This window comes from Numenius arquata, chromosome 8, assembly GCF_964106895.1.
Source record: "Numenius arquata chromosome 8, bNumArq3.hap1.1, whole genome shotgun sequence".
Taxonomy (NCBI): Eukaryota; Metazoa; Chordata; class Aves; order Charadriiformes; family Scolopacidae; genus Numenius; species Numenius arquata.
This window is the reverse complement of record NC_133583.1, coordinates 12608591-12730486: the sequence shown is the minus strand read 5'-3', so window position 1 is coordinate 12730486 and position 121896 is coordinate 12608591. Positions and strand designations below refer to the sequence as shown.

At 43.3% G+C, this 121896-nt stretch overlaps 1 protein-coding gene across 3 annotated transcripts; it reads left to right on the top strand.

Moving 5' to 3' along the window:
• Window positions 1-1486: 1486 nt before the first annotated feature.
• CHCHD6 (coiled-coil-helix-coiled-coil-helix domain containing 6) lies at window positions 1487-117865 on the top strand. 3 transcript variants are annotated; one of them, XM_074152054.1, is made up of 9 exons: window positions 1531-1653; window positions 2783-2915; window positions 4141-4210; window positions 6092-6236; window positions 36582-36602; window positions 42004-42087; window positions 62911-62981; window positions 79706-79841; window positions 117314-117865. In XM_074152054.1, the coding sequence occupies exons 1-9, from the start codon at window positions 1564-1566 to the stop codon at window positions 117335-117337; spliced, it is 774 nt and encodes a 257-aa protein (XP_074008155.1). In that variant the 5' UTR covers window positions 1531-1563; the 3' UTR covers window positions 117338-117865. The 3 variants fall into 3 exon arrangements, with proteins under 3 accessions (XP_074008158.1, XP_074008157.1, XP_074008155.1); XM_074152056.1 differs by lacking the exon at window positions 36582-36602 and having other exon boundaries at window positions 1489-1653; XM_074152057.1 differs by lacking the exons at window positions 36582-36602; window positions 42004-42087 and having other exon boundaries at window positions 1487-1653.
• The last annotated feature ends 4031 nt before the right edge of the window (window positions 117866-121896 follow it).

Sequence of the window (121896 nt, the reverse complement as noted above, 5' to 3'; positions counted from 1 at the left end):
TGTTTCCAGGAGCACGCTATTGAAGAGGCCTGGATATCTCCAGAGGGCAGAGAGTCCTAGACAGTCCCTTAAAGCTGGCCAGAGTCCCACTGCTGAGTCAAAGCTGTGGTTGCCTCATTAGCTGCAGTGAAGAATAAGCATTAAACAATTAAAACCACTCCAGTGCGCTACTAAGAGGTAGACAAGTAGCATGTTGATACCATGGCTTCCTTAACTTTGTAGTTACAAATGCACAAAATTGTCTAGGTCATCACGTGGCCTGTGTTCCTGGGAACGCAGAAAGTTTATTTGGAAAAGAGCCTTCAAAGCTGCTTTTTTTTAATTGGTCCAGCTGCCTGTGTGATGTGTTGTCTTTTTTCTTGTTCCTCTGGTTTAGGCTGTGAATCAGCCATGCCTCGTGATGGGGACCGTATCTGCGATAGCCTCACCCAGGTGGGACCTGTGTGTGACCATCACAGCAAGTAACGGCAGTCATAGAATCATAGAATTGTCTAGGTTGGAAGGGACCTTTAAGATCATCTAGTTCAACCATCAACCTGACTCTGATAAAAAAACCCCATCACTAAACCATGTCACTAAGCACTAAGTCAACCCGTCTTTTGAAAACCTCCAGGGATGGTGCTTCAACCACTTCCCTGGGCAGCCCATTCCAGTGCTTAATAACCCTTTCCGTGTAAAAATGTTTCCTAATATCCAACCTGAACCTCCCCTGGCACAACTTGAGGTCATTTCCTCATGTCCCTATCGCCTGTGACTTGGGAGAAGAGACCGACCCCCGCCTCTCTACAGCCTCCTTTCAGGTAGTTGTAGGACCGTTTGTAGGTCTGGCTGGAACAGGGTGACTGGCAGGAGCTGAGAGGTGAGCTCTGCCCACGGAGCAGCTGCTGTAACAGAGAAAGGTGAGCTGGCGTGTTGGGCTGGTGAGCTCCCTCCAGGACTCTGGAGAAAGTGTGTGAGGGCGGACAAGGGCTTCCTGGTGGGATGAGGGGATGCCCTTGGGAGCTGCGTCCTCTCAGTGCTGCTGAGGGAAAATCACCTGGATTCTGGAAAATCACCTGGAGTTTTGGAGCTAAGCTTTGTGGTTTTCTGGCTTATTTCCTGCGTGGTTTCATGTGGGCTGGTTTTCCTCCTTCCGTGATTGTGACCCAGCGAAGAAACCCCAGGGGTGGGGTGTACGGCAGAGGAAGTTTTCGGGGTGGTTTGATCCTGCGTTCAAACCCAAAGTTGTGGAGGACGGGGAGGAGGAAGCCCAGCGAAGCCAAGGGCTACAGACCGAGCCCGGGGACGCTTCGGTGCCGCCGTGGGTCTGTGGCAGGGGGCCCGTACCCTGGCTCCGGGGCCGTGCCAGGCCGCCCGCCCAGCGGCCGCCGGCGGACTACAGCACCCAGCCTGCACCGCGGCTGGCCGCCAGCACCGCGCCGCGCTATTGGCCGTCCTGCAGACGGCCGCCAATGGGGCGCGGGTATGTTGGCAGGCGGGGGAAGGGGAGAGGCGCTCACTTCTCCGCGGCAGCCCGGTGTGAGGGGGGGCGCGGCGGGAAGAGGCGTCCCCAGCGCCGCCAGCATGGGGGGCAGCGAGAGCAGCCACGGCGGCAGGAAGGTCTCCTTCGGGCTGGATGAGCGGGAGCAAGTGCGGGTGCTGCAGGGCATCAGGGTGAGGCGGGCCGGGTGATGGAGGCGGGGAGGCTGTGGGGGCCGAGGGCAGGGAGCTGGGCTGAGGGAGGCCCTGCTGGAGTGGTGGGGTAGGGCAAGGGAGGTCAGGGGATGCGGTGCAGGGCTGGCAGGGGGTGAGTTGGGAAAACCAGGAAGGAAGAAGGAAATAAAAACCGTAAGGCTGAAGGAGCTGAGGGTTGGAGAGGCGATAGGATGGCTGGAGGGTGGTGGGAAGGAGGGCTAAGTGCCTGAGCAGGGCTCTTCTGGAGTGTGACACACCAGCCCTTCATCTGCCCTCCCAGACTCTGATCTCAACCCTCTTTGCCTCATCACAGTTTAAGACCCCATCTTGCCCCTGCTTGTGCTTTGCAAGCAGTTTGATGCTAAAGGCCCTACCAGGCTCTGAGGGCATCCGAGAGGAGACACCTCTGCACTTGTTACTGATACCAAGAGCCTTGGCAAAGCACCACTGTCTGAACATGCAGGGAGATAGGAGGCTGTGGGGATTAGTGAGGATTAGGGGTGTTTCTAGGAGGCGCAGTGGGAAGCTGCTTTCTGAACTTCGATCGGACATCTACGTGTGTGTGTTGTGAAAACAAGCCCTGGAGAGTGCTGGTGTTATCGTTAAAGAACATTTTTTTTCCACATCAAGATTTGTCTCCCTATCTTTCATTGGTAATTTAAGGTGGTTTTTTATTACTACCATGACTTTCATTGCTGTTGCTTCTTCATACTTTTATCTGGTTTTTCCCCTAAGATTTGTCTGAAATGGGATTGCAGAGTGTGTTTTGCTGTGGTTACTTATTTTTCATCCCATTTTGACTAATCATTTAACTTAATATTTGTGGAAGATTAATTGTCATTGTGCAGTGAAGCCTTTAGGGTCAGTAGATAAGAGGTTTTATTACTTACTGATAGGGTATGTTTGGTTGTTTGTTTTTTTTTTTAAATATAAAGTCAATGTACAGATGTTGACTACCTGGATTCAAAGGACTGTGGCATTGAAATGAGATAACTGGTAACACTTTTGCAGTAGCTTGGAAACTAACAAATGGGGAGCTCTTATAGTGAAACATACACGCGTTAAGAGTTGACTTAGTTAATTTCTTTCCCGTGTATGTATGTTTCAGCTCACTGAAGAGGTAGTGAACCGAATGAAAGAATCTTCTCAAAGTAAAAGGGACAACCAGAGATCGCCCCGTTCATCCAGCGGCACAGCTCCATCTTCACCAGCTGCGGAAGGGAAACCCAAATCTCCTACAGGTACTGTCAATCCCTCTCAGGTCTGCTGGCTGTTTTGACACGCTTCTCGGTAGCCCTGCCACTGGATGTTATGTGGTATGGCTATGTTTTTGAAGACTATCTTCCTGTGAGAGGAGCTCTTTGATTAGCCTGTAACACTTTAATGTTTGTAGATATTAGCATCATTGAATGCCTTGAATGTTACAGTCCTGTGACATCCTCTTCATGTTCCTGAAAGGTAGGTGTGTCACCTGGCAGTTGGAGCAGTTGGAAAGCTCTGGTTCTAGCTCAGTTGCTGTGTGGTCTTAAGACCACAAGACAACTTGTTTTTCTGGGTCCTTTCTTTCTCCATCTTTGGAATACCAAATACCCTTCTCAGATACTTTAATGAACTGTATCACTTTGTGAATGTTTCTAGGCTTTCAGATGAATTTGCAGTAAGCAAAGCAGAAATTTTTTATTTTATCTTTCATTGCTGGCAAGCTGCCTTGTTGTCTCCTTTCTGTGCACAGGGAGTGGATGGGTGGGGGAAATACTGCCTTTTGTTCTTTGGAAATAAGCTCATAGGGAAGGATAGACTGACTAAGCACAGCTTGCCAAGCAGATGATGATAACTTGGTTTCTGAACTTGTCTTTCTTTACAGGTCAGAAAACTATTTGACTTCTCTTGGTTCTGAAGTACACTTTGTTGATATATGTTATCAGTGTGGATTTGTTTAAGGCATTCAGACTGACGTGAAGTTAGGGAACCAGGCCTTTGCTTTTAGAGATTTGTTTGCTGTTAGCCTACATCTTTCCTGAAAGTGGATTCAGCCTTATGGATGGCCTGAACTCTACCAAATAATTTCATCTCCATTTGTGGGATCCCTTGTCATCACAAGGAAAGCAGGAGGTCAAGGGGAAGACTTAATGAACTAGAGGAAGGAAATGGAAAGTAGGTCTAAACCCATGCTTATGCTTCAGTATAAACCAGAATTTGAGGAGTTAACATCCTTGCCTAGAAGGTTCTGTAGCATGCCTTGTTCAATGTGCCTTGTTGAAGACAATGCTGTCAGTGTCTCTTTGTTTCATGAATTCAAACTCCATCCATCAAACTTAAATTTTTTCAGACTTTTCAAGATATGTTGTTTTTTTTCTTCTTGATGGGATAACACTCAGATATGAAATTCTCCTCAAATAATTTATGATGTGATGAAGGACTATGTTTTGTACTATAGTTGTCATAGGTTTCTATTCTTCTTTCTAGGAATCCAGCCACCAATGGCAGGTGACTCTGGTGAGAAGTCTTCTGCTGCAGAGCAGGAGCTGTACAGAAGGTGAGGTGAAGTTCTTGAAAAAGACAATAGTTTAACTCCTTTTTGAATATATATACACACATACATATTTAACTTCAATTCAAGCACAGTGCCTGTATATTTTAATGCCTGAGAATGCCCTTTGAAGCCTTTTTCAGTTCAGGGCCACGGAACACATTTTTTTAAGGAAGCCTGTCCCTTAGCCAAAAGGAGCAGTCAGGGGAGCTGTGGGCAATTGGAGTGGAGAAACAGAGAGGACCAATGTAATGACTGGGTAACTACAGAAAACTTGTGTGTGGTGTGCACTGCAAGACCAATAGAGCATAAACTTGAGTACAGTTGCCTTTTCTGGGACAAATGAAGGAGTCTAAGTGTTTGATACTTCCCTTAGGGATTTTGGAATCTCAAACGTGGTGATGGGTTTAATTCAGTTTATGCCTGAAATAATCAGATCCATCTTACATATCTGTTTCCATTCCTTCTCCTTTTCCTAGACTGGATGTAATGCCTGTCAGCCAGTGCTAGAATGCTATGAATTTTTCATATCAGGGTATTTTATCGTATTAAGATAGAAGTAACTGTGAAGATGGGGGTAAGGGTAAGGAAAAAAAAATTGCAGAAGAAAGCGTTTCTCTCTGACAGAACCACAGCATCTCCTCCTAGTTCTAGGCATTGCAGGGCAGTGAGAACTTCAGTTCTGTGTAGCTTGGTAGCTTTCTGTTATAAAACTGCTGGCCTGATCTGTCTGTGTGTTCTTAATGCTGTAAAGATTGGTCTTTTCCTGTTAACAGTGAAAAGCAGTCTCTATTTGTGGTGGGTTTTTTAGTATTACAACTGACTGGCCAAACCTGTTGAAAGAAAACCCTGTTGCATCAATCACACTGTCCTTAGCAAAGTCAGAGATACAACCAAGGAAGTATGTGAAAAACTGGTTCACTTTCTTGGGGACTGGGGAATTGAAATTCCTAGCAGTTTTCAGTGCTGAGCTATGCACTGCATCCCAAATACCTGATCTGGGGAAGGAGAGGTAGGGTCAGAAATGCAGTGGAAAGGACACAAATTGCAGTGAGGAAGTTCTGACTGGGTATGAGAACTAGAGGGGGAAATGCCAGTCAGTCAGAGAGCAGTGAAGCATTGGAGCAGGTTGCACCGAAAGGATATAGAATCTCCACCCTTGGAGATCATCAATGGTTGACTGGAGGAGGCCCCAAGTAACCTCATCTAACCTTGAAGTTAGTTCTGCTTTGAGCAGAAGGCTGGAATAGATAACCTTCAAAGGTCCCATCTAACCTAATTTATTTTGTGATTCACTTCATGTTAAGCTCTCTCTGCTTGCATGTGGCATTTCAAAGGCTTGAATTGGACAAAATTTCTTTCACAGCAATCTGAGATTCAGGTGTCCAGGCTATGGACTTGACGAGGCTGCTTCTTTCTGTGCTGTTGCTGCATGCATTTTATGTGGTTTTTCTTTTTTTTCTTTCCCTTCTAGAGTAGAAGGGCAGCATTGTCAGAGAGGCTGACTCCTTTTATTGTTGTACATCCCTTGATCTTTTCCAAAGCAGTACCTATGTATCTAACTAAATACTTTCTATTCTCACTGTTTACAGGTGATAATTATTAAGTACTTAACAGAGCTAAATATAGCTGAAGTATAAAGTTTATACGATGCAAAGTCTACTGTTGTTGGCAGAGCTGTAGCTCACTGAAGCTGCAGGTCGTGTTTAAAGTTTGTTGAACTTTTGAATTCCTGCTGATAATGGAGGGGCTGCGAGCAGACTTTGTGTCAAATAGGTTATGGATTTGTGTTTTGGCTCTGGGCAGGAATAGTCCATGCTAAGCCATGACCCTGTTCGAGAAGTCTGCTGATCACCTTCTCTCTGTGTGCCTTTGGTGCTCATACAGGTATGAGCAAGAACAGGCACTGGTCCAAGAGGAGTTGCTCCGTCTGGCCAAAAGAGAAAGGGAAGCAGCCAGTGAGGCCTTGAATACTGCCCTTCAGTGGGAAAGGAACAACACTAATGAAGAGAGGCAGAGAACGGCCCAGCTGGTGAGTAGCAAAAAACTCCGGTATGTTTCCATACAGGACAGGGTAAAATCTCTCTGCTTGAGGGGATTCATTAAATGTCACTTGTGTGGTGAGCTTAGAAACTTTGATTTAGGCTGAAGCGCTCATCAGCACCCAGTTCATCACTTATGTTGGGCTTACACTGGAGCTGGTAAGCTACACCTGCAGCACGTCATTCAGTGACGCTGAGGCCAAGCTTGCAGGAAAAGGCATAAGCAGTGACTGTGCTGGGGACAGTTTTCCCTGTGGCACGTCAGTGTGATGTGTGTATATGGGGTCATTGTCTGAGCTAGAGAAAGCTCTTTTAAACTATCAATTGTATGAAATGAATGTTTCAATATACGCAGGGTCAGATTCTGCTGACCTCATCTATCCTGAAACTTAGCTCCATTTTTCTAGAATATAATTGTGCAAATACTCAAGTGAATAAAAAGTAATAATGAGTTCTGTTGTTTGAGTCTTTTATGATGCTGGTAGCAGAAGAACTGTTATAAAATTGTCAAGTATTGTAACATCTTGAAGAAGGCTTAAGATTAATTTTTAGGTACCAGGAAGCATAAACCCTTTTTGTACACACCACCAACTCCCAAACCGACCTGTTTTTGCCCAGTAGGCAGACTTACTTTTGGAGACTTCTTGCTGCTGCCTTTACTGTTAGTCAGACACCTTGGTGTTGCTGGGATAACCCGTTGGGTTATTGTCCTACCAGTGCTGAGAAGAGCAGTGATGGAGGCAGAAATACAGTGAGATGAGACTGAGTAGAGCAAAAGGTTTTTATCCCTACAGTAGATTGGGGTTGTCGTTGGTGCTTAATATTCACATGGTACTATTTTATATTATTTTCTTTTAAATGCTAGCATTGCTAGGGCAATGGTATACTGCCTTTAAACAATGCAGAGTCTTACTGGAACTGCCACTTTTTCCTGACCTGCAGTGGTATGAAGTGTCAGGGTGTGACAGCGAGGTGGGACTATGCTTGCCACAGTGAGCTCGAATTGCTTGTTCATTTAGACTGTGATGTTGAAACTGTTTATTGAGAGAACTAGACTAAGAGCAATTTTCCATGCCTGGTACACTTCAAAAGGATGGTTTAGGGAGAGGACAAACTTGAGTAATGATGGTCTTCATTGTGTTTCTTTCATCCTACCGAACTGTTGCATGCACTTGATTTAACTAAGAACTTTTCTATGAGCATGTTTTTTCTGTATGTTGAATGCTGATAGGCATGGCTTACCCAGGCATGTGACTTGGCTGTGAAGCATTTTGAGGTTATAAAATTTATATAAGGACAGCCATAGTGGTTCAGACAGAAGGTCCTTCTAGCTATAGTCCATCTCTGATAGTGATCCATAGCAGCTGCTTACGGAGAACATGAGAACAGGGCAGGTGTATAACAACATTTCCCACCTGCGTACCCTCAATTCTGCCATTCTGGGGCTTAGAGGCTTCTTTAACAAGAGTTATTTTCACCTTGGTATTTAACAGTCTCCTTAAGGCAATTGTCTTCCATGAATTTGTCCATTTGTGGTTTTGGACCCGTTTGTGCTTTTTGACTCCATGATAACATTTGCATGTGTTTGGGTTGGTAGGTCTCTGAGATAGCAGCTGTTCACAAGCCATATCCAGGACAGCAGTATTGTAGGAAATTCTTCTTGGTGGATTGTACCCTAGTCATGGGAAGCTGAGCTTTAGGATAGTGATGTCTGAGGCCGGTGGCTTCCATTCCTCTGCATAGGACGTGTACCTAGGACATCTGGGTCAGCAGGTGCAGTATTAACTCTCTTTCCACTAGAAATAGAATATTCTCTTTATGAATGCAATTAATGGGCTTCTGTAAAGGGGCATGAGGAAAGAAGCTAGTGGATTTATTGTCCAATCTAATGGTGTGACCCAGCTCAGAAGTACAGCCCGGCCCTCCTGCAGTGAGGTGCAGAGTAATCCTGGAGAAATGTGACCAGCAGAGTCAGGCAATATTTGTGAAGTGTAAAGAGGACATCTCTAAAATGAGTTGAGACCTCACCTCTAACATGCAAAAGCTATTCTATTATTCGAATTAACTTTTAATCGTGCAGTGTTGCATACCCAGATATTGCATACTTCATGATCTGCAAAAATCTGATCAGGCTCTCTTTGTGTAACCCATAAAAGATAGTGACCATGGAGTGTTAGCCCGGAGTATGGTGCAAGAATGAGAAACTGTTAAATTTCATTGGTCTTTAACTATCTTGATCAGTCATAGATTTAAGATCCTTATAAATGGAATAGTCTAGCCTGTCCTTGCAGAGATGAGGTCAAAACTGTTGTCTGTCGGCTTCTAGATGTCTTCGTAAGCAGGAACTGTTTGTGCCAGCCTTCTAAATTATTTGGATCCCTATCAGACTTGCTTTATCTTGGCTACAGTTTCCTTTTAGTCATGGTTACCTTATTGTGTTGTCTTAATCCTACTCAAATCATATCTGTCCTTTGTCTTCCAGTATTGTTTTCTTCCTTTAATTTAGAAGAGGGCTTGAATGTTTCTTGCTCACTTTTCTGCTTTTTAGGCCTAGCGTATGAGGCGAATAATGGGTGTGAGTTGTTCTTTCGTCTCTTCTGTGTCAGTCTTCTCTTTCAGGTAGAAGTCAGTAGTGGAACTCCAGGTGCCCAGTGGTAGTCCAGGTGCAGATGACACTGAAAATTATCTGCTTAAATTTATAAGGGTACAACTTCCAGGCTTTTTGTTGTTGTGACCTACTAGGGAAGCCAGAGAAAAATGGGGCAACTCCCATAAAAGAATTAGCGGATGAATAATTTGCTTCTAGCAGCACTTAATTTAGTAAAAATTGAAAATCATGCCACATGTAATTACAAAGTTTTGTTTGTTTTATTTATTTTTTAATATTTACATTAAGATCTTGAGCTGCCATGTGCCTTTAACATATCAATAGTTTGGTGACTAGTAGCCTTCTCTTGTACAGTAGTGCTGCAATATTCTCCTTTAACCTTACCACTTGTAGACCATAAATCCAAATATGATAGCTGTATTTTGAAATGATTTCATTTTGATTGTGCTGAGCGTTGCTTCTCATTTAATCTGTTCTTTATGGTTTTCATTAACTGACTTTTATTATTGGCAGTATTGCTATGAAGCACTTCTTCAGTCTTATTATATAGTGCATATTCCTGAAGAGAGCGTGGACTACAGCTAACCGTTGATAAAGAACTTGCTGTCAGCTTCTGGGGCCAGTTACTTCATCATTTGTGGGGTAGGGTGCAGATTAACTTATTGTTGGGTTTTTGTGGTTTGTTTGGTGCTTTTTTTTTTAAATTTTGTTTTTTTCTTGACATGTTACACTGGTTACAACAGGGATTTAGAGTTAAGTACCAGGGTTCTGTTCTATGTTTTTGTTTTGGATCTTTCTTTTTTTTTTTATGACTTTGAATGAGCTACTTAGCTTCTAGATACCTTAGGTTTTGAGTAAAACTCCTTAAAGTTTTAGTTTAAGAAGCAAAATAGCTCAGTAAGGAGAAACACTGCAGCATTCGATTCCCTCTTTGAATATGGCTTTTGATTAACCATGTGGGACTGGCTCAAATGGAAGTAGTCTGCTAAGCTGCTGCAGAAGAACTCTCACCAATTTGTATTAGAGAAAAAATGTTTTGTTTGTTTGTACAGCACTGCAGGATCATGGTGCTGACTGGACTCTCTGAATAATTTAATGCTGTGAGTACTTAAAAGACAACAAGGATTATATGTACAGTACTTCACAGCAGAGCCTAGGGTGTTTAACTAATGCTTGTAGCATGCCTTAAGTCTCATGTGAAATATCCAAGAATTAATACAGTTATCTTTAAATCCTTTTTCATTTCTAGCATGAGGAACTTCCAAAATTGTCGTAGTCAAGCTATTTAATTGCTTCACTGTGTTGTGAATAGTCTCACCTTTCCCCTGTACCAGGAGTCTTTCCTTTTTCATTTCCAATTAATCAAAACCTCTTCTCTGAACTTCTCAGTTCTTTTGGCTTTCTTTTTTCCTCTTTCTTACCAACAAAAGAAACTTTGCAAGAAAAGCTGCTCTTTTTTTCTCCTTTCTGCTTTTGTAATCTCCTAAGGCTGTGCAGCATATGCATCGTGAGCCTCTTGGAGCCAGTGACTCCCTGCCTGATGTTTTTTGCTGAAACCTTTGAGACAAATCAATGTGGAATGGGAATGGAGAAAAGCAGAAGCTGGGGGGGGTGGCGGAAATAAACGCGATTAAGCGAAGACATCTCATTACTACTCTAGAAAGGGAGGATTATAACTTATAAAATAGGAGGATCTCATTTAGGGGCCATGTGCGCCTATGTTATCAGGACAGAGGGAGAGCAAATAGAATAAATGAAATTAATACTTTGAAAAGAAGCATTACCCGGATTTGAGAATTGAACTAATATGATTTGTGCAAAGCCCTGAAGTTCTTATCTCCCCATTTAATACCCCTCGGATAATGGCTTTGTCAGAGTTATTGACCAAAAGTCGTCATCTTCTATCCCACTTTGAAAGAATGAATTCAGAAATGGGGTGATGGTAGGACAAACTTTGCACCATGATTAGCTTTTTCAGACAAGACTGATGGGCATTGGTTGCTGCGTGAAAACAGACCGGACACAGAATTCCTAAATTGCTGGGAAGGCGTTTCTCCAGCTGTCAATGATGAATGGCTCACTATTCCCAGGGTTCCTGGTCATGCCGGGCTCACTGGCTTGCTGGATGGCAGCCTTTGCTGTCTGGTGGCTCCAGCATTGCACTGTTGTGATTAGTGTGGCCTGGAATATAAGCATGGAAGGAAATGCTCACTACGGGTTTAGGGTTTGTCTCTGGTTGCTCCAGTAGCTGATTATAATTGGTCATAGGCTGTTGGATTCTTTCAGATGATTTCTTGCCCAGAAATAATTTCTTTGCTCTTCACAGTCTCTCTTCTCTTGTTGATTGAGAAGGGCTGAAAGAAGAATGCTAAGTTGGGGAATGCTTTTGATCAGGGCAGTGGGTTTTGATGTGGGTGTCATCTTGTGAATGTGGGATTCTGAACTCTTGGACTTTGCCTGTGGCATGTTTTGGACACTTGCACCCTTGATTTAGTGTATATTGGTCTGCTGACATTTTAACTGGTATGTTTTCTTCCCCGTTTCAAAGAATGTGGAGGTAAAATTGCTTAAAATTGCTGAAAGCAGCACAAACAGCCCAATTCATAGATTGATGCAATGGAGGAGGATTTTGGTGGTAGTAACAGGAGTTATCAGGTGGAGTAGTGTTTTCTTTTGGGCATTGTATGAGTAGAGGAATGATCCAGTTGGCCTGTTCATGGAAAGTTCTTTAGGTTTCTGGTCATTGATGAAGCTTCAAGCCAATCTTGCTTACATTTTTTGCTGTGAATTGTCCACTGTTGATCAGTGGTATCAGCTGTAGATGCAGCTGAGCTGGTACTGAGGATGGTTTTAGAAATGGTGCTGAACACGATTTAGTTTTGTTAAGGCTTTCATTTACTTTGTGTTAAGCTGGGGATCAGCTTTATCCTGGCTGATTAACCATAGGTAAGCATCTCTAGATTAGACAAGGGTTTTGTGGTGCATAATCTCATATCGTTGTGACAAGCTGGAGTGACCAGCTGAGATCCAGTAAAGCGGATGCAGTAAACTCTTGAAACTGTGACAGCGTGGGGCCATCAGTGAAGCGAGACTGCTGGTTTTGAGGTCAGAGGCCTCTGTGGTCAAAACTTGTCGTTTTTTACTCCCTATTTGTTTGGATTGATGTAATGAAACGTATTTTCTCTGTGAGCTTTGCATTATGGTTTGGATACTGCTCGCATCAGGGCTAGTTTTGTTGGTCCTGTTTGCTCTACAGCTAAAATGTAGCATATTGAGCAAAACCACTTCTCTTTCTAAAGTTGCAAGCCTATATGTGGGAAATTACTATATGTAGAAAATTCCAAGTCTATATGTAAAAAAATTCTATGAAATAGATTGGTTCTGGGAGGAGACATTGCTAATGCAAATCTTGGGGTTTAGTGGTTCTTTAATTTCTGTAAATGTTCTTGATTGAAGTTTTCTGTGGGTTTAACAGAAAACTGATTTAAATTGAAAATTGTGGAGGCTTGTTTCAAATAATAGTGCAAAATGAGGAAAAAGCCCCTTCGGGTTTTTTTTTTCTCCAAGTTGATTTTCATTGATGTTACAGTTATTGGCAACAAGTATCTATGTGTATTTACTAAGGAATGACACTTTTTTTTTTTTCAGATTAATTTTTAGGTTTTCTTTAGGAAATGACTAGTGCACTTAGTAGAACCTTAATTCTAGTGTGGGTACTGCCAGCTTTGGGGGCAGTACCTCCCAATGGGTGTTGCTCCCTGCAGCTTGGCCGTTTGCAGAGGATTCACCTCCTCTATATCAAACTCTCCTATACCCACCCTTAGTGCGTGCAAAACCAGCAAGGGAGCTCTGACCAGGTCAGCAGGAGTGGCACTATCCTTGGCTAGAATATGCAATGCAGTTGTTTTCGATTGCTTTCACTAATTGAGTAAAACTGCCATTTAAATGTGTTGATACAAATGGAAAGATGTGTTTTTTGGTTTAAGCCTTAATGACTTATTACAAAATGTTGCAAGCTATTGATAGGGGGATTTAAATAACTGGGCTGAATAGCTTCAGACTTTGTTCCTTCTATCTCTCTCATTCTTGCTGTCTGAGCTAAGAGGTACTTTTCTATACTTTCCTTTGAAAAACAAGCATTCATGTGTGGAGTCTGTAAAGTTAGTGGTCTGTTATTCTATAGTCTTTGGCCAGACCATCCCTCTGTTTCCCCCGCAGCTGGGGTCCTCTTTGGCTGTTACCTTCTTCTGTAGAAGTGATGCATTTCTGCAGTGAAGGAATTACTTCTTTTTATGAAACCATTAAATGTTTAAGGGATCCCTATAGGAAGTAATCTTGCAGTATTGAATGGTGGACTTTGGAAAGGTTTGCATTAAACTTAAGCTTGGCATAGTGAAGTGCTACATGTCTTCTACCTCCAGCAAGCTATTAACTTCCAGTCTCTGGAGCATTAGTGAGGTCTAAATTTAACTAAAGCAGTTTTGGAGAATGTGTACTACAATGAACCCAGAAAGTAAAACCAAAGCCAAACCAAAAGAAAACTTCCTCTTTCTCCGTCTTCTCTTGAGGGAAGGCAAAGCTGTTATCTGGCTATGGGTAAGATGCTGCCTATGTACTCCTTATTTTCCCTGCTACTGCTGCTCTGATTTGTCAGACATTTATTGCATTTTTTTTTTTTAACAACTTCCAGTTTCTGCAGCTAGTCTTTTATCTCCTGACTGAAGGTTAATTTGTGTTTGGAGAGTTTTTGCAGATTTCAGCAGCTGATGGTCGTTTGAGCTTCTCATTTTTGTAGTCTCTTGGGTTAAGGAACCTTATCACAAGGTTGGCCTCTTTTTAAATCTATAGCTGCAACAAATTGAAGTTGTCTGTGGTGCTCCCTACTTCTCCTGTCTTGCCTTCAATTCTCCTGTGCCCATATTCACACTTTTCTTTTTTTGTCTACCAAGTTCATATACTCCACAGAAACTTTTTCCAGATTCATTTGTTCTGACTTAGGGCTACTGTAAAGCCACTCAATCATTTAAAAAGCAAAAGATAAGATTAGCCTTCCTTTTTCCCTATCTATAAAATATTCATAAAGAAATAAAAGAATAATATGTTGATATTTTTCCATGAATGGTCCAGCAAAGCTAGTACTGCATTTGTTTTTGTTCTGTGAGACTACTGTGGAGTACTAGAATTTTGTTCTAATTTTGCAGCTAATTTGGGGGGGCATAAGCAGCAGAGATTTGGTAATGCATCAGGGTGTTTCAGTAGACTTCCCTTTCCTACAAGCCGGTATTGGTCAAATGTGGTATGGTTTGTGATATGAGATTGTCGTTGTTATGAAGGCTGAGAGTGTTATAAGAGTGTAGTTCCCACTAGCTTGGTTAAACTTTATTTTTTGGATTATGATTTTTCTTGTCCCAAATACTTAAAACACAGACATTACATATGTCTGCCTTAGTGTTTGGTGATAGCTTTCCAGTGTTCACAGAATCACCTAGGTTGGAAGGGACCTTTTAGGATCATCTAGTCCAACCGATGAAAAAAAAAAAAAAAAAAAAAAAACACCACACCACAAAAACCCAAAAAACACACAACACCCACAAACAAACCACACACACCACCACACTACCCAACACTAATCCATATTCCCAAGCACCATGTCAACTCCTCTCTTGAATACCTCCAGGGATGGTGCCTCAACCACCTCCCTGGGCAGCCCATTCCAATGCCTGACAACCCTTTCAGTAAAGAAATATTTCCTAATATCTAACCTGAACTTCCCCTGGCGCAACTTGAGGCCATTGCCTCTTGTCCTATCATCTGTAACTTGGGAGAAGAGACCGACCCCCGCCTCTCTACAGCCTCCTTTCAGGTACTTGTAGAGAGCAATAAGGTCTCCCCTCAGTCTCCTCTTCCCCAGACTGAACAGCCCCAGCTCCCTCAGCCTCTCTTCGTAAGACTTGTGCTCCAGACCCCTCACCAGCTTCGTTGCCCTTCTCTGGACCTGCTCCAGCACCTCAATGTCTTTCCTGTGGTAGGGGGCCCAAAGCTGGACGCAGTACTCGAGGTGGGGTCTCACCAGTGCCGAGTACAGGGGGACGATCACCTCTCGGGTCCTACTCACTACACTGTTCTTGATACAGGCCAGGATGCTGTTGGCCTTTTTGGCCACCTGGGCACACTGCTGGCTCATGTTCAGCCTGCTGTCGACCAACACCCCCAGGTCCTTTTCTGCCAGGCAGCTCTCCAGCCATTCTTCCCCAAGCCTGTAGCGCTGCCTGGGGTTGTTGTGACCCAAGTGCAGGACCCGGCACTTGGCCTTATTGAACCTCATTCCGTTGGTCTCAGCCCATCCAGCCAGCCTGTCTAGATCCCTCTGCAAAGCCTCTCTACCCTCCAGCAGATCAACACTGCCACCCGACTTGGTGTCGTCTGCAAACTTACTGAGGGTGCTTTCGATCCCCTCGTCCAGATCATTGATAAAGATGTTGAAGAGAACCGGCCCCAGTACCGAGCCCTGTGGGACACCACTCGTGACCGGTCGCCAACTGGACTTCATTCCATTCACCACCACTCTCTGGGCCTGGCCCTCCAGTTCATCATATTCTGTCTAAAAAACGACAGTGTTTGAATCTTGAATGAGTGATTCTTGGTCACTGAAAACTTTCTTGATGTTTCTGACTGGAAAGTGTTACTTTAAATCTATAATCTTGCTCTCTTATTAAGTGCTAATATGATAGCTAGGAAATAAGCTTGCACTGAATGTAACACTTTGATTGCTTTTGCACTATCGGATGATGGGGATGTGAGGTATGTGACTTGCCACTGGATGTCATTTCTGTCCAATTCCCTAAATGCCATGAAAACTGGCTTTGGTGCTTCTGCCACCTTTTCTTGGAACCTTAATGTGTATGTCTTGATGTGGTCCTTGTTGGCAGCAGAGGGATGGTAGAGAAGGTACCTGAGACGGGCGGAGTATTTCGCACTGGGCAGTGGTGTGAGAGAGAAATGATGCAGGATTCTTCCTGGGTCTTGGTAGGAAAGGCTGACAAGTAGCTTCATAAAATAGCTGTTTTAATAAGATAGAATAGAAAGAGGAGTACAGGTAGCAAGTAAATCTTACATCCTTTCAGATGCCGGGAGCTCTGCTTTCATGCAGCATTGGACAGACCCCGGATGGATTGTCCTGTGGCATACAGTGCAGATGGAGAGGTTCCTCCTTGCTCGTCATTTGAGCAATTACATTCTTACAGGAAAACAACTCCGTTCTTAAAGGATGTTCACATGAGAGCATCTTGCTGCTCTTGTAGATAAAGGCAAGGTCCCACAGGGGCTGCTACCGAGGGGCCGCTGCCTGCAGGCTCCTCTGTTGGGATGCTGAGGAATCTGTGCAGCACCAGAGAGGCCTGAGGGCTGTGCTGTGTCTGTATGTGCAGCACAGGCCTGTGCCAGCTCAGCTTCACTGCTCTGTGGGGTCACCACCTCCTCGATGCACAGTGGTCTCCCGGTCAGGATCACTGCATTCCACTCCTTCATCCGCACAGAGTTTGTTTTTCTCAAAGATAGGTGAGTTACAGATTGTATTAGGAAGCTGTTAAGCTAATCGGAAGTTTCCTGATGGGCTGGAATGTTACCCGTGTGATAACACTGGTCAGTGCACAGCACAGACCGACATGGGGTATTCCAGCAGTTTCCCATGCAGCAGCAGGTAACATAGGGCTTCTTGAGCCCCAAGTACCAGGCCCGACAGAGCAGATATCTCCTGTTCAAGGTCACATTTCATCAAATACAATGTTTTCCACAAGTCTCCCAGTACAAACAGCTTTGTTGGATCATACTGGAAAGAGGCTGAGTCTACATGGTATGATGGGAAAAATCAAAATAAGCTCTGATGTTATTTCTCACCTTAAAGAAAAGTTAAAGCAAGCTGATAGAGTAAATTTCTCTGAGGCTTTTTCTAGTTTGCTTATACCCTCTACTACAGTTGGGCGTCCTCTAACCTACTTCTATTTGCTGATGAAGTTTATTTTCATTCTTGTTTGCTTTCCTCCCTCCCTCTTTCTCCCTCTCTTTTTAGTTTCCCAAAACTGCAGGATGTTTTGCTCCTGCTGCCTTTCCTCGTTGGTGGCGTTATCAGACACGTGTGCAGCGGGTGAGATTGCAAACGCCACTGTTCTCTGGATTCTAAGCATCAGACAATGTTTTACACGGCATCCCATTCTCTAGCTGGCTGGTTGGACATGATGTTGGTACCTTATCTTCACGCTGACACACACTGGACATTAATAGAAATACATTGCTGAGGCACATGTGTGGAATTTCAAGCAGCCTTTCTAGCTGTGCTTTAGATAGTCTATTGTGTGCTTAACCTCTTGGAAGAGGTTTTGATGAGAAACGCATAATGTTAACTCTTGGGCAACTGGGTGGATTCACTTAGAGTTTCTTATTACAGTCAGCATAATATCTTCCTAATTGCATGCTGCTTATGTATTTTGGAGTTTCAGCAGTTTTAAATGTATCTTTCCATGAGCAATATTCCTCCTTCCTAATGCAAATTTTTAGGGAAGAAATAGCTATGTATATTGTATGTGGGGAGGAGGTAGGAAATACCTACGTGCTGCAGAGAGAAGTGGGCTGCCAGCGCCCTTGTTTAGCTTTGTATAAAGTCTGTCCCTGTATTATTTTTGGCTTTATGATTGCCTTACATCAACTAAAAAAATGACCTGGATGCCACTGCTGCTATTTGCCAGGAATTCCTTCTGCTTTTGGAGCACATCAGAATTTTTATTGTTTCCTTTGTACTATATATGTATACTTTCTCTGCTTGTTTGTTATGAACATCTGCAATTATCTATATTATTTATGAGTACTGAGTAAAACATGATGGAAAGTAGCTTCTTAAAAGGGACTGTACTAAGGGAGAGGAAATGAGCTGATGATTTTCTCTTTGATTTTTAGACAATGAAAATAGAACACCTGCAAGCTTATGAGGGAGGGAAGGAATTAGAGACTTAACTGGCTTTCTTTTTCCTGTCTACGTGTTACATTGGGGGTTTAGAGCCTTTTTAGCCTTGAAGACTTTGTGATAATGGGCAAACTTGAAGGATGATGCAGTAGGAGTTGAGAGTAAAAATTGATCAAACAGACAGATAGAGCAGGGCTATGTATAATTACTGTCCGAAAGAAGAAAGCTCCATAGTTTAATACCTACTTGAATAGTACATTAGACTAAGGATACATTTGTTAAATAACCAGTGCTCTTCCAATTAGGACTGAGAGCTTGCCACATACATTCACTGGGTCTTCAGCCTAATGCTTTTGCCATGGAAAAAGTGGTTCACTGTCTAGCAAATGACTTCAAGCCCCTTTCTTTTTCTAAACATACGCTCCTATCTCTTCTCTCTCCTTTTCCCTCCTCTCCAGCCTCTGAGCAGAATGGATTCGTTCCTCAGTATTCATCTTGCTATAGCTGTAATTGGCACTGTCGAGCTGAAACTGTGACTCCCCTCTGGAGCTTCCAAACTTCCAATACACAAATGGTTCTTTACAAAAGCTGTTCTTTTCCCAGCTGAGGACCTGAGCAATCAGTCATTTTTGTATTTTCATATGATATGCTCTCCTAGTTTAACAGCTAAATGGGGAGAAAGGGGGATTGGGAATAAGGGCGTGTTTAAAAAAAAAAAACAAAAACCAGAAAAACCAAAAAACAACAAAACCCCCCCAAAAAAACCACCATAAAACAATACAGCACCCTGAAAAACCAAAACCAAAACTCAAAAAAACCACCAGCAACAAAAACTTGTCAGCTGTATATAAACTTTCATGTTTCTTAAATTCTCTTCCCTAATTTTTCAGAGTGAAAGAACTTTGTTTCAAGTACAAAACTTGAAAAAGCATGAGAGCTTTGAACTGCAAAGCCAACTAAAATATTAAAGATAATGAATGTCAGGCCAGCCTACAGTTTTCTCTCGTTTAAAAAGTGGCCCCCCAGCCAGCCAGCTCGTGTGCCTTTTCCTCTTCAAGGCTCAGCATTTTGCAGTGTAATTTTTCTAAGCTTTGTGCTACTGAAGGTTATCATAGAGTTCTATTAAAACCCTGCTTGCCTGTGATTTCTTGTTACACAGCGACCTGCAAAAAGAGATGCTTCTCTGTGGTCAAGTAAGAATTTGACACTGTTCCTTTGCTGGTAAGAGAAGTGGGATGCATCAACACCTTTTCCTGTCTGGTGGCTGTTCAGAAGCTGGCTCTTGGGTCACTCTGCCCTTGTTCGAGTTCGTGGTGAAGGTCTAAATGCAATCTGGAAGCTGTTGCCAGCCACCTGCATTTTGTCTTCTTTAGAACATTTTAGAAGTAGTTCATCAAATCTTATGCATCTGGGGTAAGAGTTTTCATTGTAATTACTGTAGATAGAGTATCGTTTTGTGCCCAAATTAAGTGGGGACCATTAGCTGTGCTCCTGCTCCAATAATGTCATTCTGCCACAGCAGGCTTATTTTCTAAGGAAAATAACGAATGTGTTAAGGCACCTGGAGGGAGAGAAGCACTAATGGTCTTACCTGCCATTCTCCTCTGTGTAGATGGGATTAGCGTGGTTGATAAAGACTTCGCTGCCCCAGGCCTTGCACACGCAGGCTGCTCCCTTAGGAAAGAAAGTCATTCAAGGGTACAATGAGTGTTCTTCAGATGGGATTGAAGCGGCTAGACAGAAGAGATTTCCTCCAGCGTAGTCTCACTAACATGAATTTTAACTCCTCTTAATTTCAGTGTTTTGCTGTCAAGTATCTTGGTGGGCAGGTAATGGTAGATGACAGATTTTCCTGACGACGTGCATGCAAATGAAACAAAATTTTGCCTTGTTGTTTGCACACGTGTTTAGAAGTTACATCTGCTTTCTGCACAAGAAATGTCTCATACGAGGCATTCTTAAACTGCAGTAAAAATTCACCTCTTTATAAGAACGAATAATTAACTTCCATATAATTAGACTAATTTGCTACTGTTGCTCATTGGCCAGCAGATGTTGCTGTTGAGCTTGCTTAGGCTTCACTGTTCAGCAAGTCATTTGCCTATTTTAAGAGCTATGGTGCAGACTGATTTGGAACTAAGTTTCCTGCTTGATAATTCGTGTCATCTACTGGTAAGTCAATATACTGTCCAGAGACTTAAGGTGCATTTCGTGCACAGGTATGTGTAAATAAATAAATGATACTAGAATGTCTTTTTTTTTGACCACTTTCACCATTATTTTTTTTCTGCTTTATTGCTGACTCTGAATTCTTATGAAACTTTCTGCTTTCATTAGCAAAGCAGTTCTTATTTGCTGATTTTTAAAATTATTTTTGAGGGAGGGAGTTTACCTTTTCAAGTAAGTCTTTAAAATGTGATGGTGCAAATAGGGTCTAATAAACAATCCATAGACAGCATATCCTCATTAGTACCCCTTTGAATTTAGGATCTGGGAAAATCTATTACCTGCTCCATGTGCAGCATCTGGGAGATGAATTATGTATTTTATTTGGGGTCAAGACCACTGCTCAGCCTGGTGGCTGCTCTGTGTATTGATCTCTGTACTCTGCTCCTCGGTTCTTTGGGATGTGATTCTAGCTGTAGTACTCTTATTTTGGAACTAAAGATTTTTAATGTGCATCTCAGTTGCATTCCAGTGATGATGCCTTCACTAAGTTCATACTTTTTCCCTGCTGTGTCGAGAACATTTTCAAAGCAGCAGTGAATATTTCCTGAAGGTGGCAGTGAAGAGACACCCACGAAGACTCCTTTTCAGGGGCGGACTGGGAACTGCTGAGCCCTCAAATTGCTTGCATACCACTGAAATGTCTCAGAGGTTTTTGCTTATTTGTTTTCATTCTGACTCTAGCTTCTCCAGGAGTTATCGTAATTTTTTTTCAGGATGAGTCTACCCTAAGTTTTTGAAGTTCATTGATTTCTATAGAAATATGTAATTTGGAGTGACAAGGCCACTATGTACTGACATAATTTACAAACTGGAGGTGTATGTTGAATCTGCTTCTATCTTTCATTTTCTCATTGTGCTTCCTGGGGCTCATTTGCATTCTTAAATGCATGGGTCTAGCAGCTTATGAAGCTGCTGTGTGTTCAGGCTGCAGAGGGGAAGACGTGGTTGCCCTGAAGACGTTGCAGGTTTCCACACAAATGATGTGATATGTTCTCAGCCACCTCAGACTTCTCTTTGGTCTTCAGTTGTTTTCTAGTAGTACTTCTTGGAGGGGTAGGTAACTGCTGCTGAGAGCAAGTTTGATTTTGGAAGTGGTGGGAGGAGAGTGGCAGATGCTCTCCTAATGACATCTCATGCTCACTGTAAAAACTGATGTTGCTGCCTCCATTTCTCAGATCCTCTTTAAGATTCACTGTTTTGACCTACATCCTAGTCTTCTAATTTGATACTACCTAGAAAACTTGGTCTGTAAAAATTGTCTATAATATCTGTGTCCCTTTGACTATCTGCAGTCAGACTTTGTAGACTAAGAAGGCCTGTACTGAAAAACCACTGGAGTTTCTTTCAGCAGAAGTTTGAGATGTATATGCAGTGCTTTTTGTAAAGGCAGTATCTCAGGTCAGTCTCCACTGATATTGTAAGTTTCCGATTGATTGGAGTGATTTGGGGTTTAAAACGGAAAGATCATCTAGCTGGCCTTGGACGAATTACATTATTGCTTTGAGGGCAGAATCTTCTTCTCAGGGAGAAGTTGGTGGTTGGCTGGAATCCCTGAAGATTTTTAGGGAGGAGATTTGTATCTTTTCATCTGTTTTCAAGAAGGAGAAACAAGAGTTATAAAAACCACTTAAAGGTTCAGTTAAGATTTATTCTGGCTGCATAACTGCCTCCCATAATAACTTTAATATGCATCATCCTGAAACTCCTAATTGGCCCTGGTGTTGGCAGGGCTTTCAGACCCAGCAGAATCTCCAGCGTTCAGCAGCTTTTAGGAAGGAATGTAGCCAGGGAAGCACAAAAGATGAAATGGCTGCCTTATAAATTCTGACTGACCTTGAGAGTCCTTGTTTTAACAAGCAGGAGGATGATGTTGAGAGCCATCTAGACGACAGCAGTGGTGGGAGTGGGTGTAGGTGCGCAATTGTTGAGGCAAGAGGAGAGGATGGGGGAAGACCTCATGGGCTTGGTGGGAGGAGGTGGTTTCGTTGTGGGCCATGTACCTACTTGTCCTGTTGTTGGAGTCTTGTATCTGCTGACACTGATTAAACATGGGTTTTTTTTCCTGATGGATGGTTGTGGGGGTGGGCTACGGGAGGTCTGTGGGTTGAAGTAATTCTTTTCGTCAGAGGTGGTATCTTTATTTAGGAAATGATCGCAGTCAGTTGTTCCTCTCTGTATAGTGACTGGTCCCTATGTGGGCACTGCTCAGACAGATCAGAGCCTGAATGACCAGGGAGGCTGGAATTGTCTTCAGCTTCTCCCTCGTTCCCCCTGTGCCTGGGTGGGAGGTGGATTCCTGCCAGGCTCTTGCCGTGTCGTATCGGTTTTGTGAATGATGGAGGGCTGTCACACTCACTCTCCTGGGCTGTCAGTTGGGCACCTTTTGCAGACCCTAAATTCCCTTTAAAACAAAACATTTGGCTTAGTTTATTTCATTCCATTAAGTAATTTCACTGCTAATGCATAATTATCTACAGCAGTGACAGTCGTCTATGCTTTAATTATCGCAAAGCTGCACAATTCCCCCTCCCCCCTGCCTGGAAGTTGTCACTTGTGCAGGGTGGTTTTGCAGAGATAAGTGTGTAATACACGGCAGTGCTTGGGGTCTCACACAGTACTCAGGCAGTTGCTGATTGCTAAATGTAGGCAATAGAAGAGGCAAGGATTTTGGTCTCCATCTTCTATTAGTGGCTCTTATCCATGTGGAGTGAGAGACGCTTGGAAGGAAAAAGCTTATCAAAACTTCATAATATGGGCTTGAAGATAAAGATGTGAGCAAGTGCTGATTGGAGGCATTAAGCTTACAGGTGTTAGGAAAATTTGGAAGCACGAATATTTGTTTTTCTTCTGAAGATATTTAAGAAATGAAGCATCCATGATCCTGGGCAGCAGCCCAGGATCCTGATTGTGTTTCAGAAAGATTCTTTGTATTTTTTTCTCTTTATTCTGTCCCTCCCCTTTCTCTTTCATTATTCCCTGTTCCCCCTCCAGGTTTGTTCCCAACTCCGTTTTCAGCAAACACTCTGAGTGCAGAAGAGCCCAGTAAAAGTCTTTGATCCAGCCAGTCATTACGAGGAAATGCAACCGAGTTGCAGGGAGATGGTAGATACTTCTGTGATATACCTTCTATTTCTTAACACCACACTCTGTCATCTGCTAAGGAGTGATTTTGTTAGTGGAGGATGAGGTCAGACCATTCTGAACAGAGGGCGAGTGGGCAACATGACACTTGTGTCTTTTGAAGGCAAAGGTCTGTTTGGCATCAAAATGGTCTTTAAGAGATTACTAAAACCTTGCAAAATCTGTATGAGGAAAAAGCTGGAGGGGGCTTACAATTGCGCTTTTCTAGTTTCACAAAGCTGAGAGTAGTGGGTTGTAGACACCTCATTTAACTTGCAATGATGCACTGAAGTTTGTGGATGAAGAACACCTGGAGCATGTGTCAAAAATACAGCAAATCTTGAGAGGGACCTGGTAGAAATGAGGATAGTATGAGGAAGCGAAGCCTGTTTATTATCTTATAATATGATGGAAATGAGGCCATTTATTGGTGTTATCTGCCGGCAGAGACGTTCTGCCAACTACCTTTGTTTGGAACTCTGACCAAGACGTGCAATATGTAATTGTGTTCCAGCTTCCATCCTGACTTAATTCTTAGGATTGAAATTACTCTCTTTCACATACAAAAGCATTGAATTCTTTTCCTGTATTGTTATGATGAAGGCAATTTCTGGTTGCTGACTGGCAGGAATGAGGAGGGGAGGACTATACAGCTTGTGTTACAGCACGCACCCTCAGTCCCTACGTATCTGCTGTGTTTGGCTGGCGGCAGTGGCACCTGTTTGAGCAAGATTTCTTTGGCCTAGAAGTACGTTGTATGTTTTCTTTGGCCCAAGGACATCATCTTAAATGTGTGTCACTTGAAGACCTCACAGCTTGCTGAGCTCTAAAACTTTCCATCAATCTCATGTTTATTTTCTATGGTATTTGTCACCGTAGTGTTTTAAGTACTTTCCAGATAAGTAAACTGGCATAATAAGGTAGTCAGTTTGATGTCTGTCTTCGACTCAGGAAATGATGTTGTATTAAGAATTGTACTTTCTACGGGAAGTTATGTACTTATGCCACAATTTAGTCTCAGAACGTTCTTTCTGGGAACCTGAACACTGTTGACAAATTTCCAAATGTATCTTCTCTAAATACTATTGGTTGAAATACCTTTCGCATCTGGCAATGGATGCTCACATAGAAAGATTTTCATGTGGCGGAACTAACAACCAGAACAATTGCTTGGGTTTTCGCTTTTGTCTAAAGCGTGCTTAAAAACCTTCCAATAAGAGCATGGAAGTAAATACTGCCTTAGTGGCTTTTTTTGACTCATCTTATGAAAACCACTTGCCAGGTTTGAAGTTCCCATGAGCCTATGTTATTTGCTTCTCTGGAGCTGTACTCTCACCTTTTATAATATACTTTCCAGGTAGAAATGGGGTGAGATGTCACTGTTAAAAATACAAGTTCATGCAAAGATACAAAGGAAAATGGGGAGATGAGGAGAAATCCATAATGGAGGTGATGGAGCTCCTTGCCTCAGTTCCCTTGGCTGACATGTCTGAGATACAACATGGAGAGATCATTCCTTATCCACATGCCAAGGGAGATAGGTTGGGCATTGGGGGCGAGCTGCTGGGTGAAAGGGTGGGTGAATGATTCTGCTAGAGCACATGTGGGAGAAAAAAAACAATAAAAAATCCCCATAGTATATGCTGTGAAGCCTGGGGTTGGGGGTAAGAGGGAAAATGGCACTTCATGGCTCTGTGTGCACATGTGATGCTTTTGCCTCCTGTGAGTTTGTTGGCAGGTGTGGAGAGAAAGGATCCCAGCCTGGCAAGTCAGCTGCTAGTGTGGCCGATGATTAATTGCCCTTTTTAAATTGCAATTATGTCAGTCATAGAACCCGTGAATATTAATTCCCGATTTGCTGCTTGAAAAACTGAACAGTGATGAGACGGGTCTATTTTACTGATGTCTCAGAGGTGGGCTAAGTGCTGCAGCCAATAGAGAGGAAAGGCTGCTGTGCTCTTTGCATTGTTTTGTGTCTGTCTTGCCTCTTTTTCAGCGTTTCTGTTCCTTTCTTCAGAATCCTCTCAGTGCTTACAGTGAATTTTCCACACAACAGTAGTAGGTGGCAGGTTGACACCTAGAGTGGGTTAATCACTGCGAGCAATATTAGTTGCCTGGATTTGGTGGATGGCTTTCCACCATTCACTGCTGCTTCCCGAGTCCCTTAGAGACTTAAGAATGAAATAGGGATTGCTTTTTTGCTGCTCCAGGTCTTTCCCTTCATCTCAAATGTATGTAACCTTTCATTCCATTATACTTAGATCTTTTGAGATAATTTTCCGATTGTGCCATCTTGGAAGGATATTAACAGGCAAGCATCAGTACACTGTGACAGTTTTCCTTTCAGTAATCTGCACAAATACATGGATGATGAAAATCTTGGTTTCTTCTGCGGTTTGGGTCTGTGTTATCAGTCATGATCCTGTCTAGTATTTTCTGCATGAATTGGGACAAATTATTGGATCTTGCTTGTCCTTTGTTTTTCTTGGAATAGTAGTTATCTCAAGAAGTGTTGTCATGATGTGTTGATATTCACTGAGATCTTTGAAGGTGAATAGTATGGTGAATAAAACCCCTCAGAACCCTCTGGTTGTTTAGTTCTTGATGCTTTTTGGGTTTTTTAAAACTTTGTGTTTCTTTTAGAGCTTTTCCAAGCTCTCAGTAATTAGTGATTTTTAAGTACCTATGTATTTAATTGTTTGCTTGTGGGGTTGGTATATGGTGGAAGTTGCACAAAAACTGTCCCCACTGTTTTTTCTTTTAGTTGTATATTTTGTGTGGCTGGTAAACGTTGACTGTTTCCTGAAAAATTTTCAGAATGGGGGCACTAAAGAGCTGCAAGTGTTGGGCATGTGAATGTGAACTAATTACTTGGTATTTGTGGAAAACCGGGTGAGCACTCTGAAATTAGAATGCCTTTTTTTTAGGCTGAAGTGATACTTCTCCATTTTGACATTCTTGGTGTTTTGCGTACAAGAGAAGAGGGCCTTTCAGGAGAACCGTATCTCATCCCATGAACTAATGTGTTCGTGTTTAGGGATATCAGTTTATTAATTTTGATCATTATGTTTAGTGCTTAACTTCATAAGCCCCTTTTATTATCATTCTGTTTAGACATCCATTATTATAGTTATTGTCCCACTGAATTAAAGGCTGTATTTGATAACCTCTGCAAAAGCAAGGGGTGGGACTTGAAGGCGACGGGAGGCCACTTCTAGTTCTGTGTCAGGCTGCTAGGGAAAGGCTAGAAGAAAATTAGTTGCAGCAGATAACAGAAATATACTTATGTTTTCAATTTTTGCTTAGTCTTGTCCTTTCCTGGAAGAAGGGCACGTAGCAGACAATTAAGTATATTTTGGTAATGAGTTCTTACTGACCTGAAAAGGCATCGAGGGCAGCCCAAAGACTTGTAGGTTCAGTGTTTCATTCTGACTTTTCTGTTTTCCCCATTTTCAGCTTCTATAATTGAATGGTAAATTGCTCATTTTCATCGGACCCTTTCATTTTGGAAGGTTCCAAGCAGTCTTGTGTTGCTACTGTTGCCCTTTGAGGTGAAAATGAAGCGTTTCATTTTACCAAACAAGGATGTTGAATAGACAGCCCTTTTACAGCCAAGTTACCTTTTTAGTACTAGTTCTTGTGGGTGTTAGTTTAATCTTCCCCCTTCTTCCTGTTTCCCTGGTGCACTTTGTCTTACCTCTGGTGTAGGGACTACTTTGTCCAGCGCTCAGTTAATGGCATCTAAGCCTGGCTGTCAGATGTCAGTGGTTGCTTTTATTACTCTCTGAAGAGGTATCAGAACTGCCAGCACCCCTGGCTCCTCAAAGTGCCCTTTTATTCGTACGCAGAGTCCGCACTTGGAAACTTCTCTGCCAAATGCAGAGTTTTCCGTAGTGTCAGGCTGATACAGACGTTTCCATTGCAGGATAGGACTGGAACGGTCAAAAGCTTCAGCCTCCATTTGTGCTGGAGTAGTGTTTGTTTTGGCCAAAGGTGCTTTGAAAGCTGTGTTTACTCATCAGGAATTCAGCTTCAGTTTCATATCACTAGCCCCTTAGGATAATACTGCCTAGCTAACTGGGTACTCTAAATACCGATTCTTATTTTTTTTATTAATTGAAATAGTTTTGAAATAGGTATTTTTTTTGTACTTAACTTGTTTTAGTAGGATTTGTTTCCATAGGACTCCTTAACAGCACATGTTACAAGCTCTTCCTACAAGATGCTGCTGAGACACCCCCTGTTTGAGGCTACAGCCCAACAGACAAGCTCGGAACCTGCTGCACAGTGGTGTAAGGCGTGAACACTCATTCTATTGACACAGGGTGCAAATATGAACCCTTATTCAAGAAGAGCCAAGGAAAGTCACGTTTAAAGACCATGCAAACTCAAAGGTGATCTCTGGCTTTAACAACATGTCAAATTATCCAGCAAGGGGGAACGGGGTGATACTTCAGTGATTTATCTTGAAAAGGAGTTTAAGCGTCTCTGGCCAGCAACTGGAGGTTCACATTCAGAAAGTTGTGTTTTGTAACAGAATGTGCTGATCATCACTTTCATGTCAGTAATTTTGATTGTTGGGGACTGAGAATGGAAACTAAAACTTGAAATGGCTCTTTGTTGTAAGAAGTAAAGAATTGACTGTAGCTTATTATCGTGACTTGAGAGAACGGCTAGTGTTGTAGAGAGCTTGGGAGGAGAAGGGAGTCCGCTTTTATGTGTTAATACGCTTTTTTGTGTCTATGTGTTTTTCTCCTAACGTCATGTTAATAGACCTTGTCCTTTTTCCTTGGCAATTCCAGTGCTTGTGATTTCAAGGTGAGCTCTGCTTCCTCTGGGGCTGTGGTCTGCAAAGGATCCTGCTCTTATTGCTCGAGCACTGTGACCAGCGTGAAGAGGAAGGTGGGGGCAGAGGAAGACAGCTTCAGCTGCTGCCTGTCTCATTTCTGTCAATGTAAAGAGCTTTACAGAGACGAGTAATATTTTGCAATTGAGTTTCTCTTTTAAAGACACTCTGATGCTAATGTTGATTTAATAAGGTTCTCTCATTCTCTCTCCTTGCTTAATTTGAAACGTCTAATTTTGTGCTTCACAGTTCTGAACACAGAATTAGTGAGGGAAGAAGAGCCGGAGGCAGGGGAAGAGGAGTGCCACACCAGAAGTTGCCAGGGGAGATTGATTCAATAGAGTGAAAAGGTGCAAAAGGTTATATGGCCACAGTTCAGAGCAACGTGATGGTGGTACTAATGAGAAGGAAAGCTTGATCCTTTAAAATGTTTTAAGGTCTCTGTGGGTGTATGACCAATTCTAAATGGAAAATGGAACACTGGAGTGTTGGTTTCTTTTAGTGGGTTTTTCTTTTGATTTTATATGTATGTAATACATATATTATATGACAGGCAGGAAGGACAATATTATGAGATAAATAAGCTTTTAAAGGTTTTTATTTTAAAGGTTGTTTTGATAAGTGTGGCATTTACCTTCAGAAATGCTGAGAGGTTATGAGAGATTGTGAATTTGATCTTGCCTAATTTATTTTTTCTGCACCTGAATGTTTTTTTTTCTTGCTTTAATTTTATGCTTGTGGAAAAAACTATTGACATCCCTGGACTTTTAATTCCTTTATTGTGTTGGGGATAAAAGTAAACTCCCCAAAACTACATTGCCAAAAGATTATCTAAAATATTGTACAAATAATAGAAGTAATGAAGCTTTTTCCTCCTACTCTTTTAGTGTACCTGTCCTCTGCCTCTTAGGAAACCACTCCTGTGCAAGAGTTGAATCCTAATTTGCCTCTTGCTTGAGTTGGAGTTCATGCAACTGAGCAGACCGTGTAAAGGAGTACAAGTTATGTTCAGCTTAGTTTTATGATAAGATGCCAACACGTTTCATTGAAAACAATTAAATCCACAGGAAAAAAAAAATAGGCTGTCTTGCTGGATACTTAACAGATGAGGTTTATAGGGTTCAGTGCGGACCAGGGGTGTAATCTGCTCCTTGCTGTTGAAGCTCGGTGAAAGTTGTGGTGAAGTCCCACCACGGAATCACCAGAAAATTGTCCCAAGCACTGGAAGCTGTCTGTGGATGATGATCTCCACCTGTGTTTCTTCCATCTCACGGCCTTGGTCAGAAGTACCCCTTTCCTGCCTCAAACTCTTGCATAAGACACTTACCCCCCCTCTTCTTTCTTCTCACGTTGTTTCTGGTAATAGGAGCTGAACTTCTGCCAATTGCTTCTGCTAAATTTGATAGCTAATACTGGATTGTACAGAGTTATCTCAGACATTTGGTTGGTGAGTGCACTTAACCAAGCAGGCCTGCATAAGGAATGAAGTTTTAGGGCCGGCTATTAATATAGATTCTAAAAAAAGCCTGAACCTGCCTTCGAGGGTTTCTTTTTCCCTGACTTCCAGTGCCTATAGTGACTAGTGTCCAGGAATATTTATCAAATCACTTTCCTGTCTGGTTATTTCTAGTCTATTGCACTGGTCAACATATTTGATCAATAAATCAATCAACAGGTTCTTAAAATTACTTTCATTGACTTTGGACATGTAGCGTACAAAAAGAGCTCACAGAAAGTAAATGATTATATGTGCCTCAACTATAATTAGAGAGCAAACAGTGTTGGAGATATGTTTGTAAATAGTATCTACTACAATAATACAGCAATCTGTCTTTAGGGTTCTGTGGTACTCTGAGCCGGATTGACTCTTTCAATTTGCAAACTCATGAAGCATGAATCTTAGCTCTGTCAGGTCATCTGACTGCTATTTTTAGAGCATATACTGTTTTAAAGCTAAATTTCAAGCTCCTTGCTTTTGATCAAAAGGTCCAGGAGTAAATACTTCTGTGGTTCCTTAGCATGTGACATCATTTTTGAGCTTCAGGAGCTCCACTGAGAGTGAAATGTTCTTTTCTTTTCCTAAGGAAAATTCCTCAAACTGTTTAACTCTTCCTGCTGCACCCAGTCTATACCCCCCCCCCCCTCTTCTTGACAGCAGCAACACCAGGTTTGTGATCCCTGCTGAGAGACTACCAGGTACCGCTCCTTCATAGAAAGAGAGAATGCTCTTTCACTACCCCTGATTTTTCCAAGCCATCTACCTTGAGCAAGAGTGTGTTGTATTGCCCATTAAATGGTGCCATCAAATCAGCATTGAATTCTTGTAGTCCTTAGAAACGTTAAGCACTTCCACAATGTGGAAAACTGCTGTTTGCAAATTGTCCTATCAAACGGAAATCAAAATTTTGCTGGCAGTGACATAGATTTGCAAGTTGCTCTTGATACAACCATGCCCTGGAGAGTGCAACGCAAAAATAAAGAAAACAGTTCTACAATAGCCTGAAATCCTTGACGTTGCTGAATCTACACTCTTCTTTTTGCAGATGATTTCATGATATACTTGGACTTCATTAAAAGATGCAACCTTGCAGCATTTTCTCTGATCACAGCCTTGTGAGGCGCCGAGACTGCATGAATTTCAGAACCAGTATATTCTCTTCCTAAAACACACATTGGGTTGCAAGTGCTTTGGAAGTAAGAATCAGAGTCTCTAGTGGACATTTTGTCTATAGCTCAAAACCACAACTTAATTGGCAGCCTTTTCATAACGCTCACTGTGGCCTAGGATGTAGGGAATGCTGCAGGCGAAGACTGAGGTACATTTTCAGAACTGGTTGTAGGGAAATTTAGTGCTGACTGCCTGTCTCTCTTTAGTGATCACAGAAATGAGGGAGATTGTGGTGAAGCTCCTCACTTCTATGTCTTTTTTTCTTTCCTGGACAGCCTCTATTATCTTTCTATATATTTTGACTACATTTTGCTCCATAGGTAACACCTTACTACTAGCATGATTGTGTGTGTGTTCTAGGCCAGACCATTTATTTTCACTTGCGTCCCTTATGCTTTTTGTGGTCCTTTCTGTAAGGCTTTGGAATCCACTTGGTTTATACTAATTGTTGATTACTGTATGTCTTTCCCACATGCATCTTGGCAAACTGGTAAGTTGGATTCTGCCCCCAGAAAGATACTGACCCTGTAATGCTGTGTGAAGGATGCTCTATGTATGTCAGATGAAATAGCAGGAAGAAGAGGAAAATTTACAAGACTGTCAAAGTGGGTAAAGACGTAAACTGTGATTTTTAAAAGTGCACCTGACTCTCCACCTGCAGAAGGATTCACAGAGACTGGCAGAGGATGCATGACCATGACTGAAGGCTTTCAAGAATTTTCTTACTCAGCCATGTAATTAAGACAGTCTTTGAGTATATTGAAAAGCAACCCCAAAGTCAATTGTATTTCTCTTAAACTGTATAGTATTTGAGATAATCTTTTTTTTAAATAAAAAGAAATTAGATTTCTAATCTTGTGGCAGGACCTCTGTATTCGCTCTACTATTCTAAACCTGTATCCCTTGGCTGGTGCTTATAAAGATGTGTTTTGTTCAGAGACAGGTAAAAATTGCATATAGTGTCTGGGAGCAAGTGTGGGAAGGGAATTCCTTTGGAACTCACATGGTTCATCATTTTTACTGCTTGAAGGCACATGGGTTGATTATGCATGTCATCTTGATTTTTTGCAAAACAGTGGTTGTGTTTGAAGTACTATGTTTGATTCGGAAGATAATATATTTGGTATTTAAGAATCTGGCAAGAGAAAGCGATGTCCCCATATGCATGCACAGAAATGAGACTGGGATGTAGGCATGCGTAACTGTTATTTTCCCCCGTCTGTCCTATCCCTAGAAAGCCATATGCCACCCCTAGGCTAGCATAATGGGAGTCTGTATTAATGCTTATGAGCTAGAAATAATCCAAGAAGAGTTGAGTGGCCTTCGAATCTAGCTTTATAAGAAAATACCTCATTGACTCAGTAGGGTCTGAAATATGTTCTGGGGTAGAAAGTCGTAATTAATACAGAATTTCATGATGCTCTCTTGAGATTTTTTTTTTTTCTGATTAAATTGGTCAGGGACTTGGAGATTCTTATGTCTGACAGGCAGAGTAGGAATTTAAGCAAGGAGGTAAAAATTTAGAGGGAGTTGTTGACTCACCTGCTATCAGAAATAAGCATCCTGAGCATACATCTCTAGAGAGCCTACACTCTGCAAGGTTTCTATAGACATTGAATGCTTTGTCTGTTGGCGGTCTGCAAAATGAAAACTCTGTATATATGTATAGAAGTAGTGATGGAAGGAGGAAAATGTGGGAATGGGCTGAAGTATTAAAGCAGGCCATGAAAGCAGATCGTTTACTTTCGATTTTATAAAATGGGTTTCTCTTGTTTTAAATGAGAACTATCAATTGTCAGCATTGCAAACCTATTTGCAGCAATGCCATAAGTATTAGAAGTGCAGCTGTCTCTGAATCATAAAAGGGCAGAGGGCTTTTCTGCTGCTTCCCATCTTCATGTTTACAGAATTTTGTATGCTCTGTATACATTAGAGTTGAGCAATTTCATCACAGCCTTTCCTCAAAATTGATTGTTGTTCAGTGTCTCTTCCTGCTTCCTCTCCCTTGTCAGTTGGTTACATCTCTGACTCTCATTACACTTAGTATTGATACTGCTTCAATTTTCCACTGAACTGGGAGTGTTTAAGGGTCTGGAGTGGATACGGAATGTCTATATATATTCTTTAAATGCTTTAATTCCTGTCATTGTGGAAAAGTTTAGAGCTGGATTATTGCCTTAAGAAATGACTCTTTGCTCATTCAGTGATGACGTCTGGTCATCAAGATGTTAGAATATGAGCTGCAGATCTCTTCAGATACTGACATGAGTGCAAAAGTTGTTGCCAGCAGCTGTCTTGGGTTTTGGGCACCTGCTGCCTCTCATTTCTCGCATCTCCCACTCTATCTTCCACTCCCAAAGTTGGCAGTGCCCCTAAAAATACTCTGTATTGAGTTCTTAAGTAGGAGATCTCTACCAAGCTGGTAGTGTGGATTCCTGAGTCACTGGTCATGCTGTAATGAAATTAGTTATATGACAGAGTTACTGGCTATGGCAAGGTAATGGACATCTAGGGTGAAGCTGGTTCCAGTCAGGTTACAAAGGCATTGACTGCCCTTCCTAAGGCTGCTGCTTTATCATGCTGATCCCCCCCTGCCCTGAGTTGCAGAACTGTTTTGATTACTTACTGCCATTTTTATGTTTGTCTAGACCGTGACAGACATGAATGATGTGCCCGTTATGGCACTCATGTATGGGTGATGTGGTGTATGGGTTTGGGAAAAGATGCTGGAAATAGTCTGTATGTGTGAAATACTAATTTGGCACTGTATTCATGATTTCAATGGAAGTTGGACTGTTGATATGTATGTGGGAAAGCAACCCCTGCCTGAAGAATTGGTGCTCAGATGTGAAGTTCTTGGAAGCACAGATGCATTACGGGAGATAATTCCTGTATCTAACCAGAAACTTCTCCAAGTGGACTGTATCTTTTTCCCCATATAAATACCTAAGACAAGGGTTGCTGTTTTGGCCTGAGATTCTGTTTCAGTAACCTTTTTCTCTGGTACAGTCAAGAATCATAGAATAGTTTGGGTTGGAAGGGATGTTTACAGGTCATTTTTATGGCCCTCCTCTGGACCTGCTCTAACAGGTCCATGTCCTTCCTGTACTGAGGACTCCAGAGTTGGGTGCATTACTCCAGGTGGGGTCTCACCAGAGCAGAGCAAAGGGCAGAATCACCTACCTGGACCTGCTGGCCACCCATCTTTTGATGCAGCCCAGGATATGGTTGGCTTTCTGGACTGTGAGTGCACACTGTTGCCTCGTGTTGAGCTTTTTATCCACCAGTATGCCCAAGTCCTTCTCAGCAGGGCTGCGCTCAATCCCTTCGTCTGCCAGCCTGTATTGACATTGTGGGTTGTCCTGACCCAGGTGCGGGACCCTGGACTTGGCCTTGTTGAACCTCATGAGGTTCATACTGGCCCACTTTATGAGCCTGTCCAGATCCCTTGGGATGGCATCCTGTCCCTCAGATGTGTCAACTGCACCACTCAACTTGGTGTCACTTGCAAACTTGCTGAGGGTCCACTTGGTCCCATTGTCAAGAAGGAATATCTTGGTTTGGTTTTGACCCCAAAGAATTAAGTCCAGTATCTATTCAGCTTCCTACTATTCCTGTCCAGTGGGCTATCTGGAAGAGAAGTTAACCCTTGTTTTAGCAGGAGAGTACTGCAGTATTGACCAAGGGTGCTATAAGATGGCAGGGATCATAAAGCTCGCAAGCCCCCAGCTGGGAGCTGGAAGTGAAACTCACTCAGTTAGGAAGCAGATATTGCTCATTTCTTAAACAGTTTACTTAAGCTTTGAAAATATTAGTGGTTGTGCTGTGTCTTTTATTGTCAATCAGCGTTGGTAAACGCAGCTCTACTAAGAAATCTTGGCACGAGCTTACGAGGTAAAAAAAACTTAAACCAGTAGCCCTCCTGAGTTTTCATTTTGGTATTATTATATTATTATATTTTATTTAGTCTGTGCTTCGCTCCAAATGTAGTTATTTTTTTTCCCAGTGCAGCAATACGTCCTACTGCATCTACACCTGTTTTAGTTTTCCTGTTTCCATTCAGTGGAGTGTATCTGTCTACTCTTAGAGTAAAAATTTTCCCCCCTCCTGAAAGGTGACAAAATTAAAGCCTTTGGCAGTACCTGCAGAAGAGATGCCCTGTGCTTAGTGGCAGTGTTATCTTTCTTAAAACTGTAATTCTGCTAGTGTGCGTTATATCTTATAAGCGTATAAGAGGGACCATCTCTCAGGGATAGGGCTGGTTCCTTCCCCTTGCTCTCTTCTCAGCAACGGTCCAGTGCCGCTGAGTTAGTACCTTGTGTTCATTTTGTCATGCAAGTGTTTGTCCACCAGGAACGTGGCAGTTAATGGCTTAGGCTCCCCAGGGATGACAGGTGTAAATCCAGTAAAGAGCTATTGGTGTGCATGACCTACCTGCTGAAATAATAACATGCACCATAAAGAGCCGTGCGTTCCCCCTGTCCATCTGCTGAGGATGGACGGCCTTGCCATTGCTAAAATGAAAAAACAAAACTAAGCACATCTGTCCTGATTGTAAAAAATCGGCAGGAAGAAAAATGTTATTCAAGTCAGGCTTTTGTCAAGATCCATCAGCGATTGCCGGTGAACACCTGTTGTGTATTGGTTTGTTGGGCCAAGGACTTGATGCTGCTATATAAAACCTGTCTGCAGAAAGGGGGGGAATTGGCTTCCCCCAGTTGAACAGTAGATGCTCGGTTCCAGCCCTCTCAGCTGTTGCAAAGGATGAGGATGGACGACACATGCAGCTGGTGACACATCATCCCTCAGTTACCTGAAGTAGCCGCTCTGTGCCATTAAAATGATGGCAGATCCCATAAACATATTGCACTCCACCGTCTGCTCCCTCTGGCACTGAACTATGACCAAGAGGAAAGTTCCTCCTGCCCTGTCAACTTCCCTCAAATAAATAACCATAATAAAAAAGGCCAGCCTTTCTGAAGTTCCCACTTAGCAAACGTGCTGCTGATTGAGTGTAGCCCTGAGAGGCAGGGAAGGCTTGCAGCCCTTGACAACAAATGAGAGCTGTGGCTGCCTCGTAAATGCCTTGGCTTCAGGAGGAGGTGGTTATGGGCATGAAATGTTTATCACCTTGTACTTGCTTTGCTGCTGCTGGCTGACTGTGTAAGAAAAAATAGCATTAAGTAAATAAGAAGCGATGCTGCAGCCTGCTTGTCTTCATACTTAAATAGGCTTCCTGACAAAAGAAGGAGCAGGTGAAGGCAGCTTGGATTTGGCAGAGGTTTGGATTATGCGCAAAAGGTATGTGTGTTTGCCTGTGAAGGGGCATCTGGCTAGAAATCTGATCAGTCAACTGGCTTTCTATTAGGAAGCACTCTTTGAAATGGTCCAGTAAAGAAGGTGACTTGACTTGCTATGTAGGTCAGCTTGTGCATTCAAAAATGCCCCTGCCCAAGGGATGCTTGTTCTTTGCAGGTAATTTGGAAACAGCAGAGTTGTTGGCCGCCGCCTTTTGAGCGTGGCCGGCATTGCCACGTTCACTGGTGCGTGGTTTGGATATCGGCATCTCTGACATTGTGCAGCATCTTGCATGACTCCCTGAAATTGGTTGCTTCGCGACTGTCTTCCCTTAGTTCCCACCCTAAAGGGCAATCCTGCAGGAGTCTTCAGGGGCTTTGCTTTGTTTTTATTTTTCGGGGTGCATGTGCTTTTGTTTTGCTTTAATAGCACAGTTCCCAATAGGGGACAGCACTGCGCTGTTTAAGATGCTTGTCATTTTTAAGGAACTTTTCTAAACTTGTCATCCTAAAAGCTATATTGTGCAGCAGCAGGCGGCCTCCATAAATCACTGATTTCTCTTTTTCTTCTCTTTCCCTTCCTTTCTCTCTTGCACTCTCTGTATTCCAAGCCTGCGGATTTGGACGCCTGGGTAAGCTCTCTTTTTTTGTCTGGATCTTGCTTATTCCAAGTGTCATGTTGTTACTGCGCGCATACAGATTGTTATTGCTGAGCACAGATGCAGGATTTTATTTTCTGTCATTACATTTTAAAAGGTGTTCAGCTAGAAAATTGCATATTATTTCCTCCATAAAGATTTTCACTGGTTCCTTTTGTGTAGCTTACAGCTGCTGAAACCACACTTGATCTGGTGGTGTGTGTTGTTGGCTAAGGGAGTAGCAGAAACAGGAGGAAATGAAGGTTACACCAGTGCTGCTTTTTGAGGCCATGAGTCTGCATCTGGGTTCTAAAACAAAACAAACCCCAGTCACCTGCCTTCAACAGAATGAGAGAAAGGACAAAAAGCAAGTGATTTTGTAGGCCTCGTGTCTGTGATGGTGAGTGCAGGTGAATCCACAGTAGTGGTGATATTTCTGCTGATGCAAGTGGAGGCTGAGTCAGGGCTCCCCCGTGGTTCCTTGACCAGTACGAGCCTCCCCATAAAGTTCTCCTGCTCGGTCTCAGGCATGATGTGCGCAAGCTGCCTCTTGCTGTTTCAGTCTTGCCCTTTCAGCTCTGTCTTGGTGAGGAACACGCCAGTTAGCTAATTTTGGAGCTAGTTCTGTTCTTCAGTGCATTGCTGTCAATTCCTTCTTCTAGTCTTGGAGCCTTTAATAGCATTTGTTTTTCTCCCCTGCCACCTGGACTGCTACCAGGACTGGAAGAGACATGGGAAAGCATGAGGTATAAGAATTTGCAGTTGTGAAGTGTGGCAAGCTGAGGTACTCAGCCAAAACATCTCTGCTTGCTGCTGCAGGGATGTTACTGGGTACCTTTGGGGGAAGCTGATAACTCCTCTCAGCAAAGACAGGATGATGTAGAAACAAGGCATTTGATAGAGACTTAAGGACCTTTCCTTTATCCATGTAGCTTCTTTCCCTGGATTGTGTCTACCTGATTCTCTAGGCGTCATCTCACTAGTTCGTCTGTGACTGGTGAACGTGTTTTGCCAAGAAGATAAATATTTTTGCAATAACCTTGCCAAGTGCTGTGACTTGCCTTTGAGGAAATTCTTTATAGATTGAGGTATGGACCTTTCCATCTAGCTTGACTTGTCCTTCACAGAGGGTCGATGGGGGGGTTCCCTCCAGAGGAGTCTTCTCCATGGCCTCTCCCCAGATCCCAGAATCCGAACAGTATTGCGGAGACAGACAGCCTGACGGTAGCCATCAGCTGTGGGCTGTGCTATTGCTGAACTTTATTCCTGGGTGCCACATTCCCTACTGTAATCTGACCCTGCCAAGAAACCCTTTTTTTTTCAAGCAGATTTCCTTCCTGGTTTTCATGTTTAACAAGATGATGAGAAGGGACTGTGATTAAAAATAATAAAAATCTGGTGATATTTTGGGGGGAGGGGGGCAAAGCCAAAGCTAATTGTGAATGGCTGTAGCTAGAGTGAAGCCCAGCTCTGGAAGATCAGTTGCACAGTCTGATGTGTTGCTTGTTGGTGTCAGTTCAGGATGAGGCTAAGAGTGTCTGGCTTTGTTCATAGAGAATGAACCAATAATATTTCATTACCTCAATTAAGAGGCTTGTAAAATATTTCTATTGGCCTGGCTGTCAGCTGTCAGGCTGGTACTTGGAATTCTGTAATTGAGCTGCTAGGTAATGCATAGCTTTAGAAATGTGCTTCCAGAGTTTGTTTCTAAATGGGTTAAAGGGAGAGAAGGAAGCCAGAATCGCAGGTGACTCTACCCTGGCTTTTTGTCACTGTTCAAAGCAGCACTGAGCCCAAAGTTTTTCAGGTTATGGAAAAAGTGTAAAGATAGAACCTAGGAAAAATTTGAAAGAGGTCCCTTCCACTCCATGACCACGGAAGCTGTAGTAGCATCCTAGTAGTATACCTTCCCTGTCCTTCTGTAAGAATGCAATGCTTGTAACCTCTGACCCATCACAGGGAATTCCTGAGCATCTTCTGAATATATCTTATACCTAGTTTTTGTACAGAGAGCAACTGCCTATTGCATACATTCGCTTTTGCAGATATGTGCTGTCCTGTGCTACTTTTCTAAGTTTTAGGTGCATCCATGTGTTCTACAACTAACTATGCTCTTCCTCCCCTCCCTCTGTTTTTTGTTGTTGTTTTTTTCTTCCTGACTTCATACTTTTTGTACAACACACTCTCTGTTCTTCACTGCAGCTTCTTAGATGTCATCTCTGGGCTTTGGTCATCTCTTGCATGATGTGTTCAAGCTCAGATGTAGCTTCTGCAGTGTGGATGTGAAATGCAACTTTCTGATACGTGATTTTCAAACCAGTGTGTTATCATGCATGTCTTCCCTTCTCCTTCCTTCTTTAGTTCTAACGGCCTTTTTGTGAAAAGCGTATCTGATGCTTTGTTTGGCACCTGCAGTCTCAATCCCCTGTGAAATTGTAATCATCTCCATAGCAGCCAGTTCTGTCTGGGACATCACAGGCTTCTGCCTTCAGGTGGGGAATAAGCAGCAGGACTAGAGGATCTCTTAATAAATATCCTGTATTCATACAAAATGTCCCTTGTTGCCTAACCCAGTTTGGAACAGTGAATATTTCAAATGACACATGCTCTGACTGTACCATTCATACTTCAAACATCATCATAAAGTGTACTAAAGTTTCTAGTAATAACAGCTGGGGATAGAGGGAAACAGAAAGCAACTTTCAAGCAGATCTGTCAAAAATAAAATGTTTCTCAGTATACTTCAATGCACTGAAACATGAGCAGCTCTTGGAAACAAGCAAGGCATTGAAAATATGTTTGAGTTGCAAGTAGAAATTTTCTCTGCAACCTCTGTTTTGCCATACAGCTTGCGGGTGATAAGTGGGACAGAGTGGGAGATAAGATGTGAGAAATTACTTATGGGGAAGAATTGGGAGTATACTGAGGTCGGAATATGCAGTCAGGAGATCTGGTTTTGATTCTTCGAGATGAATTTTGCAAGACCCTAGGGAAGTAACTAACAGAATGTGTATCTGCTGCAGGGTGCATTGGTGTGGGGGCATTATTCACTATGGGCACCCCAGCTCCGGTCTGGTCTGCTTGGGAGTCCATGGGTCATCATCATGCAGATCAGACACCTCTAATGTGTCTGCATCTCAGCACCCCACTTGAGAGATTAGGTATTTGGTATTTGTGTTCCCTTCCGGAGATGTCACATCCATGTCTTGCCAGAAACAGAATAAAGCTTCTTGCCCACCAGTATTGTTACATGTATTGGTTTTGTGCTCCCAGAATAGTCTGCTGCCTCAGGAGAGTAGCACTGCCACATAATTAATTTATTTAGATTAAGCAGAGACTTTCTTGCTTTTTTAAGAGTTGATCTTTTGAGTCTTTTTTTCTTTTTTCTTGAAATACACTTGACATCATAATCACCTTCCATCTGAATTGTATAGAGGGATCAGTACTATGTTACTCTTCTTTCTTTTCCCTATTTATTTTCTCCTTAAGAAGATACAAATCACTTGTTTACTAATCTGATTTTTGTGGGTGTTATGCAGAAAATCAGCAGGAGAATCAGGTTCCTTTGGTCACCCACCAGACCACCCTACCATCTTATATCTGTTTCATTTCAGTTGAAGTTGCTTAGTCCTTTTCTGTATAGAAGATGGATTTTGGTTCAGAAGGATTGCTTTGGTTCTCTTATCACAGAAATAGTAATAATTTTGGCACTTACAAAGTGCCCATCAGTGTTGCTGTGATATCTCTTTGGTCAGGCTGCATATATGGGGCAGCTGATTCTCATCCTCTTTCCCGTCCTATTTCAGCTGGTTTGTGGGCTGGAAGATACGTAGCAGCTCTGGTTAAACCAGAGCCAGAGATTTTCCCTTTAATCAAGTGCCTTGGAGAGCAAGGGGATTTAGATGTGAGTCTATAGTGCTTGTGCCTTACTCTGGCCCTGTTGGCTGGATGACAAACATGGGAACCAAAATATTTCTTTTTCCTTTTAAAAACAAACAGACAGACACCACTACACTCCGGCAACCCCCCTATTTCATGTGCTCCTACTTCTTTTCTTGCTTGCTTATCAATTGTCCCTCACTGCCTAGCTTAAAATCTCTTCTAAGCCCTATTATACCGCTGTACTTCCATCAGCAGGGGAGCAGAAAGAAAGAAATACACAGCAACTGGCTTTCAGATGTAATTTTTCTCATTAACAATGGCTGCTGGCTGTAAAATGACAGGTCTGAGCCCACGAGGATGTTTGTCCCAGCTGCTTAATCATATTGGACCAGCATTTTCTGTGATTGTACCATCATCATTAAAAGTGAAGAGCAATACTGCTGGGGTGCTATAGATTGGCAGGGTTTGTGTTCATGTTAAATGGACTAATAATTCTAGTTTTGAAAGGTCTTCTTGCCTGGTGATAACTTATGTGGCCCCAGAGATTTTGGATGGGATGGGGGAAGAAAAACAAGTGCCATTCTTCTTGCTATTGTTGCTTGTTGTTTTTAAGCTTAAGAAGTTTGGTTTGGGTCCATCAATGCCATGTTTGCTTAATGCTAGTTCAGTGTAGGAGTGGGAATGCAATGAAGCGCTGCTGGTTGTAAAGAGCTAAAAGGCAAAAGCTGTTGCTGTAACCACACAATTGATTGTTTAGTTGATGATCAGGTTATGCTTAAGCATGTGCTTGTATACCAAGCTTGATGTTTTGGAAGTGTCACATTTATACTTTGGAGGATGGAAGGGAAATTCTCTGACACCCATCCCCCCTCCAAATCTGCAGCACCCAGCCAGAGGAACTTTGGGGTGCTGCTGGTCTACGCACAGAGAGCGTGTGGAGAGAGTACTTAATTATCAGTGTAGTCCTACTACGTATGTGTGTAAAAGCAAATGCATGGTCAGTGAGAATCTGTGTTGCTATAAAAATGTTATAACATAGACTCTTTGTTTTGGATCTTGCTCGTGAGTGTAGGGGTCTGTTAAATCTATAGAAGTTGTCTGACACTCCAAGGGGCAAGTGTTTTGAAGTTAATTTTTAAGGTAAGGTGAAGAACATTGAAGTGGTACTCCACATCATGATTTGTAGAAGACAAAGACTTGGGTAAGTTCTGAAAAAGGTAGTAGGAAGGTGTCACCTTTCTATGATTATATGTTTTCATTTAATAAGGAGAAATAAAATCAAGGCTATGAGTTTGAGTATGATTCTAATAAGCGTTTCAAACTCGTGGGGATAATCCAAAATGAACTGCAATACGAAGGTTTGTAGTTCCACCAAGAGGGATCCCATACACCAGTCCTGAGCAATGAGTTTTTTGTAGTTCCTTCCAGTCTGCATTCCGTGTGCTTTCCTTACACTCACACTTTTTATTTTTAATTTCTTCTTCTGATGATGCTCTTTTGTTCTTCTTCCCAGGCCGTTGAGCTGCAAGGCAGGGAGGCAGAGCTGAAGCGGCAAGAGGCCTTCTATAAAGAGCAGTTGGCCCGCATTGAGAGGAAGGTGAGGCTAAGTTGTCTTTTATTTGTGGCCTCTGAATACTAATGGGATTGGATGCAGGTCGGTGTGGATCCAAAGAGCAGAGAAACAAGAAGCATTGTGCTGAAACCTGGAACCGGCTGCCCCCCACTCATTACATAGTTAAGTAATGAAAAAGCTGTGCAAACCAAATCTTTTTTAACAACTTGCGTTGGAAAGATAACGGGGGGTTTAACTGGATGATTTTTTTAATAAAATAATTCAGACTTTATTTTCTCTTTCACCATGGGGTTGAGGTGAAAGCTAAGTTAAAAAAAAATACCCTTTTTTTTTTTTATTCCTTTTGTTAAAAATCCTTTCCTAAATTAAAAAAAAAAAAAAGACCCAAACACAAATCTTGCTATAAATATGAATTAAAGTTGCATTATTAATTTTTCTCTGGGGAGCCCAACAGTTCAAAGGGGGGTGCTGCACTGCGCTGCCTGCTTCTTGCTGGATAAGCCTTTGAAATGAACATGATTTAAAGAGACACCGTCAAGCATCTTTTAAGCCTGAAATGACCTTTGAAAATCCATTTAGGGATTTGAATCTCTCCCCTAAACGTGGGATTTGCTTCTCTGTTTAATTGTTTACCATGATGAGTTTTTAAAAATTGATGCCATAAAAATAGGAGCAGCCATGCTGTTCCTTATGAACTAATGCGTTTTTCACTTCCTGGCAAAATGAAATAATGTTATAAGTAGTCTTTATTTTTTAATAAATGTGGAGAATAATCTTTTCCAATTTGAAGCAATTAGGCCTCCTGACAGGGAGTTGCATATATCTGACTTGTAGTTGTGTTATGTGACTAAAAAGAAATGCAAACAATGAACAAGGTAGGTTGTAAAGAGACAGAGAAATCAATCGGTTTTACTCCCAACACGTAGCATGATGGTGAATACGGAACATGGGAAAATTACAGATTATAAAAACGGTGAAAAAACTGTTGGCACATCTATTCCCCTTCTCGTTCACTGCTACTGCATGATTGTCCATACAGCTTTTTTTTTTTTTTTTTAAGCCTTGGTAAAACATGCCCATGAGCAATTTCACATGATACAATTTTGCAACATTTTAATCTGTACAGTTCATTAAAAAATAAACTATTAAAACTAGCACTCAGTGTTGCATTCAGATTTTTAAATTCTATTTCTAGATAATGGAGATTGTTCAGTGAAATTGCAAACAATCTAGCAGCTATCGTTCTAATTATCACAGTTGTCCATATGTTCATACGCAAAGGGAATTTTTGCAATTTCTTGGTCTCATGCTGCGTGCTTCTATTGTATTCTTCTCTCCGGATCTGGTTTCATGAAGTGGAAACTGCAGGGAAAATTTGTATGTGTGTCTGTCCTTTGTGGACAGAGGAGTGGGGACAAGTTTGTGTCCAGCCTGCATTGTTCTCTTTTTGAAGTCTTTTGTTGTATTTTGTGTTTTCCTTTTCAGGTCCATGTCCCTTGCTGTAGGGTAACTTTTTAAACAAGGTGATGGATATTTTAGTGCAGGATTTTCTCAGGGGAGTAAGGTGTCTTGCCCATAGTCCTATTCAAAGTGCAGACCTGCATAGAAACTCTCTTCTAGTTCTTACGTGTACAAAAGCAAGTAGATAAAAAGGAACACGTTTTCTTTCCTCTCTTAAAACACTAGATAGTTTCTGACCCTTAAACACCAGCATTTTGCTGGTAATAAAATAGAAGGATGCCTCCAACCATTAGTCTGTATTGGAGTGGGAGGTGGTGGGGGCTAGAAAGGAGAGGAGAGAAATGTACTTGAAACAGTGTAATAAAGCTTAATTGTATTAGTTTTGAAAAAGGTTTTCTATCTTCTCTGTGGATAATTTTATTCCTATAATGGTTGGAAAGATGGAAAACACAGCACAGAACAATCTTTTTTATTAGCTGTTGCTTTTATATAATTCTGCTTTTATTTGTTGAATACACGCAGACCTTGATGTTTATTTATTTATTTTTCCTTCTACTCTACTAAAACCTTCCAACTCAGCCTTAGATATATTTTTATACACCTATGTATGTACATATGTGTTTATATGAGAAAAAAAGCTATTGGTAGGGGGATAAGGTGGGGAGGAGCTCTGACATAGAAGGTTGCTTTCTCTGCTGTTTTCAGAGGGGATGGTTGCTTGGATGGTCACTGGTAGTTCAGAGATGTTGGGCTGGGAGTGAATGAATGTGATGGCTCAGTGTGGAGTTAGAAAGCTGAAATTTCTCCTTCTAAGGATCAGACTGTCAGGAATTCTCCCCTCTCTTCCCCCTGCTGTGCCTATCTATAACGTCAGTTTGGCTTTGTTCCCACTTCTGCATGATAACAGAACTCAGCAGTAGGAGACTTACTTAGAGATTTGTTTTTCAATGGTGTTTTGAACTGTTGATGTTGAGAACTAAGTACCTTCCTGGTAGGATGATAAGAATAATTTTGTTATATGCTCCTTACAACGTAGTAGCTGCTGCACTGAATCAAACACGGAGACTGTCCTGGTTCTTCTGACAGTGGTCAGTTTTCAAAGACTTCAAAGGAAGATGCTAAAAAAACCTCACCAAAACAAAAAACCCCTTTTGGAGAACAACTTTGAGAATAATCTTCCCAAGTGTTGCCAGTCAGAGGCTGATACGTGCCCTTCTGCAAAAGAGTTTATTTTCATTCAGTATTTTTACTCACTATAATGGAACTTGGATTCCTGCCATCATTCTTATATGTGTCTCGGGCATTTTTCCTGAAGCCTTGTTTAGCTCTTTGCTTCCAATACCATGCGGCAGTATGTGCCACACGTTAACTTGTATACTCTATAAATTCTCTGTTACCAGTTTCAAATACTTTTTTCATTTAATATCTGTTATGTGAAAGAGATAGAAGGAATTCTCTTCATTATTCATTACCTGTAGTCTTCTGTTCCCTCTTTTACCTTCCCATTAAGATGAACAGTCCTCACCTTTTCAGCCTCTGCTTGTGTGAATGATTTTTTTTTTCCAGTTTTCTCATTCTACTTGTTTGTCTTTGGGCTCTTTCCCCCTTGCGGCTCTGTCTTTGAGATGTATTGACCAGAATTGAACTCAGTAGTTCCCTTGAACGCAGCAGATCGTGTGAATAACATTATCTTTTTATTTTGTAATCTCTGAAAGAGTACTGTAATCTACTGGACAGAGCACAGAATTGGAAGCAAAAAACTGCTCATTTTCTGATAGCTGTTTCTCTTTTGGGAGTTTGAAACAATTACTTAGTCCATCTATCTCAGTTATTCCATCTGTATGATGGAATAGCTTATAAGGGGAGAGCAAAGCATTGTGAAACAGTAAAGCTATAGAAATGCTAAAAAGGCTTTGCCTTTAGTTTTACATGAGGTGAACTGTGGGTGTACCTTATTTCAAACAGATCTTGAGAAACTCAGTTTCTCTAGACAGTCTTATTAAAATTTTCACAGGAAAGGGCATGTTTGAAAAAATAATTTCAGTGTTTCAGCTCTTGGGGTTTTCCTACATCTTCCGCTAAAGCACTGGAAGAAGTAAGGTGGTGAGTGCAGCAGCACTGTGTCACTGTGCTGGTCCTGACTGTGACCAGCACAATGTGTGGATGACCAGTGATAAGTGTAAGATCAGGGCGAGTATATGGGATACTTGTCCCAAATTCTTTGATCATCCTGGCTTGGTTGTCTCCGAAACTTTTCCGTGTCTATTTAATCCTCTCTGAGAGGTGTGAATCAGAACTGTGCACACAGGGCTCGAGGTACGGGTGGACCATGAATATATCTGGCAGCTGTATGAGAATCACTGTTTAGTTCTCTGTTTCTTTGTAGTGCCTAGCGCTTGATTTGCACTTTTGACTTGTGTTGAGCAAACGCCAGGCGCTGCTGCTACTGGCAGCGTTCAGCTATTTAGAGTGTGGTTTGAGTGCATGGAGCAGCTGTACTGGGATGAAACCAATGCTGCCATTTGTTATTGGGAGGCATTCTTCCCACTGCACCCTCCATTATCAGTTTGTCAGGGGTTGTGTGTGTGAAGGGGGTGGTAGGTTTTGTTCTGTCTGAAGTGCGGTGCATGCTGTTTGAACTTTTTTTTAAACCGAATTTTATTGAACAAATTCCTGTCAGAGGATCAGGACACTGGTGATGCTCTTTGTCATCCTCACTGTAGTTCTGGTAATTTTTTGTAGTTGTGTGTTTCAGTCTCTGGGGTTGCTTGTATGTTTTTGTTTTGGAGTGCCTGAAGTATTTTGCTAATCAGGAAAATTACAGGGAATAGATCCTTTGAACTGTCTATTTCTTATATGACTGTGTGTAATTGCAGGATTTTGGAGCTGGTGATACAGGCATTCCATTCCACACCTGTGTTTCCAGCGTGACTCTCTAATCTCCAATAAGTAATCCAGTAATGAGACCTGGCTAATTTGTTATAAGTGGCTAAACTTCTAACTCTGACTTGTTAGAGTAATTTTACATCTCATGCACGTAATTTGGAATTGTTTTACAAAAAGTGGGTCTTGTCTCAACTGTTTTGAAGAAGGTTTTGAATTGCAGTGTTTCTCTGGGTAGAAAGATTGAGAGTTGGACCTAATAATCTGTAAAGAAAACCTTAGAAACACTCAATTTGAGAAGCTTAAGCTGATGTCCTTTCATGCATTTATATGTTACTGAGAAGCAGGGAGGGAGGGAGCTTAGTATAAATAGTTACCACATATACTGCTCAGAACTGGTATTTTTATTAAGGGTTCTGTGTATGCTTTGTCCTGCTTTCTCCAAATGGTGGAAACATCCTTTAATAAGTATGATAAGAATGAAATGCAGTCTCTCCTGGAACCCTTCAGATACCGGGAGATTTCACGTAGCATATTAGCTGTAAACTTTCTCCCAAATAAATATTTATTTGACTCTTTTTGCTATTTGGCCTCTTGCTGGGTTTAACCTGGCAGAGGTTGAGGGCAGTGCTACGGGATGGCAAAACATGGGCAGCTCTTTGGAGCAGCACGGAACGGCAGAGAAAGGCTGAAGGTAATCTCAGCAGATGAAGCAAAACTCCTTGCTATAGATGGATGTCTCTTCTTTGTTTGGATTTCCCTAAGCTCCGTCTCCCACGTTATCTTTTATTAGGTGGCTGTGGACTACCGTCAGCAGTGGGTACATTAATATGCAGTGTTTTTCTGCTTGTAGTTTTTCAGAACAGTAAGTAGCACAAGAGGTATTCATAATCTGTGGAGTATTTATGCAAGCAGGAAAGCAATGCATTGAGCAAATACCTTTTCTTGAAAATTTTTATTAATAAGGTAGACTGCACCATTTTCTCTGCTTACCTTCACAAATCTTGTAATTTTGTGTGTGGCATTCACCTTGTTTGGTTTTTTTAAATTAATGTCCTTTTGCCCTTGCACTTACCGTTTAATTCATGTTTGTAAAGCATTTAGGATGTGTAAAGAATGGGAGGCAAACTTATTTTTGTTTGTCATTCTTATTGGCCTTGATCCTTCTTCTTGGAGCAGACTCCTACTTCTGGTACACGAAGGTCACCCCTACATGTGAGTCCACTGTCATTTCTATGCTTCTTGGCCAGCAACTTGTCTCACTAAAAATCCTTGTGGAGAAAGTGACAGCAGCCTGGGGAAAAAAAAGCCTTCCAGAATAATATGTTCATGTTGGGTCTTTATGATCAATTTTAAGCAGATTCTGCGGGGCTGAACAAACTGATGTCACCTGGCGAAGGTGGCACGGGATTTCTGTTGAAGGGGATGAGGAATGGTATCTGAGTTGCGTTCCCAGGCTGTGTCTGTGTCCAGGAGACCTGGAGAGCGCTCCCCTACCTTTGAAAAAAGCAAGCCATGTTGAGGTGTTACCTTCAACCAAGCCCTCTACCCTCTCAGTGGGAGTTAAAGATTCAGTGCCCTTCTCGAAGCAAGTTGATCTGTCTTGGCAGGTGTCACCGACACCATTTACTTTCTCAGGAAAATGGCCTGTAATGTCTTAGGACTGCCCGTGAGCTATTACTGTGCGTAAAGGCTGATGCTTTGCTGCCAGTCACTGTGTTCCCAGCCACCAGCTTTCTGCTCAGGCCACTGCAGTGGGGTACTCTGAGGAAGAACAGCTAGTGGGAAACTAAGTTCTGGTCTCAAAAAATGTGTTTCCCTTTCAGAAGCATTACCTGTCCCTGCCGTCGTAATCGAGCCTTACAATATTCTTTACAATTTCCATTTTTTTCTTACCTAATTTGTTTGATTGTCTTCTCATCCCCTGCCCCGGCTGCAAACCCTTCCTCCCATAAAACTAGCAGGGCTTCATGTGAACCTACGACAGCTATGATCCAAAAAAGCAGTTTGCCTTTCAGGCCAGTGGAGCAATATAACAAAGCACCCAGTTCATCGAACTGTTGATTTAATCTTCTGAACACAAGAAAAATAATCCCCCATATAGTTTTCTGAAATAGGCTGATAAGATCCGTCCTAATCATCCAGATCACTTCCCAGTCGCTTGGGCAGACGGTGTCCCAGGCTGTGTGGACGTTGTCTTTCAGGTGGCAACAGCTCTAGCAGTCTCTCAGCCTTTGATATTTAGAGAACTGAAGACTTTGTCCTGCGTGCGTGTTAAATTTCTGAATGGGAACAAAATGAAAAAAAGAACGAACATGAAATTGTCATCTGAACCGGTTTTGACCTCCCATCCTCTTCCTCTTTTCAGTTATTCACAGACGTTAAATGTCAGGCTGGGGGAAGAGGAGGAGGCAGTACAGCATCCATAATTTCCTTTTTCTGCCGGTGTCTGTTAGGGCTGAGCAGCGTCTTGGGGAGGCTGCCTTCCTAATGCTTCTCCATCCTCTGCCTCTCTGCAGGGAGAGGTTGCTTCGCTGTTGCCGTTGGCCAACTGGCAAACTGACTTCCAGTGCCCTGTGCTCAATTCACCCATTTAATGGCTGTTTTGCTGAAAGCTTGTAAAGTTTAGTAGTTAATATACCTCAGTACACAAGCTTTTAGAGATCAGATAAATTGATTGGTAATTTGATGAACTCAAAGAACATCTATAATAGGGTAAATAAAACGTGTTAGATGTCAGCACTGCCTCTGCCTTCTCTGCCACGTGTGTATGTTCTCTATTCAGTATGTGTTGTCTGATGTACAGTACATTACATCAAATTACAAGCAGCCTCTATGCAAACAGCAACTAAGTGTTTGTTTCCTCTTCAGTGTGCCCGATTAGCGTAGAGATGCTTTTGCAGTCTGTGTGCTGAAGGGTGAACTGTCAGAGCCTTGCAGTGATTTTCCTTCCCTGGCATTTAGAGTACCTTTGCAGAGGGAGAGAATGATGCTTATGGGCTGCTTCATCTTGGAGGAATCCATCCTCAGGCTCGACTTGTGAAATAAATGTGGCAATGTGTGGTTTGAACTTAGTGTCTTAACACTGAATTTAGCAGCTGAATTTAGATAACAATCTGGTATCTGGTCTCATCAGTGTATCACTATGAAGACTTGTTAAAGGCAGAACAAAAAGACCTAGAATGCGATCTCGTCTCTTTGTTGGAACTCAACACCAGAGTATTTCTCAAGTCTAGTCCAAAAAGAGCAAAACAAGGGGTACTTTTGTCTTATTTTGAGAGCTTTCCCCATTATCTGGTATTTCTGATACCCTCCCCTGCCGTTTTTATTTAACCCAATTTTCCCTTCGTTTCATTCATTTTTTTAGTGCCTAATAGTTTAAATGTCTGTTTTCTCCCTCTTTGTGCTGTTTATATGCTTGTTTGTAAGCAGAATGGTATTTATGAATGTGTATATATACAGGTAGCAGTTACCAGTAAAACCAGTGCTACTTTTCTAATGGAAAGCAGCGCTTGCATGCACATCCATCCATATATATGCGTGCACACACATTATTCTGCTGCATTAAATACCAGTGCTTCCTGCTATTTCCGTGTAATTTGCCAACCAGTGTACAATTAATTTTTGGCCCTGTTATTGCTGTATTGGCTATTTTATGAAGCTGTAGAGAGTTAGCACAGTGAATTGATTAAATATGTTCCAGACCTTAGGCTGGAGTCTGTGTGTCTGCTGGGATTTGGATGATTGAAGCTTGCACTTCTCTTGGGATATTCCAGATTTAGACTTAGTCTTGGAAATTGTTTCAGGTAGACAAAACTTCCCTCTGTGTGTGGAATCCACTTGCATAAGAGCCTAACGTTGGGGAATCTGAGATTTCTATTTCAGCCCACAGCGGTCCTTCCACATGTGGCAGGAAAAAAAGGCATCACTATTATGACCTAAAAATAAAGCCAAGGCCTGGGCTCATTTTGAAAAGGTCCTTAAAATTCTGGCTCTGCCTTTACAGGATATGCTGTCATCATGTTAATGCAAAATATGGCCAATAATTACTCTGTAAATTTGGTAGACTCCGCAGAACATCTCAAATTTGTGCTGAATTAAGTAGTCCAGAGATCAGACTTTAAAAAGGGACTACTCTGTATTTACGTATTGTACCTTCTGAAGTGAGTGTGTTTAGTAGTTTACTGTGGGTGTGTTAAATACACGTTTCATGACAGCCTAGGGCCACTTCTCTGAAGGTTTTTCCCCATCTGCCAGTCATTTTAAAGAAACATAAATAAAAGAGCTATTCCAATTTCATGAACATAAAATGCACGTTCCCAAGAGACCAGAGTGACTCAGAAGGAGCTTGTAAATAACATGTTTTAATGTTCTTAAATATACGTGCACCATGAGGCTCGCCGTGAGGTCTTGAGCCACTGCAAATGGTATTTGCTTCGTGTCACAGAATGTACTGGTCCCAGGATGATGTCTGGTGGGTTTTTTGTTTGCTTGTTTTTGGGGTTAGCTGGTGGTTTGGCTATATATTCTACTGCATCAAGAATGATCCCAGTTGCAGTTTACCATTAAACACCTTGACTCAAATGAGGGTTACCCGATTTGCCCATTCACAGTCCGGCCCCATTGTAAGTAAATAGGAAATAATGGCTGTATTTGTGTTTTGCTTTTAATAAAAATAAACATCCATGTCACATACACTAGAGCTGCTGTCTTCTGTAGAGTCAAACCCTGACAAATGTGGAGAGGAGAGTTTTGCCCTGGCTGGTGCTCACCAGCGGAGTAGCCATCAGATAAAAGACTGCCCTGCACAGAGGGCGGTGATGGCAAGGAACAGCCGCAGAGCCAGAAAACGCCGAGAGGACACTTAATCTGTGTCAGTCTCCAAGGGGCCACAGAAGAGCAAGAGACGGGAAAAGGAAATGCAGGAGCTGAGATAAAACTCTAAGCCTCTGATTTGAGAAGACTTGTAATAACTAGGTTATTTTAAGAGAAGAGCTAGCTTTTCTTTTCCTTCCCAATTATTGCATTTCGGCTCTTTTCATAAGAAAAAAAGGCTTAATTCCTTCTTCTTTCTCCCTCCCCATTCTTCTGAACAGAAGCCAAATTTTTGCTTGTATAATTTCAAGCTGCAAGGTTGCTGTGAGCTTGCACGCCTGGGTCAATTGAGGAGTGCCTAGGGTTTTTTTGTTGGGTTTTTTTTTTCCCTAGATATGTCTTATGATGTATTGGATGGTATATAGAAATCGTCTCATTTGCCCTGACATGCAGCAAGCCTTGAACTGGCTGGACTGTGGTTCTTGAAACAAAGAAGATGACTGATATGGTCATGTAAAAATGCTGTATTGTGTGCCCACCTGGGCATGTGTATGGATTTTTTAACTTCAGTTTTCATAATGGTTATGTATACCACAAAATTTCCTTTGGCTTTTTAGGGGATTAAGTGTAGTATGTGAGACCTTTCACCTTTAGGTCATTTGTTCAGATACAGCTTCCGTTAGCAGCAGCAAAAAGCCATTACTTGCTGATGGCTAATCACTCATTCCTGTGGCACCGAGATAATAACTCTTCTTCCAGTTAGAGGCAAGGGTTTGTTGCGGGAAGAACAGAAAACAACCCCAAAACCCAACTGTGTCCTAGCTGTCGATTTCTATCATAGGCAAAGGGCGTCCTAGTGAGGAACACAAGAATTTGTCCTTGCCAGCTGAAAATAGGACAGGGCTGGGTTATAAGTTTGTTGTGTGTTCGCTTCTCGGCAGAGAGGATTTGGCTCCAGATCTGTTTGTGGTTTTTGGATTTTTTTTTTTTTTTCCCCTCCTGTTGTTCCCCAGTGAAAGTATAGTTCTGTTCCTTCTTTGTGTTCCTGTTGTTTGATTTCTGAGCCCAAGCTGTCCCCTAGTTGAAGGGCTAGGATTTTTTGTTTGGTCTTGTTCAGCAGATATAGGTGAAAAACTGATACTTTTTTCATGAGTCTGAAAAAAATCTGCTTATAACACAGTTTCCCAAGCCTTTTCTTGTTACAAAGTTTATCAGCTACAGCAGCAAACCCCAGATAATTGTGATGCTTACACCAAAATACTTCTTTTGGAGCTTTAAGCCTACTTTTATTTCTTTCTCCTTTAGTCCCAAAGTCAAGGTCTGTTGTTGTTTGTTATGTAGAGCTCCTTACTGTTAGAGACGGCGTTAAGAATTAAATTCTGAGAGTAGATTTAGCTGTATCTATGTGTGTATGGTGCACCCGGACGTGTGACATTCTTCCATTTATGTTCCTGAGGTGCCTTGGCAGCAAGGCTTTATGAGATGTTTCTGGTTTGATAAGTAATTATTCCTAGTGTTCTGTAATGGGCTAAAAGTGAGGAATGCCTTGTTCCCTTTCCTCCATCTGGATTCTCTAATGAAAGTGCGGTACTAAGCTGGTGGTGACCAAATACTATTGAAGGCCGTGGGTGACATCATGCACCAGGGCTGTGACAGTCCTCGACTGTGAAGGAGTGGTCTCTGCCGGAGTATGGGAATGAAGCGTTTGTGTGGCTGCCTCTGCTCTCTGTGGGTGTTTGATTTTCATGTTAATATTTACGTCTCAATAGCCCTGCTGAGAAAATGCCTCTCTCCACCTGATTGGCAGTCTGTGGTCCTTCTGGGCTTGTCTTTGGAGACTTCACAAGCTCTTTGCCAGCTACAGAGATGTTTCTTCAATGCCTTGTCCTCTTCAGAGGAGGCAAAACGGCTCCGTTAAAAACCGTGTGAAAGAGAAGATCACTAAAAGCAGAGAGAATGAGACTGTCAAATGATGGAAAGGAAATTGCTTACAAATATTTTCTGATTTCTTTCTCATCCCTTTTACCATCCTTTCTCCTTTGTCCTCCTTGGCTTTTTTATCTTAAGATAAACATCGTATTTATTTTCTGTTTACTGTGTGGAGAATTTCAATCCATTCTGAACAGCCAAATAAATCTAAAAAGATACTAGTCGTCTTTTCTCTGGGATAACTGATGCCTTGCAGGGAGAACTGGAGGTTATGTGACAGCGCTATTGTAAAGGCAGGCCAAAGGGATCTGTGTTAATCCATTTTCTTTTGCTTGTTATCAGTGTTTCATTTTATATTTTACTTCCCTTTTTAGGTAATAATCAATACTTGTTGGTAGAAATACCCTAATACCTTTTTTCCCAGCTGTAAAATAAATATACTGTTGCTTTATAATGTTTGTCCAAGCATTATTAATAAAGGGGAATGACATCAAGTTATCCTTGTAAAACTACTTTTGATCTGTGGAGCTGGGAACTTTTTCCAGTTATTCATTAACTGAGGTTTCTAGCGCCCTGGAAGATAAGTGAACATTTAAAGTGAGACCACTTTGAAAAGTGAGACCCTAATGCTTAAGGTTAGTATTTTCTATAATAGCTTTTGTTACTTCACTTTTCGGTTGTCCAGGTATGGTATATTTCTTTAGATGTGCTGATTACCCATAACTTGAGCCTGAAGTTTTGAATAATGAGCTCCTGAGCATCTCCAGACAGAGCCGCGAGCCAGCGGGCACTTCTGAAAGTGTGGATTTGTCTGTGTCATTAACCATGTACACTGACCTGTAAACTCCTAGCGGTCTTTTTGGCTGTAATCATTAAACCAGCCTCTCCTACAGGATAAAACGGGAAGAGAAGCTGCAAGCGTAGTGTGAGAACCCTGGCGGAAAATACAAATATCTTCAGAAAATGCTCTGGGAGTAATAATAATAAAGAAAAAGTACAGCGGCAAAATAAATTGCTGCTGATACAATTTTTCTTCCTCTCACAAGTTTGCCTCTAGTATGGCAGTTTTTCTCCCTTCAATAAATAAATGCAAAGATGAGAATCGCTGCCAAAAACTGTCACATTTCTGGAACTTTCAGCCCCTGATTATTCACATTAAGCCTCCCCCCCCAGCAGTACAGTATTCTGAATATGTACACCCACCATTCTGTCAGATCTGTGCAGTCTGCGTCTGGTTCATCTTCTGTGTCTTTGATGTGCTCCATAACGTAGGCAAAGAGAGGTCTGATAGTCTCTCTAAAAACCTGACAGTTTGTGTGACAATCTGTCCACGAATCCACAGGCTCCTTGTCAACCAAATGAGCCTTTGAATATCAGAGGTTTTCGGAACAGTGCTTGCAGCATTGCATATGCACTGAGGGGAGAGTACAACAGGCTTCCTCGTAACCTGAGAGATGTCTGCATTTCCCTTAATCATTCCAGGGACATCTCATCATTGCTTGTTGGCTGGTTCTCAGCCCCGCACATGTCGGGGTTATTTAGCAAAGCTTGATTTACTGGAAACTGCACATGGAGAATAATTTGCAGTTGGGGGTAGAGGAAAAACCCTGGGAGGGGGTGGAACTTGCAGGCTTGGGTATAGTTCTTGTTTTTCGTGGTTTTTTTTTTTTGTTTGTTTCTTATAGTGACTCTCTTCCTTGCGTTTCCCTTTCCCTATGCAAGTGCATAGATGTAATGCATTTTCTTCAGTGCTCTCCAGTCCTCTTGTGCATCCTGCTGCCTCCTATTCTGACTTCCTCTGGGAATCCAGTGGATTGTGTTCCTCAGCTACCTGTTGTGGAAAAGTATGGGGGCATGAATGTAATTTAGATTTTTAAAATTGGGACAGGAACTGTTAACTGGGCGTGTTGCTGCAGTTTATAAATGGGGCTTAGGGATATTCTCAGTAGAGAAAGCTGCAGTTTGAGCTGCAGCGTGCCCGTCCGAGGTGGTGGGAGTTCTGTTGGAGGCTCTGTCAAATACCAGCTTTGGCATGATGGCATCAAACCTGAGCTATAATGTTCCTCCCTTCCCGAAATAAGCTCCTGTGATGGGCCTGACAGGGGAATGTACTTAGTATCTTTTAAAATCTATGACAAGTACTTGATGACTGCCAATTTTCTGTTTGGGATTTATTTTATTTTTTTCTTTTTTTCCCTCTGAAGTGCTGGTCAGCCTCCTAGTGAAACTTTGAGCTGCATACCTTGGCACTCTTGATATTCTGGCAATTCCCTCCTTTCCCTCTTCCCCCTTTCCCTCTTCCCCCTTTCCCTCTTCCCCCTTTCCCTCTTCCCCCTTTCCCTCTTCCCCCTTTCCCTCTTCCCTGATTCTTTGCCTGCCTGTCACTCTCTCCTGGACGATGCCCACGTGTTAGAGGCGGTGTCCTATGATCTGGGAGATCATCCTGGTTGTGTGACGGACCCAGGGACTAGTTGTGCAGCTGCCCAGCACGGGTGCAGGGATGTAGCAGGCACTGCTGTGCCCTTAATGTCATGGACACTGAGTTATCTGTGCGGGTCAGCCGGGTGTAGGACTTCTCTGAAACAGATGCTGAAAACCCTTGATGTTTAATCAATGCCTGGGAAGCCTGTTTACCTGCACTTGTCAGGTGTAATTGATTTGGGCATTTACTGTGAATTCCTCACCTAAGACTTCTTGCTCCTATATTAAACTTCCAGCCAGGAAGAGAGCGGAGCGATACTCTCCTACAACAGTTTTAGCGTTAATCTGGGCCTTTCACGTTGCTGTTGCTGTCCTTGTCAGAAAGCCTGCTGGCATTTTATGGCCTTTCTCTTTGAAGGTGCTTTTACTTTCCAGAGTTTGTGTTTAAAGAATTACTAATGCTTTATTTGCAGTCTTCCAGAACGGTGTGCTTTAAAGCAGCCTCATATAAACACAGCGTTTAATTCTTTCTGGGTTTTTCTTCCCCTTTTAATTGCCTCTGTAGTAATAATTTCTTTGTTGTTGGCTGTCTTTTTGACTTGAAGATAACATGAGGCTTTTCTGTGTGTTTCTAGTGAGGCACTTGCAGCTCTTCGGAGAAGTTCTTAATACCATCTTTCTGTGGGGTACTTGTTTTAATTGAACTCTTCCCAGGGTACCTTCATAAAGACAGTCTGAGTCTGCCGTGAGATCCCAGTCTGGGGCTATAAACCCGTTTTCACCCAGATGGAATATCTCAGTGTGGGACCTGGTTCTGGGAAGTCCTGGGGTGCCTGGCTTTGTTTGATTCACTGAGTGCTTTAGGGGCTGTAGCTTAACCTTTTTGTGCCTAGCTTGTTATCCACAGGATAAATCCGGCTGTGGTCCTTTTCCCCAGCTCTGCCTCCCTCAAGTTTTGTGGAGATTGGTATTTTGTGGGATTTTATCTTTGAGAAGCTGTCTAAATATGCTACAGAATTAATATTTTGCTTTCAACTCCAGATAATTTTGCAGTTGTGAGGAGAAGATCTGTTCAAACAGGAATATACTTCTGCCCATTACTAGTTTAACTTTCCTGTGTTGTTACTGTGGACGTTTCTCTTTTTCTGTCTTCTCTGAATCTTAATCCAAAATTTATGATCTCACAGCTTATTGCCGAAGGAAAGAATAGAATGACACAAATTCAATGCTCTCATTTCATTATTGGTCTCAGCGGGAGGAGTGGATGAACCCACACATGAACAGCAAACAACAAGAACTGTGTTTAGAAGTTGGCTTTGGCTGCAAAAAAATCTTTTTTCTGTATCAGCAAGCTGTTTGTAGTTGCTTGTTTCTTTCCTCTATTACCTTTTGAGAAAAAAACATTTGAATTTGCATGAAAGCAAATTAACCCTTGGCTTCTATGCTCCCGTGATATGCTTTATATGCATATTTCTCTTCCTTGTTAACTGGCTTCTGTGTGTATGTGCACTTGTGCTTGATAGGAAGGAGAAAATGTGAGTGATCTCTTTTAGCTAAATGCTGGCTGTTACCAACAAACAGGCTGAGCAGGCACTCAAGAGGAGCGAGCTGAGGAGGTGAAGAGATTGCTTCTTGCAGTGTGTCCTGAAATTCCCAAACTCCCTGTTTTGGACCAAAGTTGATAGCAGTGATTGATTGTGTAGGTTGACTTGAACAGATCCAAACGGTCATCCAGTGAACAGACGGGTTCAGCTCATCTGCCTCTGTACCTGCGGGAGGGGTGCAGGTAGAAAGGGTAATTTTTCAAGTCTGTAAAGAGCCATTTGTGTGAGGGTTCGGAGCAACGAGGATGAACAGGCTGATTTATGGTGCGTGTGACCCAGCCACCCGGTGGGGTGTGTGGTTCCCTTGCTTCCCGCAGGCAGCGCTGTGAGCAAAGGCGGTTCCCCAAGTCTGCAGTGACCCACGTTCTTCTGTGGCTTCCTGCCGTTCCTCGTGGCACAGCTGTGTCCAGGGCACGTGCCTGTTCCCCGTCCCTGGGGGCAGGCGACAGTCGTGCTGCTCTATCCAGGATGGTGGCAGGTCTGATTTCTGGCTTCAGAAGCAGCTGGAAGGAGGAATTTGAACATCTCCCAGTTGACATCTGATTCATGAGAAGTAACCGCTTTCCTTTCCCCTTTCTCTCCCAAATTTGCAGTGTTTCCTCACCATGGGACACGCCGTGTGTTTCTCCCCACCTCACGGCACTGGCTCTCGTGCCCCTTTTGGCTCCAGTGGGGCTTGTGGCAGGAGGTTTGCTGGAAGCGGGCAAGCGCAGAGGTTGGGAGAGGGAATGGAAGCAGCGCGTCTGTCGGGCTCGAGGCAGATTGTGCCGTCTAATCCCTCGGCTGTCGTCGGCAGCGTTTGTCAGGGCCTCCGCTGGCCGGCTCCGTTTCATCAGAGGTATCACTAGTGTTCATCTAGGCTGGCAGCGTTTCAACAGCTGTTAATCCTCTTTGTATCTTTAAGCGCTGTGACCACTGACAAGCTTCTATACTCTGAGGTGTCAAAATATCTAAGATAGCTGTGGTGATGGTGGTTGGGTTTGTTGTGGTTTGGTTTTTTTTTTTTTTCTGTTTTTTTGTTTTTTAAATCCAAATACCTTCTGATCTATTGACCCAGACTGAGCCTGAAGGAGCAATCGGTATCCTGGTGTCAAGCTTTTGCTGCTGCTGCTAGATATTCACAAAGAATTTTGCTTAAAATTTGATTAATTTCTAGTTCCCCATGCTTGTGTTGCTTGATTTTCTGTTTTACGTGTTACCACAAGTAGCGCATGTTTCACTGAAGTTGTAAGGAATGTGGTTTAAAGTCAATGTGAGAATGAGCTGGCAGGGATTTCTCTTTATGCTTCAATTACTTTCCCTCCTGAAATAACCCTGAGATCTGCGTCTTCTGCTATATTGTTTTCTTTCTTTCTTTGCTATATGGTGTGGAAAGGGCCTGGGCAGTGTAGCGAGGTGTAGTAGTGAGTGCTGAGGTTTCTCTGCATGTTTGCAGCTGAGGAGGAATGCTGAATTAAAATTACTCTGAATTTAGCTCCAAGTTTTAAAATTGATTTCCTTTGGAAGTGGAATTTTTAGTGCAAGGGTGTTGTGGAAGGAGTGGGGAGCAAGGGTATAGCAGCAAATTTGTTGCAGAAAAACAGCAGGGTAAAGGAAAGTGGTTCTGTTGGTCTTTAGGCTCTAGTTATGTATTTTTATAACTCCTTGGTGGTTTTATTATTTGCTACGAACCATCATTTAATAGCAGGGGAAAATCTTTCAAACTAACGTTTCTTTGTTTAGTTTGTTTGTCCTCTCTGGAGAGCTCTCTCCCCATATGACAAAGCTCTGATGTTCTGAAGTTGGCTCCCCTAAGGCTCAACTTTATTGAGAGAAGTGAAACATTTTAGGTGGTTCATTCATTCTTTCTGTGTCTCTTGTTATTTGAGCCCTTATGGTGTCCTTTGGTCATGTTTTTAAACTTATTTCTGCAACTAAGACTGCCAGGAGCTTTATTTAATAATAGTTGAGGTCTCATGTTCAACTTTTTCTTTGTGAGCTGCCATTTTATCTCAAGCATCAAATATTGTGAGAGTAAATTAAAAGCAGCGTTGATGTCTTGTAATTTTGCGTTGAATGTTCTCTCTTTTACTGTGCGACTGAATATCGTTTTATGAAGCTGAAGGACTATGGGAAGCTCAGACTTTGTTTCAAGTGCAAATACTACCCCTTGATCCTGGTGAATAGCCCTTGTGTGGGCGGCTCTGCTGAAGTCGTGGGAAGCGCATAGGTGGTTCCTGGCTTGGTTCCTCATTTGCAACCTTAGTGGATGAGAAGCTCAACATGAGCCGGCAGTGTGCACTGGCAGCCCAGAAAGCCAACCGCATGCTGGGCTGCATCAAGAGAAGTGTGGCCAGCAGGTTGCGGGAGGTGATTCTACCCCTCTACTCTGCGCTTGTGAGACCCCACCTGGAATACTGTGTCCAGCTTTGGAGTCCTTAACACAGGAAGGACATGGACCTGTTGGAATGGGTCCAGCAGAGGGCCACAAAGATGATCAGAGGGATGGAGCACCTCCCCTTTGAAGACGGGCTGAGAGAGCTGGGGTTATTCAGCCTGGAGAAGAGAAGGCTCCGGGGAGACCTCATAGCAGCCTTCCAATATCTGAAGGGAGCCTACAGGAGAGCCGGGGAGGGACTCTTTGTCAGGAGATGTAGTGACAGGACAAGGGGTAATGGTTTTAAATTGGAAGAGGGGAGATTTAGACTAGATATTAGGAGGAAATTCTTTACTGTGAGGGTGGTGAAGCACTGGAACAGGTTGCCCAAGGAAGTTGCGGATGCCCCATCCCTGGAAGTGTTTAAGGCCAGGCTGGATGGGGCTTTGAGCAACCTGCTCTAGTGGAGGTGTCCCTGCCCATGGCAGGGGGGTTGGAACTCGATGATCTTTGAGGTCCCTTCCAACTCTAACCATTCTATGATTCTGTGATAAAGTCCTAGGTTTTTGTAGGCCATTGGAACGTTATCACCTGCCACAATGTGATGGGGTAAAATAACTGAAAATGAAGCAGATCTTGCATCTGAAGTCATACAGCTGAGGATACTTGGAAAATTATTCTCTGTAAGTCGAAGCCCCAAATCAGAGAACCTGCGGCAACTGTACCCATGCTGAAAGGCCCATCTGTTGCTCATTTAGTCCATGTTCAGAACAAAAGTGAACATGGCTTTCCCAAGGTAGGAAAGGGCCTAGAGGACAGGGAAAACCTGTTTAACAAGTCAGCTTGTTGAATGAACTGAGGCTAAAATGGTAAAACTCTGTTTTTCTTACTTGGGGAAGCATTTAAAGATACTGATTCATAGCGTTGGAAATAGTGCTTCATTGGTTTTTAGGGTTTTTGAGGGGGAGGAAGAAAAAGAAGGCAAAGAGGTCTGATCCAAAGGCAAGAGGCCCAGCTGGCTCACATGCAAAGATGTTTCCTTTTCATTTGGAAAACTCAGCAGCTTTCATTTTCAGGTTGAAGGTCTTCTGTGCCCCTCCTTGATCTTCACATCATGCCATGTGCTTTGTGGTTTTTTTGAGGCCAGGTCTCTTCTCCTTTTTCTCATTGAGATTCTTGCCTGTGTTCAGGTTCTCACTTGCCTGCTTTTCATCAGTGTTAGGATCCAGAGCTATTCCTTGCTGGTTTCTTTCCCAGGTATTTTTGTCCATGTTTGTAGTTGAAGTTGTTGAAGATGGGGCTGACCATAGTACTGGGCAGTTGAATCCTCTCACTAATAAACTAGGCGAGGTTGTGCCACAACCACTTTAATCGACGGAGCAACCAGCAAATGAATCTGTTGGCTATTTCTTCTTTCTTTAGGTGGGTTAAAAGCCAACCTCATGCTGTGTCTCACGTACAACATATTTGTTCCTGTTTTCCTCTCCCGCTGCTGTTTCACTGCAGAGTGCTGCAGGCTAATAGTATCTGACGGGGCTACTTCCTATTGCCTGAAAAATGTTTAATTTTACTACCTCGCTTTCTCTCTTTCTCACTTTCTCTCATTTTGATCTCTCAAATCCAGTCCCTTTGAGAAATCAGATGGTATGAAATATGAAAATTGCTTGGGTAGTAATTGGAGAAACGGTGAGACTTATGAAGCCCATGGAGATAACGCTTACATCTACTTATTCACATTATTTAATTTTTAATGGCAAATTTAATTAATGAAGCACAGGTCTTGTGGTTTCATGTGTGAATAAGTAACAGCAGGGAGCTGAAAGTCATGAGGTCTGTTTACAGGACAGAGAAAAAGGCTCCATTAAAAGCTGAACTTTTCATTATAGGAAGGAGAAAAATGGGTTAGTAGCAGAGAAGTTTGACCATTATGTAACAAGTAAGTAAATGAAAACATTAATGACAATTTGCTGGCAAAATGCATTTTGAAGTGGTTACTCATCCATGATTTCTCAGTTTAAGTCTGTCTCCTGGGTCAAAGTTTGGAAAAGCAAAGTCTGTTCTGTGGGTTTTTTTGGTATGTGACATAAATTCAGGCACCGGAGATAAAACGCTTAAATATAGCACCTTGAAGCCTGGGCTCTGAAAACCTGTATAAACCTTCCAATTAGCTCAGCTTCACACAACTTCAGTGATACAGACAGCTGTTATCCCTCACTTGCAGATGGAAAATGGTGACTTGCCCAAGATTGCACAAGTGGCAGAACCACTAATAGAACTTGAGTTATATCTGTCCTTTCCTTTTTCTAACCACTGAACAATATGTGTCATCTCATCATGTGCAGGACCACAGCTGCATTTATGGGAAAATAAATGAAGAAGGGCAAGAATAGTATTCTATATAAAATGACCAAATTTGGGGAGAGATGAGATAGCAACTAGAACCAGCCCTAAATGAATAGCTGTCCTCGCTTTCAATACCATTTTGTCACTTTTTTGATTGATTATTGCATATTTTCTGCCTGTGCCTTTTCAGACTAAGGACCTTGCAGATGAGCTCTGAGTGAGACAATTGCAGCTATTTCAGTGTAAAGTCCAGAGGCTTTGACTAACGCAGCTTTAGCAGCAGTTCAGTGACACGGGACCTCGCAGTGGAGTCGCTGGGGGTGTGCAGCCCTTCCCTTCTGCTGTTTGTGCTTGGGAGGTTTGGAAGTGCAGCCGAGAGGAGGAACCCGTTCTCCATGTTCAGAGCCTGAGAAGTTGTAAACTCAAACTTTTTCTGTGCAGGCTTGGGAGAATTTAATGCAAACCTCTTAAGCCCTGCAGCAAGACACTCCAGACTCTGTTTGGCGGTGCCTTAACTGATACCTGATACGCCTCCCTATGTTGTTAAAAGGGAAACAGGCTGCATAATTTTCTTTTAAAGAATAAGTAACATAAGTAGAAGCACTGAAATGTAAAATGGATTTTCCAGTGCTAGCAGCCAATTTTGATACTCGCACGTCAGTAACTTACAAGATCCTTCACAGCAATTAATGAAAAAAGAGAACAGAACACGACCGAACTCAAAATAAGTCGGTGCTGGAAACACCTTGTTTTTGTGGTTACGTGGAATAATCAAAGCTGACGGTTGGTTGTTAGTGACCTTTTCCTCCTCTTTCCCTTTACAAAGGTGAAGCGTGGAATGGAGGACATGTTGTGGCCTTGATGCATTTTGCTGAAAATAAAATCAACTTTTAAGCATTTTTTTTTGTGTTCTTTGAACTGAATATGCTGTTTGTTGTTGGAAATCGTTATTAATTATAGAAGATAACTTTGTGACGGGGTAAGATCTGAGGCGCCTTTAATTTTTAGAGCTGAGCATTCTTTTCTTTGTTTCAGAACGCAGAGATCTACAAGCTGACATCCGAGCAGTACCAGGAGGCAGCCACCAAAGCAGAGGAGTGGATAAAGTGAGGAACCATTTTTGTTCTTTTCAGCAGTTCCAGTTGCATTTCTGTGTGTAGCCTCTGGATATTCCCCTAAGCGAGGGTGAAGTTACCTTCTGTCAGGTATTTAGGGGGCTGAGGAGCTGTGAGCTTGCATCCTCTCTTTCTGTGCCGAGCTTGACAGAATTTGGTATTAAGTTGTTAGATCTTGCAAGGGAGAATGAGGAAGAAGACATGTAAGAGAAAGATAACCTAAATCACAGCCATGTAAATTTCAATCAAAATAGAGTTATAATTATCATTAATATTTTCTCAGAATGGGTGCAATGATTTCTCTGACCTTTTTTATTGGCCTTGGCACAATTAGTGGACCTTTTAATGTTGTCTTTTTACCATGAGCACGTTTAGTATCTAAATTCCATTTGTATTTGTCGGTAGCGTTATATAGATTATTGTTCCACATGCACTAACAGCTGTCCAAGAAAAAAATATTTTCTATAATTCTTTAATATTAATGAGTCCAAAGCAATTACACTGTTGAGAGCAGCACTCGGATCTCAGTTGGGTAAACAGTTGGCCAACATGCAGTAAACTGGAGTAGCAACATATGTAGTCCAGTTGGGTCCAGTCCAGACTGTATGATACTTAATTGCATAAATAGATAATATAGTAGTCATGAATATGTTAGTGGGGTGCGCAGTATATTGTGCTGTCTTTATTTAAAATTATGTTTGGCTGCCAAAGCATCACATAACCTGTTGTAATTTCACATTTTTGTTTGGACAGTCAAGCAATAAGTTGCTAAAGAAGCCAAAACAAGGAAGCTAACACATTGCGTGCATGTTCATGCAGTTTTATGTAGTAGAAACCTAAATTCTGTTTTTAAATAAAATTTTAAAAATTCATAGGACATAAAGTTCTGACAGTCTTTGATCAGTTGAATCTTTTTCTTGGATTTGTTTCTGCAGATGTGCGATCAGTTGTTGGGAACACATGTAGCAAAGATTTATCCTTGTGACTTTGTAAAGGGAGAGATTGGGACCTTGGGTAATGTTCTTTACTTGCTATTACAGACCGTAACTAACCTATTTTTTTTTTATAACAGTCTTAAGTTTGTTTTCTGACGTTTCAGTTTCATTTGGTCTCTTCTCTTTCTTGTGGAGATGAAGACTGGTAATGTAGGAAACTCTGGTAATGCAGTTATTTCTCATAAAGGTTAGTGACTGAGACCAACACAAAAGCTGATGACTTCTTTCCTTCAAGATTCAGAAAATGTGTTTATGGTCTTTTAGGGGTTCCTTCCCCTTTTCTTTGAGCCTTTATTATCTGCCAGTCCCTGGCTTCTGGAGTTATTGTAAAATGCCCTTCTATTTGAAGGCCATATGAACTTGAGCCATCGTGAGGGGACAGATGCCTTAGGCTGTCTTCCTTGCAGCCAAAAGAGACACCTGTCCTAAAGTGAATTTTGTGTGACAAGACAACGTGGCTGGGGGATGCCTTGAGAAGGGACAAGCTGTGTGGCCCTAGTGCAAGTGAGGGAGAAGGTGAACACCACGCTTTCTATTTCTTTACAGTATTCCCAGCAATAGCCAGTATGGCACTGAGCTGCGTGTTGGAGTGCACGGGCTGCTATTGATAGCGCCCTTTGATAATTGTACATGTGGGAAGAATCATTGCTTTGCCCCATCAGCCTGCAATGTAGGCGTCTCTTACAGCAGTATGCAGTGATCCTTCTTGGGATTGTTGCCTCGGTGTACGGTGTGCTGGACAAACACTCTTAAGAGTGCACAGGCCTCACGTGTGGGTCATGAGGAGGCTGGGGCAGGGTCAGGGAAACCTTCGTCGTGCATTGGCATTCATGCTTAATTGGTAGGACTTGAAGTTTGGTGGTGTGAGGTCCTCTTGCTAGGTGGTGTACATTCAAGTCTTTCTACAGCCTGTTTGTGGTAATAAATTACAAGATCCTGTGACTTCGGTGGAAAGAATAGTTTGCTTGTCCTGTTTTGCACTTTCACATTAGACATACAAGTACAGTAAGTGCTAAGTCAGGTAAGACTGATTTATGCAGATCTACTAACTTGGTTAGCAGGAATAAACTGACGCTCCAGCAAAATTACATGAACTGGAATATAGCCAAAGTATGAATGAAGTGTGGGTCTGCCTGTTCCCAGTGCTGGACTACGACAGCTGCTGTAACAAAGGGAGACCGGGAGTGGCATTTTCTCCATCTGCAGAGGAGAGTGCATCTCCTTCCCGTAGTGGCTCTTCCCGAGCTTCTGTTATCTCCGTTTCACTGTGGACTCTTTGACTGACCCCTGGCACTTGTGCCTTGTGAGACCAATCTATCGTGTATTTGTTGTCTTCTGCCACTGTATATCAGCATAGCTGATGGAGGAAGAGGGATTGGAGCTGGGGCTGTTTCCAGAGCGAGTGCCCTGTTTTTCGGGGTGCGTGTTGAAGCAAAGATAAGAAATATCTGAAACAAAAAAAGCAGTGTTTTCTTGGCATTTATTGACTTTTGTAATTCTGTTATCAACATCTGCAGCTCTGCATAAGTGATCAAGTGTTCCATGGACTATTTCCTCTCCTTAGTGATTATCAAGTGTTGCAGGATTTAGGAATATTGTACAAGCTTTCCACCAGTGACCCTTCACAGCATGCCTACGAGGTAGGCAAGGAAACCTTCCTATCTCCCTTTGTATAGAAACAGAAGTAAAGTACTTAATGCGGAGCTTCATATTAAATCACCAACGCAGTCATTAGCTCTCGGTTTCTACTTCAAGGTAGGATGATAGGCTTGACGCCTGCATGGCCTGACTTGTGCAATGGACTTTGTTCCTCATTTCTTCACCTGAACCCAGCTTGCTCCTCTCTCTGCGTTCCTCCTGCCACGGTGTCTCCTTCTTCTTTGTTCTGGGCTCTGTCCAGCCTGTCTCTTTCTCCCAGGAAGAAGATCCTAGCAACAAGAAACCACTGAGCACAGCTTTCAGCACCTTAAGCAACTTGCCCTTGTTGCTTACATGCCGTGGTGAATTGGACAGTTGCCACGGACATATTGTCTCAGTGATGTTATTATAATTGGTGCTTTATTATTTTTCTCTTTTGTTAACCAGCAGAACTAAAGTCTGGGGACCTAGAACTTTTTCCCCCCCTTCCTTCCCTGTTTAGCAAACTGTGCACATCAGTAACCACCCACAAAGGAAGCAGCGTGTAAATAAAAAGCCAGTGCTCCCCGCCCTTCACTTCGTTCCACATCCTTTTCTCAGTGTTCATAGAGCCATGACTCAGACTGGGTTTAGAGAAGACAACTTGCTAATCCCCTCCCCGCTACAGAGAATAAAATGGCATTTCATTCCAAGCTCTATTAATGCGCTCGCTCCGGGGATAAAGCAGCACTCCCAAAAGGCAGTGGCCAAATTTTTTTTCTGTTGCGTTGTCTTTGTCTTCTTTTGAGTGTTACATTTAGATTAGCTTCTGAGGATTAAATGTTATTACAGTCCCTGAATCTGTTAAGGGGAAGGAAAAAACCATCAGTAAAGAGGTTATGGCTTAGTGCAGACACTCCAGATTTATCCTCAAAATGCTGTTTTTTTTAAAAAAAATTTGATTTATTTTCTTTTGTGAAGGTTGTCTTATCACGTTTTTATTTTATTTTTGTAGTTGTTAAATTTGGATGCAAGAATTGGTATGGGTGGGGATGTGACTCTCTCTAAAAGGTAAAGCTGCAGGAGTGGGGTGAGGGGATTAGGAAGCTGTTAAAAGATAAAATTGTTCTGAAGCTGAGTTTCCCTCTGAGATCTCCTTAGAGTTTGCAGAACTGTTTCTGAAGCTCCTTACTGATGGCTGTGTTGCTTTGCGTGTTGCGCTGAGAGGGCTGCATCTGCTTTGCGCTGTTATCAAGGAGGGCATAAAGAACGTCGGTATCTTATCCTGATAGAGATCAGCCTTGAATCCAAGGCAGCTTTCCAATGGAGAAACTGCCAAAGAGATTTACTCCATATGGGACTTAGTATCTAAGAGTTCCATTTAATGGTCCTAAGATCTTTAAACTTAATGGACATGAGTATTTAAGGTGATTACGTTAGAGAAACTGGCGAGTATTAAGTATCCTCCTGGGCTGAAGGTGGAGTAGAGAACCACACTGACTCAGAGGGGGTAGGGGAAGAAAGTTCAGAGATGGACTGTCTGCTGGGAACAGGGAATTTATGGCTTGCTTTCAGTACTCATGGAAATGAAGGTTTCATTGAATTGCACAAGATTTTATGAGGCTGATGGCCCCTCAGTTAAAATGGCAGCACTAACTGGAACCTAGAGGAGCTGCCTTTTCTTTTTTCTTTTTTTTTTTTTTTTCCTTGTTTGTGTAGATGTGGAAAGTCTATAAGATAGTTAAGTGGTGATACTTGATATTAATCTTGAAATCTACTACAAGGCCTTGGGTATTTCAACAGAGGGCCGTGCTCAGGAGTCAAGATCTGAAATAGTTATTATATGGACAGTCGCGAAGCCCAAGGAGAAGAAGGGTAAAGACATCATAGTTTTCAAACAAAATTGCTCTGGGATTTCTCCTATCATTAGATTAGATAAATGATTAATTCAGTGTTGAAATTAAGAGCCTCTGCAATAGGGATTTAAGAGTTTTCAGGAATAAAGGACTGATTACTGCTGGGAGCTCATCCCCAGCCTTATCTCAATATAGTGCTTTTGTACCTTGCAATGATGATACCTTCACAAAAAAATGGTTTGGCTGCATCCCTGTCCCCTCAGTGCTTGGTTTGTGTTAGTTGTTCCCACTTCTGTCTGCTCTGACTGTTTCATGTAATTTTTAAATAGAGATGAGTTATTAGTCAAAGCTTTGCTGGTTTTCACATTTATAAAGTTGCTCTTAGTAGGAAATTTGAATATTGCTATTAAGAGACTATAAGCCATGAGTTTCTCCAAACTTATTTCAAAAGAGAGTAAAAGAGTAGGTGGGTCAATTTTGACTTTGTGTCATTTTACATGGTGTGAATTTTACTAAAAGAAGAACTTTCTGATCATTTTCAGTTCTGCTTCACAAAGATTTCCCCTCATTTACATGAATGTGTAAACATTTTCTTTACAATTCTGGAAGGCCCCTTGTTAAGCAACTGTTTGTACCAGTGCATTGATTTCCAAGCAAGGTATGTTCCCTGCTACTTTTGGAATGTGGTATGTGATAGTAGAAGTTACATGTGTAACAGATTTGTGTAAATGTTCCGGTTGGGTCAGATTATTCTTTTTTGAACCAAATTTTAAATCTTGAAAATTTATTAGACTTTATACTTTATCCAAGCTGCCGAATTTTCTTTCTCAAGTTAGATTTTTGGGGATTACTAAAATGCCAATTCTAAGTAAGACTTCCCTTTTGCCCGGTTAGTAAAATGATGTTCTAATCTAGTGTTCACAGTATCGTCTTTCCTCTCATGCACATTGAGGGATGACTAATAAATGAGTCCAATGAACTGAGATTGCAGTCCTGTTGGTGCTGAAAAACTGGTGTAAAATATTAATATATCTTTTCAAAATTGCAAGAGCATTTCTTCAAAGGTACGTTGGTAGAACTTGGGAATTTATAAAATAAGATCTGAATAGCAAAGGCTGGAATAGCAAAGGAAGAGGTGCCAAAGACTCCATGTAGTCTATTAGGGATGTTTCTGTTGCTATCGATTTTTACATGGAAAGCACTTGTATTCTGTAGTAATGTTGCCATTATAAAACCTTTAGATCTGGGTTTGTTGGCAGGCGAAATCCAGATTGTTTTCAAAAGCATGGATATTTGTGCAGCTGTTAAAACAAACCTCAGAAATACTTTGTGCATCAGGATACGTGAAATATTTCAGTTCAAAGCTCTTTATCACAGAGAATGCAGTGAAAATAGAAGCAGATCTCTGCCCTCAGGTTGGGAATTACATATTCCACTGTGTACCATGGTGGAAGCAAGGTTTCTCCAGGTTTCATGGTATTTTATTGTTTATTTATATGTGATGACAAGTCCACACCAAAGTCTAGAACTTCTTGTGCCTTGGTCCCCCCCTTGGCTTTAATTGGGAAGGTTATCATGAATATTATTTAATGACCCAGCTCAGCTTATTCATGCTGTGTTTTTCTGCCTCTGTCTTCCAGCATGTGTGTTGTGTAGTGTGCTGATGGTAGTGGCATGGGACTGATTTGTAGAGGACTGAGGTTAAAGTTGTCTGGGGAAGCTGTCCAAAAAGAATGGTGAATTAAAGATGTCAGAAGCAATAATGCCTGAGAAACCACTTTGTACCAGTGAATTAATGACTTGTTTGCTAATTAGCAGCCTAAGGCAAAGTTGAGGTAACACTCCTAACAATCTGGTCATTAATTCAGTAACAACTAATTTCAAGGGCAATGTTGCTATTTTGAACAGTAATTGTATTCCTGGTTCTGGATTATGTGTGCTGTGCAAAATGTCTTTACTTACTGTTGAGTCAGAGTCTCCTCCTGGAGTGATGGAGAGATGATAGGAGAAACCAAAGGCAAGTACCAGTCGGAGAAATTTAAGGAGAGGAATAGTTTGTTCTGTAGATCAGAGCTTTTGTATCTCCACCTTCTGAAAAAATGAGGACTGTGGCAGGATGGCTGTGGATGCCTTCCATCATGGTGATCCATCTGCACAGGGAGAAGTTGGTGGTGTTTGGTGTTGTTGGCTGATGAGAGATTGAGATCCTTTCCTCCCTTATAAAGGGAGAGAAAAATCATCTCTGCCCTCAGACTAGGCTTTGATGACTTATTTTATTATATATTTATTTATTTGGTGTGATTTTGATAATTCATGAAGTTACTCTGATAAAAGAGGTTTCTAGGCTATGGGGTCCTATCGGCTTTTGGAGTCTCAAGATCAGGTGGTCCTCAGTGTACCGTGAGAGGACCTTGCAGGGGTTGGTTCTTCCTTCCTATCCTCTTCCTTTTTAGTCCTGAAGTGTCTCTTGCCTGCCTGTCTGGGACATACATGTACCACATCAACCACAATCGTAACAATTTGGCCCAAAAAAGTGCCATTTGGAAGGCAGGAGCGCTTGCTTGTTCAGGGATGATTATTGTTTCTTTGGAGAGAACTTCTCAGCTTTGTGTGACTGCAAATGCCACTAGCAGCACGATGGAGCAGCCTCAAGTAGGCGTGGGTCTTGTTAACTCACCCGAGACATTTCATATGCTCTTCTCCAAAATTAAAACCATGTTATCTTAATTATTTTCTATAAGGATTTTTTTCAATTCTTTAGGACTTCTTGAAATAATATTTATGTTAAAACAAAAAAGAAAAAAAAGATCCCATCTACCGACAAAACCAGACTTCAGGGCTTTGTGTGTGTTCTTTGAAAGCACCGTTATTGACGTTCTCCGGGGGATGCTTAGTTGGGGATCTTGCTGAGTCAGTACCCAGCAAATTGCACAGGTGAAAGAGGGCACTGGTTTTGAAGATTAGAGCATGTGGGCAGAAGCGAGGGAATTTTTTTAATAAGGTGAATGTTTAGCTTCAGGTCCCACCTGAACTTTAATGCTGGCAGCTTCATTCTCCTCTCAAAATTTGTTTCTGCATCTTTAGCAGGATATGCCACTCTGTCAGTGCAGAATATACTAATGGACTCATGTTTTCGTCCATCACTGATACCCCTTTGTGTAGTCTACTGCAAACTGTAGGGACCTAATACAGTGCTTAATAGCATTTTAGAAAAGTAACTGCTGTTCAAATGAGTGGTCAGGGTTTTCTTTTAAAAAGAACATTTTGTTAGCAGTCTGACATCATTACGAGATCATCTCACATAGGAAAAATTGACTGAACCTGTCTGTCCCTCATGTCTTATGGCTATATGAAATCATCATAATCACATCTTCAATTACTTTCTTTAGAATACTTTTTGGGGAGGAGTTTAATAGACCAACGAAGAATATGGTCCCAGCATTCTCCCAGCAGGCAGTTTCCCAGCTAACTCCCAGACATTATAGCACTATCACAACCCATATATTCTTAGGGCCAGTGCTGCATACGTTCTGTAAGCTGCATGCATTTCCTTCCTGACCTGAGCTCTTAACTAGTTTTCAGATGATGTTTTCTATCTGAAGAAAGAAAATCCCTATTCGGGTCACTTGTTGGGCTGTGTGTTGTTTTCAGATTCAGTTATTGCTTGCTATATTGCTTTTCTGCCTTGTGGGAGCTGAGCCAGCTTCCTTTCTGATTCAGAGAACTCCTTCCAGCAACAAGATTCTGACTCATTCCTGCTTGGCTTCCAGAGACCGTTTTGCAGCTAACTTTAGGCTCTTCGTCTTTGCTAGTCAACTTTTAGTAGGTTGGCATCTTTGGAAAAAATGGTGCATGGCTCTGTGGGCAGGAGATCCAGTTCTGTTAACTTCTGTATCTCTTGGCAAGTGAAGGAAGAGGCAGTAGTTTTCCTTTCATCTTCCAAACTGGCAGTTTCTCATAACTCAGTATTCTACCATCATAATCAGTAAAGAATTTACATCCAAATGTACTTGGAATTATCCACTTATGGGGAAAAGGCTCTCATTATTCCAAACCACTTGCCATCTGCCATGCAGAATGCTAATAGGGATGATTAGTTTTTGCGTTTGCAGGTTCAGTAGGATAGGCTTCATTTAATTTTGTACGGTTTTGTACAGTTTTTTGCATATTGCTGCCCTCCTCCTTCTCCCCCGAAGACCCACAGCCCACCACCAAAACCCCAGTGCCTGCAGCTTATGGGGTGCTGTGGAAGCCAGTTAAATTTGGTTGAAACTGCACTTGGCAAAGCACAGTGAAGTATAAATTGAGCTCTTTTAGGCTGACCCATTGGTGAGATGGGAAATGACTGCTTGTGTGTGAGGATAAACCATGGAGGAGGACAGGAGAGTTTGGGATGTCGGAATAAGTAAGAGAGAGAGCTGGAACCAGCATTGGATTGGGTCACACAATCTCTTTGCATCAATTTCATCACTGGAATAGAGAGATTGTTGTTGGATGTCTAAAATTAGAGGTTGTTACAGAAAACTGCTAAATTTAAGTTATTTTCCACTTCAATCTGTATGTTTTAGAGTTTGGGTTTCTGGGTTTTTTTTGTTTGATGAAGCAAATGCGGTTGGGTCAGGCTGTTTTCACTGAATGCAGTAGTGACACAAGTTGCTGACACTTGAGATTTGGACATTCGTGTTAAGTTTTGTTCTTGGCGATAGAATCTCATTACTTAAACGGGAGAAGATTTCAGAACAGCTTCTGTGTATCTGTGACTGGAAGGAAGGGCAGCGTCTGTCCTGGAAAGGACAAGGATGCACTGAGTCCACTGAATTACAGTGGGGAATCGTGTGGCAGCTTCAAACAAGCTGTCAAAACAGGAGTGGAGGTTGGGAAGTACTTGAGTGACAAATTTGTAGGAACCGCAGAGTCACCCAGAAACTCGTGGTACTTTATACATATGCACTCATTAAGCACTTCCATGGACAAGGTAGGGAAGAAGAGAATCGGGTGACCTATTATTGAAATGCAGCTGTCACGGGGGAGAAGGAGAGAGGGGAAATCCTGCAGCTGTGCAGTAGTGTGTTGCAGACAGCGCGACAAGGCGTAGGGGAAGGGTTTAGAAAGACAGGGATACAGCTGCTTCAGCTGAAATTCAGAGGTAGTGTCCCTGTTCTCATGAAAGTTGTCATGAGGTTTCACCTTCTCTTTCAGTCTGTCTCCTCTTGCTCCACGCAATATATTGCTTCTACAAGCCTTGTATCCCGTCCAGAGCAGCGGCAAAGCCTGATGAGCAGTGTTTTGAATACATGAGGCTGATCAGAAATATTTCCTTTCTGATCACATTAGTTTATCCTCATGAGGCATGCAGTTTGTTTATACTGTGCTAGGTTATGTAGCTTAAATATTACTGAATTTTTAGTAGACATTTGGATAATCTATTAAGCTTCTTCCATCTCTTATTTCTCTTGCCAAACAGCTGCAACATGACTCTTCCCTCTTTCATTCGAGCCACGTTATCAAGCTGACATGCAGGATCAGGGAATCCCACAGGTTGTGGTGAGGCCATAGCGTGTGCCTTGTGATAGCACAGCATCCTGCAGCCTGTGCTGAAAGTTACCTTTCCTGGCTGTTTGCTCTGTGCTGATGAGTTTGTTATATGCGAATGAAATGCTTCAATTGTGTTTAATTTTCTGCTGTAAATGTCAAGGATGCAATAATGAGAGAGGATGGAACCTTTCTATGTGCTGTGTATTGCATCTGTCTGGAGTTATTTTTCTGACATGTTAAAGAGAAGCCATTGGAGCCAACTGCTACCCAAGGGAGAATGCAGTTTTACAGGTCAGTTAACCACTTATCAGTTTTTATATATGTACAGTACAGCATGGCAGCACACCACATTTATGTGACCAAAGCATCACTGAGCTTAGTCTGAAATGCACATAATGTACCCTGGATACATAAACATGGTAACCAGCGATGTGACACGTCTCTGATTCCTTCCTGATGTGTGGAAAGTGCTGCTGTGTGCCCTAGGTTTCGCTCACAGTGCTGCCCCGGCACCTCATTGCTGACCTCCGAGGCTGCCTGCACTGTAGTGACAGTGGTGACTAATGTGGTTTGCTCAGGTTACCTCAGACACTGGTCTTAATCAAATAATGCAGCAGAAAGCAGCTAATCCAGTTGCTGGATTTTGCAGCCCACGGGAAATTCCAGGTTGCTGCCTCATTTAGGTTGCAGCTGTGTGCAGGAGCTAGATGCTCGAAAGTTGGCTTATACGAGGGACCCTGTGTGCCTTTGTTTTTCACTTTCTGAGCAGAGGTATCTAAATGTCTAGGTTTAGATACCATCAGTCTCTATCTCAAGTTTTTTCTCAGTCTGAATGGTTTCCCAGGCTAAAAGGTAATAAGAAGATCTTGCTCTTAACTCCATCTGGAGTTGCTCTTCTACCCGGTAAAGCCAAGTGAAGGTATGGTTCTCGCTGCGGAGTTACTGATTTTGCACTAGTCTAAGCAGCTGCCAAGGCCTAAAGCATTAAAGTTGTACCTCTGGCTAGTCTGGTTTTTTTCAGCTGAGTGGAAGGACTAGCAAGTACATACACTGAATTTCACTGAATTTTTTAGAGTTGGAAGGGACCATAAAGATCATCTAGTCCAACTCCCCTGCCGAAGCAGGATTGCCCAGAGCATGTCAGAGCATGTTACTCAGGACTGCATCCAGGCGGGTCTTGAAAATCTCCAGAGAAGGGGACTCCACACCCTCCCTGGGCAGCCTGTTCCAGGGCTCTGTCACCCTCACCGTGAAGAAGTTTCTTCTCATATTTGAGTGGAACCTCCTATGTTCCAGCTTGTGCCCGTTGCCCCTTGTCCTCTCACTGGCAAGCACTGAAAAGAGTCTGGCTCCCTCCTCCTTCAACCCACCCTTCAGATACTTCTAAGCATTGATAAGGTCTCCCCTCAGCCTTCTCTTCTCCAGGCTAAAGAGTCCCAGCTCTCTCAGCCTTTCTTCGTAAGGGAGATGCTCCAATCCTTGAATCATCCTCGTTGCCCTTCTCTGGACTCTTTCCAGTAGTTCCCTATCCCTCTTGAATTGGGGAGCCCAGAACTGGATGCAGTATTCCAGTTGTGGCCTCACCAGTGCAGAGTAGAGGGGGAGAATGACTTCCCTCGACCTACTAGCCACACTCTTCCCTATGCAGCCCAGGATTCCATTGGCCTTCCTGGCCACAAGAGCACACTGCTTGCTCATTGTCATTTTGCTGTCTACCAGGACCCCCAGATCTTTCTCTTTGGAACTTGTCTCCAGCAGGTCCACACCTAACCTGTATTGGTGCCTGACATTCTTCTTCCCCAGGTGCAGGACCCTACACTTTTCCCTGTTGAACCTCATGAGGTTCTTCCTTGCCCAGCTCTCCAGCCTGTCCAGGTCTCGCTAGATGGCAGCACAGCCCTCCGGGGTGTCAGCTACCCCTCCCAGTTTGGTATCATCAGCAAACTTGTTGAGGATACACTCGGTCCCCTCGTCCAGGTCGCTGATGAATATGTTGAACAGGACTGGACCAAGTATTGACCCCTGGAGGACACCACTGGTTACAGGCCTCCAGCTTGAACCTGCTCCATTAATCATTACCCTTTGGGTCCTGTCACACAGCCAGTTCTCAATCCACCTCACTGTACACATCTTCCAGCTTTCCCTTGCTTTCCAATGGAGTTCATAATTCTTCTTCCGAAAAGGGAACCTGCCAGCAGGAACTAGCTGGTAGCCATTGTGCTGTGTTTGGAACCTCCTCTCTATGGGGTCTGTGTCCTGGTGATACCGCCTTCATTGCTTCTTGCAGTGAGTTTGCCTTTGGAAGCTGTGTTGCTTCTTGATTAATTGATGGACATTCAGACCAGCACTCTTCCTACTATCGCAGAGCTTATGATGGAAATTCTCAAAGAACCTTGCTTTAACCTCCCAGATGCTTAGCACTTCTTCACGGGGTTTATATCCATGTAGAAATGAATTTGCCAAGACAAATGAATGCAGTTATTGACTGGAGCAGCCGGTACCTGCCGCTATTGAACAGTTAGGAGAGGGTTAAGAAGAAAACCTCTTCTGAACCACTAGATTGGCCCTGACTAAGATGAATGTCTAATTCACTCCCATCGTCCTTACTGCTGCCAGTAATAAAAAGCTTGCTTCACATATTCACCCCACTGCAGACGTTTCTCTTAAATTAAATATCAAGAGGACATATAATAGCACGATTCCACGCCAAGCCAATATTATCAGATTGATGTCAGCAGTGATAATAGAAGAAGGATAAGTTGATGAGATTTCATTTATTAAATAAAGTAAAGGGAATACGCAGTGATAGAGAGGATTTGGTAACTCTCGGTGTGTCAAAATGCAGCAAGATCATGCTCGTTCCGTCTTACCTCAAGGGATAGCAGAGAGAAGGATGCCCTTTGTTTCATTTTAAGAAAACCTCTCCCTTCTTTCCCAGACAAAGACCTGATTTAGATCCCTCCATGGGGAGGGGAGAGGAAGATCTGAAATTGTGGATTTCACGTGTGAGTAGCCTTCCTTCCCGCTGAACAGTGGCGAGGCAAAGGTTTCTTTCCCCACTACGGTGGGGGAGGCACCGCTAACGAGTTTTATTTCTAGATTCATCCTTTCCTTTTTCCTTCCTGTCATCTTTTCTCCTTTCCTCTTCCTTTAAACAGATGAGTGTGTGTGTTATTGGTTTAATCTTTCATATTCTGTATGTCCTGCATTTATTTCCGAGGCATTGTCAGAGCCCATCTCCCATACCTGCCTGGCTGCGGGTACTGTCCTCACCCCTCCTGGCCCAGCCTTTCTCTCTTGCCTTTTCCCCTACCTGCTATAAATGAGCCTCTTACCTCTGTTTTGATAATAGCAGTAGCAATTGCAATGCATTTTATTATAAACAGAGGCTAATTGTCTACCTTTTTTGGTAGTAGCATATTTTTTGCTTAAAACTGTGACCCATTTTAGAAGAAAGGTCAAAGGATAGTAATCTGCTCTTTATGTGTTCAAACCTCATCCCTGCTCCACCATGTTCCTTCCTCCTCGTTGTTTAAGAAATAATAATAAAACCCCTCAAACAATGAGATGTTTACCAAGAGCAGTGGAGTGGAGTGTCTAGAAGATGAATTTTTCTAAAGGTTGGTTAGTGTCAACGGCCTTGAGCTGGGCAGAGGTTGAAGGGAGATAGTTGATGAAGGTCCACCTCCTTTGGAAGACAGTGTGCCATTTCTCTCAACAGAAGATGAGATTGCTCAGATTAGATGCTGTTGGTCTCCATCAGGCTTTTCATGTTTAATTCCTTTTCCTTTCAGACGTATACGAGTGAAGCCAGACAACTGTAAGGTGCAACTGGTGTATAGGGCTGTAGTTACCACCTGAGTGGAAATGTTGCAACCTGAAGTTAAGAGACTTAATGTGAGCAGGAGGGTGTCATCCCTTTGAGTCAGATAGGACAGGAGTAGTGGTTGCTGTGCTCCTCAAGCAATTGTTCACCAAAGCAGTTCAGATACCCTTTTTCAGCCCAGATGGGCACCAGAACTGGTCTGCTGGACGTGGGTGGCTTGTGTTCTCCCGGACTCTGCAGGATTTGCTCCCTTATGGTGAGCTCACATTTATGTCTTGTCCCTTCATTTCATAGACCAGGCTGCATGGTGGGGCATAGGCACAGTTATCTCCCAACCAGTGCTAGCTTCCCACTTCAAAGTGAAATGTCTTTCTCAGTAGGATTTCACTAGTTCTGTTGAATTTCCAGTTCACTTGTGACTGCACTAATGTATTGGTTTGTGTAATTTATGTTGATAATTACCTTAACCAACTTAGCACTACTTTGATTAGTTTCTTTAAATCTGTTTTGAGAAGCTGGTGCTGCAAGTGATGCATAACCTGAGTTTGAGATTTTATTTTGAAGAAATAAAGGAGAATAATCTTGTTATGACTCTGGGTACCTGGTACCCAGTAAATCTTCTCTGTGTTGTGGGAAGTGGCACATATAAGCGCTGATTTAGGTACTCGCTGGGCAGTGCATGCCATTCCATGCTGATTGATCCCGTGCCTCTGGTAGGCTTTAGGCAGCAATGCTCACTCTGTGGCTTCTCACTCACCACAGCATGGCTTTTAAATAGCCCTGTGCTATGGGCTGAGCACCAAGGTGTCTCCTGAAGAAGAGGACTATGGACTTTGCACTACTATTGCACGACTGATGCTGTAGGAGGGACAGCGAAGGAACAGATAAAACCAAAAAGGCTCAATTCCTACAGCTCTCCATACTGATAATGGCAGCCTTAAGCATTCTCCTGAATATTTGTACCATATTGTTCAATTCAGGTGAATACAGACTGTTTTGTGGCATGCTGCAGCTTTCTGCTCATCCAGCACTCTGCATGAAAAATACAAAATGCCCTTCAGTTTAACATGACTGAGTTTAAAAAAAAACCTAATTTTAAAAGTCTTAACTTTTTCAATGAATTGAGGGATTTGGTGGTATTTCCTGACCTGGTATTGTTTGGTATCGTTTCCACAGTCTCGCTGATTTGATTAGAGTGATATTAAAGTTAGTGACAAAGCAAAATGCCAACATTATGAGTTTCTGAAGCTCTCCCTGGGTTCTCTTCTATTCCAAAATTTGAAGATTTTTAAGAGTATGGATTTTTAGAGGCTTTAGAGTGATTTGCTACAGAACATAGAAATTAGAAATGCACACTAGCCTGTAGGGACTCTGCATGGAATAGGTTTCTTCTAAAAGCTCCAAGATTAGTGAATAGGTGGAAAAAGAAGTCTGTGTAGTGTCTTTGGTGGTTTCTGATCCAATTTTCAGAGTTTTAGAGTATGTCTGTCATACTGTTACTGCTAAATTCTTAGTCTGTCCATGTTTGTTGGAAGTAGGACTGAGGACTGAAGAAGTATCATTTGGAGTATGTCGCAACCGGACTATTCTGGGGGGGCAATCAGGCTACTGATATGGAAAGGGCAGAATTTTTTTTTTTTCTTTGGATCCTTCCACTTGCCTTCCTGAGCACCCTACAAAAACGAGCGTGATTTGGGAACTTCTATCTGAGCTCTCCAAAAGCTTTTAGAAGATCTTGATTTAAGATTTCATGTTTCTTAGAAAACCGTTCCACCTGAGAGAATGAGACCTGCCCAGGAACAGGTCATGTTTTCTCTCTGCCTTGCTCTGGAGCCCTCTTGCTGAATGAGTGCGTGTTGTTGTTACTGTGGGAATGAATACATCATAGCATGGCATTAATGCCTGCCCGTAGCATCTAGTGTTTTGGAAGAAAGAGGTGCATTTGATATTTGGGCACAGTTCTCTAAACATATTGCGGCAGAAAATGCAAGGAATTAACTGGATTTATAGTTTAGGAGGCGGCATCTGAGGATTGCTACACCTAAGCATATGTTCTCTTGTTCTCTGGTAAAACAGACCATGGCAATTGTGCTGCAAATTCCTGCAATTTGTGTCTGCCTGTCTGTGCAGCTGATGACACTGTTGTTACTGTGTTTGTGCCATTGTTGCTGGTATTGTTTTACAACGACCTTCCCCTTTATTGGTAGTGTTGCTGATGATGTGCCATATGTACACATGCACATTAGAGTGTAAGAACATCATCCCTAATTGTTCTTGGGTAGCTGTCAATGCCGTTTATGGGGTATGAGTACTAATTGCTTCAGAAATACAAAGAAAAAGATATCTGGTCTTGCTATTATTCCGTTTTTTCTAGTCACTAGGAGAATTGCAGTCCTTTCAACCACGTTGGATTTTTTCAAGTGTTTAAATAGATGAGAATTCAATAGATTGAGGTGGCTTATTCAACAAGTCCGTTCAGTTCCTTGTCAGACTGTTACAGATCTAGCACAGGCCCAGCCAGGATTCCTGAGTTCTGCCAAAGATTTCCAATGGGAGTTGGGGAAATCGTTGAACCTCTTGGAATTGATTGATTTTTTTTTTTTTTTTTTCTTCCCCCTGACTGCAGAGGAGAGATGGTGTTTTATCTAAGGGTAAAACACACAACCTAGAAGGAAAATGTTCCTTCTTTATGCTAAGTACTCTGGATTTTTCAGCTGAAGGATGCTGTTGGTCATTTGACCCACTTTGGTGATTGCTGCTCCCACCAGTTTCTCTATTTTTTAGGCCTAGGTGACTCCAAGATTAGTATGTGTGTCACTGGTAAAATGTTAGTAAGTGGGTGAAAACTCCTCTTCACATATCTTTCCGTGCTTGTTTTCCCTGCAGGAGGAGGAACACTGATCCTGTCTGTGCAAGCCTGCAGTCTGAAATTCTGAAATGCTACCAAGAAAACAAACATGAAGTGCTCAAATGCTCAGAGCTGGCAAAGGAGTATCAGCGCTGTGTCAGTGCAGCTCAGAAGGTAACAAAAGCTTCCCTGTTACTCTTGCTGGTTTTGCTGTCTGTTTTGCATGGTGTTTTCTTCTGGGAAGTGTTTCTGAGAGCTGTGGTACCTGTTAGTCAAATTGCAATGTTCATAGGAGACAGTTTTTCTTTGGGATCCATTTTCCCACATACATTCCACATTTCCCAGTCACACTGTGGCATGTCCCAGCTTCACTCTCATCGGTGGGTCATATCATACTGAGCTGCCACCAAAACAGTAGCACCGATGCTCCAAGGTTTCAAAGTCAGTCACAATAAGTCCCAAGTTTTGCCTTCTTGGATGCTGTAGTTTGCAAATGGTAGGCAAATCTGTTTTGCCACGGTCAGCAACATTTTGAACGAGCTCTAAACGTCCTCCCATTATGGGACTTTGCAGTTGGAGGTCTTTCTTCCTTTCATTGCTGCATGAGGAAAGCTTCTTTAGTGGGCAAAGCTGCTGCCTATTAAGAAAATTGCACACTCCTAAAAACTGTTTATTTTGTGCAGGGGGCCAGGAAGCCTTATGGCTCTTCCTTCTGAGATGCAGAGCCCCAGTAGATTCTGTTGATGCCTTAGGACAGTAGCTGCTCAGTACCTTGGAAGAATTTCTGTCTATTGAAACAAGTGAAGGAGAAAGGAAAAATGAAGGATTTGAACATTACAAGTAGGATATGGTCTCGGTAAAAGTGAGTGGTAAGACATAAGCTGCTGCTTGGGATGTCTGGAGTGTACAGGATGCTGTTCCCCACATGAGAATTCAGTGTGTCAGCTTTCCCTCGAGGACAGGCTTTTCTTTTGGGGGCTAGAAAATTATCCAAAAGGTGCTGAGACTATAGTAAAGTGAATTTGGGGAGCCTTCTGGGAATAGAAAACTGAGACTCCTCTCATGGGATTACTAATGTGAAGGGTGGAGATTTCATAGAAGCAGTCTTTCTCTGTCGCATTAGCATTGTGAGGGGAAGCTGTGTGCCTGATTTAAGTATAACATGAAACAAGCTGCCAGCCGGCTCCCAGAAGAAGCCCGACAGAAGGAGATGGGAAAATTGTCAGGATATATTAGACCAAATGTTGTTGCTAGTCCTAGTGGAATTTTTTTCCTTCCTGTTTACAAAGAAGGTCTTTGTATGTCTGCAAATCAGCAAGGTTAAAGCTGCCAGGGAAAGGGCTTTTCTCTGATATCTTTGAAGTCCCCAGCTCCCAAAACGTGTGGTTTCTTTTTCTTTCTCAGCTTTAAAGTGAAGCGGTGCCGGTGCTGCTTCTGCACAATCCCTGCCCTCTGTTGCTGTGTGCAGAGCATTGGCGCATCTCCTGCCAGCCCCCGTTACCTGATGCTTCCTCCTTGCCTCCTGTAAATCAGCCCTGTAGCCTTTTCAGTGGAGTATATCTTTAGCAAATGCATTTACCAATACATCTTTATTGCATGCAGTGCGGGCGGAATGTGATTACCAAAGAAGACAGATTGCATTAAACTTCAGCATATTTGCAAGCTGCGGCTCCAACCCGCCTGAGAAAGGGTCTGGGACGCTGCCAGCCCTGAGCCCCAGCCCGACATTATTAAAGAGTAAATTGGAAGCTAAATGACTGGTAACAGCAGAGGGCAGTGAAAGATCCTATTAACTTGGATCTTTTTTGGATTGCTGTGGTGGTGGTGTTTTTGGTAGGTTTTCTTTATAAACTGTAAACTGAGGGTCATCTTGGTTCCCAGAGTGTTTAGTGAACTTCAGAAATTTTTTTTCCCTACTGTAACAGAAAATTCCTGGAAGGAGCAGTGCATAGGACATTAATTTGTTGGGGATGATGACAACGTGGCAGAAAATCTCCTTGCTATGTTTTAAGAAAGAGTGAGGGAGACTAAGGAACAGGTAACTAAACCTTGCTGCTAGATGTAGGCGTTAGAGGGTTCTGCAAGTACAAATTCAAATAAAACTTGTGTAAGGCAGCACATCTTCTGCAGTTTCTTTTGTCCCAGGACAGCTCAAACCCTGACAATTTGCCTCACTGCTCTTACTGAGTCTTCTGACTCCTGAGATATATGTAGCGGTCACAAGCTGTTGTATGTTTTTTTATGAAGCATTAAAACTCCCTCCTCCCTTCCTCTTTTAAGCTGTTACTTTTCTTTAAGTTTAAATTAGCATCTTCTACCAAATGGCTTTGTCTCACGCATTTCTCATTCAGGAAATTCAGGTTGGAGGAATGTGGGAAAGGGAGGCCAGAATCTCTTGATTTCTTGGGTGTTTTTCCCTTTTTTTTTTTTTAAACACAATTTGTTTTCCAGTACAGGAGGCTGTAATCAAAGCTGGATGTGTGACTTCAGCTCACTTGCATGCTGGTGATTTGTTCTTCTGCTTTTTACTAAAGATTTTATAAGGCTTGGTGAATATTCTTTAATGAAGCATCTGGTTCTCTGCAAGTTCCTTTTGATGGCTGGTAAAAATGTCTCCAGGGCATGGTATACATTAGACTTAGAGAAAACAAGCTCTAGATTTCTAGACTGAAAATTACAGCATACAGTGGATGAGAATAATTCTTCATATCTTCCCCCTTACTGTGTTGGTTTGAGACTGTTCCTTTGGGCACCCATTTCCCTTTGCCTATTGCTGTGCACATCTCTGAGTCAGGAGCTGAGATGCACCCTCGGTTCCTTCTGCCCCGTGGACAAATATATCAGGTAATCATTTAATGAGTTTTGAAATGTATTTTCTACTCATTTCCTGTACAGGCCCTCTTACTGGAACAGGTTACTTTATTGTAGTGCATGGCAGGGGTATAACTGACATTACCTGTTTTATATGTTTTCTGGCCATCGGGGCTTCTTTTGTAGTTAAGGGGTTAAGGGAGGGCAATAGACACTGCCAGAGCGTGGCACTGCTGATCCTAAAACAGCCATCTGAAACGGGTCAGCTGAGTTGCCATCCGCAGGTGAGTATTGCTGCTGGGGACATCCAGACCATGCACTCCAAAGTTAATGCCTGTCTTGGGATGTTCATAGCGTTATGGGAGCAGGATCCTGCTCTGATTGTCTGCGTTTGTAGCTAGTGTGCTTTCAACTTGTCCTGCCCAACCTGCTTTCTAACTTTTGCCATTTACGTCATCCGGAATGCTCAGTTTTGGTCACGTCGCCATTGACTCGCTGCAGCGGCGTCGGCCCACCTGGGCTCTGGGTTGCTTGCTGCGTCCGGTGCTTTGCCTACGTGGAAGCTCTCTGACTTTAGAGTATGTTACTGTAATGTCTCCTGTTTAATTTAGAAGTGTTTTATCTTTTCTGGTGGTCTGTTTTCATGGCTCTGCAGAACTTCAGCTACAGCATAAAAATCGCTGGCTTTAAATCTAATAAAAGCTGGGATAATGGGACAGCTGTGGGAGGGGCAGTTCCCATTGTGTCTTTTAAAATTGCCTGTAGTTTATTGACCACAAGTTTCACCAAGAGCTACTGCTGCCGTTAGATAATGAGAATTGAAAATTGCTGCTGCTGTTTCCCCAAGGTTTTATCTCGTGCCAATGTGAAGAGGGTGTGGAAGGAAAAGGAGAGCGGGCAGTGGAAATCTCTGTAATTTCTTACTCCGAGTCCAGATGGAAGCGAAAAACAAATGATTTTTTTTTTTTTAAAGTCTGAGTCCTGTTACTGTATTGCTTCCCCCCCCTGCAAATATGTACTCACTTGCAAGCTTTTCAGAATATTTATGACCCATTCTGCTTTCCTTACATCTTGTTCACACCAGTAGGCAAATCTGAATTTCCATCGAATTTTAGTTGGTTAATTTGTTACGTAATTGGTGGTTATACGAGGGAATCTCCAACCAGCTGCCACAGCAAAATGCAGCCTCTGGTGACCATACATTAACGTGATCTGAGATTTCAAACAGAACCTGCTTCCTGCGACAGTGTGCAGAAAAATGCCTGTTAGTGAAGAGCTTGTATCTCTTTCTTTCCAAGTGTTTTCTTACTGTCTCTAGGTGCCTGTCTTTCACAGAAGGACCAAGGTGAAATTTTTGCGCTCTAGCTCCTGGCCAAACCAAGCTATAAAGAGCTGCATACTCAGACACATGTATTCCCTTGTCAATAGGTGCTGTATACATCGAGCTAGGAGCCATTCATAATTCTGCGCTCCTTCTCCGTATTCCGCGTCCAGCTTCTCACGAGTCTGCTGTTTGTAACAGACAAAGGTAAACCTACTTCCATCGAGGCTTTAGGGCTTGTCTACATAAGGAAATTACAATGCAATAAACTGGTGAGTGAGTTTATGGTACAGCAACTTCTCTGTATACGAGCATTCTCAGCTTGTAATGGAAATGCAGGGAAAATTCACACTCGTTTACTGTGAGTCACTCCGCTATGCAAACAAGCCCTTGCAAAACACCGGTTGTCTGGATTCCAGCGGAGGTAGACTTTTAACATAACCTTGAGTCGACTGCATTCTTCTTTACCCTTGCCTGTAATAAAAAGGAATGTGGTCAATTTACTGCTCCTACTTTTCCAAGTGATCCCTGTGAAAGCCCGGTTCCCGTTTGGCACGCACAGCAAAGCATTGCAGCTCTGCTGGAAGTTTGCCTCTAATCTGTGGGCAGTGACCTAGATAGCTGAGAAGATGCCGCAGGTAGTCGTGCAGTGTCCCATCCTGATGGAGCAGTTTCGCTCAAGCATTTTGGATCCTGCTGAAGCATGGCCTGCTGGGAGCTGTCGTTTCTGCAACCTCAGTCTCTCTCTGCTTAGGAGAAGCAGCTTCGGGATGCGTTGGATGCCACCGGCTGCACTGCAGGTATCATTCTGGATCATTAGGCTCTTACTATTGTTTCCATTCTGATGGATTGCAAAATGCTTTATAGATTGTTTCTGTACTTATCGGGGTAGAGAGTAGCCATCAGTGTGTGTGGCTGGGGGAAGAAAATTTTGACCAGATATAGCGTGGTCCATATCTGTATTTGAGAAATGCCAGGATTTCTCCTCCCCAGAGATTCTGCAGAGGTAGATCTTGGCTGTTGTTGACGACTCATCGAGAAGATATAAATATATCACACGGTGTGCTACTTGAAATGCAGTATATCTAACTTGGAAGGCTTTACGTTTGTTTGAACTTTCTGAGATGCAGCTTTGTAGTTTCCGATAAATCTGTGTGTTTCATATCAGGAGGATGATATTCCCAGGCATCTTCAGCCAGGTACGCGCCTGCCCTGCCTTTTGTCGGTCAGTCCTTGCTCAAAGCAAACATATCTGTAAAGCCTTTGTCTTGACTTCTCTGTAAAGTCAGTTCTCTTTTTTTTTAATCTTTCTCTCTTCCAACCTTTATTTGTGCAAATGCTGTGGTGATAACACTATCAGAGGAGTTTATGACTCAATAAATGGCCCCCACAAGGGAGTCGGTGAAGAGGCCGCAAGCTGCAGGCAGCTGCTGTTTGTTTAGTCGTAAACACAGAGGAGAGCAGCAGTGGATTAACTATACCCAAGCATACCCCAACCTGTTATTTGCAAAGGTGAAGAGGGTCCATATTTTGCTTCTAATTATAAAAGGGTGGAAACAATTACTGTTTATATTTTTAAGGCAGCAGTTCTTGGTTCTGGTGAGTCTTGGGTCCATACGCAACACTTCATATCCCCAAGAGTTCATCAGTGGATAAACTGAAAATATAGAGCTGCCTGAAAGGACATAAACTGCCATCTTAATATATGAGACACATCCCAGGGTAAAATGCTGGCCTACTTAAAATGGAAATGGCTGCTGCCTATACCCAGTATTTACGAAACTGGAGGCATAAGTTCTTCATTTGCTCTGTGTCTTGGCACTTCATGAAGCCCTGATGTTCCCCACAGCCTGGTGTGTTGTCAGCACTTGCTGACCCATGTGAACAAGTACCTCTCTCTGTTTACTGTTTGCAGTCCACATAAACCCCAAATGTGGCACCTCATGATGTTTGTAATTTTTGAAGAAAACAAGGGCATAAAGAAGCTTAAAACTTTTCTGCTCACTTGGCTGTTCGTCAAGGCTCCTCTTCCAGAGATACTTAGTCCATACCCTGCATCATCTTTTCCTCTTGAGTTCTTGTATCTGTTGCCTGGTCTGGAAGGAGGACTTCTGACCTCATTTCTCAAAAAGCATCTATTGTCTAGCAGTCTAACGCACAGTCTGTAGTTTTCTGGGTTTTGTTTGGGTTTTTTTTTGATGTTATAATGAGACAGAATTGCCTTTGGGTCTAATTTCTCGCTTGATGGTTCTGATCTCAGATACACTTACAGGTAAAGTTAATCTAAATATGCGTGTTTCACAGATGGTTTGAAGGCAACTTTGTTGTAAGAGGGGGAAAGAAGAAGTCAGAATGCCATTACAGTTCCTGAAGTTGAACTGTTTGGTATTTTATAACGTCTAAAATGTGGTCTGTATTACAGCTCTTTTTGTTTTAAAACTTAGTTTGCCTGAACCTGTTTAAAAGCAGTCTAAATTTTTTTCTATAATAAAAATAGTATAAAACCTAGCCAGTCAGGAATGAGAAGTCATAGCTGCCTTGATGCTGTGATGTGGTCTTAGAGTGAGTGAATCTGAAAAGGCTCATTTGATGCTGGGTATCAAAATTTCAAGCAAAGTAGGGCCAAGCATTATCAGGGAAGGAATGTATTTCTCTGATGTATTGTTCTCTCCTTTTAAAAATTATTTCTCTTTTGGTTTAAATTAATGGGACCTACATGGATCTACTGTATCTAACAGGGTTCTCTAATTCTGTACACTCTGTATGGTGTGTTAAGCAGTGTTTTCCTGAGAACTGTAGCCTGTATTCAGCTGGGCTTATCTAGTACGGGAAATAGTTGCTTGGGGGTGAGAGAGTGTTGTGATACATCATGCTGTTTTAATGCCAGATTTTTTCACAAAAAGATTTGTAGCACAATGTTGGCAAGTTGGAAGTGGAAATTCTTACTCAGATTAATTCTAGGAGACTGATGACCAAGCAGTCTTGGACAGAAAGAAGTTGATTTCCAATTTTTAAACTATGTGTTTTGCTGCTGAAGTTAGATTGAAACAGATCCACAAAAATTGCTGTCGAGAGCAATTGCTGGTTAGAAGCACAAGGTCAGTGGTCAAATGCCTTCAGACTCCCAAGAAGTTCCAAAATAGCCCTGACTTCCATAACTTCCGTGCTAATGTTAGATCCATTCTCTGACAACTTGGCTATAACTTGGGAAATTATATCAGTGGTGCCAAAGTCTTCATGACAAACTGGGGAAACCAAAGATTTGTTGGTCATAGTCTGCGCAGGATGGCTTCCTGCTACATGCAGTTTGCAGTTTCCTCACACCATCCATCAGCTGGTTTTGTTAGCAGGTCTTGGGCCTGAATACCTTGAGGACTAATAGGATTTAAAGCCTTCACCAATCAGCTGAATGTGTCTGTGTTGGTAGCATGTCCAGGGGTTATTCTGCTGGCATTGGTCCCAATCCAGTAGAAGAGTTACTATCAAGCAAACAAGACTGTTCGAAGTAGCCCGTCTTTGCAGAGCCAAAGAGAACTTGGGAAGTTAAGGAACGATGGATAAGCCCTTCTATTAGTAGGAAGCCAGTCCTTTTGTTGTCAGAGCTATGGCGTGTTTGAAGAGAAGGCTTGGGGAAGTTGCCCTGATGCTGCTTGCTAGTGTTTGCTCTCTCTACAGAACCTCTCTGTCCAAGACTGTGGAGCATTCATCTGTTACAAAATTTGAACTTTGTGGGCAGGTTTCTTTCTGCATCGTGCCTGCATTAATTGTGGTTTTCACCCCCCTGTGACACTGTCTGCCCAAGAGGCCTCCTTGCCTGGAGATATTTCCTAGTGTACTTGTGATGTTTCCAAAGCGATTGAAAGGTATCAGTCCTATCTAGAACTTCTCAAGCCAGTTTAAGTAACCTTTCTGGACACCAGTGCTTCAAATATAGGAACGAGACACGTTGAAGGACAGCATGTTACATCCACCTGAATATAGTGCTAGAGTTCTCTCTGCTGCCGATCTTTCATCTCTTGGCAAGAAACTTTCTTTTGGTTATAACATCTTTTTTGGTGAGAGGCCTTTGGGAGCCTTTCGGAATTTGTGAAAGGCTCTTAAGGGCCTCTGCATTCACAAAAGCTGCTGCAGAAAGCCAACACTTGTTATAATTAGTTTGTTACCTTGGTAAGTTGAGGGAAGCAGGTAGTGAAGCCTTGAGTTCGGATGGTGCTGCAACATCTCGTGTATCTCGTTGTTTCTGAAGTGGGAGAATCGCACTGCTCTGCTGAGTTAAGCCTGGGTGTGCATCCAGAAACGTGGACAAAATTATTTTGACAATGTGTTCGCTCTTTGTCCCTGCTGAATGCCTGTTTGTCCTGTGTAAATGGATTTCAGGATCAGCCAACCTCCAGCTCTGAATTAGTCTAATAAGGTATAGTAAGTAGGGTTTAAAGGTCATTTTGCAAGCAGCTGGTTCCCTGCATATATTAGGGGGAATGATTTTTAAAATAATGCTATTGGAAAGCTGCTGGTTTAACTTTTCAAATATCTGTGTGCTGTAAAATCTCAGCTCTTCTGCCTCTGTCCTTCAAGCTCCCTGCTTGCCCTCTGCCTGCGTATCTTTCTGTCATTTCCCATTACCTCTACCCATCTGCCTCTGCATTCTCTCCCACTCGGTTTATCAGTCCACGTTTGCTGCCCACAAGGACTGGGTTTATTTTTCTGAGCAGATCATCTGTTGGGTTACTTCCCTGAGCTGTGTAACAGAAAGCTAAGGGTTACTTGGTTCAGTCTATTAGTAAAGCATTATTACACCGTTCTTTTATTGGGGGACTGGGAACTCTGAACAATCACCACTACATCTGCAGCATTTTTGTGTCTTTGTACGTAATTCTCAGAGTTAATTTGACATTGGTGAAAGAAGATTGTGAGATTTATTTATTTATTTATTAACTCATGGGTAGCTTGAAGTGTGTACGGTGATCATTCCAGCTTCCTCTCTGTGGAGAGTGTACTTCAATCACGGCCTGATCTAAGTGTTTCATATGGAGAATGTTTTTCTTCATTTACTTGGATTCCTCTTTGTGTTTGGTGGGGGTGATTTCAAGTGTTCTGGTGATGGCAAGCCACCTACTTACCCAGATCATGCAAGCCTTTGGCAGGTGGCAGTGTCCTTCTGCCAGGCCTGAGATGGTGCCTTCCCATTATGGCTGCTTGCACCTCTAGAGACTCCTGGGTCTTCAAATCTCCTTTCTGCTTGGCTGAAGTTTAATTCACAATATATATCCTCAGGAAATCAGATAACTGAACAAAAAGCAAGTTTAAAAATTTCTGAGATGATAGCAGCTGCAACATTTTTCCCCCTTTCTTTCAGACCAGACTGTTGTAAAACTTCTAGATTTGTCTGATTTTCTATATGATGTTCCCTACTTATGACTTGCAGTTGTTCTGGTTTTATTCTCTTCTTTATTACCGTGCAGTGCCCCATCCCAGCAACTTAAGCAATTAAGTTTCTGTCCTGGCCACACTTTTCTTCTTTAGATGTTATATTAACAGCACCTTCTTTCTGTTCTTGAGGTTTTTCTATGGAGTGATCTCTTGGAGATTTTCAAGACCCGCCTGGATGCAGTCCTGGGTAACATGCTCTAACATGCTCTGGGCAATCCTGCTTCAGCAGGGGAGTTGGACTAGATGATCTTTATGGTCCCTTCCAACTCTAAAAATTCAGTGAAGTGAAATTCAGTGAAGTGACTGTCGTGGAAGTAGGTAAATGATACTGGGCTGAACCAATTTGTGGGTTCCGTATGGCTGCCTGTCACGGGGTCAGACAGACTGTGCCCAGCTCCATGGTGGGTCCCTGCGCAGCTGCTATTTAAAAGACACTCTTCTATGGGAGTTTCTTCCCTGATAGGACTGTAAGCCTTTGGATCAAGTGTTGAGACTATAGTTGGCAAAGTGATTATCTGCACGCTTCAGGATCAGAGAGTGGTTCACAAGAAAAGTATAAGTAAACACATCTTCGTGGTGTAAGCTTCAGGAAGAGCTGTGTAATTTAGAGGAGTATGTTGGCATGAGATTAAGAAAAAATTAGAAAGTTTCTAAATATGAAAGAATTTAGGTTTTTATCTTCTGGGTGAGGCAGCAAAGCAAGTTATATACTCTGTTTCAATTATGTACTTGATAACTTTTTGAAAGAAGTTCTCTGACAGAATAGAAGAATTTCTGGTTATAGATATGATACGGAGACTTGTTGATCTCTCCAAAGGCATTGGAAAGGAAACTGCATTACTGTTTGTTTGTCCCATCTCAATGCCATCTTAATTCCATGTTTGGGCACTTCTCCTGATTCCTTTTAATGGGTGGAAGAAGGGGGGGAAAAAAAGTATACTCTTTTGTGGCACTGGCAGCAGCTAAACACAGTATGTCAGTAAATTATATGGGTACTTCTAATGACCCTCCGGGCTCTCTGACACATGACTACTGTATCTTCTCATGGATTCAGGTGTACACCAATTGCTGAGTTTGAACACAAAACCTTCCCTCAGGCCTTATCAGCAGGAACAGTTGAGAGCTTTTGTCTTCAGTAGTGTTGAAGGTGGCCTGCTTAGGTTTATCATCATTTAACAAGCACCACAATGTTTCTGGGCCCTGGGATGCTGGCAGTACTGTTTAACTTTCTGTGGCAGTAGCACATCATAGCTATATTTTGTCTTTTAGTACCAAGCCTAAATGTGTTCAGGAGTATTGTGAGGCTCAGGAAATCTTCTCAAGTCTTGTAGAAGTAGACAGCCATTGAAAATTGTGTTGGATGCTGTGGTCCAGGTAGGATTCTTCCCAGCTGTGTGTACATTCAGCTGACATGATGAAGGCACTGTGATAGAACTGGAGTGCACTAGAGAAATTTTTTTGTGGAGAGCATGTACTGCACCAGTGACCACTTGATCGTTCTGCAAAAGCCAACCTTGAAGCATTGGTACAGACTTTAGGTTGACCTCTCTGGAGCAGAAGCAGGTTCATTGCTGAGGGATAGGGTGTGATGTTCTAATGAATTTCCAGCCTTTACCAATTGTCTGAGGCACATGAGGTGCCACTTTGTTTAAGAAGAACAAGCATTTTGGAAGCTGTTAAATTTGGAAGTCATACTTGGTTCAATCTTGTGCTGATGGCAGGATTATGTACACACAAAGCTATGGAAAGAACTTGAGACAACAGAATGCTCTCAAGTTCCTTGTTTAACGCAGTATCAAATGTTTGCTGGTTGGGAGATAAGCAAGAGAGAGATATCCCAGGCTGTATGAGACAGTTCCTGGTGCCTTCTTGTTTTGCTGAGCCTTGACATTTGCTGCAATAGAGCCCCATAAAATGCAGGAAAGTCTCTCTCTGATCACGTAGGTGTATTAGCAGGTTTCTTGCACTGATGGATTAGAGCCAGGCTGGGTTCAGTAAATGTGGATAAATAATAAAAGGTGAGATTGTGTGCAGTGATCCCAGGTCTCCTTCTTCCAGCTGCCACCTCCTGTCTGTTTGCTGGGAACCTTTGCACAGGTGAATGGCTTTGCTTGAGAGAACAGGCTATGCACTATTTTCTGACATAGCCAAAGGTGTCTGACACAAAGCCAAAGGAGAGCTTCTCTCCCAGGGACTGAAATGTCAACAAAGATGTTGTACTGCTTTACAGGGCCCTGACTTGCTTTTGTATAAAAACTGAACAGATGTTGGAAGGTCAGGAGCTTTGCCATATACAGAGCAGCCCCCGGGGTTTAACGTGCCAGGTCTTCCCTGGGATGCACGGCTCCCCCAAGCCGTGTCTGGAGCTTTACCCTCATTAAGGAAATGGGACTCACGTAACCATGTTGTGTGTCTGCGAGCCTGGTTTCTGTCCCACTCTCTGCTTGCTCTGAACCTGCTGGCGAGTTGCGGTGATGTTCCTCAGAAGGCACAAAGGCTCTGAAGTAATAAGTTCCTGTATATCTTGTGAAAGCAGGCAATTAGGTGGAGGGAAGGGACCCCAGCGGTGCTTGTGCAGGAGGGAATGGTATTGACTCTCCCTTTATTAGACATTGGTTTGGTCACAGAGGAACTTAACTTCGAGACACGAATGTGGAGGAATCCAGGTGACTTCAGTTCTACTGCTCATGAAACTGCTTATTTCCACTTGAAGACTCAAGTCCTCAAGTTGAGCTTGCCTAAACGTTTGAGAGGCTGACTTGTGCTCACCCCTACAATCAGCTTCATTGGAGAGACTTAACAAGGGTGGCACTGCAGCAACTGAGAAAAGAGAGCAGCCTTGTTTTTAGGGATTGTCCTTTCGAATATGCCTTTTCTGTCCAAGTGTTGATTTCTTTGCTTCTGAGAAATGGACACAAACCCCTTGTTGCAAGAGAGGGCCCAGCTTTCAGTTGTTAATAGCTTGATCCTTTAATGCATGTTCTCCTATTTTGGGATGAGATAAGAGATGGTATTAGGTGTGACCAACCTGGAAGAAGAAAAGACCTCATGGATTTGAGGTAGCTTGTGATCTTGCTTCCTACACCCTTTTTTGTGTTGTTCAGTCAAATGTTTCGCACTTGGGGTCCAGAGCAACTGCTGAGCCTCATTGGCCTCAGCACCTTCTCCCTCTGATCAGCAGGCAGGAGTTGTCAGTTCCTCGGTAGCTTGTTTTTGCTGCTGCGTGTTGAGTCAGGGCAGTGGTTGAGATGAGGGAAGAGGAGACTTTGCAATGTTGTGCCCCTATGGCAAGTGCAAGGACTGGTGCAACAGGCAACTGTGTGTGAGTGGAGTAGCCTAAGATTTATCAACTCACGGGTGGGTATTCGGTGTGATTTTTCCCTGTTGCCTAGCAGTCTTATCTCAGAGCTTGGTCGCAGGGTCAACGACTTCTGACCATCTTTTTCAGTCCCAGTTGGTCATCCTTGTCCATCTGTCCTTAAGCCCACTTTATCATGACTGGCAGGAGCTTATTCAAAGCTTAGTGGCAGTGGGGCGTGGTGGTTGTGGAATGTGGCCATTGAGGAATTGGTTGTGTCAGCATGTCTGCATGTGAGCTTTGGACAGTATAGCAGAGGATCGTATTTATGAAGTTTTCACAGGCCCTGCGAGTACAGTGATAGGATTTGAAGCGTGGTTTCCTCTGTGCTCCGCTTTCCCACAAAATCTTCAGGCATGATCCATCAAGGAGTGTGAAATATATTCAAAATCCCACTGCTGCCTTTTTCTCACAGTCAGCAGGGTTGTGCTTTCTTCTCTGGTGTGGAGTTGTTTGCTGTTGAGAATAAGCAGTCTCTTTTCTTGTGATTCGTTACCTCTCTTTGGGACATGATGCCATCAAGAAAACCAGCTGTTCCAATCTGAGAGTCTGCCTTTGCCTTCGTGCTCTCTTGTCGATTGTGTTGAATCAATGAAGTGTTGCAATACTATAGAGAAAAGGGGGATGTGAAGAAATGAAGAGTGAGATCACACAGCAGGAATATATAGAAGAGGATTCGTACCCTGTCACATAGTTCACAGTGGCTGTGTTTGGAACCAGATCTGCTATAATAACAGAAAACCCCTCATGGAAACTTGAATCTCAGATCCAAATCCTTGCTTCACTGAGTTGTGGGATCTGAGAGTTCCCACATGGAGAAGAGAGCTAGCTAATCTGAGCATCTGGGGACACCTGACAGCAAGTCCTGGCTGCTCCTGCTGGGAAGATGGTGACTTTGATAGGTGCTATGGAAAAAAGTATTTAAAGGGGAGAAGTAAGGGAGATAATCCCTGGATGCCAGCCAGAGCAGAAGGATAAGGTTCTAAATATTCTTGTAAATCCTGCAAATTGCAGTTCTGACTCTCTCTTAATATCTTGAACCACTGTCTCAAACCTTTGTCAATATGGGCTTTTTGCCTGTGACTCCCGGATTCAATGGCATCTCTGTTCAGCCAAGAAAACTGCCAGGTTGTGCTTTGACTTTGGTTCCAGCTGTTCAGTGCAAAAAGCTTTCACTGCTGCTACGAAAAGCTTTTCTTCAGGGACAACATAAAGCAGTAGGAATGTTGTGGTGCTTGAAGGTTGAAGTAGGCATCTTCCCTTGAGAAGAGTCTTCCAAAGCACAGCAGTCTTGTACACTGTCATGTGGATAAAGGGTTGTAAGGGTTGTGTGTTAAACTGTAGTTTGCAGTTAATCTTCCCAGCAGGTTTGGATCTGACTGGTGACCAGGACAACCAACCCACCAGCCGGGTACGTCAGGGAATTTCTTCAGTGGCTCTGAACTGCTCCAGAAACCTCTAGACTGTAACTGTGCCTGCTCTTCCTCATGATCCTTAGTCCTTGCTTCATCTTTGTTCTTGCTTTGCTCTCTCTCGGTACTTTGCTTGGCTTCATCAGTTTTGATTTGTACTTGAGCATGGAACCTGGTCCATCCTGACAACAGGATGGTAAGTTCACACCATGCTGCATGTTTCACCTCAGGCAAGCTTGTGTTATTCCTGATAATTGTGTCAGAATCAACAGTTGGAAGTGTTTCTTGATCTTGGCACAAACTTCTCAAGTGCCACTGAAGTTTTGATGAGCTTCTGAAATTGTGTGCTGTAGATCTGTACAAACCTGTCCTCCTGACTTCTGACTTGTCATTTCTTATTTGCAAGTTTACTTCTAGGTATGCACTTGATTATCTCTCTATCTCTCTCTCTTTCATTTTATTTTTTTCCCCTCCTTAATAGACCAACAATGTCATAAGGCTCTCAAAACTGTTTCCCTGAGGTTAGCTACCTGGAATCCTTATCTTAAGCTTAAAAACACCAGAAATTTGCCAACCCTGTTGGGCAGGATCTGGAAACATGCAACATTGAGGAATCCCCATTTTGACCCACTGACACCAGAATTAAGTGTTGTGTAGCACTGCCAAGTTATTTTCTCAATGGTATTTTTGCTTTGGGTTTTTTTTGTGGTGTGCTGAATTCAAGTTCGTTACGAATGCCATGCTGGCACTGGGGTGGGTCTCCATTAGTTCAGGACAGTGCAAAGCAAATGTTTGAGCTATATGCAAGGATAAACTGTTCTGGGGCTCTTCTGTGACATTCTGTGATTGAAACTCAAGCTGTGGGTGTTTCATGTATATTCTGAACTGCGTGTGGCTCAGTGATATCACTGTGAGTGAGCAATATCCTCCTTACCACCTAGCATGAGCAGTTCTGGCCACCTATATGATTTTTCTTGTCGTATGTACAAGTAAGCTAGACATATGCTATTGCCTATTTTGCTGCCTCCTCCTCCTTCTGTCTCTTTATTTACCTCTTTCTAGAGTCTGGATTTTTTTCCTTTCCCTTGTCTTCAGTTTTTCACCTACTTGCTTCTAGTGTCTCTGCACCCTCTCCCTCCCCCCCTCCTCTTCTCTCTTCTGTCCCCTTCGTTTGCATTCCTTTCATTTAAAAATCTGTATTGGAGCTGACACCAGGCTGCTTATTCCCTGCAGCACTGAACTGGCGGTTTGGAAAGAGGAGGCAGCAGTTCCCTCAGGGGGCAAGAGAGAGTTCAGTGTCTGTCTTATTTTTAAATATGCATCTGAACATGGCTGATCAGAGGAGCAAAGAAGTCTTTGGGTTCTGAGTACTGGAAGCTCATAAGGACGTAGACTAATCCTCTGCATCCCCCCCACCCCACCCCCTGTGCTGCTCACTGAACATGAAAGCTACTTGGCACGGGAGAGTCTGACTTCGGGAAACATGGGGTAAGATCCAGAGACTCCGTGGAAGGAGGCTAGAAAGTTGTGCGTGCTTGTGTAAGCCTCACACCTTCTTTTTCTGCTTCAGCTTCTTTCTCATCCTGTCAGATTTATGCATGTTTTTTTTAACCCTGAAGGATCCCAAAGCACATTACCTAACTGTACATCAACCTTGCAGGATAGTGTTTGCCTTGGGCAAGTAAAAGACTGATGACGGATCATCACGCTGGTGCGGTGAGGGGATAAGCAGGGATATCCCTCTTCCACATTCTTATCACAACCAGTGCTATGACAAGGTACCAGAGATGGATTTGCAGGTTTCCCAGTATGAGTAGAAGCTCTGTTAAGGAAGGTTATGTACCCAGCTGGTGAATTTCCTAAATGGTTTTGCTGTGCAGCTCTAGCTGCTGGCATCCGTTCAGGCAGCACAGTGATGTAGTCACCTAAAGGGCAAAAAAAAAAAAGGTAGGTGCTTACCAGTCCAACAGCTCTTGCCGGCGGATTAGGATCAGAAGTGAAGGAGAGCATATTGAATTAAAGCTGCAGTTGTAATTTGAGTTTAGACCAAAGGTATGTAGTTTGGCAGAATACCAGGATCCTGACTCTTGTAAAAATGTGTCACAGGGTCCCTCAGGACTACGGGAAGGTCAAAACATCTATTGGAAGCTTCTGTCAGCCATGTTACTTTCTGTGGCACAGGTTACTTTGCATTGGCATAGGCACAGGGTAAGTTCCTTTCTGCAATATGTTGGATGTTTTATGATGCTTAAAGTGGTCAAACCTGGTCTACATAGCTTGGGGTGTTCAACGTGATTGCAGCAAGACTGTAGTGTGGGGAAGGCTGCAGGCTCATGCTCTGCATGTTTTCCTTTAGTGTCATTGACTAGTGAGGACCCTAACCCATCAGAGGAGATACTCAACACCAGATGATTGTCAACTGGAGAAGTACAGAAACTGTGTTCAAAGTAGGTTAAAGTAGGCTGTGCTCTGGAGAGAGAACAAACCTACAGATTGAGGAGGCTATGTTTAATTCTTCAGAAATGCTCTAATAATGCTGGAATAACAAATTCTTTTGATTGGAGGAAAAAGTCCTCTTGTAGGAGGACCTCAGTGTTTCTGCTGTCTATCTTCTTTCTTTGACTTAAAGAAAAAAAGTAGTAGTGAAGACTTTCCAGTTGAAGACTGGTGAAATGATATGTGTGAACGATAGAAGGATTGACTGCTGGGGTGGATGGATTTGGCCTTCTGTTCTGATTCTGCTTTTTTTTGCCAAAGAATCCATGTTTTTGGACTCTGATGAGGTGTGTTCAGTTGCTGTCCTTGTAACAGTTTGCTCAGTATTTATGTGGAAGAGGTTGTGCATTTGAAGTGGGTGAGGAACGGAAACAAGAGCTGGCACCATGCAGCTGATTTCTTCTCTGCAGTGCTACATATTCAGCCATATTCAGTTGTCAATTTCTTTCTCTACTTTCTGAAAAATTTTGGTTTCTTGTTTTAAAATAGCTAGTAGAGAGAGAGGTTTCATTGCCTACAAGAAGGGTAGCTGGAGCCAAGTGGCAGATAGACCTTCCTCAGCTGCTGTCTTTCAGCTCCTCCCTGCCCTGAAGATGGCTCTGCTGGCGCTTTGAGTCCCCTGGACTTGCCTGTCCTGATGGGCTGCATGGTGCGCACCGTGGCTCATACACTGCAGTCCTGACTGGCGTTATTTTTCCTCTTAGACCTTTTCTGAATAGTCAGGCGGCTCGTTACGGACTGTAATTTTTTTCCAAAAAATTGCATACCACCACATTCTTGCCAGAGCAAGGCTGGGGCGGGGGGGGGGGACACAGCTCTGGATAACAAGGATAATGCCTGAACCGTCTGCTCTAAGGCTGCACCAGTTGCTGCAGCCATTGGGGCTGTGCCAGCACCAGAGAATTCCTTGGGAAGGCAAACTGCTACAACAATTCTGGCATGATCCTATGTGACCTTGATTTTGCTATGGTTGGGAACCATTTCCAAAAAAGCAGTAGAAAGGATATGCCCAAAGTCGCTTTCATGTGTAACAGAGTATTCAGGATTTGACCCTGGGTCCCTAGAGGTAAAAGGCTGCTATGTTAACCCCACCTCTTCATCTCTTGCCAAGTCTGAAAATCCAGGTTCTTAAGAGGAGCTGTTACTTGTATGACCTTCATGCGCGAAACAGTTTCTCTTTTAAAATGTTTTTTCCCCTTTATCAGTTATTCATTGAAGAGTCTCTTTGCATCTGTAGAGTTTTGAAGGGTAGCTATTATTTTACCATTTTAATTTTCCCAGCTGTTCAAATAATTGTTTTAACCTCTCAGTGCCTGGAAATGCTTATCACATCTCTGCACTGTATTTCTTCAGTTTCGTGTTTTAAATTACCAACAAATATTTTCCCTATTCCAGATGGTTATTCTGTGACTTTCTTCTTTATAGCTCTAAGGCTACATTGCTCTCAACAACACTCTGGCAACAAGGAACTCATGAACTTTCGCTTCATGGTACTGGGCGCTCACATCCTGGGGTTTTGGGTGGTTTGTTGTTGTTATTCTCCCGTCATCCCCCACCCCCCAAGAGGAGGTCAGTACTTGCAGATCCCATTAAGACCAGAACAAGCTGTGATTATTCTGAAAGATCTTGCCATTGGCCTCTCTGGAGTTATATTTCACTATATATACAGAAGGAGCTCTGACAGAGACAACGAAACCAGCACAGAATACATTGTCTTCACGCAGTTTTACAGGTATTAAACTAGCCCCGAGAAAAGGCTTTGACAGCAGAGGACAAGGCAAAACCTCCTGCTGGTCTGGCAGGGCAGGTTGCTAATTGAGCTGTGTGAGGCACTCGGTGCCAGTGCGGTGTCCCCAGCTGAGGGTGATGCTCAAAGAAGGAGAGCTGCACCTTTTGTGTCCCTTCTGGGGTAAAACACTTCCATTTTGGAGTACCTCAAGAGCAGCAGTGTCTCATTTCATAGCATCAGTTTTCTTTTTGAGATATCTATCTATATATTTTTCTTGAGTATGTCTTTAACAGTCTTGCCATAGGGACAGGGGTGAAATTTGAAAATAAGTAATTAGATTGTGATGTTTTGGACACATTGCTGTAGTTTCTCTTGTATGCTCTTCTCATATGTTCCAAAAGTTGCAAAAGGTGTTTTATAATTCATCAAACTAAGCATAAAACATGTGACTGTAAAACCTATCAATCTGATCCCATCTCTTTCTAGCCCTTTAATTAGGGAAGCCCTGCTGAAAAATGTACCCATCAGCTGCTGAGAAATGGTGCATTCCTGGACCCTTGGTATAAATCTTGAGTTATCCAGGTGCCAAAATGCTGTCAGAACTGACAGATCTTAGAAAATACACCCACAGGCAGAACATTATCCATTATACTAGCACTGAGCAGTGGGCAGTGAGGAAAAATCAGCAGAGAATGTGTCTTTATCAACTTTAATTGGCTTTTCCCGTTGATAAAAATCAGTGTACCCAGCAAGGAAGAGAACCTATCTAGCAGTTTGATCTTTCCATCCCAGAGCTGAAGGCTGCAGTCCATCTCCACTGACGTGTGATGTGGACTTGTCTCAGCACAGTTCCCAGCGGCGCAGTGGAGTCTACAGCTCACAAAGAACGCTGCCAGTCTGTCCTCGGTGAGTGACCACATTTAAACAAGTGGGAAGAATAAACTACTCTGGATAAGTTGGATTTCGTCAGTGCTTCAGTTGCTCGAAATCTACTTGAGAGAGAACCAAACTTAGTTAAACTTTTCTTTGGGTCCTGGCTTACAACTAGTAAGCACTCCTGGATTACAACTGGCTGGGCTGTGAAATTGGGGATCTGGGCAATGGATATGCTCATATGAAAAGGAGACAGCGGATAAAGGAAGCAGCAACGTTGCAAGAGCCACAGAAAATGGCACATGTAGAGATTTGGGGAAAAGAACAAGTTGCTTTTGGGTCATTTAGCACTGCAGGTTTATGTGTAGCTTTACATCAAAAACAAAGCAGATGGCAACTGTGTGGATTCCTCCCGGGAAGGCTGTCCTGCAGCCTTGTTGCAGCATCCTGCATTTACTGAACTATGTAAAATGTTTCAGTTTTTCCTTGGTGCTACTTACATCTATTGCTATTAGATTTATGACAGTTTTATTGGAGTAAATAATATAGTAAGGATGATTGCAAATCTATTACTATTCTAGGTTTTTTTCTAGTTGATTAATGAGAACAACTAATTTCTTTATTTATGATCAAATTGGCAATGTGTAGCACTTATCTTGCTAAATTCTGCAGAGTTCCTGAGCACGGGTTTATTTTAAGTTTCTATTGAGCTTATCTTATTTCCGTAAGTAATGGAAAACAGAATTATGTCCACTCAGAAAAGATAGTTTAGTAAGTGAGCTTTATTGCAAAAGTTTCCTTTTCATAGTCCCTGGTATGGGACTCATAAAAGCCAGACTGTAAGACCATCACAGGGTTGCAATCATATAAATATGACTTGTATTTAAAAATTTTAAGAACAAAATGTGTAAATATTTGTTATTCAGACAAGTGAAGGAACAGCCCTGTGTCCAAAGCCTGCTGCATAGGGATCCTTACTTCCACTGGCGCAGACCCCCGTGATCTTTTAGAGCCTGTCTGCCCTGCCGTGGGAGCCCAAGCTGATACCCCGGAGATGTTCATCCCCCGATGGGTTGGGCAGCACTGAGGGGTGAGGATGCAGTGGCGGGGAGGTTATGTGCAGGGGACGTACCTGCACTCCCTGCCAGCATAGCCCCAGCACCCTCTGTGTGCTCCCGCTGCAGTGCAGACTTCCCCATCACACGTGCCGGGGTCGATGCCGTGCCCGGCACAGCAGGTTCCCTGTCGAGGTAAACTCTAGGGCCTGCCACTGTACAAGCTGTAAGAATATGATGGACCTTATGGAAAAAAGTCTTGATTGTGTGGGTTTTCTTCAATTTTTTTCTTTCTTTCTCCTAGCCATATGATAAGCAGTAACATAGTGGCTTCTTGTCTTCAGAAGGCTTCTTTAGAAACTTGAGGCAAGTGGGAGGGAGGGATAACAAAGTCCATTCTGTTCCTCTAATTCAATCTGCCTATTTACAAGCCCGGCCCATCAAGTATGTTGTCACTGTTCTTTGCAGCAAGAGGAAGACGGAGGCTTTAAAAGACTTCAGAAGAATATATACAGATCCATGTGAATAGCCTAAAACATCATAATTCACGTGGTTTCTGTGGATGCTGGCCACGCTGCAGTTTGGGCAGTTGTGTTGTGCTAGTCCAAATGCCACAGCAGTTTTACCAGGATGCAAGATTCTCGGCCGCTGGCCCTAACATCTGCCGTGGTGTTGCTGTCCCTTGTCAAACAGCTTTCTTGTGCCTGTGTGAAAGGAGGCATTCCTGCGCTTGCAGCCCAAAGAGGTGGTGGAGAATTGTAAGATTTATTATGCATTATAATAATTCCAGATGAGGTAAAACTGTGGAAAGAGATCAGGATTTTGGTGTCTTCTTTTGAGATGGCAAAATGCTTCTTTGGTGGCCTGAGTTATTAAGGGTGTTGCTATCCTTGAGGCTTAGTTTGCTGAGTGTACATGCAGATAGACCGTGCCTGGCTCTGTCTTTGTGTCAGTCATTCCCTAAATGCCTGGTGGTACCTGAGTGACCAGCTCCTCCACTTGCCCCCTGCTTAAAAGCAAGACTGCGTGATTTTTCTATCTTTCTAAACCATTTGCTTGCTTTAGTTGAGAACCGTGAGCCATGGTGTGCGTCGTTTTGCAGAATCCTTGTCATGTAAGGGCCTTAATAAATATGTATTGTATTGTCAAGTGTTTGCAGCTACTCTGCAGGTAGCGGTGGAGAAGCAGGCTGGTACAGTTAAGAGTTGTCGTGTCTCCGGGATCAATAAAAACAAGATGGCACGGGGGATTGTGGGAAGAGGAGCCAGGATAGCTGCCTTCAGCATCACCTGCTAATAAACCAGCTATTTATAGATCAGCTGAGGCTTTGTCAACTAGATTGTTAAATTAATATTTACATACCAGCTTCATTGTCTTTCACTGAAAATCTTATTTGCATTAGTGCTTGGACAGAGGTGTGCCTTCCTGTGCTCCAGAGACCGGAGTGTGTTTCATCAGTCCATGGTCTGCAGTGTGTGAAACCATTCCTGATAGATTCTTGCCTTGTAAATCCTCTCCTCCCCGTAGAAGCATTTTCCCATCTTTCTGCGCCTCTCATTTCTTGCAGGAAAGCTCACCTTTGTTCCCAAATGTCTGCAACTCATCATGAGGCTGATCTTGCTAGAGAGAGAGAGGAGCAGCATTTCTGCATAGCAATTCCTAGTTAATCTCTGCTTCTCGGAGAGAGACTTGAATTTGTTGATGGCTTGTGGGTAATTTAATAACTAGCAGACAAATAGGATGTGTAGATTGTAGTAACTTAGCCCAGATGCAAAATCCCCCATCCCTATTTGGATCCGTTTGAATGAATTTTGTTATAAAGGTTTGCTTTTTACGTTTTAGCGCCAGTGAAACAGCAGCGGGAAGAGTCGCTGCTCAGTGAAGCTGCGTTGATCACAGCAGGCTCCACACCTGGCTAAGCAGTTTCAATCCCCTGTGCGTGTGTGTGTGTCTGTGTGCCTTTCAAAAGGGAAGAGTAATCTACTTGCTAGACGTGTCTCTGTGTGTGTGTCTCTCTCGTAGTCCTTGGATGACCTTGAACAGTCATTTAACTGGTGTTTATTTGCCCACCTCTACCCGGGCAGATATTACTTCTGTGGTTTGGAGTGTTGAGGTTGAATGGATGTCTCAGAAATGTTGTGGGTGAAAAGTGTTACTGAAACGTAAGGTATTCATGCCGTCTCTTCAGACAGCTGACGGGAGTTCAGATTCACCTGCCTGTCTTGCCGTGTCTTGCTTCAAAGCCGTTTGGACACTGGGATTGTGGGGAGCTCGGGAGGCAGTAATAGCGGGGCTGTGATGCAGACAGGTGTCACAGCCTTTGCTCAGCTTCCACTTCTTAGCGCTGCGAGGCTGTTGATAAGGTCCTGTTATGCTGGTATTGTGTTATTCTTAATCTGTCTTCGGCCTGCGAAGTGTCTAACAGCATCTGTTTCTCTGACACCTCTGCAGGCTCTCTGGGCACCTCATTACTCTTTTCGGGAAGAGAACATTGCAATCCAGTTACTCTGTCCGCAGAGAGCAGAGCTCATCTTCCCGTGCCAGCCCGGTTACTGTAAAGTTAGAGCTCAGAGAGCGAGTTGCAGTTTCTCTCTCCAGGTGCATGAGGTACATAACATCGCAACGATAATACAGTATGTGCTGAAACCATTCACCTTATGTTTATTCTTTTTAAGACAGCAAAGCCTCAATTTCCTCCCCTTCAAGATGTCTCTACTCTTGCCTCCCAAGAGAGGGAGTGGGACCAGCCAGCTGCAGGCAGGGATCTGGGAAACCTGGAAGTTGGTTCCTTGGTACTCCGAGTGCAGTGAGTTGCCCTGTGCTCATTTCACCACTGCCTTTTCCATTTTAACTTTAATTCTTGCTGAAGGCAGCACCTGATTCTTACATTTTCAGATCTACCAGGTTTTTCTGCCTTCTGCTGATATTCAGGGGAGATGGGGATGTGGTTTTCTGCAAAATGTCAAGGTCTCTTCCTGGAGAGCTGACAGCATAGGTGTTTTATATGTGCACGGGCTATCGGGATGAGACATTCTTACTCGGAAACATTGGCTGAGACAGACAGACATTCCTCCTGCCACGGAGAGACAGGCAGGCACTCGCTGCTGCCAAGCCTTGAAGTATTTGGCATGTTTTCTATTGCCCCAGTTTTGTGGAGTTGTTCCTGAAGTTTTACAAGTATATGAGAATCTTGGTTCTGGTTTTTTTTTTGTTTTTTAATTTAAAAAAAAGAAAAAAGGAAGGAATAGATACAATAAAATAATCTAGCCCTCTTGCCTAGACAGCAGTGTTATGAGAACGTGACTCAGGTGTTTAAAACCAGAAGGCAAATGAAATAACCCCAGTGCATTTTTAAACAGTTTTACAAGTCAACCTTGTGGGTTTTGGGGAGTTTCTGACTTCTCTCTTGGGTTTTGAATATGTGAACAGTGTGCAGCATGGCTTGGTTTTTTGAGTGAGGGAATATTTGCAGCTCTGTAAGAGTTCACACATCTGCAGTGTCCCCTGCAAGCAATAGCAAACATACCAAACAGTCGGTCTCCCCGAATTAGAAGAGCCCCGCATTCTTCAAATCTCGTTCGCATTCTAATTTGTGGGGGTTTTCTGTTGTTCCGTGTTTCAAGCCTTCCTTGCAAACACGGGGCGCTCAAGCTCTTTAGTTTTAAGCAGAAGCCAAGATTTCATGTAAGAACGTGATCTGGGGAAGTGGAGCTTTGACATTTTCATAGTTATGTCATATATCCTCAGACTGCCATACGAGCCGGCAACATCATTTACGCAGAGATGAACGTAATTATTCACAGAGGAGCCCTGTTCAGCTTCGTACCCCCTGGCTGATCTATGGGGAAGACTGACTGGCTCTGCAGGCCCGTTATCTGTGCCCCTCCATAGGCTTGCAGGAGCACACCGGGCTTGCAGGCACACTTTCATCGTGGTTCTATAGGCAGCCGTGCAGGCACGTGCTCCTGAAATCACTGACGAATTCGTAGGCACACGCTGGCACCTCTGCGTTGCCTGAGCGGAGGGACACACGCAGTCAGACTCCCACAACAGAAAGGTTTCCAATAAAGCTGAAACACAGAGGTATTGTTTGTCCAACCGCTGGCAAATGCACAGAGCCATTGTGTGGGTCCTGAAAGCCTTGGCGCTTTATTCTCTGCAGACTGAATGGCAGCCGCGGGTAATAATAACACAAGATTAAAAAAGCCAACATTATAGGGGCATTTACAACCCGCTGAGGGAGTGAAATCTCAGCAAGGCTGAGCTGTGTCTCTAGTGATCCTACGTTTTTACTGCTTGATAAGGAAATGATGGGCAGCTCTGGAGAAATGGCCACCGCAGAGCATGTGAAAGGCGAGCGGGTTGTCTGTTCAAGCGCTGCAGTAAGTAGAGTGGGACAAATGGAAAAGCTCTCTGCAAATCAAGTGGCTGGCCTGTCCCCCCTGCGCTGGGTGGGCTGGGGGGGTATGTGTATATGTGCTTGCATGTCTGTGTTTCCTTCCCAGGCAGGTTGAAAAGCTGAGGCTGGCTGGCATCAGTGGGGCCAGACTCAGTTTGTGCTTGGCTTTGGTCAGCATCATCCAGGGGTGGTGCTTCGGTAGCTGTCAGCAGGTCCGCTCAGGACCATTCATGTGTAGGAATGTGGCTGTGGACTGATCGTGGGTGAGAGATGGTGGGATTTGCCTTCCACCTGCAGGAGCAGCCAGTCTTTCTGTGAACTTAAATTCTGGGAGTCAATAAATACTGAACTTTCTGGATGCAAGTCTCAGTTTTAAGTCGCAGTAATGATAACTGCCTTACACAATTTAACCTCAACTGACTGATACCATCTAACATGTGGGACTTCATTATTTTCAAAACAAGCAAGAAAACTCACCCCACAAAAAAAATATTTAAGGCACAGTTCCTTATCTTAAAAGTGAAGTCTTTAATTCAGTGCTGCTTCTAACAACTCCTTAACATAAATGTCTTGCAAAGCTCTTTGTGAACATATAACTATCTAAACAGCTTTAAAACACCCAGCTTCCCTCTGCACACACATGGAAGTTGTATTCCATAAACAGGAGGCAGAGTATCAGTCCGTAGCAACACCCTTTCAGGATATGCCTTAGTTGCAGAAGAATGATGGCATACCAAAGCCAACCCTAACCTTGCTGGTTTGGGTATTACCAGCGGGCTAACCCTGGCAGGGCTGAGCTGCTGGAATGTACCTGCCTGCTCAGGCAGGTTTTGCTGCTCTCTGCTACTCAGCAGGTTCCTGAGGCAGCATCTTACAGATGTGACCTTGGTCTTTGGTATTAACGATGCAGTGAGTGAAATGGTGGGAGGCATTTTAAAGTAATAAAACGTGTTTTAATAAGAATGCATGCTTACCTGGCTAGGGCAGGTGTGGTTAATGACTGTACTTTTCCTTTCTTAAAAACATTCTCATCCATTCAAGTGTTTTCCTTTGCTTGTGCCAGGCAGCATGGCATAGAAACTGCTGGGCCCTGGGTGCTGTTTCTTGTGTGGGACATTATGGGGATTCAGAAATCCACGCTGCTTCACAGATTCATTTACTTGGATTAATGAATCTGTCCCTGCCTCTGTTTCCCCGAGAGTAATGTGAAGTTACTTACGTCACAGGGATTTATGAGTTTCTTTCTATATTGGCCATTTCGCGGAGAGTGAAATTCAGCTCGGAGGGCTCTGCGGAAGGACAGAGTGTTTGAGTTCATTCCGTTCTAATCCTGGCTACAGAAAATTGGCAAGTTCCTGCTTGAAGTCTCTTTAAACACAAAATATAAACACCCTTTGATTGCTTTTTTTTCGTCCTTTCTCTCTCCCTTTTTCTCTCTCTCTTTTCCCATCCTTTGTGGTTTGTTTTTCTTTTGAATTTTACCTGTCTTCAACTGCGAACTGTTCACGTTGGGACCTGAGAGCTCCTCTGCGCTGGCATGGACCTGTGGAAGAAGGCTGTGGGCTTGCTTTGTTTCCACAGGTTGCAAGTACGAAATGAAATGTATGTCAGTGGTAAGGTCTTTGTGGGAAGAGGGTGTGAGGAGGTGTTGACTGACAGTAGAAAAGAATGGTCTAGGAGGAGGGAAAGAGAGGATGTAGCTAAAACTAAATATGATGCTTGGTTTTTGCCAGAACCTTTGCAGCAGACGCATGGACGTATTCCCAGTTGACAGCTCCCTCATCTCTCTTTCCCCCTCCCTTTTCTCTCTTCCCCCTCTGGGGCTACTGTTTTAGGATGAGTTGGTTCCAAATAGACAATACTTTTCTAGCAGATAAACGGACACCTAAGCAGCTGCGCCGGTATCTATCATGAACAGACATGCTGCACAGTGAGGGAAATTACAAGATGGGACCGGCATCATTTATCATATTTAAAAAAAAAGAAAGCTCTCCCCTACACTTGAGCTGTGTCCGCAAGACAAGCAAACAGCACACTTATAAACTGTCGCTTTCTTTTCCAGTCTCTTAGTACATTTTCAAATGCTTCGATTAAACATTCCACCTTTAGGTCCTATTTGTAAAGGATGGGTTTTAGACAGATGGAAGCAGGTCTCTGTGCTGACACAGATGCAGGACTATAAATTTGCAGTGGAGGAGATGGGGAGATAATTATTTAGGAGGCTTTTGTGGCTTGTTCCAGCATCTGGTGTTCTGCTGGGTGCCTTCCGAAGAGGGAAGGGGACAGGAAGGAGCTAGAGAAATGCTGAGCCTGTTTTTCACTTGGTAAAGGTTTTTAATCTTGAAAGAAGGATTTGGAATTTACGCAGGAGGAGACATTGATTGGGAAATAAAGATGCATCTCTGGGTGTTCGCCATTCTCCCTTTGTTTGCTCAGATCCATGTTTCAGGTTGTAGGGCATCTTATCTGCTCTTCTCTTAATTGCGTTGGTTGTGTTGGGCACCGATGGGCTGTTGCTCAGAACAAATCTGTCTTGCTGAGATACTGCAGTTGCTCCTGGTTCAGGGCTGAGCGTGCAGCTTCACGCCGGTCACTGCCTGGGTGTGCCTGTGGTTGGGCATCCACACGGAATTGCGTGGCGGAATGTCTTCATGGCCTCCCGATCCATCCACAGCCTTTCCATTCTGGTGCCTGTGCCGTGCCCAGCGGGAACCCTGGCACTCTCCTGCCCAGGCTGCGGGTTCCCCCCCCTCCAGGGCTCGGGCAGCCAGCAGGGCTTCCCCGCACCTCCGCTCCTTCATGGTGTAAATAGGGAGTGGCAGAGAGAAATGTTTAGGGTTCCTTGGGTGACTTCTGAAACCTCTATCTAAGAGGTGTGGTTGAGTCATTTGACTGTCTCAGTTCAGGTCATTAACATTTCAAAATGCCTGTTATTTTTCTGTCTGGTTGCCTGAACTTGGTAGAGGATTGTCTAATTGGGGCTTGTTGCAGGCCAACCAACCAGGCTTCTCTTCCTTGTGATTTAATCAGATCTTGAATCTCCCGGGACCAGATATTTCAAGATACTTAAAGATTGGCAAGAGTTAGACATGCAATTAATTCTTTAAAATCTGATACTCAAATACCGTAAACGCTCAGTCAGCAATAAGCTCCTGGTGTAAAAGAGTTGCAGTGCTGAGTCAAAGGGGCTGATTCTGCTCAAAGATACTTCATGTTCTGGTTTTGTATCTGGGCAGTGCAGGTAGTCTCCCAAGACAGGTTTGCTTGTTGGTTATTTGGTTTTTTTTAATTTACCCTTAGGTTCTTTACTGTGACCCTGATCTTTGGGAGATGTTTCACAAAACCAGGTAGAAGTTCTATTCCACATCTATCTGCAAACAGACATGAGAATTCCCAGTCCTTTCTTGGCTCTATCATTGCTGATTTTTGCTTCTTCTGCCAGAAGAGAAGGAGAGCAACATCTACACCCATAGGGGTGAGATGAATACGCCTATCACAGAAATAAAATTACTGGCTGCCGAGTAGCAACAGCTTAATGAAAATGTGAACTGTTAAACAAATAAAGGCAGTCAAGCTCATAATACTTCTGTGTGGAATTTCACTGTGTCGCTGAACAGAAATAGAATTAGGCATAGAAAAGGATATCTGGAGAAGTTGTCTCTGCCTGCCTCTGTGCTCGGTATGTGAAGCTGGGCTAGACAGGAGTGAACTATACGTTAAATGTGGACATGCTACCTTGACCGGGAGAGGAAATCTCTTTATCTGGTGCAGGAGCCCCATAAAGCAAGGCAGAAAGGGACAAGATAAAGCACTAGATTTCCTCTGAAGCCTCAATGCAAATTGTGCAGAGAGGATGGATCCCTTGAGAACTGTGTGGTTTTTTTGCATTTCTTTAGCATCTTCTGCTGGTGAATAATTATTGTACTTCTGTGTGGCTGGTAAGTAGCATTACTCTTGTGTACAGAAAGGGAAACCGAGATGGGGATTTATCTACAGCTGCTGGGCAAAGTTGGGAGGAGTCTGAGAACAGAGCCTGGGACTGGGGCTCATGCCCTCCAGGCCATGCTTGCCTTCCTGTAGCCCAAGGGAAAGCTGCAGGGTTTAGTAACGCTGGCAAGTGGCAGGTGAAATCCCCCAGATGAGAATGTAACAACCACTGTTGAGGTCCCATTTCAAAGGCACAGTGCCATTGCTGAGGGGTTGTGAAGTGTTTTCAGCAGCTCTTTGCACTCTACCCAAGGACTGGACTTTCCTGTGCTTCCATCTTCATGAAGATTCCCAGAGTTAAAGACGTGCTTGTTAGGACTAGTGGAGGTTAATAATCTGTTCCAGGACAAGATCTGGAAACACAAAATGCATTATGGAAAGTTGTCACTGCCCATGGCAGAGGGAGGTTGGAACTTAGATGATCTTGAAGGTCCCTTCCAACCCAAAGCGTTCTGTGATTCTATGATCAGCTTGTGAAGAAGCCCTGGAGCCAAGGAGCTGCTGTCACTACCTCCAAACAAAATGACATCCTGTCTGCCTGGCTTCTCCCATCCAGCTGTGTTTGCCTGTGAACAGCCAGAATTAAGGAATGGGATGTGGTGATCCCTAGGAGTTCAGAGGACAACTGGGGTGGTTCTTTCTATCTCTGTCTCTTTTCCTCCACCCCTACCCTGATGGTATTTCTTCACAAGAAATCATGTCTCAGAAGGCTTTGTCTTGGGCTTCTGTGGAGTCGCCAGTGTATGGAGGTATATTGTGTCTGGGTCATGCGAAGCTTTTAATGCACTGTGGAATTAGAAATGTTGTAGGAGTTTATATTCTAAGTGTCTTTATTTTGCTGGGTGACCTTGTGAAATTTCCTTGCACCAGATCTGTATCTTGCCATCCTGCTACCTTTATCTAATTTGTTTTCTTGTGTATGTTACTGACATCCAGTGAAGTGTAATTTGTTTGAGAAGTGGCACTTATAACAAGGATCCTGCTAGTAATCCCTGTATTGAATCCCTATATACGCAATGTTCCAGGAATAATTAAAGTCACAAACTTCAATCTTGAGGGATGCACAGGGGAAACCTATCCTGAAATGAGGCTTGGCGTCTCTGACTTTTCTACTTCCAGTGCTTTTTAACAGTAGGATTTGCTATTTTTGTTACAGGACTGAAGTAGATTTAAGTGGAAGTCTGACATCCTGAATTTACATGTCCTAACAACAGTGTTCATCAGTCAGTGTTCTTACTGTATCCTCTCTCTACCCCTTCTCTCTATTAATTTTCCTCAATAGTCTGCAGGGATCATTTGCCAGCCTGATTCAAATTCCTGCACTTTCCTGTCGTCTTGTTTTATAACATCTTGCATCATGTACTTTCCATTTCTGTAATCCATTTAATCCAAAATACTGGAATGGCTTTGCAGGTATTTATTGCATTTCTCCCTTCCTTGTGTTAGGAGGTAACAGGTAATTTATACAACTTAATCCAAAGTCTCTTAGCTTCTGGGATTATTTTTTCTTTTCCCACTGATTATCCTGGGGGCTGGTAGCAAGAGCACGAATCAGAGTATGGAGGAGTTGCCTTTATTTGTGTATATGGTTTCATTGCGTTGTGCTCAGAGCATGGCTTGGCAGTTTAGCAGTTAAACCCCTGCAGCCAATGTCCCCCAGCAATAACATTAATGTTGCCTGTCCTTAATTTTTGGAAGCATTGGGCTTAGGGTTTGAAATAATGAAATGCTGTTGCATCAGTAAGTGGTTTTCCATTCCTTTTGGCTCTGGCAACGGATATTCACAGTTGGGTGAAGTTCATTTTAATCCTTACAAAACCAGAGCTGGATTTGTACAAGTTGTCATTCTGCTTTAGAAACACTCTGTGCCTTCTGGATCTTTTTATCCCTCCTGGGGGCTAATCCACGAGCTTGCAAAACGCTCGGGATGACTCCAGTTGTGGGATAGAGGGGCATCCAGTGTTATCTCCTTTTTCTCCCGCATTGCCTTCTCTCACTTGTTCCAGAAGGGCGCAGTAGTGTTTGTAGTGTATACTTTCTGATGTGTATAGATAGTGGGATGTAATTGTCTTCCCCTGAGGTAGAGTCATTATGCTGGCTGTAAAGAGAGAGGGTCACAGTCCTAATGGGAAATGATTTTAAAGCAATCTTGACCAAGTCTAGTGGAGCCGTTTCAGACCACTTAAAACTCAGCCAGCCCTTCACGGCACTTGTGATATGTCCACTTTATGCGGTGAGAGGCAATGGGACTAACACTTGTCCAGGGATAAAGAAAATCTATGATAAACTGCAGCATCGGCTTTGGGCAAGCGTTGTGTGCTGCCACAGGGGAAAGGCACCGACAGAGCCCCGACTTGATGATTATTGTTCTTGATGCTGATTTGGAAAAACGCAAGGCACTTGCAGAAGCAATAAGCCAGTAGTCGTGAAATCTGCCACCTTGGGCTCTCTGTGCTGCAAGAGCTGCCCGTCTGCCCCCAGGCGTGATTCCTGCAGAGGGGACAGGATAGGATCGCTCCCGTTTCCCAAGCAGGTGGCTGGGCAGATAGTGGCACAGTCCCCACATCAGAGCCAAATCGCTGGCAGATGCACTAGTGGTTTACCTGGGAAGCTCAGGCTTCAAGCGTGCACTGACTTGTGAGGCAAATTTGGTCAGAGGTTGTTTAATAGGAAATAGTACTTTGTGTTCTAAGACAGAGTTCAGCATCCTTTGGCATGCAGTGGAGTTCTGGTCAGTAGCAAGGTGAGGAGAAAGACTTTGGTAGAGCTGGTGGAAGGTGGCAGTCAGCAGCTGTAGGTCATATTGAGGGGCACTGGCAGGTCTGTTGGGACCAGCCCGGGACTCAAAAGCAGGCACAGCTTCACATAAGCAATTTTCTGATTTCAGTCCTTTGCGGAAGCAGAATAGCCAGGGCTGTGCAGGTTAGCAAAGCTCTAAGCTAGTACCCAGGAGAGCAAGAATAACTAGTAGTGAAATGCTCCATGTCTGATTTTCATCCTTTGAGCTCCTCTGTAATGTTATTGGAAAACAAAATTGTTTAAATAATGGAACAGACCCAAAGAAATTGTGCAGTGATGCAGAAGGGGTGAGGAAGGGTTATTTCGTTTCTTTCCATTACTTTACTCCTCCTGCCTTGCCTCCCAAACGTGGGTGGAATCTGCATGTCAGGCACTAGCGACATCAGCCTGGCCTGGTGGCTTTTCTTAATGGTGAGAACGAGATTAAATGCAATTAACATTGATTGAACAAAAACCGCCCTCAGTTTGTATGCCGATTAATTAACAACTATCCTTTCAGCGGTGGCCCTTTGCAGAGCAGTGTTTGTTCCTCCTGGCCCCGGTATTTTCTAGCACATGTCCAAAATCAAAAGCACTGAGCATGCCCCCTGCTGCGACGTCTGGGGCTACCAGCTCAGCGGGGAGATGCAGCCCCCCAGCCGGGATGATTTTTTTGTGCAGCCTGGTAACTGCGGAGCTGCTCAGTCGGTGGCAAAACATTTCCTGTTAAGCAAGGCTAATGACGGGAGCTCTCTGCGAGTTAGAACAATGATCAGAACAATTGTCTGGAGGAAATCACTGTTATAATGCATGAACAAACAGGTGAGTCTTAGAACAGCTAGAGATTAGTTGTGCTAGTAAATAACTTCATATTCGGGTGATGCAGAGCAATGGGGGGTGTCATGGCAGAGCAAAGCAAACAGTGTGAGGCTCTTGTGAGTCAACGGAGAGTGAGGGCGGGGGGAGAGGAAACCAGAAAAACTGTTTCTGTTCCTTGCACTCTGTTGGTGGGGTATGTAGACCAGGGGACTTCCACGTGAAAGCACTTTCTGGGGTGTTCTGACAATGTGTCTGGTGAGTCTTTTGAAAGGCCTCTTTTCTGCTGTCAAGCCAGCTTTGAAGACGCCATCTGGGGAAGTGGCCAAGAAGTCATTGGATGAACTTCTCTGCTTTGCAAAGCACAGGGAAGAGGGAAAACAAAATTCTCTTCATAGCTTTTTGAATTAATGTTTTTTGTTGCTGCCAGGCATACTCCTGCCCCTCTTATTCCAAACCCAAGGACAGCAACTGTTGGACTCCTGAAGGATGAGAGAGACATAGAGGCTTTTCTGTGCGATAACTATATGGCATAGAAGTGCTGTGATCCATTAGTCAGCACAGCTGCTCCACAAAATAGCCAATACCCTGAATGTAACAGAACAAATTGCACATAACCAAAAAATACCTACAGCATACATCAAACCAAAGTGACTCAAATGTCCCTCGCAGCACTTAGGGGTGCTAATAGCCCCGCAACAAATGCCTTATCCAGCGGAAAGGCCTTGAACACCCATCTTAGGACAGGTCAGGATTTCTGTATTTCGTTAGTGCCTCTTTCCAGACTGAGATGAAAAAGTTGTGCGGTCACGTCATTGAAGTCTGCTGTGTGCCAACAGGTGCTCTGGTTCTGAGAGTGCTGCCCGCACGTGGCAAGGAACTAGGAACTATGGAGATTAATTTCTACTTTGTCACTGACACTCCAAATGCACCGAGTCATTTATCATGGGGATCTGCTTTCTGATTTCTCCGTAGCTGCGCAGTGCCCATATGTGCGAGCACCGTGGTGCAAGTGCTTAAAGGAATATTAGAACTCGCTGGGAGGAAAGGCACTCGCTGGAGGAAACTTGCAGGATTTATCCCGTGAGACTAAAGGCTGGTTAAATAAATATGTCTTAGCACAGTGGAGGCTTGGCAAACAGCGTTTCTGGCAAACACTGAGGGAGGAAGTTCTTCAGGGTATGGGCTTTCAAGGAGGGAGATTCCCCCCCTGGCTCTGAGCCTCCGGCGAGGCTGAGCGCTGAGGTGCAGAACTAGCCAGTGTCTGTGGGAGGCGGCGAGCCCGCAGCATCCTCTCCAGGCAGCCCTGAGCTCCTGCACTGGGATGCAGACGGGCAAAGAAGGAACCGGAGGAAGACAAGAGCGCGGTGCATTATAAAATCTTGCTGAGACTTTCTTGTCCTGATGCTGGTACCAAGGCCTCAGCTCTCTGTTACGGGAGAAGGACCGTGTTGGGGCATTGATTGGACTCCCTTCTCAGCAGGGGTGAGATGTGTGGAGCAGATCTACTTGCAGAGCTTGACCCTTTCTCCTCACTCAACTGAAACCAGAGCTGGAGAGCTACTGGCTTCCCCACAGGTGCTGCAAAGTGGTGGCTGTGTCAGCTGAGCCGCCAGCCAATTTTGACGGCTCTTAGCTGCCAAGTTGGGGTCTCATGGTGGTAGAAGAGCATGGGTTAGTGGCTCAGGGTCCTGCTTGCCAGGAGAGGCGTGGAAGAGAGCACTGCGTGCCCTCCAGCTGGATTTGCTGTCGGGACTGAACAGATTGCCGTTCCTATTTGTGCTGCAGCCACAGCTGTGAGGAATTGCCTTCGTATGGACCCCTTTGTATGGACACAGCATTCATATGCAGAGGAGCTGGGCTGGAGCTGGTCGAGACTGGAACCTGGTCTCTACCTGACGCTGCAGTGGCATTAAACGTAATCTACCCTCCCTGCGCAAGAAGGGCACCATCCCTTCTCGTTTGAGTGAGTGTGTGGTGAACTCTCCAGGGCTGCTCGTTTCCTGAGCTGTTGTTCCGCTAAGACTGCAGCAGAGACCACCTAATGCCAACTGTGGGGCAGTTATTTTCCGATAAGGCTGAGCCTCAACTCGATTGATTGGGAGTATCCTGTCGTGTGAGAGCAGCTTGTGATTGCAAGCTGCCTGCTCTTGTTGCATATGCAACTTGCCTGGTGCATATGCAACGACAAGGGCATGTAGGAGAGGTAAGTCCTCTCCTTCCCTTTCCTGGCTCCTTCTGCTCAAGGTAAGTGTTGTAGCATCTTGGTAGCATCTCACAAGGAGGATTCCAGGTTGGAAGGAAATGAAGGGGTGCCAAATTTGTGTCGGCACGATTGCAATGCTAGGTGGGATTAAAATGCTGGTGTAAATGGCTGGCTTAGCAAAGAGTGGGTTTAGTCTTAGAGATATGGCATCCTTCCATGCTATTACACAGCATGCGAGGCATGAAATCGATGCAACTGTGCTTTTAAGTAGTTAGCCACAGGTTTATAAACTGATGGCCTAGGAACAGTGAAAGCAATTATATGTGTATTCTAACAAGCACAGACTTATATGATGTGCTAACAGAGCACAAGGCCTACGGAGCTTCCCCTGTGCAGCGTGGAGCGGCTGTGACACTGCAGTAGCTGGCAGAGGAGACCTCTGGCCTCCAGCACCGTTAGCTGTTAATTGTGCCTGCACCGCTCTGCATGTTCTGCAGAAGATCCAGAGGAGCACGGGTTCCTGGGCAGCCAGAGACTGTACTCTGGTTTCACTTTCTTTGTAAATTGGATCTTAGCAGTACTAGAGGGTTCAGGGTGGCGGTGGTCTACATTGGCGTGGCAAATGCTGTGAGACCTGGATTGGCATCTGAGCAGGAAAGTCTGAAAAAGCTGGGAAAGCCACTCGTGTGTGCAGGCTGTTGTCTGCTGGGAGAGCTTCAGTTCCCCCAAAATGCCAACCCCATAACCTTCATGAGCGCTCCATGCCCCTGAGGAGGGAAGGGTCATTAATTAGTCGCTCCATCCAGCACAGGCTGGTCATAGATGTCATTTTATCAGGCCACTATTGGGAGCAGCATGGGCTGAGGGATGGTGTTGTTACCTCCTCCCTTTGTTCCCAGCAGCTTCCCTTGGTGCCAGCTGCGCAGCAGGAAATTGGTGTCCAGGCTGCCTAGAGCCCACCAGTTCTGGGTCCAGTGCTCACCATGCAAAAGATCTTGAGAAAGTTTAGTCATCCAGAGTGAGATGGAACCTGATGTTTTTGCACAAGGAATGTTTGTGAGCCTCCAGCTCGATGCGTTCCCGGTATGTGGGCAGCTTAGGCTGGAAAGCATTGATTGAGGTTAAGTGCTGGCTGTTTGCATTTTCTCCTGAAATGAGTAAAAATACGTAGTTATGATTTTGAACATGAAATTGTGTAACTATGATTTATTGTTTTTTTTAAATCACTTTATAGGAAAAGGTTTTGCTGTCTTCCATAAGGGTTAACCACAGAGTGGCCACATCAGTGGCTTTTTCACAAAATGTAGCATTCCTTGACACTTCACTGAAGTGTTACAGTGTGAATACAGCAAATTACTTTATTGCAAAATTGATTGTGAGTTGTTGCTGCTTCTCTCATTACAATTTGTGTGAGTTCTATTGGAGTTTTTGAAATGTATTGCTCTGTGCAGAACTTTAAGTCACTAATGATGAGAAAAATTACCTGGGAAATTAGTCAGTCGAGTAATATTGATGGTTCATTTGTCAGATTTCTGGATAAGCTTTGTCTAAATAATTTGGCAAACAATTTTCTCTTTATTCTCGAGTCCTTCGAAACTTTTCCAGTTCATTGTTGTCAGAGATGGGGCTGTCTTTGGAGATTCACGGTCAATGTGGACTGAATATGCTGACCTTGCAGGTGTTAGGCAGTGAATATCAGCCTGCTATGCAGAAGTAGCCCAAATGACATCCTCACCTTCTGACAGATATTGCCAAGTGTGCTAGCATCATTATTTTGTGATGTTCTCCTTTCTGATTCACATTCAAGGAAACTTGGCTTCTCTCCCAAGAAAGGCTAGTATCTAAAGAGCAGAACAAAGCTCAAATCCAGCCCTAGTAAGAATGGGTGGTGAGACCACGTGCAGCTAACTATTCACTTAGCTTTCTGTAGTTCGCTTTAACAGGGTCCTTTAAACAATCGGGACATACTGTCTATTCTGCAAAAAGGAAGTGCAGAGCATGAGGAGAAAGTAGCGTGTTGATGGGATCACCCTATGCAGCTCTGCTGCTGGTATAGCTACACCAGCAGTTCATTGCCATAAAGATGCCATTGCTGATGGGCGAGAGCTGGTTACCTGGGTTTTGAAGTAGAGTCCAACATCGATACCCCAGGTCCTCAGAGGGAGAGGTGTTATAACTGGTGCCAGGTGGTGGTGTTGCTGGTTTGATTTCTTTGACTTTATAGGAGTGATAAGATAAAAATAGGAAGAAACCATAGCAGGCTCCTCAGTCTCCATCCTAAAAAGGTTGAAGGCCTCCTCTGTTTTTTCTACCCCTCAGAAGTCTACAGCTCACGTGCAAATACCTGCAGGATCTGACGATGTATCACTTAGAAAACAGGATGTTGTCGTGGGGACAAAACAGGGATGACTTTGCTTTGAATTTTGGGAGGGTTTGGGTCTTAATAGGATAAAGGCAGTCAAAGATGTCAGGAGTTAAGGCAGTCTCCGAGTCTCTCTCTTTCCTCCTCTCCCCTCTCTAGCGCTCACTCTTATGTTGATCGTGTTCCAGGATGAGCGAGTGTTGTCTGCGTATTTGATGGCAGCTAATCAAAGTGCTCCTGTGTCCTGCTGAGGCTGGGACGTAGCATGGACCTACACTTACTTCTGCAACCCAGCTGCTCTGAGCCTTACCTGAGACCATGGCCTTTCTCTCCTGCTGCAGGCCATAGCATTTATAAACTAATAATTTACAGCTGACCATCTAGTCTTGTTCACAGAATCAGTCTCGCCTTTGATACCGTGACCCACTGTCTTGCTTCCACAGTCCTCTGTCCCCTTGAGTGTCTTGTGTTTTACAGCAGATGGAACCTGATGATTTTTCTGAGGGATTTTCACCCTGCCAACGTTTCTCCTTCGTTTCTGAAGGAAACGGTCCCATGTCAACAGCTACATAACTAACTTGCTGCCTTTTCCTTTGTCTCCTTTTTCCTCCAGGAGCTGTTAGTTAATTCTGGATAAACATCAGCCACCAAATAACAGAAGTCAGGGACCACAGAGGCCCTCGGAAGCCCCAGCATCCTTCTGGATAGACACTGACCAAAACTGGTGCCTTCTGCCCTTCGCGGTCCAAGACAGCGACATGATTCCTCTTCTAATTGCCTGCATGTATCAGTCTCAGTGGATGTTCCTGGAGTTGGGAGGAGGGTCCTGGGAGAGGGGGATGCTACCGTTCCCTTTTTTATTGTATTGCAATGTAAAGAATCGTATTGACCCCAGGTGCTTCCAGCACAGCTTGTAGCTTGGAGGCTTGCCCAACATGAGCCTGGTTCACCCTGTGCTAGCTTTGGTTTCACCAATCCACATCTGAGTTTCAAGAGCTGTTATCGTTGTCCATTTGCTCTGGAGAAAGGGATCTGAAATATTTGGAAGTAACCCTAACCAGCTTGTTAGGATTAACTGTTCCTAGCATGCTCCCGTCGGTTACACCAGCAGGCGTGTTCCTTCCCTTCCAAGGTTCCCTCCTAAACAATAAAGTGTTTAATGGTCACTGTGTGCTGTGAGATACTTTCAGTCCCATGAGTTTGTAAATTGCTGTTTTCTGCCTCCTGCCCATGCCAACAAAAACTCCAAACAAGTGTGAGGAATAGAAATATTTCAAGTCACAGTTTATAAATCACAAAACTTGTTCATTTTGGTCCTGGGCTGAATGACTTTGGCTTATTTGAAAATATTTGGAAGAGTGCAAAGTCCTGGCTGAAGGGAACTGGTGTTGGTGAATCATACTGAAAAACCTTTTGCCTGCTGAACGCAGAGCCCGGGTTGTCTTTCTTTGCCCCAGCTCGTGTGCAGGTCTTGCTTTGTCTGCCGTAAATACCATCCCTCTCAGCTTTGCACTGGGTTTTGAGCCCTCTCCGTGGGGAGCCGCGGGACAGTGGGAGCTGTGTGCCTCTGGCATTTCATCCTCCTAGAGGTAGGTGGGTCAGATTTGCAAAAGGTCTGTCAGCAAACCAAGGGAGCAAGTCTCGTTTGGAAATTTGATTCTCCTTCTCTGGCTAAAGCTTCTCCTCTGGCAGCGTTTGCTGCTCGTGTCCTCTCTGACTGTATCTGACAGTTTCTGAAGAATGTGAACATGGATTTTTGGAGGTCATGTCAGGGTTTAATGTAGTGTTTATGAAAATGGATGAAGGGGGCTGAGAATTGTTTTCTGTGTTATATTCTGCTTTGTCTCTTTTTCCTTTAGGCAGCAACTTAGTGCTTTACATCTTCATTAAAGCAACAAAATGCCTTTCCTTCTTGTGGAGAGCTGATGCCACAACCCTCTTCCTCCTTGGAAGCGATATTTGCTTACCCGTGGCTCATCTCTGTTTAGTCTCAGATCTTGCAAAAATTCCGGCTTTTTATCACTGTGCAGGTCAAACTTGCTGTCCCCAAGGACAAGCTTACCAAACCAAAGTAGGTGTCCTCAGATCTGTTCAAGGCAGTACTGGGTGGGCTTTTGCTGCTGCTGCTGCCGTGCTGGCTTTTGGATCCGCTTGGGATAGCAAGGTTCTACAGAGCTGCAAAACTTCTGACTCTGCATGCAGAAATTTGGAACACCAGGGTCTATCCCTGACCAGATTTTAAATTATTGTTGGTCTGAAGAGAAAAGTACCTGTTTTGTCTCTTCCTCATTTTCCTCTTGCCCCCATCCAATATTGCCTTGACATGAGTAATTTGCATGTCATTATTTCAGCTGCCCTAAATTGGGGGGGACTGTGATGCCAGGGCTGATTATTTGGCGGCACTGGACAATTTTCTCTGTTAGGCAACTGTAATACATTTCCATGTTCTTTTATAATGAGCTTTATTTACCAAATTGGCAATTCCTCTGTTGAGAAATAACTGATTACAGCATTCAGGGAGTTGCTGTCATCTCAAGATATGCAGGTGTCTGTGGAACATAAACAGATGTGATCGTTCAGACAGTGAACTCAATTGATAGAGGGTAGGGGGAAAAAAATCAGCCATAAAATCATAAATGTAACTTCTCCAGCTAATGTTGGCCAGGTGCACTGCGGCTGTTTTGCAGCCCAGCAAGGACGAAGTGGCACTCTAAGGCCATCCAGTATCTCCAGATGAGGGACTGCTTGATTATGAGCTGAAAATACACCTCTTGTGTGTCGTCACACTTCGGTACTGGCTCGCCTGACTCTGGGTCTCTGGTAGTCTCTGAGGACAGACATTAGTTCATTGTGTAGCCTTGGAGTGGGAAACTCCTCTGTCCTGCCACGTTGGGTTTGATTTTAGCTTAGTCCATGATGAATGTCTATGAACTTCTTGGTGATGGTGCGTGGGGGGATTGTGGTCCCATCTGCCTTTCGGGCAGTCTCTTTCCTTTAGTGTTTCCTAGTGCCCAGGAGCAGTTTGTTGCCACTGTTGTCCTAATCATCAGCTCAAGTATCTGAGCCTGGGGAAAAAAAAGATGAGCAGAGATGTCAATAAGGAAGTTGCCAAAGATGAAGTTCAGTTTGCAGAGCCTCAGCTGCCATTCAAGTAAAAACATACAGGTAACACAGCTTCTCAAGTGAGTGTTTTCTCTCCTTTTTTTTTTTTCTTCTCCCCTCATCATTGCTGATCCTTTACTACTGAGGCTCTCGCAAAGAAGGAGGAAGCCTTGCATCTTCTCTCAGACTCCCTCTCCTTATGTTTGTCCTTGACTGCTTGTTGGATATTCGGAGCATGAATTTTTTTTTCATGCAAGATTGTGACAGCAGGTGTCAGTTACGCTCCAAAGTGGCAGAGATCATTATTCCTGGAGCCTGGTGTCCAGTGTTGAATAGACGTCCTTATCACACAGCTAACCATCGCAGTTGGCATTAATGGGCAGCAAGGACAGCAGGATAAACAAGGTCTGAAACTATTGTAGACGCTGAATTGGAGGCAGTTTCCTCCAAAGGCAAGTTTGAGGTAGGGTTGGGGCAAGCGGCCGCGCTGCTGTTTGTGCTGCATGTGCTTGGGTAAAAAGCAGCTCTTTTGTGTGCGGGAATATCTGTGACCCGTTTCACCTACTGAAGCCAAACCTGCCCCATCCCAGATGCAGCTCAGGCACAGTTCTCCATTCAGCTGAGCAGCTGCATGTCCATTTTGCCTGCCCGGTTGTTGCAGTTCTGTGTGCAAATTGGGTAATTGTGTGTACAAATGCATCCAGTAATTCGGATGCAATGTGCACAATTGTGGTAATTTCATGTGAAAATACAGGCTTGCAGAGTGCCTGCTTTACGAGTATGAATTGTTTTAAAACTGGCCAGATGAATGGAAGGAACAACCTTTTTATTCGTGCATAATTTCTCAGTGTTGCAGGAAGGAAAAAGAACAAAACCAATGAAGTTAGAGGAGATAGAGCAAATAAGAGAACTCGTAGACATTTTCCAGTAGGCTTCAATAGCTTTTTTTAATGAAACGTTCAACAAGCACTTTGAGATTCCAGTGTGCAAGAACATCTCAGGCTCTCTAAGCACCAAATTTGTGATCTTGCATAAAAACACAACCCATTGCCTCCTGTTGTTAATATTTCACACTTGGCTTTGCAAGACGCTGTATCTAATATCCTCTCTGCATTCAGGCTTCTACCAACTCTGCCTTGTCCATAGCGGGAGAGGCTGGAGGAGGAAGGCAATTGCCAAGCGTGTCTGTAATCTATGTAGGAGGGTTTTGTGTAGCTGTAGGGGGAGAAGAGTAAGTCTCATTTCCTATTTTATAGTCTGCTGAATCCTGTGATCTCATGCTGTGTGCTCCTTTTCCAGGCAGAATTTTTCAATTTGTCTTTCAAGTTGTTGTTATTTTTTATTTCCAAACTGGTTAAAAGTGTTTGTCTGTAGCTTGTCGCTAAATTGTTTATGTCTGATTCCCTAAAACGCTTCATTGCCAATCTTGTATATGTCTCAGGACCACGTTCTTCTCTTTGCCTGGTGACTTGGTCTTTTGGGGTTAGAAGCAGTATGGGTACAATGACTCCCCACTCACTATTTCCCTCTCCTTCTAAGAGTTGTTGTAACTGGATGCACCTGGATAACATACAGCCTACAACTGCAACAGGTCTTTTTGCCACCCCAGGGAGCCGTGTCACCCAGCTCTGTAGAGTTATCAGCCCTTTTTTTGGAAACGCACAGGACTGTGAAGGGCCATTCAGAGTCCCGAGGGGTTGTAGCCCCACAGTTGCTGCCATTTTTTTATTTTTTATTTAATCCTTGGAAGAAGATGGGTGTGATATTCCTGAACTGACTCGCCTGCCCTCCTTATCTGTCAGCCTTATCACTCTGCTCTTGGTATGTGTCTTGGTTTCTCGTCACTTCCCCAGGTTTCCTGGGGTGATGCCTTGGGAGAGCGAAGGGTGATGCAGACTGAAGTGATTAGCCCGGACCAGTAGTCATCATCTCGCTGAGGTTGTTCAGGGCGCGTAATGACACCCCTCCGTCTCCCGCTCTGGTGTGTAATTATGCTGGCAGAGTGGTCCTTGCGCAGCCTGGGGCAAAGCCAGAGGGAGCAAATGAAGCAGCCACTGGTCTCAGGAGGGCTCTGTGTCAAAAGCGCGTCTTGGA

What these genes read in the sequence shown, in the direction of transcription:
- CHCHD6 (XM_074152054.1), top strand. Translation starts at nt 1,564, where the DNA reads ATGGGGGGCAGCGAGAGCAGCCACGGCGGCAGGAAGGTCTCCTTCGGG. An exon ending in GGCAGAGAACGGCCCAGCTG is followed by an intron (nt 6,237 to 36,581) that starts GTGAGTAGCAAA and finishes CTGTATTCCAAG; the next exon opens with CCTGCGGATTTGGACGCCTG. An exon ending in GTGTCAGTGCAGCTCAGAAG is followed by an intron (nt 79,842 to 117,313) that starts GTAACAAAAGCT and finishes TTTTTCCTCCAG; the next exon opens with GAGCTGTTAGTTAATTCTGG.